The sequence below is a fragment of the Artibeus jamaicensis genome, unplaced genomic scaffold, assembly GCF_021234435.1.
Source record: "Artibeus jamaicensis isolate MK-2021 breed Jamaican fruit bat unplaced genomic scaffold, CSHL_Jam_final contig_387, whole genome shotgun sequence".
NCBI classification, from domain to species: Eukaryota; Metazoa; Chordata; class Mammalia; order Chiroptera; family Phyllostomidae; genus Artibeus; species Artibeus jamaicensis.
Window position 1 is genome coordinate 23479011 of NW_026521812.1, and position 121896 is coordinate 23600906.

At 46.5% G+C, this 121896-nt stretch overlaps 1 protein-coding gene across 9 annotated transcripts; it reads left to right on the forward strand.

Annotated features, from left to right (window-relative positions):
• The first annotated feature begins 13234 nt into the window (after positions 1-13234).
• On the forward strand, positions 13235-117579 carry SCML4 (Scm polycomb group protein like 4). Of its 9 annotated transcripts, none has more exons than XM_053664786.1 (10): positions 13235-13447; positions 53206-53402; positions 68343-68472; positions 70919-71119; positions 75333-75527; positions 96084-96374; positions 104178-104323; positions 106905-108091; positions 110052-110129; positions 110326-117579. In XM_053664786.1, the coding sequence occupies exons 2-8, from the start codon at positions 53247-53249 to the stop codon at positions 107028-107030; spliced, it is 1245 nt and encodes a 414-aa protein (XP_053520761.1). In that variant the 5' UTR covers positions 13235-13447; positions 53206-53246; the 3' UTR covers positions 107031-108091; positions 110052-110129; positions 110326-117579. The 9 variants fall into 9 exon arrangements, with proteins under 9 accessions (XP_053520761.1, XP_053520762.1, XP_037014871.2 ...); XM_053664787.1 differs by having other exon boundaries at positions 110055-110129; XM_037158976.2 differs by having other exon boundaries at positions 106905-110129.
• The last annotated feature ends 4317 nt before the right edge of the window (positions 117580-121896 follow it).

Below are 121896 nucleotides of genomic sequence, written 5' to 3' on the forward strand. Positions count from 1 at the left end.
GGATTTCTCCCTGCAGACGCCCACGGGTGGGTGGACCAGTTGAAGTTGATAGCAATCAAATCGAGACACTGAGAGCAATTGATATTGCACCATGCGGATACTAAAAATATCCAGATCGATAAGGTTATTGTTAAAAACAAAAAATGTGGTTTTCATTTTATGAAAAAAGATGAACGGACGTTTTGGCCACCCCAATGGTTTTCCCTACTTGGTTTGCACCGCCTCCCTGCCCTGTGCCCACCCTGTGACTTTGTTTGTTTGTTTGTTTGTTCTCCCTCTCTCAGGGGTAGGGACACTGGTGCAGGTGCCAAAGTTGGTCAACAGGACATCGCCAGCAGCCCTGGCGCCGCACCTGCCCATCTCCTCCTTGGTGGTCTCTCTAGCTCTCGTGAGGGCCCGGTGTGGCAAGGTCCCATTCCCATCACCTTCAACCTTTTCAGGACAGGACCTTTGGGTGGACAGAAGTCTTCTACTTCCCCAAGCTGAACGTGCCTGTGGGGACACTGCTCGTCCCAGCTCCTCCGCAGGGCCTGTGGAGACAGCAGCACAGCAGTCACCAGCAGGGGCTGGAGCAGTGCAGGCAGGTGGATGAGGAAGGTGGAGAGTGACAGAAGTGTACTTGGGTGTGGCTCCCTGGGCTACTCTGAATAAGGCACTTCTCTGTGCTCTGGAATACCTGGGGGTCGAAGGGCATGTGATGGACTATTTTAGGGTTTCTGCAGAAGAGGTTGTAAATTTGGTGAGGTCAATTCTATGTCATTGTTTTTTTAAATTGGACAAGTGACCTTCTCGGGGGCACCAAAGCAGCGTTTCCGACCACTCTCTGAGAGTCGGCTGCCTCCCTGGGGAATGTGACGTGCCTTTCCTCTCTGGCTGCCTTCAAGATTTCCCTTCCCTCTTTTATTTTCAGCAGTTTGAAAATTGTGTACTTAGGTGCAATGTTTTATTTGTTTTCAGCTTGATGTTTCTGAGCTTCTTGGATTTGTGGTTTAGTGCCTATCATGAATTTTGGAAAATTCTCAGCCAATAGTTCATCCAATATGTAGGTTTTTTCACCCAATCTTTCTCCTTTCTCCTTTTGGTATTCCAATGGCCTATGTATTATACCATGGGCTAATGTGTCACTTTTCATATAAAAACATGGATACATCATGAGTAAAAGTATAAGAATAAATACTATGCAAACACTATAGAAAACTGAAGTAGCTATGTTATGTTAATATCTAAAAAAGTAGATTTTAGAATAAGGAATATTATCAGTGGTAAATGGTGATGCTACATAATGATAAAGGGCTGAATGCTCCAAGAAGGCATAACAATGCTAAGTGTGTCCATGCTTAACAACAGCGCAAAGACTGCTGGAAGTAACAGGTGAAGGAAGCAGTCTGCAGTTATAGATGGAGCCTGCTTGGAAGAGCAGAGTATCAGTAAGTATGGAAGATCTGAGTACTCTCATTAGCCTCCTGGACCTACTGTAATTTTTATTTATAGAAGGTCTCTACTCATCAACAGCAGATACATATTCTTTTCAATTGCACAGAGAATAGTCACCAAGATAGACCATATATTGGCCCATACAGAAAACCTTAACATGCGTTTTAAAGTCAAAACCTCTTCTTGGCTCCTTCTGGAGCAGCAGCCCCTGGGAAAGAGGGTGATGTCATGTGGGGAGTTCCAGGGGCCCCCTGCCGGGCCAGGGGCAGTAGGCAGGCCAAAGGATTAGAAAAGGGAAAACACCACACAGTGTGTTCTTGGAGCATAAAGGAATGACACTCGACATCAGCAACGAGGCATCTGGAAAATCCCCAAATACTTCGAAATGAAACAACATACTTATATATAACCCACTGGCTCAAAACGGAAGTCTTGAGGCCAATTTAAAAATACTTTGAACAAAACAAAAATGAAAATTTATTATTTCTAATTTGTAGTGCTTAGAGGAAAATTTGTAGCATTCAAAAGCTTGTAGTAGAAGAGAAGCAATATCTCCAACGAATAATCTAAGCTCCTATTCTAAGAAATGAGGAAAAAAATCAATTGACACCAAAGCAAGCAGAAGGAAGGAAATAATAAAGAGTCTCAGTCGGTGACACTGAACAAACATAAACCTTCCTGCCCACCCCCCACCCCCAGCAGAGTCCTAAGTCCCTGTGTACCTCAGTGGGCGCAAGTGGACACATGTGAAGGAGGAGGAATTTGTCAATCGCAGGGGTCACATGTGTCACGTCGGTGAGCTCCCCTCCCCCAGGACCTCTGTGAACACTGGGTGTTATAAATGCTTTAAAAAATAGCATAAAAAACATTATAGGGCTATGTTTGTCATTTTTCAAGCTAACATATGTTGAGAGGTTATGACGTGCTAGGTATTGTTACAAGCACTTTTACTGTATTAGTTCATGTAATCTTTATAAGTAACCTATATCTACCCTCGTTTTACAGAATTAAAAAGTGAATCGCATAGAAATTTAATAATCTGCCCAAAGCTACTCACCCAGTAAGTGACAAAATGAAGATCTGAATCCAGGCAGCCTGGTCCCAGGGCTCAGATGAAAAGGAATGTTTTCGCTCTGCGACTGTAGGGTTCGTGATGGACAAGGCTGTTTGTCACCTCTGTGCCCAGCACAGTGTCTGCCATACTCGGGATGGGTGTCAGTTGGTTGATTTACAACTTGAGATTATTTGGGGGAAAAAAATGAAAAGAATCTTGGCCTATTAGAAAGGCGGAAATCTTTTTTGATTTCAAAGTTGCTAAGAGCCCTGGGTGGTGTGCCTCGGTTGGTTGGAGCATTGTGCCTCGGACCAAAAGGTCATTGGTTCAGTTCCTGGCCAGGACACACACTCGCTGTGGGTTCAGTCACCAGTCAGGGTGTGTACAAGAAGGCGGCCGATTGATGTCTCTCTCTCACATCAGTGTTCTTTCTTTCTCCCTTCCTGTCTCTCTAAAAACATTAAAAAAATTGTCTTTAGGTGGGGATTAAAAAAAATCAAAGTTGCTAAGAGACTAGATCTTAAATGTTCTTATCACACACTTACGGAAATGATAATTATGGGATGGGACACTGGTGTAAGCTAAGTCTACAATGGTAATCATTTTGCAACATATAAACATAGCAAATCAACGTGTTGCATGACTTAAACTTACACAATGTTGTAACTTACATGATTAGATCACAAAAAAGGTGATGACTATGTGTCTACATTTCGAACTACTTACGAGTTGCTGATGGAGGGTGATTCAGACAGCCCTTCACTTTATATTGTATGTTGGGACACAGTGAGTGACAGAAGGGAGAGGATATCTTTGGGGACCGAGCAGAGAAGGTGGGAGGGAGGTTTCTCTGGTAACATCACCGAAGTCGTAGGAGAGAGCGAAGAATTCAGTCTCTAGAGTCTTCACACCCAGTCTGTGAGTGGACTGTCATTGCCCTCAGTTCGAGGGGCCCAGAGAGGGGCTGGTAACTGTCCGAGGCTGCCCTGCCGGGGGCAGTGGGTGCGGGGCAGCCAGAGCGGGCTGTTCACGGATCTGCCCGACCCTCTTCCTCCAGCGCATCCCCTGGAGGGGCTGAGGCTCCCATGGCTCCCCACTCGTGCCTTCCAGTCTTAAAGTGCCTTTGCCTCCGGGAGACTTTCCTGCTACTCCAACACTTCATGGCCTTCGATCATATTCCACTGAAAAGGGAGAATCACGCGGCATCGTTGGGAGGAGTGCGGCGTGTATATCCCAAATACCCACATATCTAGGATTCAGCAAGACACACCCACAAGGGCAGAGCTGAGCGTAGGCAGGGTCTAAGTGCGCCCTGGGATATGGTGGGCCGGACTTTTTTTTTTTTTTTTTTTTGAGAAAGGGGGAGTTTATGCTATACAATGTGAATTATGCTTGTTCTGTACGAACTGGTTATACTAAAATACTGACTACAGAGGTCACCCCCTGTTTGAGGGGTCACCCCACCTATCTGGGCAACCAAATGTTATTAGTGGGAGTGCTATTCCCATTCTTGACCAAAGAGATGGGTGATGATGTATATGTGGCGGCCGGGGCCCTGCCGGGGCAGTGCTTGGGCGGCGGGGAATGGGGCGGCGCGCGGCCAGAGACAGCAAGGGCGCCCCTTGCATCGGTGAGCCCTGGGTTGGAAAGCTCCTAGGTCTTGTGATGTGGTTAGAGGTTCGGTGTCTGGAAACGGCACCTTACTTAAAGTGGTGCCTAAAGCGTAGTTCGATCAGTTACGATGTTGCCAAAGTGGCCCCTGGGTGGGTGAGACACAGCCTGGAGCATAAGGGGACGGTGCCCCTCTGCCCTGCAGACTCACGCCCAGGTCGGCTCCGAGCCCATCTGTCCGACGCCTTCGGGGTGCTTCCCCTGAGAAAGAATTTGCAAACAGTGGCGCGGCAACATTCCCACTGACAAGGCGCCTGACCCAAACACCGTGGTTTCTTAACAGTCTGTATAAACTGGCTTCAAGAAATTTATTCTGTGCTTCTAAAATACTTCTTAAAGTACAGGAGCAAAATCGCTGCAATCAAAATTACTTAAGATTATTCATATCAGCAAAATGGACTAGGAAGCTCCAAGTCCCTTATTCCTTCAAGATGTCTAAATATGGCCAGAACCTGGCTGGAGCAAGTGTGCAGGTGCTGGGAGCCAGCAGGGCCACGGGCCTCACTTCTGTGAACCCCAGCAGGGCCAGCAGAGCCACAGGTCTTCTGTGAACCCCAAAAAGGTTGCCTGCCGTGCATCTTTCACCCTGATCCCGTAATTTCTTCTATTTCCCTTCCTTCAGCCTTTTTCTCTATTATCTTGGAAATTTCCTTGACAATATCTTCTGATCTTTCTATTGAATTTTCTATTTCTACTCCCATATTTTTAATTCCAAGAGCATGCTTTTATCCCTTTAACTTTTTTAAATAGCAACCCAGTCTCAAATTATTGATGCCATATATTATATTATGTCTTCTAGAACATTAATCAATTTTTAAAATTTATTTTTCTCCTGGGGTCTCGCCTGTTTTGATCAGATTCTTTTTCTTTCTGTTTCTTGGTTTTGGTCTCTGTCTTCTGTGCCAGGAGCTTAAGTGTAGGGAGGCACTTAGAATGTGATTGTGCACAGGCAGGCTTGTCACCCGTGGGCTTCACTGAAGGGGGCTGGGATTTTGCTGGGCCAACCCCTGAGACTCCCTCCTGTCAGTGTGTGCAGGTCCTTTTTCCAGGCTGGTCAGTTTCCCCAAAGGGACCCTCTGATGCTGCCCGGGGTGCCTCGCTACAGACAAGTGTGGGTGGTGCTGTGGGTCTCACCGTTAAGGAGGATTTTCTGCAAATGTTGTTTTCGATGCAGGACCTCTGCCCTCGACTGTGCCTCTGTCCTCGAGAACAGAGCAAGGCTTGTTAGGTCAAGGCTGAGAGGCTGTCACTCACAGCACAGGGGTCTGGTCTTCCGGTTCTTCCCTCCCTCCTCACTTTCACTTTTGGAGATTCCAGGAGCTTCCAGTTTCAGTGTCTTTTATGATGTAAAGTGTGTGTTTGTTTGGCCCCCCCACTTCAGACTGAAGGGTCAGACTTCTCGGGCACCCAGGTCAGTTCCCCCTTGCATCCATCTGCTTTGCAGCTTCTGCACTTTTGTTGCTTTCATCAGCCCTTCTTCTGTTCTCATCATGTACGGGGTGGGGGGGGGTGATGTGGGTTGACAGTTGTGAGTATGCGAAACACAGACTTTGTTCCTGTATTTTATTAATTAATTATGGTTATAATTATGGTTATTTTCCATACGAGCAGCTGTCAGCCCACTTTCCCCACACCCCGTATTTATGCCAGTCAGGTTTCCTTTTCCTTATTGTACCACCTAATAGATGTATGTGTACGTATGTATTTACCAGGCACTGTTCTAACAGCTTAACGTTTTATCTGTTCTAACTCATTTAATCGTCACAGTGGTATTTCTATCACATTTACATAATGATAAAGAAACCAGTGCACAGAGGGTTATCCAGAATCCCTACTCTGAGCCTCTGAGGCTCACATAAAACTTGCACATCCCTTGTTAAATTTTCTTTTCGTTTTAGTTTTTGCTGTTCCCATCACCTTTAGTATTTCTATGAATATAACTCGTCTCCTTCCCACAAACCAAAAGAAGTCAGGCATTCGTCTTTGGAGAATCCTCCCAACTCTCTGGGTTTTGCACCTAACCCAGAGAGGTCATTCCTGGTTCAGGTCTCGGGAAGGTCAGTAAAGGACCATTCCCAGAGGGCTCTGCCAGAGAGCACATAGTCCCTGAGTCCCCACAGTGTCCCTGAGCCCCAAACCAGTGTCCCTGAGCCCCGAACTAGTTCTTTCAGTCCCTACCCGGCCATCTCCCTAAGACCTGCCTGCAGCCCTCACACAGTTCAAGGGGACAGAACTGACGCTCCACCAAACCCCTTTGTGCAGGGCCCGGCTTTAACTCCCACCCAACAAGACACATGCAGCCGAGGACAAGCTGCACGGCCTGATTAAGGTGATCCCAGGGCTCCACGACACTTCTCCCAAAGTGTAAATTATTTAATCTTAAGTAACTCATCTGGAGAGTACTAGCTCCAGTTGTCTTCCTCTCCAGAAGATCCCTCTCCTTTATTAAAAGATGCAGTGCAGCTAAACAGAAACCCAACTTAGACGATGGCTGCCTGTCTGCCGCTTAAATTCCCAGTTTCCACATCCCAGGGAAGTCCTCCTGGGTGGCTGCCTATGTCCCCAGGCCCAGCAGTTTCTGAGTCCCTTTGGTCATGGCCCCTGGCTTCTCATCCGCTATCTTGGTTTCACCTGCACGAACCCAGGATGCAAAACTCAGCCTCTTCACCAGCTTCTACGAGAAATTCAACCACATCAAGCACTGCACACTTTCTGTGGTCTTTCCTGAAGTTCATGTCTGAGAGCACAGCAGAGGTGGGGGTCATGCACACCCAGCTCCTGGCCTCCTTCCATCTCCCCACCCCCCTGCAATCTGGTCTTCTCCCAGATCTCACAGCCCTGCCTTCTGCTAGTTAGTCACTTCTTCATCACTTTGCTCCTTTAGCACTCATTCCTCTTCCTTTTTGCCAAGAGTACTGATTCAGGTATCCACTCCTTTTCAGGCAACTCCTCTGTGGGGTGGGTGGGTGGAAGGGGAAGTTCTGTTTCTGGGGGGAAGCAGAACTTCCCCCTTCCCCACCTCTTCAAAGGTGGATCATGTCAATCAGCATATCCTGGTGACAGTAACTGGTACAGGAATGAGCGTGGCCTAATTTTGGCCAATAAGATGAGAAATGTTGGCAGGTGGCTCTAGGAAAGAAGTTTCTTAGCCCTTACATGCCAGATACCTGGAACAGCTCTCCATGTGGTGGATGCAAATGGGTAAGTATGCTGCCCAGAAGCAACTGGCAGCCTTGTTGTGATCATGAGGGAAGCCAGGCATAGGATGCTTCAGGTCAGGTCTTTGCTGACACCACTGAGTGGTGAGGTCAGCCTCACCTAAAGCTCACTGGACTTCTTGACAATGTATGCTCTTTATTTTTAAGCCGATTTGAATAGTTTATGCAGTTACTTGAAACTATACTTTCTTTTTTTATGTTGGCCCCAGACCCAGTTTTCTGGGTTAAATTTCTGCTCCAAGTGGGCTTATCAATGGCAAGGTCCACCCTTAAATTGTTTATCCTTAAGGGGAACTCATCATTCAGATCCAGATGCAAGTTTTGGTTAAAGGACAAAAGTTGTATTCTAACCTTTTGGTAACTAAAGGGCCCATGTTTGAGAGCTTTCTTCAGATGAAGGGAGATGAAATTCCCAGGCAATTGATGAATTTATTCTAGAAACTAAAATTGCAGGTACCCCCCAACAAGCTATTTTCTACATGAACTTTTTTAAAGTGTAGAATTTCTCTTAGCTGGGTCCCCTGTTACGGCGCTGTATTCTTCCTACTACTGCTACACACACACACACACACACACACACACACACACACTCCTTTCTATAAAAAATTGAAGCAGTAACTGTTGTCAGCTGAATTTGCATACACTCTTCACTTCCACTGAAGTCTCCTTCTCTGTCCCTTTGGATCGTACACACAGGTCTGGCTGAGGTTCACTCTCTCTAGTTCCAGGAGCTTCTCAGCACTCTAAGACTGATCTTTGGTATTGAACTTTGGGAGGAAAAGGGAGACATAGCAAAGGGCCAAAACTGCTTGGAGATTACCTGCATGGATTTTGAATAAAAGTTTATCAGTTTCACACCAACAGGGCGCAAAGCAGAGGCGATCCTAAGGAGATAACGTTTTTAAGAACATAACGGAGGAGGGAAATAGGAAACAGAAGTCATCCTTTCAATTTTTACAAACTGTTATATGAAATGTTTAAGGGATTTATTTAGTAAATAGAAGGAGATCAAGAACTATGAATGGTAAAATGATAGCAAACACAACTATCAACAACTGAGCCTAAAAAATAAAAACAAAAACTAAGCGAACAACTAGAACAGGAACAGAATCACAGAAATGGAGGTCACATGGAGGGTTATCAGCAGGGAGGGGGAGGGGGAAGAGTTGGGGGAGAGGTACAGGGAATTAGAAGCATAAATGGTACGTACAAAATAGACAGGGGGAGGTTAAGAATAGTATAGGAAATGGAGAAGCCAAAGAACGTACATGTGTCACCCAAGGACATGAACTACGTGTGGGAAGAATGCTGGTGGGAGGGGGTACAAGGAGGAAGGAGGAAGGGAGATAAAGGGAAGAAAAAAATTGGGGCAACTGTAATATAAAAAAATGAAGATTTTTTTCCCTGGTAACAAACATCCAAAGACTACCCTTTTTTTGGTATGGGGGAAGGACTCAAATCTAAAAAGCCTATACGATATTGATTAGGTCACCTTCTTTAACCTCTAGGATTAAAGATTTCATTCATTCAGCAATAATTATTTGTTGATTTCATTCTACAGAGCAGACACTGAGTTACATGCTGGGGACACAGTGGAGACCAAGGCTGGTTTCCTGCCATCTCGGAGTTTACAGCCAATTGACCAAAGAAAGAGTCCCTCCTGTTGTACCCCTTGGCTGTCTGGGCTGTCAGCACTGGCCCTCACCAGCCCTGTTACTAGATGCTGCCCATTGGACGAGGGTCTCTGGGCTTGCGGCCACCCAGACAGCTAGGCCATGAGACAAATATTCCCACTACGTCAATCCCTGATGTCCGCTGGGGCCACAGGCCCAGAGGCTCAGACAGAGGAGGCCCTGTCTGAGAGGAGCCATGGTTACGGCCCCAGAGAACTTGGATGGGAGCGGTTTTCACTGCGTTCAGTCACCTTACCCCCTCCCTAGCAACCTGTCTTTAGCACCTGTCTGTACTAAAGCAAGTCTGAGAATTACCCACCCTGAGAGGACCTGGCAGACTGCAGGAAGCGCAGGGAGTCTGCGCTGACTCTGCACTGGCTCTGCGGAGCACCCAGCGTCGGCTCAAAGGCCTGGGGTGTTGGAGGAGCCCAGGCTGGGGGACAGCAGGATGACTTGAGTGGGCTGGGGACAGTCTTCAAGCTTGAAGCATCAGCTAAGGCCATGGCTGAATGAAGCCTACAACCACCAGGCAAAGGTTTTATTTTTATTTCATTGATGACAAATACATTTAAGACTTAAGATTTATGAAATTATAAGAAAATATGTTTGCAGATGTTATAAGAGAAAGTTCTGTTACTAACCAATTCATATAATTTGAAATTATCATAAAAATATAAATCTTCCTTTGTTTAAAACATAAAAAAGAAAGATTAAGAAAATAAAAATTACTCATAATCCTATCACCAATGGGTCATATGTCTAATATTTTGTAGCTCATTGTATTCTTTCAAAATAAGATTCTAACCTGTAATTTTTAGCACGTATATACTGAGAATATGTTTTCCTGTCATTCCTTAGCCTTCTATGACATTCTTTTTGGTAGACACATTGCATATTCTATGGCGTGGACACAAGATACACTTAGTAACCTCTTTTTATTGGATGTTGAGGTTGTTTCCTGTTCATCTTTACTACAAAGAACATCAGTCTTGGTTTTGTTTTAGAAAGATCTCTGCTCGCATAGTTTACGCAGCTCTGGCCCCACGGCAGGCAAGACTTTGAGCTGAAGAAATGGCAGCTTAGGGCAGCCCAGGGGTCTGTCCTGCCTCCTGTCTGACAGATGAAGTTCACCTTTGGCAAAATAGTGATTATAAATGTCACACTTCCCAGAACCCAGAAACTTCTCCAACTTTCAGGAACATTTAAGGAAAAGTCTGTGTTGAATGATGTGGAAGCAAAGTCAGGGGCCAGGTACGTGAATGTGAGAGACCGGTCTCCTTTGCCTCATTAGGAATGGGATCCTGGCTTTTAAAACTTCCCTGTTCTTTCCCCGTGCTCTGTCCCCCCGGGGTCCACCCCAGCTTGGCTGTCCAAGGCACCAGTTTGCCAGCTCTTATTCTATTGGCAGAGAGGGTGCTTTTTGGCTGTGAGCAGTCATGGCTGTAGCCACAGCTACAGCTGGGTTCTCCTCCAACACGAAGCACTGGTCTGTTCCTGCCCAGCAAGTGAAGCAATTCATCAGACTGTAGAATGTCAGAACCATAAGGGACTACAAAGGTGATGTAGTCCCCTATCCCCCTCCCCCATGTTCTAAAAGAGCCGTGATGTCACCAGTGCCATTGGGTTACTGGCAGAGGGGGAACAGGAGGCAGTGCCAGGGGGCCCTGTGGCCACATGATTAATTACTGTGTGTTTGGGGACAGACTGGCTGGGTCAATTCTGTACCTGACACTTCTGAGCTGTGTGACCTCGGGCAACTTAATATTCCTGAGTCTCGGTTTCCTTATCTATAAAGGGGAATGGTAAGTATCATACTTACATCATAGGGCTGTTCTGAGGTGATAAATGACTAGGATGTGTACGTGGTCTTTCCCTGTAAAAGGTAGCTGGGATTACAGTAACGAGGGCTGTTTGCGCCGTGGCACCGACTCCCCTGTCCAGGACACAGCCCTCTCCACTGGGTGCTTGGGTTAGAACCGCAGCTCACTGCCAGCAGTTGACAGAAGAATGACTCTTCCAACGGAGACTCCTCTAAGTAGGTTTGCGGTTTGGACGCCCCCGCATGAGCCTGCTTGCTCCCACTGGCCACCTTCCTTTGCGAACCACCAACCCAGCAGGCATTTGTGTCGCTGCCTGTGGTCTGCGACAGGAGTGTAACCACAGGGCCAAGAAACGGAAAAACCTCGTCGGAGCCCAGGGATGCGCACAGACATGAACACATTAGCTCGGAAGGGCTCCTTTTCTTCCTAACAGACCCCTTAGGTTGTATACAGCCATCCTAGCACATTTCTTCTCTCTGGCATGTTTAACTTAAAATTTTTCTTGAAATTAAAAATATTTAGGTTTTTTTTTAAAAAGATTTTTTTCTTAAGGCCTATAGTCCTACTTGCATAAGGAAAGAAATCCAGTAAGCCTGTCTATCTATGTATCCCTGTATCTGTCTATTTACCTACCATGTGTCTATTTTTTAAAGCAAACCAGCTTTAGTTGATGTCTATTTAAGCCTCATTTCGTGGCTGACTCGTGATGCCGACGCCTGCATCGCTCCTCGCCCAGCCTCAGGACAGGCCACAAGGGCAGGACATCTGGGAGGAGGTGAGGAAGTGCAGATGCTGAGGATTGGAATCACAAATTCTCAAAAAGCTGGGAAGAAAAACCCAAAACTCCTTTCTTTCAGACAGATTCTGTCAAGTCTTCTTTGATAAGATTTGGGAAATATTTTGATTACTTAGGAAGATTTTTTTAATCTGAGGAAACATTTTCAAGTGCAGACTGGTTTAGCATCTCAGCCTGTGCGGGCCTGTGCCTGTGGCCACTGCTACACGGCGAGCGCTGTGGCCGAGACAGAGGTGCTGCCGGATGGAAATCCTCTGCCGGGTCCTGTTTTCCTTTACTCGTCCTCTTCCTCCCCCTTCCTTCCCTCTGACTCCTTCAATGGAATTAACTTATATTCGATGACCAAAATGAAAAATGACTAAACTTGCCTTTCCCCACACGAAACAAAACGATAAAATTAGATGATTAAATAAATAGCTAATTTACTTTTTGCTCAATAAATACAATGCTTTGACTTTAAAAATATTTAATTTTTCCCCCTCTGGTCATAATTTAAGCAGAGATTTTTTTTATTCTTTCTAATATGATTCTGCCTATATATTCAGAAAACCCTCAAGTTGTAATTTTATTTTTTTTCACTCCTGGTAACTGTTCAAGTTGCGGCTGAAGCCTTAATTAGCCCTACTTGGTGTTTACTCCTGGCCGAATTGGCTTTCTGCTCAGCCCCAGGAATAAGTCTGCAGGTGGCCAAGTATTTGTTGAATGAATATTTCTTCTTGTGGGAAATACGTGGGAGTAATACTCCAGAATGGGGTAAATGAAATGGGCAATGGGGGGCCTTGCTCCACTTTACAAAAAAAGGAGAAAAACGTCCCTTTTCCAGTGTGAATTGGTTTGCCACCAAGAACACCGGAGCGTGCAGAGGAGGAAGAGTAGCCCTTTCCTGGGGAAGGACTGCGCCACCCCAGGCAGCCCGGACACGTTCCTGGGCACAGAAGCTCTTCTGCACTTACACACACAGCTCTGGAGCCCAAGTCATAAAGTGAACTGACCACATGTGTTGTGCGCAGCTGTGGAGTTCCTACGGGTGATCGCAGCGTGTCCATCCGTGCGGGCACTCCCCTCTGGCAGGCGCACAGTCTCTCCCGAACAACGACGATATTAGAATATCCCTGTTTTGTCTTATTTGTTCAAGTCAAACATTTACTCCTTCAGCTCACCAGTTATCTTGTAAGCCTGGTGCTGGCCCACACTGCTGCAGGGCTGGGACAAAGAGATGATGTTACAGTCTGGTTTCTATGGCAACAGAGGAGGGGTAATGAAAACTGAAATGTGGGAAACACCCCTATCTGACAATTGTGACATAATTCAGTTTATTACAAGAACGTAACTACCAAAGCAGCAGAAGTGTCATTACCTGGCAGCTCATGTTAACGAAAAGCTACACTGCACATTTCTCTTAGTCGGGCTGCTAAGAGGAAGGAAACATGAAACACACACACACGCCTCGTTTTCTGCATGTAAAATGTGTGTGTTCTTTAAAAGCCAGTGGTTGGCTGGTTTTCCGGACATGATGTGGTTGAAGCTGTCACCGTAATGGAAATTCATTGCTGTAGCTATGGTAAATCGAGTTTTCTGCCTGTGCTGAATGCATTAGTCTAATGAGATGTTTGCAGCCGGGGAGCAGGGCTGCTGGAGACTAACTGTGAGCTACTAACACACGGGTGGAAGATTAGCCTTTGCAGTACTCGGTTTGCAGGTACCGAAAGTCTTCTGTCTTCTGAGTCAACACTCCTGGCCTGGTAAAGAACCTGATCAGGGCTCTGGTGAACAAGCCGTAGGTAAGGGAGAGACACAATCGGAGGGTGTGCCGCGGACACGGGATCCTTCTCTTTCTGCTGTCAGCATGACAGGTTACCTGGTTCAGTTTTTCTGGGTTGCATGCCTACTCTGTGCCATTGCATGAATGGGCTGCACTGAAGCCACTGAGGGCGGCGGGGAAACTTTAGTTCCTTCTACTCAAAAGAAACATTCAATTTCTGCATCAGATCTCAGAGGGGAAAGATGTAGTATAGAATTATACAGTTTATAAATTTTGGATATATACATGTGACTACTCTTTAACTCTGCATTTAAATATGTAGAAAGTTGTTTTTTTTTCCCCTCAAATGTGAACTCAAATAACTGATTAGCTTTTTTTTTTTATGGTGCTGATTTTGTTTTGCTTGGTTTTTTAATTAAAAAAATTTTAATATATTTTGGGATAAAATATTTACTTAAAATTTAATTTTTAAAATCAGTGTGTGGTGAACAGGCAAGTGTGGTTTTTTGAATTGAATTTTGTTTTTTGTATACCAGATGGAATATTTTACCTGTCTTTGTGCTGGTGTTTCTGAACTGACCAGGATGGATGAGAATGTTTATTGCTGGTTGCTGGTGCTGGTTAGTTTCAGGGAAAAGGGAAAACAAACAGGTGAATATGGAGTGTCAGGAGCAGTCTTACCAAATTCAAGTACACAGTCACTACCTTCCCAGGTGGGGTGGTGTGTGACTTGAACCCATTTGCACGTGTCCCTCTTAGTGGCACAAGGCTCTCTCCCCAGGTGTTAGCTGAGCAGGAGAGGACCTCGGATGAGGGTGAGGTGCTGATGTCGGTCATTTTACTGATAGTTGAGGTACTGAGTCAAAATCCTCTCCTCCACCTGTCACAGTAAGGGACAGGTGGCTTGTGGTGGTGTTTCCATGCTCCATGACAGTCCTTAGGAGGGCCAGCCCACCAGCAGCCTTCTGAGGAAATGGCTCTTTAGTTGGTGTCAGACACTGTGGCTTGGGAAAGAAATCCAGGAGCTACGGAACTGAGGTGTTGATCGTGAGCTCCGTGTTTCTTTCTTTTCAACCAGAAGACCCATGTTGAGAGAGTGAGAGATGCAGCTGCTTCCCCACTACCCCCCACCCCGCCCCAAGACTTTTTTCTTTTTAAATAAAACAATATTTGGAGTGAAAGCATATACTGTGATGGAATTTACAGTGCGGGTAGTTTACACGCCTGTGTGGGGTTTGCTGTTGTTGTGCTTGGTAGAGCCAGTCTGAAAAAATAAGGTGGGGATTTGAGCAAAACCACCAGGCAAAGATTGTCTAGGAAAACAATAGTGATCGTGTAAACTCAAATAAAATATTAATGGAGCACTGTCAGTTTTAGGGGAAGTTGTTTGGTCGCCTCGAAATCTTTATCTTTTAAACATATTTATTACAGATAGTTTTAAAAATTTGAAAATGTTTTCTTTAGCTCTTTAAATTGTATATGTGGAGAGACTCTAATATTTTGGTAAATTTAATGTGTCTGCTTGATTTGTGGAATTATAAGAAAAGAGAATATCCCACAAAAATCCAGTTCTCATATGTTTAACATATTTACATTTCTTCCCCATGCCACAAAAATTCCTTTTATTTTGCTTCAACAAGGCGGGGGGGGGGGGAGTAAGTGAACGTTAATGGATAGAAAATAAAACAATGAGGGAAATCAGGATAAATTGCTTTCTGTCATTTATTTGTTTTTGGTGGTGCATTTTCAGGCAAGTGAAACCAGCAGAAACAGTTTCACTTTCTGGTGCTTGGCTCTCAGGGCTGGGGTCCGGGCTGTCCCCCCTCAGCCCCAGCTGCAGGGGAGATAGAAGGACTGATGGCTGGAAATCAAGCTGACTCAAGGACTGTCACCCTGCTTTTAAGGACTGCTTTCACTGAAAATTTGAAAAAGTCATGACTTTTAAAAATGTTAAATAATATGTTTATAATAAAAATTCAAGTAGTCCCTCAACATACAAGGATAGAAATTTTTAAACTTTAAGTGATCTAAAAATCAGATTGTATTCAAACTCTCAGAAAGTGGTGGCTTTTTTTTTTTAATCTCAGTTTTGGATCTCAAATACTTCAAGTTCAAGGAACACATGACTAAAGTTCCTTTAAAACAAGAAACGCTCAGAGAGAAATCAGCTTTCTGAACATTTGGGGAGTTAGATTGTAGAATGTTTTGCTGGTCTGCTTCCAGTTGGCGCGTGGGGAGGACACATCCCACCCCCATAGTTTCACCTGGTGAGGCAGGGTAGACCCAGCTTTGGGTCCCGGCAGAGCGCGGAGCTGCAACTGGGAACTCGCTCCCTGGGGCCGGGGCAGAGCTCAGCGGGACACCGGTCCTCCCCAGCCCCCTAGAAGCTTCAGGGAGGCACGGACTCCAGGCGGCCCTGGTGCTCTTGCCTCAATCCACTGTCCTGAAGAAAGGCGGTGACTTGCTCCCTTGCGGGGCTGGGGGCTTCAGTTCCACCTGCCCTCCGTTTTTCTCCCTCGCACTCCTCGTCCCCACCCTCTGTTTTCATTCCGAACGCTGTGGGAGAGAAGGGAAAAGAGGAGGAAAAACCCTCTTGCCACCTAATTATCAAAGAGCATAACATTTGGTCTCAGCTTTTGGAGATGAAGTGTGTGAAACCTTCCCATTTGCTGTGATTACACAGGTTTCTTCATTTTGGTGGGTAAACTTGACATTTCTAGGAATGAGTTTTGATTAAGTGCCTCCTTGGACCTCTTCCCAATCCTGCAGTTTCCCAAAAGGCTAGTTTGAGCTTTAAACGTTTTTAATGTTTTTGTTGCCTTCAAGGGCAAGTTAGGTGAGGAAAGACCCGGGGACTAAAAACAGCCCCTGGGAGAAAACTCTGATGGTTGAGTTCCTATATAGTGTGACAGAAGCCACTACTGTGTCTAGTCAATTACTCTAAATTTTAATTAATGAGTCACAAAAGCCACACCAGGAGCTTTAAAAAATTACCCCTTTATCAATAAGGTGATAATTAACTTGCTCTGGAATTAACAATTCTCTCAGCCCCGGGCAGTATGTAACCTAGTAAGTCACCTGGAATGCTGCCAATTTTAAACAATTGGTCTCTTGGCAAACTTGCTGGATTTTAATTCAAACATCTATTGTGACATTTTCAAACATGGGTTCAAAGACCATTAGCATCACCCAAATCTTGGTGGAATTTCTGAGGTTGAAAGAGTGGCTGAAATGTTTAGATTGCATTTAAATCCGTTGCTTCTCTTTCTTTATTTTCCGTTTCTAACCCCCGCCCCAAACCCCTGCATTTTCAAGAGTGCCGCACTCCGGTCTCCGCTATAAATCTCTGCTATAAGTTGCTGCGGCGAATCCTGCATTTCTTCGTTGTCATTGCATTTATTTGTTGAACCAAGTTCCAGTGCTTTGGCTGCAAGTCCACGAGGTCCTAAGTGTCTTTGATTGTTGTTGCCTTCATCTCGGTTTTAGTTCTGGCAAAGGTTCATTCCTTAATATTTCTGCAAACTCTCACCATGGTTTGTCAGATGCCGAGATCTAGATTGAGACTTGAAGCAGGGGAGCTGGGGCAGAAGGGCCATTTCGATCAGGTTTAGGACTGTTTGAAATTTGGCTTATTCTGACCAGCACATACTAATGTCTAAAGAGGCATAGGAGCATTGGGCATTTCAGAGCATCCTGCTCCAAGGTGAACCCCCTCCGACTCTCTTTTCTCTCTCTCCCCCCTCTCATTCTCTCTCCGACTGTCACCGGTGGGCGGCACTCAGGGGCAGCCTGATGAGGGACGCTGCTCTTGGGCCCCAGTGCACAGTGTCTGGAAGGCAAATGGTGACGGGTGCAAACCACCACTGACTTCAGCAGTCAGACCTCTCTCCCCTCCCTCTGGATTTTCAGTGTTAGCGTTGGTGGGCTCCTGCTTCTCTTGGCTAAGAGACTGGCTCGGGGACACTGGTGACAAAGCTTCCTGCTGGGCAAAGCTGGCAGTTCTGACAGTCAGGAACATCCCTGCCTTTAGAAGGGTGGGACAGAGATGAGCGGTGAGCAGAAGTTGTGCATTATGGAATAAATACAAAATTTTCAGTCAGAAGAGGCACTTTGCCGCCACTGAGGAGATAAAATACCTCTTGCTTCTTGCAATGATTACTTTGTGGACTACTGTTTTAGACAGTAAGAAATTTATTACCCTGTGGCTGTTCTCACTTTGTATCAAGCTAAAAAGTCATTCCACGGAGCCTATGAGGCACCCTGGCGTGACAGGAATATATTCGGAGGTGCACATTGCGAGCTTCCCAGGGGTTGCTGTTGTTACTGTTTGGCCATTTGTGTTTTGCAGAGAATCTGGTGGCGCAAAACCTTATGAACTCCGCTCTCCCCTCCCACCAGCTCAGGCACATTCTACCTAAAGTTTTGTTTGTGGGAAGTCAGATGTGCCTTTCCCTTTGGGTAGCTGCCTTTCTTGATCAGACAAATGGACCTTGGTCCCAGTGTTGCTGACTTTCAAAAGCGACGGCCCTCTTCTGTGGCCAGGCTCTGCCAGCCCTTTCCTCGCATGGCATCTGATACAGAGGCACGGGAGTGGGGTTGGCTGATAGGGGAAAACTGCGGTGCCAGGAAAAGGGTGTCGGCACTGCGCTTTGAAAGGTGGTGATGTCCCGGCAGCCCTGTGATGGCAACTCAACTTTTGAGAGCTGAATATTTGGTAAAATTTTGCCTTTCTGGGCTGATCATTATAGAGCAAAAGCCCTCATCCTTTCAAAACAAAACAAAACAAAACAAAACAAAATATGGCTTGAAAGGAACCCTAAAGAAATATGGAGGCTTTTATAAAAGTGGAAACTAAATTTGGAAACAAATGCTGAGCTGGGCAGAGCCAAGAATGACCCAGGTTGGGTCCCAGTCCAACCAAGGGGAAATGGCACCAAACACAGAGTTTTAGCTGGGCTAAAACTCAGAAGAGAGAGTTCCATTCCCCCTTCCAAATGAGGACTTGACCGTGACTCTCCTCCCCTATCCTGGTGCAGTTCAGGAGGGATATAGTGAGAGCCAGCAGCCGCATATGGCTGTCAGCTTTCAGCCTATATGGCTCATTTTCTTTTGGTTTGAAGGAAAGATTTTTTTACCCCTTTCCCACTTGTCCACCAGTCACCTGGGATGTCATTGTTCTGATGAGGACACCAGGGTTGGACACCAAGGTATGTGTCGGACACCAAGGTAATTTTTCCCAGGTGTCCGGAGCCCACCCTCTCGCCAGGCAGACATGAACACTCCATGGCCATGTTTGAGGGTCTGTGTTGGATGCAGCCCTCCAGCCACTTGGGGTCTGGCCTCAGGGTTTAATACTGTTCTGTCAGGCAACTGCGGCCTCACTGAGTGAGGAAAGGAAGAACTGAAGAGGAAAATACAGTTGAACGCCAATGCCGGGGCTTTAGCCTTTTTGTTTTGGAGGCAGGATCTGGAGGTTGTGGAATGTAAACACTTCCTTTGGGCCCAAACATTTAGAAATGATTATGATCCAACAGGAATTAGTAAGGAACTCTGCTGTGGGAATAGAGTTCTGGTGCAGGCTGCAGCCGTTGTTGTCTGTGCTGGGGAGCTTGTCATCAGATTTGGGGGTGAAGCCAATCATCTGTGTGGTTCCCCTTACATTAGGAGCTCTCCCTTTCAGATGCCAAAAGATGTTCAAGTATATTTAATTATGTCACTTTAACAGCTCATTTGCAAAAGCACTTCAAGTGGAACGGTGTAGATAGCTTTGCATGTTAGTGCACGAATTACAAACCAAGCATTAAAGAAAACCACAAAAAAAAACAACTTGTTCTAATGTCTGCAGTCACCACTCATGGCATGAAAATAGAGCTCTTGTTTTGAGTGTCTGTTACATAATTAATATTAAGTACTTAACATAAATAGTGAGGGCCAGCTGTCTGGTGGGGTTATTGTGGTGCCCATGTGGAAATGGTTAATTGGTCCCCCAGTGAGAGACTGTATAACTGTGTGTTGCCTTAATGAGACCAGGTGAGTATAAACTCTCTCCAGGGAACTGAGTTAGAAACTCAGGTTGATGTGTGACATATGTGACAATGTGTAGGGGCCAGTGATATGTGCTGGTATAGAGGACTGGTCCTTTCTGTTGCCCCCCTTTCAGTTGGAATTTGTTTAGCAAGAGCTGAGTAAAAAAAAAATAACAGAACTAAAAGTTCTTTGAAAACAGATTATAGGAAAAACACATTTAGAAAAACTCATCTTGTACATGTTTTCTTGGAATCTGTCCAAATCCCTATTAAGGTCAAATGCTGAGAAATTTGATTCTTACTAATTGTCTTGAGACCAGAGCAGCATAGAATAAACTGGAAGTATAATCATTTAAAAATATATATATTTCTGGGCACAGGTTAGGTCACTGTTTTTTTGGCTATATTTGATATTTTCATGACTGAAGAAAAAAATTCCATGCAACCAAAGACCAAGCTCATCCTTTAGATTTCAAACGGTGGACAGTGTGGATCACATGACTTCCTGGACAAAGTTAAGGAAACCCAGGACACACTTTGGCCATGATTTTCTGTATTCTGCTTGTGTACTTGGCATGGATAGATTGACTACCAGTGCCCAGGAGTGTGCACCTCATCCCTGACACGAGGATTCAGGACAGGGTAGGAAGGTTTACACCTGAACCACGGGACCATTTTCCAGCAGACCATCCCTCTGTAGAAGCTGAAAGCTTAAAATTCTGGCTAAAATAATGAGCTCGAAGCAAAAATGTTTGACATTTGAAGGGAAGAGTTAAAAGCAAAAACCTATACTCTGAGAAATGTCTCTAAGTGGGTCCCAGGTTCTTGGACTGAATGGGTTTTGAAGGCTCTCTCTGAGGGCAAGGTGCCCGCTTCTCCCCAGGGTCTTCAGGGATGCAGACTGTACAGCCCTTATCCTCAAGAGGCTGCCCCTTCCACTGTTGAGTCTTTCCATCCAGAACTTCCCCCAGCTTCCTCCTCCAGGAATTTCTTCCTCCCCTGAGGGTACACTTTTGTCCTTGGAGCTGCACAGAATAAATGGAAAAGCCTGGATTTCAAGTGGCAGAAGCCAGTTCAAAGGCCGCTAGTGTGACTGGGCAAGTGTGGTAGCCACACTGGGCCTCAGCTCCCTGGAGACGGTACTCCTGGGAGAGGAGAGGTACTCCTCCCCACGGCTGAGGCCCAGGGCCATGAGTGTGGCCAGTGTCCAGTAAGTACTTGTTGAGTGAATGAATGAATGAATGAATGGGGATAATGCCAGCATGGCTGGAGACAGCATGGTGCTGTGGAATGAGCAGGTACGCTTTTCGTTGTTATCCCCACTTTATTAGATCTTGGGATGAAATATTTCGGAAGTTGTTGGGAAGGTTCCTTGGATGATGTATACAGAGCTTAAAGGAGACAGTCTCTGGGAAAGGGCTTTGTAAACTGTAAAGTGCTGTGCAATGATAAAATATCTGCTCCCCTTCGTGGGGCCTAATACACTCCGGGAGGCTGAAGGAAGCACTAAATAGGCTTTATCTTATTTATCTGATTTAATCCACAAAGGAAGTCAGTATGGGAGGGGCTATTTTTATCTTCATTACACAGTGAGGGAAACTGAGGCTCCCTTTGCAATTGTCAAGGGTCACGTGGCTCTGTGAAGTTGGCTGTGTCTTCAGTTTTAAAAAGCACACGGGGCTTCCACTCCTTCCACCTGTGAGGGCCACAGAGCAAGAGCTCTTCATGCCTCCGAGCCCTGCTCGCGCCCCTGCTCAGCCGGGCCAGGCCGTTCCCAGGCCCAGCAGGTTCCAGAAAGGAAACGATTCCCTGCTGTTTCTACTGGGAAAGAGCTTCGATCCACAGCAAACTTCTTTTAAAACAGGAGATTTATGGTCCTGTCAGACTCCTTTTCATGACAAATGTTTTCTAACTCCCTGTTTGCAATCCTGAAGTGAAATTCCCAGATAATATAACCCAGTCACACCCATCATGTAAGAAAAATCAGTGTAATGTCATAACTGAACCATAAAGATGGCATGAGGTCCAGCCACGTCAGGGAGGGAGCTCTGCTTTACTTAAGTCTGCGGATTCGAATGTTAGTGTCACCCCGAAACGCCCTGGCACATGTACTCAGAGTAACGTTCGACACATATCTGGGCTCTCCTCGCCGCCTGGTCCAGGTCCAGTCAAGTGGACACGTGAAATCCACCCTCACAGGCGGCGTCCAAACAAAATTACAAAGCCTGTACCCCAGGATCTGAAGTTTGGGAAGCACTCCTCTGACCCCGTCTCTGTTCCAAGGGTTTGGAGCTGACTTCCTGGGTGGTGTTGCTTAGTTCACAGGGACTGTGGTCCTCTGAGCCCTTCCCATCACTTCTGAGAAAATTATCCTGTAGCTTTCAGAGAATGTTACTGTTGGGGACACTCATTCTGGAGAGGTTGGAGCCACCTTCCGGTGGGCTGCCCACAGCTCCGCAGCCGCAGCTCAGGCTCCCTGCTGGCCCCCACCGGGACCCTGTGTCACAGCCAGCTCGGTCCTCTGAGGACAAAACGTCTACCCTGGAAGTCAGGGTCCTTAGACAGCCTGTCTCGATAATGGTAAGTCTGGCTTGGTGGTGACAAGGAGCACAGCTGTGATGTATGCAATATGACATCACCAGAGCTAGGATAGGGCCGTGCCTCATGGCCGTGAAGGCAGCTGGACATCATCATGACCCCTCTGGGCCCTGCTTGTTTAGAGGATGTTGCGCAGTGCCATCAATTTCACTAACCCACTGTCCACCCGGTGAATTTGTGTCCAAACCGCTCTCAGAAGCAGGATAAAACTCTTTTGAACAAGAGTTTTATCTGTTTGGCCTCTTAGACCTGAAGTGCCATTGCAGAAGAGAAAAGCAGTGACAGGCGCCTCAGTGGGATTGAAGAAGACACATCTTTTTCTTGGGCCGATGGCTTCCGAGTGGGGCAGTTTATACAAAGCGCCGCAAGTCGGCGCAGCTGGTTAGGCCCGCACCCCCCACCCGCACCCCGCTGCCTGAGAGGGTGGGGGCCGCCACCCTGGGACAGGGCCAGTCCGGCAGGACCACGGGGGAGTGGGGGAGGTTGATTCAGAAGTAATACCAGGCACAAAAAGAAGCACAGGATGCAAAAAAGTGATAGGATGAAAGCCGCAGGGACCTGTCCCCCGGGATGGAGGGAGGATGTGCCCTAGCGCCTGCATTCGTCTGCCCGGCAACCACAGAAACGGATTTTCGGACAGTTCTGGAGGCTGGGAGGGCCAAGCTGTCTGGTTTTCCCTGAGACCTCTCCCCTTGGCTTCGCAGTGAGTGGTCACCCTGCTGCGTCCTCAACATGGCCTTTCCTCCGAGTGCCCGCATCCCTGGTCTCTCCCTCTTCTTATAAGGACACCTATTGGGTCAGAGCCACACCCCCACAACCTCACTTAACCTTCGTTGCCTCCACAAAGAACCCATCTCCAAATGCAGTCGCATTGGGGGTTGAGCACCCAACATGTGAATTTGGTGGATATATAATTTAGTGCATAACAGTGCTTGTCTTCAGTTTTATCTGGCAGCTTTCGCTTATTTCCCTTAAACTATCAATAGTAAATGTGCCTCGTAATGGTCTCTTATGACTTAATAAACACCCATATTTCTTTGAACTTTAGGTCAGCCACATCTCTGCCGTACCCACTCCAGGGGTGTGCTTCACAAAGGTGCCAGTTCTGCCCTCGGGGCAGAGGATGTCTCCAAATTGCCCCCACCCTGCCCAGTTTTAAAAAGATTTTATTTAGTTACTTATTTTTAGAGAGAGGGGAAGGGAAGGAGAGAGAGAGGGAGAGAGACATTGCTATGTGAAAGAAACATCGATCTGTTGCTTCTCACATATCCCAACTGAGGACCTGGCCTGCAACCCAGGCATGTGCTCTGACTGGGAATTGAACTGGTGACCTTTCAGTTTGCAGGCTGGTGCTCAGTCTGCTGAGCTTCACCTACCAGGGCTCTAAATCTCGTTCAAGTGGCAACTGAAATCTCCCTCTCTCCCCTCATCCCTGAGCCTTGCAAGTTCACCAAGTCTGTTGAATGGGGAAAACAAGGAGGACTGTTCTGGTCGAGTTAGTCTGACCCCAGAGCTCACGCTTGCTGACGGTGCTCCCTCTGTGTATTCTACCCCCACCCCTGGGGGTTGGGGATGCCCTGAAATGCTTTGGGCACCAATTGGGTGGGGGAGTCTTGAAGATACAGATTCTATCGGAGTGAAATTTCTTAAATCTTCTTTTCATCCTTTAACTAGATTTTCTTAAATTTTTCAATCTGGAATTTTCCTGTAATTCTTGAGAGATTAACCTATTGAAAATGCACAATAATTATTGTGGCCTGAAATTTAAAACTGACATTCAGATGCATTGTATAGCTTCTGCATGAGGTGGTTAACACACCTCATTGCAAGGAGACTGAGCTACTGTAAGTTAAACCCCTGGCTTCAGGATCAGAAGCAGAGTCAGGACAAAACCCCTGATTTCTTGAACCTTGGGCCAAAGCCACTCGCAACTGGCCCATAAAGCTTTCCGAGAATCCCCGATCTGAGGATGGGCAGTATGAGATGCTTGAACGTGGAGAAGTTTGCAAACACGTTGCTTTGAACATGTAACTCCAACCGTCTCCTTACTTGTATTTGATGGTGTGACTGGGGTTTGACTCTGGCCTGTCATAGTTTTGGCTGACATCCCAGGCACTGAGAGAAAACACCAGTGTTTTTTGGAAGGGGCTCTGTTGGTGGCTTTCTTTATCCACATATCATCCAATGCACTCTGACTGAAGACCTCCTGTGGATTCTTGGACCCAAAGTGGCAGCCAGTGTAGAGATGGCCCTGGTGAGACGTGTGAGAGCGCATGCCCTTGGCTTTGGGTTCCTCACTGAGAGCGGTGGCAGCAGGATCGCTGTGAGAGGCCCCAGGGCAGAGGCCGTCGCCCGAGTGTCCAGTACTAGGGCTCCGCCTCGTCAGTCCAGGAACAGCCTCTGCTTGTTAACTGCCCCACTGCCCACCATGTGAGCCTGGGGCCTGCCATACAGAGGAGTTCCCCAGGTTTTCTGGATAGATTAAGTATATATGGACAGGAAAAGGAATGAGTGATTATAAGGGGAGATTATGTACCCAAACACTAACTCAGCTAGCTGCCCAAGTGCCAGGTTGCAATTTCAACTCTTTTAATGGATATCTCCACTCACAAGTTCCACAGGTGCCCTGAACTCAATATTTTCAAAATCCGACTCATCGCTTGCATCCTTCCCCAATCATCTTCTCCTTTAATCTGTCTTCATGAAAATGGCTTTCTCATCTCCAAAACAATAGTTTCAGAATCCCAAACTCCCCTCACACCCTGCCTTGGAACTGAAAACCAAGTCCTAACTGATGCTCCTTCAGAGAGTTCCCTGCCCCTCACTTGTCTCTCCCTCCACCCCTCTGTTGCTCTGCCCAGGCCTTCCTTAGCGCCCTGCACCTGGACAGTGGCCATGGCCCTCAGCCCCGCCTGTCTGCAGTTCCCCCTCCATTCGCCCACCTCGTGCATTGCACCAGCGTGACTTTGTAAGACACGGATCCCCTGCACTCACTCAACAGCCTACATATCTCAGAAAGGTTCCGTTGCTTATATTAATGGTTGGCAAATGTTTGGATGCTGTTCTTCATAATAAATAATTCTTAAAGGCATACCTCCAATATATGTATATTCATAATTATATATACAACTATATTAATGCATTATATATGTCATAAAACATATGCAAAAATCAAAACGAAAAAGGCCACATGAGCCTATGGGCATTCCCCATACATCCTCAAAGCCTCTGTATTTTTTCACTTCCTATTTTCATGTCCTAGAAATCTCTTCCCTCACTTCTCCAGATGATGAAACTCTGTGTCTTTCAAAACACTGCTTATTCATCACTCCCCTGACCGTGATTATTCACACAGATTTCCTCTGTGCGCCCCCTTTAAATGGTATGTAGATCCTTAACCTTCTCTTGTTGAGAATATTTTTAGGCAAGAAGAAGAAGGAACATATCAGGATGTAGGTCCATGTGGTTGCCAAGAACAAAATTGTAACACTAACATATCTTTCCTTTCCTGTCAAACATTCCCAAAAGGTGTTTTTTTCCCTCTCCCTTCATTGAACTTTCTTGTTGCTCCGGGTGAACTGCTTCCCCTTCAGATGAGCGTAGAAGCATGCAGCAGACGGACACCAAGTGGGAGGGGAGCAACTGAGGGAGACCGCCCGAGGAAATACTTCTGATATCGAGCAAGCAGGCTAACGGGATTTATACCAACACCAGGGTGAAGTTGGTATTTGTTTTCTCCCAGACCTGTAATTAATTCATGGAAATGCTGTAGGTTAACTTTTTTTGTTGTTAGTAAACTAGGATAATAGAACTGTTTTTTGAAATGAAAGCAGTGGCAACAACCTAGTCATTTCACAGTAGCGTGAACGGAAGATAATTACAGTTTGAGAGAGCGTCTCCATCCAGGGTGAGAATGAACATCGATGGCTGGTCCTGCCTTGGGATGGGGCAGGGGCAGTGGTGAGCGCAAACTGCAGAGTCTCTGTGGACCGCAGGGAGAGGGCAAGCATCCACTCCCCGGCCCCCGGCCAAGGAGAGGGCTTAACTCACTTCGTAGCTATTCCAACCAGTGTCCTACAGGGAATTGTGCAAATATGACAGTAACATTGTGACGGGACAAGAAAGGCCGATGCAGCGCTTCATTAATTTGTGTTCAGCTTCAGCAGAGAGCCTCGCAACCCCTGGGCAGTGGAGCAGGAGCACATTGGTCGACTGTAGGTGTTTTAATTACAGGTCCTGGGCATAGCTCCATGCTGTGGCAGCGGAGTGAGACCTGGGCTCACAAGGTTTAACCAAGCCAAGCTGTCCTCCTTGCCCTCGGCAGCCATGAAAAGGCCTTACTTGGAGGCCAGGGGCTGGGGGAGGGGAGGGAAATGTTTCCTTGAAGAGGAGGACTCCTGGTGGGCTGGCGTCCAACAGCAATTAGCTGCTTGGCTGTCAGCGCCTGTTTTAACAGAGTGGGGGCAGAGATGGGCAGAAATGGCTTGACCCCATAATGGATCTCAAAGCATTTTAAAAAGGCTCTTTTTCCTTTTGTTCCCTTTTCATAATTTGGCTTAAATACAGTGCAAAAATAAAGACATCATAAATCAAAAGCTGTTAGCACACATGACCCCTGAAATTTATGGGCATTAAGCAGAAAATGCTTAGAAACACTTCGCCAAATAATTCTCCAGTCCCCTAAGACTCATTTAAAGGTCCCTGCCTTCCCTCCTGTGGATTATGAATATTCACTGACTGCCAGCTACTTATTGCACAAGGGCACCTGAGCCCCAGGGTGGGGGCACCAACTCTTTCTTTGCCGTCGGACAGGCTGGTTGATCCTTATGGGGTGAAGCCTGCCTACCAACATCACATGGATGAAGAGCCAGGGACCAAGAGAAGGACGTGGCCACTGCCCTCAGATCAGTGAGGAGTCTGTTGGCACCAAGCTTCTGTCCCCATTTCCTCCACCTTGAGCCTGGGGTTGGAGGGCGGGAAGCTTCAGTGGGAGATGGTGGGATTAACTGGTAAGGGACCCACTGCCGGGCCAGGATGGGGACTTACTACTCAAAGCCAGCCACTTCTACGATGCTTCAGGGAGGTGAGTGCTGGCTTTGTAGCCCCAGGGCTAAGTCCTGGAGCACCAGGTGCAGATCAGCGAGCCCTCCAGGAGCCAGCGCTGTGGGGCAGAACTTCCCAGTTTACGCCCTGGATGGTGGTTATTGGGTCTCACTTCGTTAGTGAAGAAGTAGAAACCAGTTAGGGGTTTCTACTTACCCCTACACTTACATTTGTTGTCAAACCCGACATAATTATTGAGCACTCCTACAGGTGCGGCACATGGAATAACCTACTCAGCCATGCAGACAGACGGAGCCAGGCGAGAATGTGCCCGGGGTCTGAGGAGGACCACCTCCGGTAAACCTCCCTGCCCTCCTCCTGCCATGGCTTCCTCTCAGGGGCCACGCAGGGCGGCACCTCAACCCTCTGCTCCCTTAGGTTGGGGTTAACTCTTTTGTGTGTGTGTGTGTGATTGTGTCTTCTCCTCACTTAGGGCAAACTCTGTGGTGCAGTGTCGGGGTCTGGGCAGCCCAGGGTTTGGATTCCAGCCCTGCCACTGCCGAGGTGGCAAAGTCACCTCTTTCCATCTCTCTGAGCCTCACTCTCCCACTCCAAACACACACAGTGATACCTGTGTCACAGGTTGCTCTGAGGAGTGAATAAACTAATGTGTGTCTGTTGCCTGGCCCACAGGGGCTGTGCAATACTTGGAAGCTGTTCATGTCATCTCGTTTAGCACAGGGATTGTCACCTGAGCCCCTGCTCACTGTCCATGGGAACAGAATTTTTTCAGGACTGTTCCTGAGTTGAGGAGGGGCCCTCTGCATTGAAAGCTAATCTGGGAAAACATGGGAAGGCAACACGCAGAGGGCTGCTGGATGAATCTCATTTTATGCAGCAGGGAAAGAGAAGAGGGGACATCTCTTCAGACAGGCTTCGGAAGCTGGCGGGGACACAGATCCAGACCCCTAGCTGTGGCCTTCTCCACGGGAAGGCCAGGCTCGCCTGCTCTGACCCTGCACTGGTCCTGGCTCTCTCAGGAGACAATGCCTGTCACTTTCGGTGCCCTCGTTCTTATTTTAATCGGGAGTGTTGTATTTCAGAACCAGGCTCATTTCTCATCAGGTCTCATTGCCAGTATTATAGCTGCCATGAGCTGTCAGATCCAAGGACCCATAAACTAACCCATCACGGGTAACTCATCATACCCACAAACTTTCAGTTTATACCACTGTTCACCGAACTAAGTTGGAAAACTTATAGTTCCGAACGGCACAATCAAATTGACAGTGTGGCACTGGCTGGCGGTCTGGGCATCCTGAGGGTTTCAGGTACAGTTTGGCAGCTTTCACCCGACAGAGGCATCAGGGCCTGTAAAATCAGTCCAGGGTCAGAGGTTAAAGGTGTTGTATTAAATATTCCTGCAGTGGGACCCACCCCTCTCCTTTTGAAAACAAGGGCCTAAAACTTGTAAGGCGAGCTGCCGGATAAGGCCACAATCCCAGCTGTCCTCTCAGTCAGCACGGTGCGCTGTTGCGGACGGTGGTAGCTGGTGTTTCTCATTCATGTTTTTTTTCCTACTATCTATTGACATCCCTATATTTTAGGCACAGTCCTGAAATTTAAAAAATTTTTTAAAAATTCAGATGGGGTCCTAGTCTTTACAAAACTGATGGTACATTAGAGGGGCTGGCAAACATTTTCTGTAAAGGGCCAGATATGAAAATTTTAGGTTTCGGTGGTCACATGGGTTTGAGTGCAGCGCCCTCAGCAATGGTTCCATGCCTTCTCCACACCCCCCAATCTCCAGTCCTCACTCCCTCCCTCTAGACTATACCCTGCCTTCTCTCCCTGGGCCCATTCTCTCTTCACGTGTAAGAGGGCTAGTAATACCCACAGCACAGGTCACTGTGAGGATAAACTCCATTTAAACTCCATGTGTGAAGCCCTCACGCAGGCTCAGCTGCCACTTAAAAGTGTTGGTCTGCCTCCCTGCTATCCTTTCAGGTGAGTCTGAGAAAGTGGCCCCTCCTCCCCCAGGCCAACCCAACTACCTGCACTGCCACTTCCACCCAACGTCCTCTCCCAGACCTGTATCCGCTCAGCACTTCCTCTCCAACATTCAGCCTTCCCTCCTCCTTGCTACTCATCGCCTATACACACACTTAGGTCTCCTTTAAAAGAGGGATTTAAAGAAGAACATGATGGCCCTGGCTGGTGCAGCTCAGCGGATTGAGCGCGGGCCTGCTCACCAAACAACCATGGTTTGATTCCCAGTCAGGGCACATGCCAGGGTTGCAGGCCAGTTCCCAGCAGGGGACGCATGAGAAGCAACCACACATTGATGTTTCTCTCCCTCCTTCCCTTCCCCTCTAAAGATAAATTAAAAAAAGAAGAAAAAAGAAAAGAAAAGAACATGATGAGGGAGGAGGAGGAGGAACCTCAGTTTGACCTTACACCCTGCCCCAGCCACCATTCTTTTCCTCTTTCATCCAATCAGCCTCCACTGCCTTCATTTTCCCATTGTCTCTCTTTGTTAATTTATATTTAAAAATATTTTATTTAGTTTTAGAGAGACAGGAAGGGAGGGAGAAAGAGAGGGAGAGAAACATCGATTGGCTGCCTCTTACACACGCTCGACTGGGGCCCTGGCCCACAACCCAGTCATGTGCCCTGATGAGGAATCAAATGTGTGACTTTTTGGTTTTTATGGGACAACGCTCAACCCATTGAGCCACGCCAGCCAGGGCTGTGAATTTCTTTCTTCCTTGTGTTTTTTCCTTCTTGGAGGCATACTGTGTCTTAGAAAAGGAGGGTTTAGGGTCAGACACACAGCTCCGCTGTCTGACTTACGCAGCACCAGTGTTCTCGTCTATGGAATGGGAGCAACGAGGCCGCCCTCCTGAGGGGTTATGAGAATTCACCCAGGTGGACAATCAAAGGCACCGTGACAGAGCTTGGCAGGTGCCACTCAGTATATCTCTGTTCTTTTTCTCCCCCACAAGCTGCTTAAGGAAGGTCGGGGGCCTCTGTCCTCAGGAAGAGTGGGGAGAGGGTAGACAGGGGCTGTTTATTGTCCCAAAGCCCCCAACACCATCTGGTGAGGTGGGAAAATACACCCAGACTGTTCTCCCATCTTTGTTAAAACTTGGAAAAAAGGAATGTGAGATTCTAGTCATGACAAACTGAATAGGTGCCCAGTTAATTTCATGAACTAATTAATTAATCTACTCAACATACACTTGTTCAGCATCAGCTATAAGTTCACCCCTGTGAAAGGCCTGGGGAATATCAAGGTAGTTTCTGCTTAAGAGAGGCTCTCAGTCTGGTTGCGCATGCAGAGTTGGCCAGTCCCTGGATTCCTGTCACTGAGAATGAGCTGCCGGGGTGAGCACCCACCAAGTGCTGGTAAATGCAAAACGGGAATGGCCCTCTGCTGGATGAGGTGGGGAGGGCAGCTTGTCGAGGAAAAGCCCTGTAAGCCACCTGGAGGGATGACTTTGAGTCAGGCCGGAGGGAGGCGGGAAGGGGTTCTGCTCAGGGGGTTGCTGTCATGCATCAGTGGAGCACTCCCGGGGTCCGACTGCAGAGACATAAGGCGAGAAAGGCAGGCTGAAGGGGCAAGTCGCACCCGATCCTCCTCTAGAAACATCAAGGCTTATCCTTCCATGTGGAGGGGAAAGTGGACTGTCCCACGTAAATCCAGAGGACAGAGGTAAGGCCGGAAGAGAGACATTTCTGGGAGGCAGAGCTCAGCTCAGGATTAGGAAGGGGTGAGTCACAGTTGGTCAGGTCTAGCCATGGAGCAGGCCTCGACCGCCCGTGTGTGCGAGCAGGGACCGGGGCACGGGCCTCCTCTGCCAAGTACAGAAGGAATTCTATATTTGTGGGGGGAGAGATGCACTTGATTCCCAGCCCATTCCCACCCCCGGGCCTCCTCCCCCCGCGCCGCTGGCCTGTGCTGGCTCTCACCCCTCAACTGGGGAGCCAGTGGGGCTTACACACAGATGAGGCCTGGTGTCCATCTCAGCTCTGGGAACCCCAGAGAACCCCAGTTGTGCTACATTTTTGTTTTTCCTTTCGAGGAATAGAAAAAAAACAGGACAACTGGATAATATCCTCTGCTAGAAGTTTAGATGCGTGCGTGTGTGTACATACACATACACACATATATATAGGGATAAAAGATTGTGTTTTGATTCCAAATATGAGGTCTGTTTAGAATGCATAAACAACATACTGCAGTTCGAACCCGGCCCACGCCCTCTCCTGACCCCCCGGGACTCCCCTTTGGACAACCTGCCTCTGAAAGGCTGACACTGAAGCCTCCAAGCCAAGCCCCAGGCCACCGTCGTGCCCCACAGGGCCTGGCCTCCAAAAAATGGGCATTCTGCCAGGACTTCATTTTGTAGCAAGCTGTTGAGGATTATTTATTTATTTTAATTACTTTTTTGAGTTATACAAGTCGTACACACACAGGGCCATGTTTAGCATGAAAATTAGTCAATTAGTGCAGAACCCGTGCAGCTGAGCTCACGGCCGAGACACTAGAGCGAGCCGTCAGAACGTGAGGCGCTGCGCTCCTGTGCTCGGCACCGCAACCTCCGGCGGCTCTGCAGCTTGTCGGAAAGAGGATGGTGCTGGTCAGCGACCTGTAGGGCACTAAATGCTCTGGCCCCACTTGCTCTCTCACCTCGTCTCCTCTCCCACCCCTGCCACTCCCCATATCCCTGTGCTCGAGCACATCAAGGGTACCTCCACCACAGGGCTCTTGCACTTGCTGTTTTCTCCACCTGGGACCCTCCTCACTCACAGAGCTCCATCTCTCACTCTCCAAGTTCCTTGGGGTCTCTGCTCAGGTATCGTTCAGAGAGAGGCCTTCCCGGACCACCAATGTAAAATAACACGTCCACCGCCATCGGCGATCCCCCTCTCCTGGCGTGTTGCCCGTGTGTTGTCTGTCTCTCCCCCTTGGAATTAAGTTCATGAGACCAGTGACCTTTTGTTTTTGTTCCTAGTATATTCTTTGCGTCCAGAACACTGACATATGGTAGGTACTTGAGCACCTAATATTTGTTGATTAAAGGAATGAATGAGTGAAGATTATAATAAAATGTAAGAATTTCTTTTTCCAGACTTTAATGTGCTACTCACTCCCATTCCACGTTTCTCAGTTCTTAGCAATGTAACAGCGCATCCTTCTAAAATTTCCCTTTGCATCTGCAAGACTACCTAGAGGCTTCTGCTTCCAGGTAGGATGTAGGAGGGTGTGAAAGACTTTTGGTTATGGGAAGCAATAAGAATGACCTGGAAAAATGAAACCATTCTTTTTAATGGGACTGGTGAAAAGTGACGGATACAAAGAAATCTTTGTGAACTATATTGCAGAGAAAAACGAGCCCTTCCTAGGTGTGGCAGAGAACTTGAGCCTTCACACCTGGGGAGTGGGCAGGTGCAGCCCTCTGGAAGGCTGACTCTGAGTGCCCCAGGCCAGGGAGGGCGGAGGAGTGGGGCCTGCAGGAGTGGGGAACGGTGTGAGCAACGCCACCACTGTCTGGGGACAGTGAGAGTGAGACCAGGTTTGGGACGGAGGAGAGGACCTGCATAGGAGAGGGGATTTACAGGAGATCAATCTGGCCTTCTCTAATGGTGCAGGCTGCTGGGGGGTGGGGACTGGAATCTGAAACTCCCTTGGGCTCAGTCAGAAGACTGTATCAGGAATTCGAACAGGGAAGATTTCACATAAAGAATTGGTAACTGCACGAAAGGTGGCTAACGACTGAAAGAGGGAAAGGAGGACTCTGGAGCAGTCACTGCAGAGAGCAGCGACTGTCCCTAAAGCTGAAGGGGGAGGAAGTCGTGAGGAAACTTAGCAGCTCAGAGGAGGGGCTCCTGCAAAGCTGAGACCCAGACCTCTGTGGCGGTGGCATAGACAAGGTGCAGGCACCTGCTGCCAGGCCAGAGACCCGCAGTCCTCTCTAAGAAAAGCTGCCCAGACCCCTGCAGACTGACCCACTCGCCACCTAGTAGCAAAACAAAACACTAGAAGAGGGAAAAGTCCCCTCTTTCTCTTTCAGCTTGCAGTATTCTCCAACACCCTCCTTTGACAGGGCCTCACATTCAGCCAACTGGCCAGGGGGATGTGTGGTCTGTAGAACCGAGGCCCAGGACCACAGAGCAGAGCAAAGGAAGGTGTTCTGATGCTGACAAGTGATAAATAAATAAGTGGCACAAAAATATATACATGAAAACCCCAATAAAGTCATCTCCCCCTTTCCGAATCTTACTGAAACGGCATCAGTGTGGGGAGGGGCAGCTAAGCAGAGAAAAATCATGTAGTTTCAGGCATTCTAGCTTGTTGATTCTGGGGCCTTGTAACAGTTGAATTCAAAAGTAAACAAAAAATTGAGGAACCTAGTTGGGAGCTGGGCAAACCACAGGCAAACTCAGTCTGAATGAATAACACTGCAGCTCAAAGTCCAGGTGAAACCCAATAGCCACCCGACAGAGGAACGGGCTTGCAACCCCAGGAAAGGAACAAAACCGAGAAAAAAATCATGTTTCATTCTCCACAATTTTTCTACACATAGTTAGTTCCTGGAGTACAATATTTAAAAATAGATATGCAAAGAAGGAGAAAAATGTCACTCATGAGAGAGAAAATGTAGACAATAGGAACATATCCACAGATGGCCCAGATATTGGAATTGTCAGATAAATACTTTAAAATAACTATTAAAATTTTTTAAAAACAAAAAAAAATTTTATATTTCAGGAGAGAAATGGAAACTCTAAAAATAAATAAAAGGAAATGAACATTTTAGAACTAAAAATAAAACATAAGACAAAATGCTTTGGAGGAAGACTAAAGAAGCCATAAGTAAATGGAGAACTATACCTCGTGTGCAGATTATAAGACTTAGTATTGGTCAAATTTCAGTTCTCCCTAAATTGATTTGTGGATTCAACCCATTCCCTATCAAAATGCCAGCAGGTTTATTACACTTACATGGAAATTTAAATGTAAATTATGAAATAACCTTCAAAATTGAGAATAAAGTTGGAGAACTCACATTACCAGATTTTAAGACTTACTGTAGAGTAAATCAAAGAGTTTGGTATTGGCGTGTGTATAGATAAGTATGTCAATGAAATTAAGTAAACGGTCCAGAAACATTCAAATTCTTATGGCTAATTGATTTTGACAAAGGTGCCAAAGCAATTCAATGGGGAAAAAAAAAGTCTTTTCTAGAAATTGTTTTGAGATGACTGGATATCTGTTATGTGGGAAGAATGAATCTTGAACCTTATCTCACATCACACCCAATAATTAATTTGAGATGACTCACATACCTTAAACTATAGTAAGTTAAACCACAAAGCTTTTTAAATTAGAAGAAAACAAGAATATCTTCATGACCTTGGGGTAGGAAAAAGTTCTAGGAGAGGACATGAAAACTACTGACCATAAAACAAGAGGTTACTATTTTGGACTTCATCAACATTTTTATAATGTGCTTATTAAAAGACACTATTTAAAGAGTAGTAAACAGGCAAACCACAGCCTGGGACAGGAGTCTTGCAGTTACTGTACATTAGACAAAGGACTTGCATCCAAAATATATTATGAACTTGTACAGCTCAATAATAAAAAGGCAAGCAACCCAATAATTATTTGGGCAAAACTTGAACATGCAGTTCAAACAGAAGACATGAAAATGGCTAATGCGCACACAGAAAGGTGCTCATCACTACATCTGCTCATCTGGGCAATGCAAACTCACTTCCAGCCACCAGACCAGCGGCACTGGTGTTGGTTGAAGACATGGAGCCCGTGGCCAGTAGAGTGAGACGGTGGGACCGCTGAAGAACTGTTCAGCAGTCCTTATAAAGTTCACCATACACCTGTCCTGTGACCCAACAATCCCACTCTTGAGTATTTACTGAAGAAAATGAAAACGTATGTCCACAGGAAAAAAAAGACGGTACGTGAGTGTTTCCAGCTGATTTATTAAAAAATCTTAAAAATGGAAACAATCTAAATGTCAACAGGTGAATGGATTAACAGGTTGTGGTGTGCTCTGTCTGCAGGGTGGCTGGCCGCCAGCCACCAGAAGCTAGAAAGAGGTGCAACACAGATTCGTAGATTATCGCTCAGGGACCCCAGAAGGAACCAGCCCTGCAGGAAGCCTTGATTTCAGACTTCTGGCCTCCTGAGCTGCAAGACAACACGTTTCTCTAATTCCAAGCCACCAAGTTTGTGGCAATTAATCAGGACAGTGCCAGGAAACTCATACACTCCTCAACCAGGTTACCAAAGAATGCAGTTTTAAGTGCTCACCCATCTGGCATGCTCAGGTAGATTTTAATAAAAAAAACTAAACAAAATGTACTTTAAAAATGCATGCCTTTTCTTATATACAGTTGGGCAACACACAAAAGGAGGAAGCATACACACTCTTTGGCTGTTTCTCATCATTGTTTCCTAATGAAACAATAAATTCTGGAGACAATTCTCCATGAGCACACGGAGAAGCTGGGCTGTGCCCGCTGGGCTGCTCCAGGAGCAGGGATTAGTTTTTCTAAAGACTGCACCATATTCCAGGTTATGGATTTACCATGATTTATTTTGCCAGTCCAGTTCAATTAGATGGAGGTTTATTAAATGCCTCATCCTGAGCACTTCAGTTTAAATCCGTTCAATCCAATCCAGTGCAGACCAATTCGGTAAGCGTCCACTGAGTGCCTTCTTTGTGCCAGTCACTCCGCTGCAATCACATTGGTTTCATCTTAACTGGCTACCTCTGCCCCTCAGGTCTCATCACAAAGATACTTCTTGAAAATCTATTATGCAATATGACAAGAGACTGATAATAAGACCATAGTAAAAGAGATTGATAATGGAATGGCTCTGATGTCCTTACTAAATTGGGCTGCTTAGAATTTGGGATTTTCCCCAGGTAGGCAGGAGTAACTAACTCATCCTGAAAGAAGTGACAGCGCAGATGAGACAGAGAATGGATCGCATCTGGTTCACAGTAAGAAAGCTGCCGAGAAGCAGGCAGGGGGCACCCAAATGGCGTGGCCTGCAGTGGTTCGGCTTGTGTTAAGTACTAGATCGTCATCTTGTATGTTTCCCGATTATTGGTTCTGTGTGTCGTATGCATGCAGGGGCTTCCTGTCCTGTGGAATAAATAGCCACTGGCTATAATGCATGGCATCTCATTCAGTTCTTCTTGCTGCCGATGTGAGAAAGCACATTAAACTGCTGCTCTTCTGCTTTCGAGTTAGACTGAATCTTAGATAATGAGAATTCCGAGTAATCATCTCTGTGATTAACTGGACGCAGTGTGAGAGTGGACCACACAGGAGATGGGAGTCATTGGGAACCACCTCGGACGCTGCCAGATACCTCCTGGCTCTGCCTTGCGGTGCCACACCGCAGGGGAATAATCTGTCCCTTCTCCAGGCTAAGTTCCCTCAGTTGTTTCACATGTTCCACAAAGGAGAGTTCCCATATGTCTTTGTCCCCTCATTTTGGATTCAATATTGACTTTCATTCTTATCCCCGGAAACAAGTGTAAAACTCCAGATGTTCCGTGAACAAGGGCACTATGCAACCTATATTCCCAAGAGCTTTTAGGTGACATGGCCCACGTCATAGCCTCAAGGAGACTTGTCATTAACTACAGTTCCTAGATCTTTACACCCAGGAAGCCCTTCCTGTAAGTCTCCTATACATCTGGACAAGACATTTCAGCTATTCTGTCTTTTTAAACTTCCATTCGATTGGGTCCATCTGGCTAAAACATTTTGAATTTTACTTCTATCATCTGCAGCATCAGCTGCCCCTCCCAGACTTGTCTCGTCTGCACATTTGATAGGCCTGCCTTCTAACTCTTCATACGTGTCCCCAGGGAGAACACACCGAGAACTGGAGACGAGGGGCATGCCACTGGAGACAGCCTGCAGATCGCTGCTGTCGTTTGAGTCATGCAACTTGGACCTGGGTGGTGTCTCTGTAGTTACGATTCTACCCCAAAGTAGTATCCTCTGCTCGCATGTGCCGTCTGATCTACAAAATTATCTTGGGAAATTTTGTCACATACTTTGCAGTAATCAAGGTGGTCCAAAGTTATAGCAGTCGTCTGATTTCCAAGCAAACTCCTGTTGCCCCGCCCCCCTGCCCAGGAAATCTAGTCAGGCTAAGCCTTACACTGCAGGGACTAGGTCTGGGGGCCGGTGTTCCAACCTCAGTGGCTGCCACGTTGTTTTACAAGAACTTACCGACTTAACAATCAGTTCTGTGACTTGTTATTCAGGATCAGAATCTGACCTGTTTTGAAAATTGGGATTAAAACATACCCTTCTCTTCTTCTGGCACTTCTTTCTTTTGTGCAGTGTCTCAGAAATTTCGAACCGCAGCTCAGAGACCCTCTCCGTAAACCCCAGCTCTGGCAGCAGCAGCCTGTGCTGTTGTCGAGCCCGGAGAGGTTTAAGCTCACCGAAGTGAGCAGCAGCTGTCGAAACCTCGGCCGCCACCTGGGGCTGCCGTTCTGCCATCCCACTGCCACCTGTGCGTGCCCTCCGTCTACTTTAGGCAGTGGGCTAATGCTGGCCTTGTCCTTGATCTGAAAAATAAAACCCCGCCCAACGACACACCCCCGTCGTTTAGTGCTCTTTGGCTCCTGCAGCTCCTCTGCACTTTGATGGCTGCAGAGACTTTTCTGGCTGGCTCCTGCGGGCTGTGAGAATGCAGGGTTTGTCCCAGACCAGGCCCACCAGCCGCTGCAGGCGCTTTTCTGCTGGTGCTTGTCCTGACGCCCCTTGGTGTCTCCAGGGTCTGGTGCAAATGCCTCGCGCCTGGTGAAGCGTTCGATAAATATTCATATGGCTATAGATTTTTAAAAGGTAAACTTGGAAAGCTAATTAAGAATTGATTTAACTGCTGTTGCCCAGCCTCGGGAGAACTTTGAGAAGGGGGAAGATCTGGAGAATCATCCAGGAAGCCCGTGCTGGCTGATGGCTGACCCACTGGAGAGGGAGCAAGAGTCATTATTTTTTCCTTTTTTGACCTTTCCTTTAGCAACCAAAATGTGGAAGGCCACAAGTGCATCGTTGTATCATTCCCCTCCCCTCTTTCTCTCTGTGAGTCAATCACATTGTGCTTGCTGAGCGCTCCCTGTCTGCCAGGCGCTGGGAAGTCACGGACATTTTCACGCAGCCCAGATCCGGCCGCAGTAATGATATCACTGTCTCATCAGGATGTGCGTGTGAGGCTTCTAGGCTTTTTGTCTTCAGGGGTCCACTTTAAAAATGTAACATCTCCAGCCAGAAACAAAAGCCCTGGGAGATGCTGCCCCTTGAATCTCGCAGTTAACGTTGCGTTAACCGGGTGCAGGTGGAGGGAGGCTGGGCTGGGCGTGGGCCGTGCACCCTCTGGCAGGACACAGAGCCCTTCTGAGCTGGGAGCACATGATAATACTTGCCTCAGAGGCTTGTAGTGAGAGTTCACGAAGGCATGTATGTGTGTCTGTACGCTTCATTCGTTTGGTTAGTATTCACCCACTGTTTGCTGCCTCATCGGCCCTGTGAGCTGTGTCCTGTGTGTAGCTGTCTATTGGGGGCTGTGCCCGAAGCAGGAGAATGCAAGTGTGAGGGGACTTGCTGACCAGGGCTGGAAGGATTGGGAATCCGGCCTCGCGGACAGTTCAGGGATGGGGCTGCTCGGCTGTGGGCTGGTGGGCCTGGCCCACAGAGACTCTGTGTCTGTGGTTGTTGGCCAGCCCTCCCTGTTACACTGAGTGTGTGGTTTGACTGCTTCTCCTCCTCAGGTGACTTGCCAGGGTCATCAAGCTCAGAGCCATCTGGGAGACTGAGACTGAGAAGCTGTGTGTTGACAACATGGACGTGTACAACGTACCAGTGTGTGTGTGTGTGTGTGTGTGTGTGTGCGTGCCCGGTGGGGGCACTCGAGCCGCTGACCTGTAGATGGTCTGCTGCCCTTCCCTCCTCCCGACAGTGCCTGGGTTCATCTTCAGGCCCCCAGTGGGCCCTGCACACGGATTGGCACACAGCAGGCGCCCAGAAACTATTCGCTGAATGATGGGAGCGGTGAGTAAGGGGAGAAAATCTGCTGCTGGCCAGCACATCTCTCTTGAGGCTCAGAAGTTGCTTTTTGGCCCTGGTCTTGTAGTGTTGTGAAGGCTACAGGGCCACCACACTGTGTGGCCTTTGGGATCACTGGTCAGAGAAATAGTGACCTGCCTCCCCCCACCCCGTCCATGTCCTTGGTGGGCTGATGCTATGACGACAGTTAACAGGACAGTGAGAAGCCTTTGTGGTCCTCAGTGATCAAAAGCAAATTAGGACTGCATTTGGTTTTCCTTCCTTTCAGTTAGGAAAGAATGACCGGGGAGAGTTTTCCTGTACTCCTTGTTCCAACCCCCCTTCCCTTCACCCATTCTCTTCCCTGACCCAGTAATAGTTTGCCATCCTCATATTTGAAGGCCCAGGAGTTTTTCTTTATAAAAAGGGGAGAATGGCCCTTTGCCTAGTGACCACATGTATGGATGATGGATGGGGACAGTGCCAGGCACCAAGCCCCCCACCTTTTCTCCCAGCCTCACAGATTCCTCGAGGCCTCTGAAGCCTCCCCAAGCCAGGGCGGGGGCAGTGCCCCCCACCCCCTCCATGAGGCAGGTGTGGTCTGGCTGGGAGATAGGCCTATGCAGGGAGCTGCTCTGCAGGAAGGGTGTGGGGCGTGGTTTTCTCTGGATGCATTTGTGTATATTTCCTTAGCTTGGTTAATAAAAAACACATGTTTTTGTATTGTGTTGTTTTTTGGGGCCCTGCAAACAAGTTGGTTGCGAAATAGGGTTCTTATCAACTCTGTCCTTTGCAGAGAGAACAAAAGATAAGAATCATTTGTTTGGGAATAGCAGCAATTTAGATCAGACAGAGCTTGACAGATTACAATGGGCTCTCATGGGCATTTTCTCACTGGGTCTTCAAGGCAGACTGGGGATGGGACCCTGGCAAGTCCTGGCATCTCATCTGGTAGGTCAGGACACTGGTGCCCAAGGGTCACATTGCTACTCCTCGCTGCTACTCCAAGCCGGATCTCCTGATCCTTGCTTGCCGGCTCCTGACCACTTTCTCCTCCCACTGGCCCCTTGATCACAGAAACATGGTTCTTAGCTATCGGGGAGGCAAAGATTTCAGCTACTAAACATGGAGAGACAAAATCAGTTTCAAGATAACCGTGCACTTGCTCTTGACTTTCACCTCTAAAACCCATCTCTCCTTAACTAGCCTGTGAAGGGAAGGCGTTGATTCCTGGGTGGTTCACATTTGTTTTCTGCTGACGGCTGTATTGTGTGCATGTGGGTTCAAGGTGGTGCATTTTTCTTAGGCAGTGAGACTGTGAGTTCTTCGAGGGCAAACATTGAGTTGCTAGTCTCTTTACATAGTGCTAGTGAGGCGCCTTAGATACTTCAAGGTTTTACGAAGAGTATCATAATGAAGATATCATAGTTACACATTTCTCTACTTCAGTCTGAATAGATTTGTGTGAAAAGGTTTGCATTGGAAACATTGCTGCCCAAAGAAGCCCCGTGCGAAGTCCTTGAGGAATTCACACATCCCCAGGGCTGGTGAATGGAGCTGTACTGTGTAAGGCACCAACTTAAAGGGCTACGCCCGGTGTTATTAGAATCTCGTGGTTTTAATGTTCAAGCTTTAAGAAGGTTTCTTGGCAAAGTATTTTATAGAAATCTAGGTGTACAATTGGTTTATAGTATAAAAAATTATCTTGAAAAGGGGTTTTCTTTGTAGATAAAGATTGAGTCAGAAACAACCAAAACACCAAACCACCAGTGCTTTCTCAAAACTAAATGTGAAGTATAAATAGAGAACAAAACAGGAAGCAGTGGTTTGCAAAAAAAAGAGAAATACTTGAAGCTGCTCGAAAAGGTGCCTGTCCTTACAGTGTAGCATGTGCCTTCGGAGCCTGCTGAGCACAGTCTCCTCCCCGCGGGGACTCGCACCTGCCAGCAAACGTTGCTTCACTGCTACCTGCAAAACTTTTCACTAATCTTTTAAAATTTTATGGACCAGTCTGTGTGCCGGAGGCACTGACTAAAGAAGTGTGTTCTCCTACCTATCCAGGTATCACGTGCTGCGCGAATTGATTGGGTGGCCTCAAACCGCCGAAGCATTCACTGTCAGGATCCTCTCTTTATATCCTTCAGGGACTTGGGAGAGTGTGGGAGATGTGGTTCGAAGGGTTAGGTTTCCCTCCCATCCCTTCTGACCAGCTCCATTTCCAGCTCCCCCCATGCACCCCAGGGCTGACCCTGGGAGGCAGCTGCAGGATTTGTGCCAAGAGCCCTGTGGCAGAATCTGACACCTGCCCGCTAATGAGTGACCTCACGAAAGCTCTTTGGGCCTCGGCTCTGCTGTGAATCCAAGGACACTCATCTCCCAGTGTCATGAAAATTAATGGAGATGAGGTAGTTGGAGATCCATTTGGAGCATGTGGTGCCTTGTGTCTTGTTGGGGAGGACTTCCATGTGGAAAGTGGCTGGCAGGGGACAGAGTTCTGGGCCTGATGGTGACCAGTGCCTTGGACTGGATCTTGTTGCCTCAGTGCTGGGGATGGCGAGCAGTCCTGGAAGAGGGCATGGGTTGCGGATCACTCATGCATTCATTCTCTCGTTCATTATGCATTATCTGTTTGCTAAACATTTGGTAAGTCCCTAAGATGTGCCAGATGCTGAATTAGGTGGGATACAGTGACCAAGACATAGTTCGTGCCTCCTTCAAGAAGCTCATGTGTATTAGCAGAGACAGGAAAGGATGCAAATAAATAGAATGGCTGGAGATACTCTGATCAGAACTGTTCTATCACAGCTGCAGAGAAGGATGCTGAGTATAAACATTTCATCCAGGCAGAGCTGTGCTGGAGGAGTCCCTGGCAAGCCACCTCCTTGAGAAATACGTCTTTGAAGGTGGCTCCTTTTCATCTAACTGTTTCAGGCAGAAGCTGCTGCCTTTGGGGGGAGCAGATAGAGCTTTCTCTTGAAGAGCTGAGCAGATCCAGCAATGCCGGCCGACTGCCTCCACCTTAGAGGAAACCTTGAGTGGGGCACTTACCTTGCGTTCTACCTCCACCTTCTGTTCAGATTGCAAGTAGGTCAGTTCCATGGTTATGGCCTAGCCCAGGAGAACCTCCTGGAATGAGAGAAGAATAGGTGAAGGGGGTAAACCCCAGGGTCTACATATGGGGTGGGGGCCCTTCAGTGTGGCTGTCCTCTGGGATCTGTAGTAAAGGGGGAGGGTGCAAAGACTCCCTCAGGGAGCGCCAGGTGGCAGGGACCTGGTGAGGAAGAGGGGCAGAGGAGCTGGTGGCCCCACGCTCTGACTTGCCTTCCGTTGTCCTGTGGCCCCCGAGAATCTCAGCCCCACAGGACCTCTTCTCTCTGAGTGTCCTGGGCTCTTCGGGCCTCACCCTCGAGGTGCTGGTTGCCTCAGACCTGTCCCCGCACCACATCCTCTCTCTCCTCCTCTGCAAAGGCAGGAGGGAAGGCAGGGGCCGGGCTCTCTGCTGTGGCACCAGCCACCTTGCAGGCTCCCCATAGGCTGCACAGACGGGGCCGGCCTGCAGCTCACCTGTCTTCGCAGAATCCCTGTGACCCTCCCAGAACAAGAGAGCATGGGAGGCCTGGGAGGAGCTGCTGCCAGGCCATTTGCTGCTTGCTCCGTTTGTCCCCCGAGGCTGCTCTAGGACAATTTCTCATTTCTTCTTGGTGCCGATGAGCCCTGGGGCCTTGCCAGGCTCTCCCTTAGGGGGCGGCCGTGGGCTATGAAATTGCTTTGCCACAGCGTGATAGCTCCTCAGCCACAGGGCGCCACACCTCTTGGATAGCTGTCACCTGGCCCCTTTTGTTTCTGTGTCATCTTGTGGGACAAGAGTAGGTCTCTTCTTGCTTTTGCTCTCTATGTGAGTAAGAAACTATCTAAATCTGAGAAGGGTTTCTTGCCATTTTATCTACAAATTTTAGGGCTTCACTGGACAGGGAGTTTAGAGATCCCATCCTGTAGAGACCACAGCGCTGAGTCCCAGAGACATTAGGTGGCTGGTCTTCATCTCTCGGCTGATTAGGAGTGGAGCCAGGACTGAGTCACTTTCACCGGCACCTAAGAAGGTGCCTCAGGTGCCACGAACGCCCACTGCAGTGGCCACTGGTCCGCTCAGTCAGGTCTTTGGGGTTCTTGGGCATCCTGGTCGGGGCCAGTGCCCCCAACTGTGGTGCATGAGGAATGTGGCACCCACTCCTGTCGGGGTGCAGAGCACCTGGCCCTCCTGCCTCCCACAGGCCAGTGCAGCTGGCAGAGCCGCCCACCCACTCATCTCTGGAGTAACAGGTGGCAGATTAGGTTTATTGATTTGTTTCTCTATATTTTTTGAATACACGAAAAATACAAAAGGTAGGAGACAGCATGCAGAGAAAAGTCCTTTCCCCTTCCAGCCTCTAGAATGCCAGTCCCCACTGCCTTCCTCCAAGATGATTGCCACTGTTGTAAACACTTCCAGAGATACCGTATGGATGCATATGTGTGTGTGTGTGTACCTGCAGCATGTATCTTCCTCACCTACTCTGTGGCAGCGTGCCATAGATGCCACAATGTGAACTTCAACCTTGATCTTGAAGATCACTCGCTCTCATTTTTCTTAGCTCTGATTCTGCTGACTGCAGCCACAGCCGGTTCCTCCTCACAGCCTGTAGATTGGCATGTAGGCTTGTCCCCAGGTGTGGCCGCAGACAGGCAGGTTCCATCTTTTGAGACAGCAGGAAAGATAGGAAATTTCCGAAGGGGGCTTTCTTACAGGCTTCCCATTCTGCTGGGTCATTAGCTGACCTGCCTAAAGGGCAGGCAGATGCCAACCTTTTCCATGTCTGTCTGCCTGTCTGGCCCTAACTAGGAAATCTCTTTAGCATTTAGGACACTAGTTTTTAATGCTGGAAATGGCTGCATGGTGATGGAGGAGCACAAACAGGAGACTGCAAACTAGCCACAGGCCAGCAGTTGCCACAGCCCCTCAGCTAGAGGGGCAGAGGGAGGAGGCGGGGTAGCAGAGAGCAGGGCCAGGTCACCCAACAGGGTGTGGAGTGCGTGGCTCTCCAGTGGGAGCTAGCAAAGCAAAGAGGGAGGGCGATTGCTTCCCTTGCTTTACCCATGCCAACCCCACCCTCCAAACTCAGATGAACACCTCCCTTTGGGCAAACTCTAGCAGCCGGCTGTCACAGAAACCTTGGAAAACAGCTTGGGGGCGGGGGAGGCTGGTCCTTTCACACAGGGAATTGCAGGGACAGCGTGAAGGACGGAGATGAGAGAGACAGACCCAGGGCCAGCCCATAGGAGTCTCTGAGGGCTGTCTTCTGCAAGGATGTCACCTCCTTGGGAAAGGCCCGTCAGTATGGGGGACACGATTCAAAGGGAAGGGGTGGATGCCTGGAACAGGAAGGCGGCAGCTAGATCCTCCAGGGTCTAGAATAGAATAACTGGCATTTTATTCTGTTTACCGTTGCTCTCCGAGGCTGGCGGGCCCAGGTGTGGTGCTGGAATAAGAAGCAGCTTCTCTCTTTTTCCTGTGCTGGCTGAGGGGACAGGCAGGCCCCAGCAAATAGGTATCAGCGTACAGCTCAGTGGGGGCCAGCCAGTGAGTTAGTCATACTTCTGATGTGCCTGTGTCTCATGCTTTCAGATGCTGTAACGTTTTCCCAAATCCCACAGGTTGCAATGGGTGTTTCCCGCACGTCACTATGTCTCTGCTCTTGGTTCAAGTATCTCTCCTCCTTCCCCTCAAATATGAGTCTTGGCTTTCTGTCACTCTGGCTGCTATGCCCTGACTGGGTGCAGGAAAGGTTTCAGTACTGGGAAGGGACTTTCATATGTTCGGCTAAGGGTAGAATGGGTTTGACAGGCTTTTAGCATCTCCTTCACAGCAGATGGCCCATTTGAGGGAGGCGCCCCCACACTCTATTGAACAACAGAGTTCAGAGTTCTCCCTGTGACAGAGGAGGCACCTGTGTCTGGACATCTCTGTGGACTTACTGGGCACGTCGGGGACCTCATCTCCTAGGGATTGAGAGAACAAGTTTGTTCATTGCAACTCCTCTGAAGACGTGTGGAAGACTCATCACCCTTGAATATTCTGTTGATCCTACTTTTTACCTGGTTATTATTTGGGACACCTGGGGCTTTTCGATCCTAAGTCAGTTCCTATTTTTCCATGACAAGTTGGGTAATTTACAGTTTCTTTGTACTCACCCATGCCAATGCAGACAGGTAGAGACAAGAGCATGTCAGTACTTAATAGAACAAAATAATTACAGATAAGCTTTCCCTACTTATTCAAATCAGCAAAATTAAATGACATTTTATTTTATTTACCCCTTTTTTGTATTAAAATGATTACAACTACAATCTGGTGCACCTTATGTCTCAAAGAACTCAAAATCTTCCACAAACAATTGTTTCAACTCATTATATTACCAACGTTGTTGTTAATAGTTCACAAATTGTTGCAACTCACTTCTTTGTCCTCTTAGCACTAACACCGATGTTCTTAAATCTTCTTTGTTCTGGGAAGGATAAGACATTGCGGGCCAGCCCTGATCTTTCTCTCTCCCCAAGATACGAACACAATCACCTCTTTGGAGTCCTGGTGCTGTTTGGGGAGAGAACAGTATCAGAGGGCAAAATGTGAGTGCTAGGTCGGCGTGAGTACAGAGGGGTGTTGGCTTTGGCTTCTGTTGGCCCGATTTTAGTGTCAGAATTGGGGGAAAATGTATATAAAGGGCTGCATTTTCTCCATTTAGCAGAATATATTGCTGTCCCTCTTCTTATGGGATGACAGTTTCATTGACCATCCTAGTGTTCTTTTGTATTGATATATTTATATCCAAAATTTAAAAATATGGAGGTGCACCTCTGGCCTCAGCTGTGGGCTGCTTCCTAGATGAGACGGGCGGACTCCCTGGTGAACAGCATTGCCACAGGTGCCAGGTGCACTCTGCGGTCACAGCACTGCACCAGGTGCTGTGAAGAGCAGAGTCATGTATGAAATATGGCCCCCAGCTTCCACGAATGTACAGAAATCACTTATGTGTGTGAATCAGTGAGAATGTGATGCAGACCATTCATTTAATCAGCACTTGCTGAACCTGGTGGTGCAGGCAATAGATGGTGAAGGAGTTGAAAGAAGCAAGTGATCCGTGTGTGGAGAAGCAGGAGGGCGTGGGCCACCTTGAAGAATGGTTGAATTTTAGATAGATGCCAAGGTGCATTCTTATCACTAGGAGCTACCTCGCTTACAGACATAAGCATCCCATGGAGATGGGTATTAGGGTGCATACAAGGCTGCAGACAAAATAATCACAACAGAGACACTGGCTGACGGTGAATTCAACATGGCACCCAAGAATGAGAGAAAATAGGGTTCCCTCGTGCTTAGGAAATGGCAGTGAGAAAGAGCATTATAGCAAGGTCAGGAGCCCATACCAGGCAGTCCACAGAAGGAAATAACTTAGAGTCCATTAACGACTCTAGAGATCCTTGTAACTATCACTTCTTAGTGCTTTTAGAAACAATAGAAAACCATTGATCCTTCTTCCAGTTGAGCTGACCCACCCCTTCTCCCTATACCACCAAACCTCTCTGCATGTACCTGTCCTACTGCCAGCTCTTGTGCATTTACCTTGCTTTGCTTTGCCAGGGAAAACCTTGCCTCTGACATCACCTTCTTGTGCTTTCCTGTCCCCACTGTTCCAAACCCTGGTAAGAGAACTAATTTCTTCTCTCCACGGTACTCTCATATCATTTCACATGAAACCTCTGTTATAACATCTAGTTCCCATATTATTATTGCCTCTATAATTGTCTGCTTCTCCAAAGTTGTTGACTATGTTAGCTGTGTCTTATTTATTCTCATCTGTAATCCAAGTGTCTAACCACAGTATTTGACACTGAATGCATGATCAACAAATGTCTGTCGGACGAATTAATAAGAGAATGAGTAAATGAACAAGTAGATACATAAATACATGTCTCAGGATAATTTCTCCGTGACTCAGTGGCATTGGTGTGTGTTTTTTGGATTTGGTAATTCTTTGTTCTTTATTTTGATAGAGCACCATTAATTTACATGCATTAAATTTGCAAGACCAACAGGTGAAATGTTATCCCTAAATTCATAGACCAGATCTTAGGTTCTCTTGGTTTTAGTTGTAATATTTGCCTTGTTTTGATAAGAAAAGGGAGACTTAGGAAACCAGCTGCAAATCACTTGATTTAATATGTCAGGCCAACATTCGATGACAACATAGAAGTGAAACTTGGAGATGCAGAGACTTGATGACTAGGCTGTTCTAGGGACAGAATCTCTTAATGTTTACTGAAATTCTTTGCTTTAAGTTGGCTTCCAAACCTGACGTGCACTGAGGCAGCCCATATTCACAGAAGTATACAATTGAAAACAGAGAAATTCAGAGATATCATGTATACCTCCAGGGCTTTGACAGTTCTGAAACAATTTACTTATTTGGTTGTATCACATTGTGTATCCATGGCTAGGATGTCTTGGGCAGCTTTTGAGGTCTTTGGAGATGATGGGGGAAAGGTAATAACCCAGCTGCCATCTGGCCCTGCCTGGAGGGTGGTTGGTATCAAGGAGGATGAGGGTCGTGAGTGGGTTCTCTCTGGGGTCCAGCAAGGCACCCCTGTTCACCACCTGTTTATAGACATTCTTTTTAGCTCTGAAGCAATCTTCTCTGATATTTTTGGTGATAAAGTCTTTTTTGCCTTTTTGTTGAAAGTTGTTTGGGATATTAAAGCAGGGGCCAGTGAAGTTCTGCAGATGAGGAGCTAAAACCATTAGAAAACAAGGGGGAAAAAAAGCCGTATAAGAAGCACATGTTTTCAATAGAAGATTCCAGAGAATAAGAATTATTCACTCATTGTTAATTTTTCTTTTTATACTATTTTTCTACCTATGGCTTAAAATTTTTAAACAGTGAAAAATGGTACAAAGAAGAAAGCAAAAACATCTTTTTAATATTTTACTGCCCAGAGACAACCTCCACCAGCCTTTTGATGATTATCTTTTCCAGACTTCTTCCTATGCCTAAACACATGCAGACTTATGTATAACTACATATAAAAACATATGACTACAATCATACTACATGTTATTTGTAATCTTATATGCATGCATGTATGTATATATATACATACATATACACTTAAAATTACTAGTATTCCATTAATAGTATACTTAAAAGTATTCCATTTTATGAATGCAAAAGAGCTTACTAACTTGAGGCTGTTTTGAGAAATATTTTGATTGCTTCCAGTATTTCACTATTATAATTAATATGCAAAGAATACCCTTGGCCATATATCTTTGTGTTTTTCTCAGATTATCTTTTCAGGAGAAGTCCTTAGGAATAATGAGCTGGATCAGGACGTGTGCACGCGTACGGTTTTTAAGTGATTTTCAGATTGCCCTCCGGGAGGGTTAGTGAATTCCTAGCCTTCCCAGCGGCGGGGAGGAGCACCCAGCAGCAGAAGGTGGTCAAGGTCATTCACACTGGTCAGTCCGAGAGGTTCGGGAGGTTACCAGCAAAGATTAGAACCCTTTCCTGTGATGATTGACCATTTGTTTCAGTTTCTTCTCTCTCATTTTTGTAAATTGTGTCCGTGCCCATATTTTTACAGAGCTTATTTTTATTTTAATAATTTGAAGAAGTTCTTTGTATCAACCCCCTTTTTTTTTTTTCTCCATATGTAGCAAATAGTTTCCTCAGGTTTTCGTTTATTTTCAACCTCTTTCAGGATTTTACTTTTACTATACAGAATCATTTGAGTTTTATATAGTCATGTTTATCAGTCTTTCCATGTAAATACTTAGGTTTCCTGAGTTTTCCATTAGAATTAGAAAGTCTGTCGCCATCTCAAGAGTATGGAATGCTGATCTGTACTGTCTTCAGTGTTTCATGTTTTTAATTTAAAAAATATTTTAGTCCTAGATGTCTCTAAAATTAATTTTGCTGAAAAATAATTAAAATTTTAATTTTTTCCTAAGTGCCAGTTGTCCACAAATCACTTATTCACTTTTCCTGTATTGATATAAAATGATCCTACAATTCAAACAAATGGAAACTTAATATCCGTTTAATTTCTGGACTTATTTTATTGGTTATATTACTTATTTCTGCACCGTGCCTTGCCATTGTTATAGTTTTATAATAATATATGTTAGGGACCAAGAGGGTGAGTCTCCCCTGCTGGCTTTGTTTTGTTTCTTTAAGTGACTTGGGCTTTTTTATGTGATTGCATTTAATTTAGAGAATAATTTATAGGTAAAAATGACATTTTAAAATACATCTGTCCAATAATAGAATACGTTTTTATTTATTCAAGTCTTCTTTTTAAAAAATATTATTTTTTCTTTCTGCTTACTAAATCTATATGGAGCACTGCAAAGGGTCTGAGGTTTTAACCTCTGCAAGCTAACAAGTTAACCTGCCACAATGTCATGGTGCTGGCAGAATACAATCAATTTTTAGGTCAGGGGCACAGCAGGTGCTGTAATCTTCATGTCCCCATCTGCTGCCCTTGTCTGAGCTCCACGGTGGGGGCCACACATGCAGTGGTTTGAGTCACAGCTGGGGAACTCTAAGCTTCGGAAACAGCAATGAGAGGAGAGGCCGAGCTTCCCTGAGCTAACTGTTGGAGAATGAGGGGAGTAAACGAGAGGGGAAGACAGAGCATTCCGGGCAAAGGGAACCACCCGGGCAAAGGCCCTATGTTGAGAGTCTATAAAGATCTGGGAAAAAAAAAACCCCGACATCATGGCGACCCCATTATCTTCTGGCTAATGATGCTGAAGAGAATTAGCCTGTTTATTTTTCCCATTGTAAATGATCTATTTGTTCTGCCTAAATTCTTATAGATTTTATCTTGTTGCTTTGCAGTATGTTATTTTATTAGGATTTATTGCTATTCATATTTAAACAAATTTTCTTAACACACAGAGAGCCTCTTCATTCTGGAAGATGGTTCCTTAATACATCTTTGAGTATTTCCCTTTCCTATTGTTTTGACCTTTTCTTTAAACATTTGATAATTTTTCCATGATTTTCAGAATTGTGTCCTCTATTTTTCATAATCGTGTTCTCCCTAAACATGTCTCATCTGCCTTGTTTCCACTGTATCCCGAATCCGAGAATAAGGGCACTTCCTGATTTTCAGGATTTGTCTTTGCTACTTTCACTGTTCGTTGCTCATGTCATCCTTTTGGAAAGGGAGGTTTAGGGAGACCCTGAACTTCTGCAACCATCTTTTCCAAAGTCCATTATTGAAACACCACTTTGTAAGTGCTTTTCCCCAACTTTAAAATTATTCCAAAATGACACTGAAAGAATTCCCATGGTTAAAATAACCTCTTCAGTTTTTAAGTCTTCTGTCTCGTTACTTAGAAGTGTGACAAGGAACTGGAACGTAGTGTCTTCCTGATTAATGGTGGAGCAAGGCGACCATCCAGGTGTTGTGAGTTAGGAGAGACTATGGGAAGACTTCCTACCTCCAAGTACTCCCCTATTGCTGAGATACCTCATATGCTACCAGTAGTGGTTCGTTGTTTCTCCATTGTATAAAATTGGTTGAGCAGATTTAATTATCTGGAAAGGTCCTTTGTACTCCTAAGATGGATGTCTTCTACAGAAGCAAATGCAAAGTAGCCCAAGTCCTGGTATTTCCTCCCAGTAGTGAGGGGAAAGTAGGACAACAGAAAAACCCAGTTTAAAAGATGCCATTTTCCCAAGGAAATATTTTTCAGACATATTGAGAAATTTGGGGATAGTTAAGTGTCTTTTTGAATGATAAAAAACGTATAGGATAATAAGCGAATTCATCTGTTACCCTTCCTTTACTGTTCAAAACCTATTCAACAAGAAGAGTTTTGCAAGGGATGAATCTCAGGACAGTGTCCCAGCTCACCAGTGAGAGAAGGCAGCAATGAGGCTTCAAGAGGACCTGAGACTCAGTGCTTCTCTCATCGTGGGTTTGTTGGCTTTTGATCTCCATGTTAGTTGATACATTGCTGACCTCCTTACTAGAGGTAAAGTAGAACCATAGAGAAACATGCCCTAGGCTAGGAAAAAATCTGTTTCCAAAGTCTATACACAATGATGGAAAAACTGATCATGATAGTTCAAAGTGGGACTCAGACCAAATTTGATGCAGCAAAAATCTTATTGGGTAAATGTTGGTGGTTCCTCAATGTTCTTGGATGCATCTTTTTTTGAAAATAAATATTTTGGATGTTTGTTAGTATTGTGGAGTACAGACATGAAGTCTAGAAATGTAATAATGTTGGTGGGTTTATCTTCATTGACATAATCCCTTGACTCTAAAATGTCTTTCATTGTATCATATGTCACTATTCCATGTACCACCAAGGAAGAAAAAAGGCTCCATGCAGGATTCTGATGTGCATACACTGTACCCTAATTTCGGAGATGTTCATGTGTGGAAAGCACACATCTTAGAAACAATGAGATATGGTATTTCTCCTACACTGACGAAAGCAGGGAAAATTGATATTCTCAACTGCATGTTCATCCATCTAAACTATTTAACAATGTAATTAATCGATAAATTTGTGCTTTAAAGCTATGTTTACTAGGGGTGATATTTTCAAGAACAATCAAAGTTGTTGATAGAATATGGTTAGTGTTCAGAGAACTAATGAAGTGAACTTACATGCAGAAAGAATGCCCAAAATTCCTCGTGTCGAGTTCTTAAGACTTTCTACTATTTGATCTTTTCCTCCTTGAGCAAAGCAGCCGGGTTGCTGCAGCACTGCCCAGACAGGTAGCACCCTGGGTAGGAGGGACTGCTTCTTCCATCTTTCCCAACTCTTCCTGCTGCCTTTTGAACAAGAGCTTGTCATTTCCACTGTTAGGTACCACTCATTCTCAGAAATTGACTTTATTACCTAACAGGACCCCTGAGTTAAAGTCAAAAGCTCTGTATCATTTGTCACATCCCTGAGCAGTCCAGGAAATCTGACCCCTGAGCTCCTGGTACCAGCTATGCTCTCTGGGTCGGGGACGATCAACTAGGTCTTGCTGAAATATTTGGCCAACTCTACTTGAGAAGCTTATTATTAGTATCTTTAATGCTGAGAATATTATAGTATATGAGGTATCCACCTGGAGGAAAGGATTTGAACATGGTAAACATTTCCCCAGAGTCCTACTCTCTTTGCCACTTCCTTCTACATTTTCACCAAATACATTTTTACGCAATAGAGACCATGTTTATGTATAATCTGTGTGATGCTTTGTCACTCGACCTCATGTTAATAAGATGGGTTTTAAAGGCTTTTAACTAGTTGATTGTCTTATTCCGTAGATAAATCAACTACTTCCCTCTTGCTTGTTATTTGGGCTATATCCATTTTATGTTTGCAGTTCTAAATCATGTTCAAATAAACATTCCTATGTGTAAATCTCTCCCCACAATATGACCGAGGGACACAGTTGACTCTAATACAATTGATTTATACTGTTAAATTTCATGGAAAAAAGTTCATAAGAATTTGTAACCAAACCAAAGGAATAGAAGTAAGTATGAGAGAATGGTTGTGTTTATTTAATACTATTATTGTATTGGTTCAAAGTTGAACTAACTGAGGAAACTGAGACATAGATAAAGTTGGCGTGTTGCAGGTGACACTATCATTGGTGTTTGGAGCTGGGAATCTATTGTCCTCTCCACCAGCCAGTATCTTTCCTACTTCACTGAAGTCCTGTGGAAATTTGCTGCCCTTGAAATTACCAGGAGCTCAGCTTGGCAGCACCATGAAAGGTCCTGCTGGTGCCTGACCCTCTCCTATGTGGTCTTCCCCTGCACTAAGGGGTGGTACAAACCAGAATCGCCAAACCAGACCCATGTTTCCCTTGCACACCAGACAAACACTTTTGTTTTTGTTTTGCTTTGTGTCTGGACTAATTCTTAGCGCCTCTTCTGCCGGCAGACGATCTGTCACTTCCTTCTGTAAGACTGGCACCAGCAGAAATGCAGTCTCAGAGGATCCCTGGGAGAAAGCGAGGCCGACCCCCACTTCACTCAACGCCTGTGAAGATGGCAGTTCATAACCTTTATTCTGCTTCAGCTGGTTCTTTACCAGCGGTGAAGATCCCAAAGAAAAGAGGGCGGAAACCCGGGTACAAGGTACGGCTCCATGATCTTTCTTCGGTGTTATTGGGCTGGGGCATAGGCGCTTGGGCAGAACTCCAACCGCTGAACGTGAGGAAAGACTGGGAGCTGGGCGGACACGGGACCTGTAAGATTCTGTCGCTGGAGCTCGTGCCCGATGTGGCCTCATTGTTACCGCGTGGCACATGATGCATGCTGTTGCCGTCTCCTGCATTTTCACAAGCAGAGAAAGTGAATTACACCAGGTGAGGAGAGTTGTAAGGTGATCAGATTTTAGGGTCAGAGCTACACACACATTACTCAGCCTCGCATCTAAATTAGTGTTTCAGACACTGAGCTTCCCCCTGACTGTGCCTTTCGGGGCGGCTCTCAAAACCGCTTTCCGGAACTCATTCGTCATTCATTTTAGTAGAAGCAGATGATGTTCCCGAGACATTTAAATTAATAACACGAGCAGGCTGGTGTCAAAGGACACAGAAGAGTTTTCCCAGATAGAGCCTCAACAAGGAAGGGGACTCATCCTGAAAACACTGGGCATTAATTCATAGTTTCCTGCTTATTAAAAGGTGCTGACGTCAAGCCTGGCTCCAAGGAGGCATATCAGGCAAAATTAAAATCCCATGACCCTTTTAAGAATGAATGATTTGGAGAGGCTGGGGGTGGAGAATAGATTCTCCAGTGTAACTGCAGTCACATGAAGCAGCCCAGCCCTCAGGACTAGCTTCTCCTCTGAGATGTTTTTGAAGAGGCTCCTGGAGAGGAAAGACTGAGTTTTTCTCCACAAGCCTTTTAGGCATTAGAAAATGAGCCACAGAAGTTTTCCTTCATTTACTTGTCTTGAAATAAAGAGCTTATGTTTCCATTTTGAGATCCGAATGCTCCGACCAAAATGCAAATTGGCAATTAACTCCCATAGATTTAGGGAACGTATGGAAATTATTTCAGGTCAGCAGAACGACAAGGCTTATGAATTCAGCCTGTGTCCTTTGGTTCTCTGCAGTTCTTCCAGCTGTGGGAAAAGAAAAACAGTAGGTGGGGGGAAGTGACTCAAAGTTCTTTGGGGGTCATGGGTTTTACTGAAAGGTTTTGGGTGAAGTCTTTTGTCACTGGTGATTATTCTAACAGAGAGGGCCTCATTTTCCTCACGGGCACAGACGCTTTGGAATTGTGTCTCTGAAGCTGGCACAGGGCGGGTCTCTCTGCTCACCTACCTGTGCAGTTGCCAGGGTCTGGGAATTGTATCTGGAAGGCAGGAGCTGGGCAGCCTCTCTGTTTGTAGAGCCAGGGAGCAAATCCAGGAGCTAAAGAAACACACTGCAAACTTTTTTCTTCTGTTTGGCCTTTCTCCTACTCCCCTGGGAGCCATGACCCAAGAATGAAAATTACTGACAGACACAGCATTTCTGGGGCCAAGAAAAATGAAAATTCACTCCATGGAATGAATTCAACTTTGCAGTTTTCCTGCCTCCTACAAAGGGCAGTTTTCAGTGCTCCTAACACTCAGAGACGCTGCAGGGCAGGAAGGAAGCTTTGGGGATGCTTAGCAGACGTGCAGGCCCTGCACAGAGCAGGCAGGGAGTGCCACAGCTCTTCTCTGAGTCCATCACCTGTGTATTTGGGGGAATTATTCCAAGCCTGCAGCTCCCAGACAGCTCCCCAAGCATTTGAGAAGAATGGCTCCAACCCAGGTGCCAGTCTGCAAGTTCCTACCCACCTGTGACATAAGAAAAATGACAACCACTTAACCATCTTCATAAAGCTAAACGAAGGATTATTCTTTTTCGAACATAGTTCCTCTATTTTGTGAAATTCATTATATCTTAAAAGTTCATATATTGTCAATTTGCAATAAAAAGTCCTATTTGGCACAATAAAATGAAAACTTAACTCCCAGTAGATTTTAAATAACCCTCACCCTTAACAAAAGGGGTTGAATTGTGGAGAAGCCAGCAAGGACACTGTACGGTTTCCTTCCATTTACCAAATGACCGCTCATTTGGCAATTTCAACACTCTGGGGTATAGCTGGGGAGCCAGACGTTGTTAAAAATGCTGAGCAAGCAAAATAAGATTTACTTGGTCTACTCTTAAAGGTCTCATATTAAAAAAAAATGCTGTTGAGCCCTTCCTCAAAGTTTGGTTACCTGTACTATAAATACACTTCTTACAAACTCAATTATAGACATTTATTAACAGCTGTAGGTTTGAAGGGGAAAACATTTTGGTGGAGAAGACTATGTGCTCACCTGGCCACTGAAGGGATAATAATAATTATTGCATAATTCTATGGCAATATATTAATAATATAGAACAATAAAATATGTAATATGAGTATTATAAAATAATAAAAACAAAATTTTCATAATAATAACATTATGATATATTTATACTAACGATATTATTATAATAAAATAAGTGTTTGAGTCTTTGGCAGTCTCATCCCTGGGAGAGTCCAAGAACCTCTGGTCGTGCCAACCACCCCTCATCATGGGTCTAGGCTGGTCGATATTTGTCACTCCTTGCCTGGTGCTGCCCCAAGCTGCTCTGTCAATCACTGTGCTCCTGCACGTGTGGAGACTCTCTGTTCCCTTAAGTAGGGAACAAGCTTCTCCTTTAAGACTGCTAACCCAGCTGGCGACATTTAACCCTTCTCTGGGCCTTGAGAGTAACATGACTGAATTATGGGCAGAAAAGGGAAAGTTCAACTGGCAGCCAGATGGCAGTGCTCTGTAGTTCATAGGTCATGCCTCCTCCCAAGGCCCATCTGGCATCTCTCTCTTGGCCCCAGACCACAGCCACATTGTGGCACATGCTCACTGCTGTGACAGTGTCATCTGATGGCCTTGCCGCCATTTCTCCTGCAAGTCAAAGGAAGCAAACACCTCTTATCATTGCATTTTTTTCTGCAGAGCTGTACTCTGACTGCCATGGAAAGAGTCTTCTTTATTATCAAATAGAATCTTTCCACGTTGTTTGCAGCATCTGCTACTGATTTAGGTTCTTCATTCAGAGACTTTCCAAGGTCAATAGGTAGATTCCACGACAGCAAATAAGACCATGGAAGTCGTTTTTATTTTTTAAATGATTTTATTTATTTTTAGAGAGAGGAAAAGGGAGGGAGAAAGAAAGGGAAAGAAACATTGATTGTATCAGTTGCTTTCCACACAGCCCTAGCTGAGGAACTGGCCCAGAATCAAACTGGGGACCTTTTGGTTCACAGGCTGGTGCTCAATCCACTGAGCCACACCAGCCAGGACTACTGAAGTCTTTTTAAAGAGGTAAAGAGAGAGCGTCTACACCAAGGAGAAACTAGCTTCCATTTGTAGACACAGATGACTCAATGTCTCCATGTAGTAGGATTTCCAGTTTCTGTGTCTTTATAATTAGAACTCTGATTTAAGCAAAAATTAAAAGTACTGGACTTTTGAAATGGCCATTTGCCCCCAATACATAATAATAATTAATACTAATACCAACAATGTGTAACATTTATTGAACACCACCTCTATGTCTGGGGCTCTAGGCGAATGTGACCCGTGATAGTTTGATTATGAGGGGAGTCGGAAAATTGCAGGAATTAGGCATGAATCAACCAAGCCCGAAGCCTCGAGGCCATGTACCGTGGGGCCAGCAGCCCTCTACACGTCCTCATCTCTTCGTATTATGTTCAGAAGAGTAATTATGCTTCCTAATTCCAAAGAGAGTAAATTATATTGTCTGTGTATTGAGTTAAGAAAAGTATAACATGTTCTAGAAAGAATTCCATTTCTGAAATGTTAAAATCAAATGGTTAAAATGTTCTAAAATGTTGGTAATATTCAGGATTCAAATTCAGCTGCTATCGTGGTGGCTTAAAGAACATAGAAGTTAATAATATCTCTCTCATATTAAAGGCCGGAAGACCATCTGGTGCTGTTCAAAGCTTGATGGTGATGGGGACCCAGGCTCTTTCTATATTGTTACTCTGCTATTTAACACAAAGTCTCTACCTCATGCTCTAAAACAGTTTCTCTAGTTCCCACTACCCCACTGGTCCAGCCAGCAGAATGGGGACAGAGCTAGTAAAGGCACGTCTTTCCCCTTTAAGGGCCCAGCCCTCGAAGTTGCACATACCCCTACACTTGCATCCCACTGGCCCACTCAGTCACTTGACCACACCTACGTCTAAGGGAGATGGGAGAATGTAGGGCTGAAGACCAGGTGATGAGCTAAAATTCAGGGGTTCTATTATTAGCACTACAGGCATCATGGGTATTTGGGAGTAACCAGCAGCCTTGGCTAAGTACTCAAAGGACAGTCTGTGTTTACTGGAAATTTTAACTTTAAAGAAAGTAATTGTATAATGAACATGGGTAAACACAACATTTTGTTTTGTTCCCCTTTCCTTATTGTCATCTCCCCTCCCCCCACCCAAAGTATGTGCTCTTGGCATTGTGTAATGATAAGTCAGGTTCACAAAAATCTCAATTAAGAGAGTGTTCAAACTTAAGATAAAAGGGTTTTGTTTCTTTCAATGCTTATTTAAAGCTTCTTTCTAAAATGCATTTTCATTAGAAATGTTGAATTGGCTTTAATGCTTCTTTGATTACCCAGATCTTATGTTGCCTTAGAATCATATATAGGAACACTACATGTAGCTTCCTAGTAGGCCAGGGGAGAATGGATATTTAATAACTTCCTGTGTCTATTTTTAAGGCCCCCCTCTTCCTGAGGGCAGGTGCGGAGTGCCGCCTGTGGTCCACGGTGGACATGATCACACAGGCACAAGGCAGGAGCCATTCCCTCTGGCTGAATGGTATGCAGCTCTGAGGGCAAGCACTGTCTCTCCTTCGGACTTCTGTTGCCCCGCAACCCCCAGTCCCTACCCCAGGGCTGCAGCAGGGTCAGGGTCATGGCCCAGGCTCAGCAGTAGGTCGGGGCAGTGGTGTGCCGGTAAATGTCTCCAGCATTCTGAGTAGAGCTCCCAGGTGAATGCTAGTTGATGTTTTGACTGACATTAAGGAATAAGACAAATGTAAACAGTGAAGTTGTATGTTGGAATTTCTTTCCTTTGTCAAGGATGTAAGTGACATCTTTGCTGAATTGAATAATAGTTTTGCACTAAAAAATATATGTCATTTTGTACTATTTCCAGTATAATGGCTACAGACAAGACATACTTTTGTTTAATGTGCATTTTAAACATTTTCTTAAATCCATAAATTAATAAAATAATAAATCCAACCCTAATTTGTAGCATTTGCAACTTCCAAAGCCTAAATACTCCCAATATGGCCAATTTCAAGTAACCAATGTGATGTTTCTGGACATGATTTTGGGAAAAGATGTACAGCAACACACCATTTGACTTTGTGTTTCCATGATTCCACACAGATGCAATGGTGGAATAACTAGAAAATGATGCATTTTAAATATTTATTACCTTCATTTTTAATATACTTTAATTAATACTCTAAGTAGACATGCATTTGTTTTTAGTAATGGCTGTGCTTAACAATTAACTCGTGGTATTCCTGACAGCCTGACAATCGTCCCAGTGAACCCATACAGGCTGGTCCAGCTCCCTCTGCCCTGAGTTCTGCAGAGCATGGATGCCTGTAACCAGAGTCCCACGTCCCCTCTTCACCTGCAGACTGCCTGCCTTGACCCTGTGCCTGCTGATACATAGGACATGGCCCCTTACACCGGGCCTGTAAGAAACTCAGTCAAGCAGCATTGAAGTGTGTGGTCTTTACCAAAGATCACTGTGGTCACCAGATACAGAGGACAAGATTCCATTAAATAATTGTCACAGTTAGATCTGGTTTTTTATTCTACTTTCTCTAGTGATAGAGATTTTGTTTTTCTTTTTTCCTGTCTCTGAATACCCATGGAATAGTCACCGCCTCCTTTTTTGTCTTCCCCTCTGTCAGGAGGAATTCAGAACTTAGGGGGGAATTTCATCTCTTCCCCCAAAGGCAGGGAGGAAAAAGTACGCTCAGACCCAGGAACAGGATGACTCTTAGCAATGGAATTAACTCCATGGCTACAAACTTCTTGTTGGAGCTGATTCGTATTTCCAACAGGCAGGGTTTGAGACTAAACTCTGAGGTTAAACACTGTGAGGTGCCCAGATTTCCCTGACTCTGCCCCCCTCAGCATCCCCCTCAGAACCCTGAGGGAGTTCGATGTGAAGAGAAAGGAAATCTGAAGGAGGAACATGCCCCCAAGGAAAGCTACAGGCAGGGACACAGACAAAGCCGCCCTTCCCTGTGTGGGGCGAAGAAGGAAGGGAGGGAGAACATAATAAAAAAAATCTGGCATATTAGTTTCCCAGGGCCGCCTTAACAAGAAAAGAACAAATTGGGTGGCTTGAAAATAGGAATTTATTGTTTCACAGTTCTGGAGGCTAGAAGTCTGAGATCAAGTTCGTTGGCTGGGGTCATTCCCGCCAAGGGCTATGAGGGAGGATCTGTCCCAGGCCTCTCCTAGCTTCTGGAGGCCTCCGGCACTCCATGGCTCCATAGTTGGTGTTCTCCCTGCTTCTTCCCAATTGTCCTTCCTCTGTTGGTGTCTGTTTTTGTGTCTAAATTCCCCCTTTTTTGTAAGAACTAGAGTCCTATGGGATTAGGGACCACTTTAATGACCTCAGCTTCACTTGGTCATCTGCAAACACCCTGTTTCCAAAGATCACACTCACAGGTACTGGCATTAGGACTTCAGCATCTTTTGGGGAACACATTTCAACCCACAGCATCCAGTAGACTAATAGTCTTTGTCTTTTAATCAGGCATTTAGTCCATTAATGTTTAAAGAAAGGACTGGCAGGTTTGGGTTTAAATCTGTGTCTTATCTTGTGTATTTTATTTGCCTCACTCATTCTATGTTCTTTTTCCGGTTTTTCTGACTTCTTTTATATCTTTTAACTTAATGTTTCCCTCCTCTTCGAAAGTCAAGCACTCGTTTTCTATTGCGTTATTGATTGCCCTAGAAAGCACAGCACATGTACTTACTAAAGTTTTATAGAGTTAACCTTACTGTTTCATCTTCCTAGATAATACAAAGACCCTAGGACATTGTAATTCTCTTTTGCTTTTTTAATTCCTCAAGACATAATTATTTTTACATAGTCATTTTCACTTAGATTCACTTGTGTATTTACCACTTAACAATTTTTTTTATTCTTTTTTGCCCACCAGACCTTCCACCTGGGATCAATTTCCATTTCATTTACTGAAAGTACATCTTTTATAAATCTCTTTATTATAGTTCTTCTAGTGATGAATTCTCTAGATTTAGTCCTCTGTAGTATCTTTGTTTTGTTTTCACTTTTGGAAAAAAAAGTTTTCTGGGTGTAGAATCATAGTTTGTCAGTTTATTTGCAGCACGTGGAAGATATTCCATTTGTTAAAACTTCTTGTTTTTGCCATGTCTTTTAACCTCTCTGCCATAGTTTGTGTGTGTGTGTCTCTCTGATACTTCCTGGATAATTTTCTGGACATATCTTCCAACTCACCAATTCTCCCCTTAGCTATGTTTTATGCCCATTAAATCTGTCCATTTAGTTTTTAATTTTAGCTATTATATTTTTCATCTATAGAAATTAAATTTGGTTCTTTAAAAAATTTGCAATGCTATTTTTTATAGTTTTCTGATTTCCAGACATATTTTCAAGCTTGTTCTTTATATCTTTACACACAATATCACAGTTCTTTTTATCATCTAAATCTGATATTTAAATTTTTTAAGTCTTTGTGGGTTTCTTTCCCCTGTATTTTTTTATTGCTCAATCTTGCTTTGGTCTCTTACTTTCTTGTGTGCTTTGATTTTTGAACTCTGTTATTCATTGAATTTAAAAAATTATTTTAGGAACTTTTTTGAGACCTTTTTTCAGAGATGATTTGTGTTTACTTTTCCAGGTACCTGGGAACACTGCCAGATTGGGTAATGTTTTAACTAAATTCACTGTCTGAGGTTTTCTTTATTGCCCAAGTTCTGTGAATTTGGGCTGCAAATCTGTATCAGAGCTGGCTGTGGTAATACCATCTCGGGAATTTTGCACACCCCTTTGCCAGTTTCAAGCCAACTTTTCTCATAGCTAGGTATGGGTGGGGGTAGGCAGGACAAGTTCATTACCGGCTCACCCTTACTCTGAGGCTACAGCCCTTGGGGTGAACCCTGGGCTCCTCAGAAATTCCCAAGGCCTGGATTTCCTCTACATTTTGGCCTGATTATTCTTCATATACTGTCAGCTCCTCTCTATTTTTATTAATCTTAATTTCACTCATTATTGGCAGCATGTTTTCAAATGATCTATATAACCTAGTTTTCTACATAAAAGTGAGTGAGTAGATCAGAGTTCTGTGTGAGCTGGTTGGTAACAGAACCAGGGTTAGAACCCCAGTCCTGTCTCAGAGCCCTGTGTTCTCGCTGCTCCCTGCACCGGGCCAGGTGGTGTGAGAGGGTGACTGTGCTCAGTGCCCATCTCCCAGATGAGCAAACGGGGAAGCGCTCCTTCTCTGCACGTCCTCACCTGCAAGTTCTGCAGAGAAACCCATTCTCAAGTTTACTGCTTGAGTATTGAAACTTAGAAATATGCCAGGATTATTGCTCTCCCAAGGTTAACTAAATCAGCAACTAGTAAAATGCCAATATTTTAAAACTAACATAATAAAAATATACTATCAAAGCAAAGTTTATGTGAATGAATCTAGAAAATACCCTTGATTTTGTGCTTTCTCTCACTATCACCTTAATCCCACCTCCAAAGTACATTCTGAATCCAACTAATTCTTTCTGCCGCCTCTGCTTCTGCCCTAAATCAGTCACCTGGACCATGCGACAACCTTCTTACTAGTGTTCCTTCTCCACTTGCCTGCCCCCACCCATCCTCTTATCCTGATAAAACAAAACTGGGATTGTATCTTTCCTCACTTAGAACTCTCAAATTGTTTCTATAATAACTCTTACACTAAAATTCAAACTCCTTAATCTGACTGTATTTATTTACTAGTGTAACAAAGTACCACAAACCAGGAGGCTTAAAACAACAGCTCTCGAGGCTAAAAGCTTGAAATCAGGTTGTTGGCAGGGCTGTGCCCCTTCTGAAGGCCACAGGGGAGGACCCTTCCTCATTTTCCCTGGGTTCTAGTGGGTGCCAACAGTCCCTGGTGCCCCTCGGCTGTAGGAGCTACTCCCATCTCTGTCTTCATTGTCACAAGGCATTCTCCCTTTTGTGTCTGATTTTTGTGCCCCATTTTTCCTCCTCTGATAAGGATACCAGTCATTGGCATTAGGGCCCATCCTAATTCTGTGTGACCCCATCTTAACCTGATTACTCCTGCCCAGATTCTATTTCCAAATCAAGTCACATTCCCAGGTACTGAGGTTTAGGGCTTGATCATATCTTTTTTGGGGGACACAATTCAATCTACAACACTGACTTAGAAACCCCTCATGATCATGCCTGACCACCTATAAACCTCATTTTGCATTATTCTACCTCTTGTCTATGATTCCATCCCACCTGACCTTATTTTCTTGAAGAAGCCAAGCTTTAGGAAGTTTACCCTGGTCACTCTGTATTCTGGAAAGTTCTTTCCTTGGTCACCGCAGGCTTCTTCTTGACATTCATATCCTGATGTAAATGTCACCTCCTTATAGGCCCACCCTGATCATGTGGTCCCTTTTCATCACTCCACCATATCTTACCATTGAGAGTAGTACTTACTACAACTTGATGTTTTAGTGTGTGTTATTTTTATTTGTCTCCTCCTACTACACTATTAGTCCATTGAGAACAGGGACTTTATCTTCTCATTCACGGCAGCATCCTCAATACCTAGAACAGTTCCCGGCACATAGTAGATGCTCGATATTTATTTTTTGAATAAGCAACTGCCTCATGGAAGGAAAATTTTTTTCTCTTTCTTAGATTTAGCTTAAATGATGAGACTTGGAAAGGACAGCCACTGCTTAAGAAATAATTAGGAACCATCGCGATATGTACTCGGAGCATGTTTCTCAGAGGGGATCATCTGCAAAGAGTGAGGGGCATGGGTTTGCAAAGAGTTGTGAAGATGTGATCCCGAGTAACAAGTGCAGAAACAGCAGACAGGTCCTAGGAAAGGTGAGCAATTTTCCCCTCCTGCCATGGCTGCAGAAACAAGAAACTTGCAACTCATTGCATTTCTGGAATTTCTAATAATGGCAATAATACTAGTGACAATAATGATAACAAACATTTATTGAGTTCTCACTTTGTTTCATTACCCCTGTGCTTCATGTTCACATTTAATTCTTGCCACCTCCCTGTGAGGGGCATTTATTATCTTTCCCTTACAGAGTAGGAAAAGGCTGACTCCAAAAGCCAAAGTAATAAGAGTGAGGAGGGTCAGCAAGCACCGAGCTGGACTTCGACCCAGATCCCAAAACTATTGTGCCACTGCATGTGTCCACTGTCACCCCAAATTTCTTTTTAAATTTTGTTTTGTTGGTTCATCTCCTGCTGCTGAGCAGGCAGCTTCTAATGTCCTCACGCTCCCCCCACCAGAACCTCCATCCTCTGACTTCCAGCTCCTTGTCAACCTCTCAAATACTGCTGGTGGTACTTCTGTTTCTGCCACAGTATTCCTAGATACACACTTGAGCTTCACATCAACTGACTCGTTCTCCTTTAGGGTCCTCTGGCCACACATCTCAGTTGGCAACCAGATCCCCTCCCAAGTCTTTCCAGTGATTCTCTAGAAAATGTCTTAGAGAAGGTCTTCCCCTGAAAGACAGCTGGAGCAAGAAACTCTCTGGGCCCTTAATTTGGATCTGTGAACAGAAAAGCAAGCTGAGCGGATCCCAGACTCCCAGCCCCCACCGGTGGAGACTCCCGTTGGCAGGGCCGATGCCACTCCTCTGTTCTTCCCACCACAGTACTTCAACCAGGCGAAGCACAGGCCCCCAGCCACTGGTGACCATGTCATGGGTGAAGAGTCACAGACTCATTCGATTGAGGTTTTGAATTGCAGGTAAAGGTGCCAACTTTGCCAGCTTCTGTACAGAGTTGCTGGCTTTGCATGCCAAGGCCTAGCACCCATATGTGAAAGCAAGGTGTCCCAGGCAGCGAATCTCCTCCTGATCTTATGCTGCCAAGAAAGAGGCCTCTGCTGCCTCCTTCCTCTCCGTTTTACTGCCAGATCTCATTGTTTAATACTTTCAAAACAAATCATATTTTAGAATCATTTTACTTCTGCAGAAGAGTTGCAAAGATAGAGAATTCTTACACACCCACCCCTAGTATCTTCTATTGTTAACATTGTACATTACTGTGGTAACTTTGTCACAACCATCAATAATACATTATTATTAAATAACATCCATATTTTGTTCAGAGTCATTAGTTTTTTCCTATTTCCTTCCAGGACCCATCCAGGGCACCACAGCACATTTAGTCATCATGTCTCCTTAGGGTCCTCTGGGCTGTGAAAGTTTCTTAGACTTCCCTTGGTTTTGATGAGGTTGACAATTTTGAGGAGTACTGGTCAAGTGTTTTGTAAAATGTTCTGCAATTTAGGTTGACTGAGGTTTTTCTCATTAGACTGGGGTTATGAATTTCGGGGAAGACTGTTCCCATTGTGTCACATCAAGGGTATGTACTATCGATACGGCTTATTACTGTGGACAGTGACCTTGACCCCCAGCTGAGGTAATGTCTGACTGGTTTCTCTACTGTAAAGTTACTTGCCCATCCCATTTCCATATTGTCCTTTTTGGAAGGAAAGGACACATGTCAGGAGTGGGGTGTTATGCTTTAAAATTAAATTATTTAGATTTTTTATGCATGGGAGATTGGAGTCATGGATATTTATTGTCCACTTTGAATTATAATCTATTACTACATTCTTTAACTGTAGACTTGGCCATTGGAAGTTCTGTGTCCCTATGACCTCCCCCATCATTGTTGTGCGTGTTTAGTACTTTCTTACTTTTTGGCACAACAAGGTACTCCAGACTCATCTTAGGTACTCCCTGCCCCAGCCTGGAATCAGCCATTGCTTCAAAAAGCCCTGGTTCTCTTTATTAAAGAATAGCATTACAAACTAAGATAGAAACAGTTTATTTTGTCCATTTAAAAGAAAAACAAAGCAAATAAACAATTTTTAAAATATTTTATTTATTTATTTTTAGACATAGAGGAAGGGAGGGAGGAAGAGAGGGAGAGAAACATCAGTACATGGTTGCCTCTTGTGTGCCCCCTACTGGGGACCTGGCCCACAACCCAGGCATGTGCCCTGACTGGGAATTGAACTGGTGACCCTTTGGTTCACAGGCCAGTGCTCAATCCACTGAGCCACATCAGTCAGGGCAAATAAACAAGTTTTGTTTTTAAAACCCAATCAATGACAAAGACACATTCCTTGCCAGAGCATAGCGTGGATGGGTTGGGGCTCACAGGAGCTCCATTTCACGCACACGAGAGGCACCGGCATTGGTGCCCACATCCCACCAAAAGATGCTCCTAGCAGTGGGGTCATAGCTGTTTTAGGACCTTTCTGAAATTGTGGGGACTCTCTATTCTAGCTAGGTTTTTTTTTATTCTTTGTATTATGCAATGAGGTAGAAATTTTAGAATGCTAAGTCAAAGGGTATTCCTACTTATGATTATTCTCTTACTAAAAGAATATTTTTAAAAAGTGACATACCACCTATGTTTGCATGAGATTTTTTTTTTTGGTCCAAAAGCCCCAGAAGTGGTTTTAGAAGTTGGATGAATAGAGACAGTTTTCCTTGCAACCCGTTGAATTAGTCCAATCCCTTTAATTGTTTCACTTGGGCAGAAATGGTGGGCAGAGATAAGAGGTATAATTATAATTATAATTGGCTGTTACCTCATTGGAGGTAAGGATCTTCATAGGAGGTGAGTCCAATGGGCAGATCTCTCTCTAATAAATATTAAAATGGTGAGGAAGAATTATATGTTAGGGTTGGTATGAAGTTTACAGGAATGGTAAATGGCATTTGGCTATCTAAGTTTTCCCCGCCATCATCATCATCGTCATTGTCATTATCATCAATCTTTCTAGGGAAGTTGGATCAGAAGGATATTGGTGTGATCTACTTAAAGGCCATAGCAGGGAAGGTGACAACTTGCTAGTCCTGTTTTTCCCCCACCAGCATTGTTGTCTGTGTGATGGGCACTCTGAGGGCTTTAAGCCTAAGTAAGAGGGGTTTAGCCAAGGCTCATCCAGAGGGCACTGCCCACAGTCCCCAGGGACTGTCACCACTGGCTTTCCCATCACAAGTAGTGTAGAGCGGGCTATCAGTCCTGCAAAGACTATCAGGGGACCCCTGGTGCATGACCTGGGAGAACATCCGTGTGGCCGCAGCCCTGGCACACTCAGCAGGTGGGGAAATCACACCAAAGTCACAGTGACGGAGTCACAGCAGGTTTTGGATTCACTCCTACTTCCAGGGTTTCTTTTACATTATTTTTATAATATTTAGGCAGATATTGCTACCTGACAGGTCCTCTAACATTTCAAATTCTAACCTCAGAATAAGATGAACATCTCTGAACAGAATAAAATCTCTGTTGTTAATTGTAGCTTTCAATGACTAGAGTCTCCTGGGGGAGCTGCAGACGGCGTGCCCACACAGCCTGTGCAGCCAGGGCGCTCTGTTTAAATTCATTCTAATTTCCACCCATTCCACTGTGCCTTCCATGCTGCTTAGCAACCGCTCCCCATCCCCCACTTCTCCCACCCCCTGGTTCATTAACACGTCCTCCCCTGTTCACACACCCAGCTCCCAGCAGCACTGAGACATTAGAAGCCATTGGAAGAGGCCTTCTGTAAGCTCCCGCCACCACATCCACCCGGCCCAGATCCCGACCTTCATATTCCGCCTTCCTTCCCATTGGGGTAGGATGAAGGGTCCATAGTTCTCTTGAAGGCCATAGTCCACCCCCCTTATTCACTAAATCTCATCGCCTCTCACTTACTCACAGTGCTGATGTCTCCATGCTCTCCCCCGTACCATGAATTTCTCCTCTCTACTGGATTATTTCCATTAGCATTTAAACATGTTTCCCATCTTAAAAGCAAAAACAAAAGAAAAACTTCAAACATTTTAAAATTGTGGAAAAAAACACATGGCATAAAATTTGCCATCATAACCATTTCAGTGTATGCAGTTCAGTAGAGTTAAGTACCCTCACATTGGTAGTGGTGAAGAGGTGAAGTGATTGACTTATTTTGGGATGGAAAGTGAAGACTAGAAACTTATCTGTGGAACCTTGACATACAGTGTGACTTGTTGGTATTGACATTATTAGCCAGTCATCTCCTCCTTAATCTATAACAGCATATTTCAGCTCCTCATCTGTGATTTCAGGTGAGATCTTCAAGGTGGTTGCTTCTCACTAGCGGAGAATTCATTCCTCTCCACACCCAGGATGCTGTCGACAATCGCTGCTGAGGGAAAGAAACCCTGAACAGTATTTGCCTCTTGGAGAAATAGCTACTGCTCTCTTTTGCAGAAGGATCCAGTCATCTCTGTTAGCAGAAAACTCAGCAGAGTGAGATGAGCTGCAGGGTCAGTCTCTGGGTGGCTGTTGGGAAAGCACCATCTACAGGACTCCAGCGAGCACAGGGGCTCAGGCAGGAAACTGTCCCCTGGCCTGCATCCTGCTCTCAGAGGGTTTACAGGCTCCCACCACTCATTCTGCTATGTGCTCCCACCAGCTGACACGGCCATTTCTTGGGTGGCTCCACTGTAAGGGTGGGTAAGAAGCTGACCTATGAGTGTGACCTTGAACATGAATCTTGAATGTGAACTTGAATCTGAAGTTCAGCCCCCAAAGCTGCACAGTAGAAAGGTGTGGAAACATGCTAGAGTAGCCATGGCTAACTGCCATCTAGGAAATACTCTCTCAGGGTGCAGAGAGTATTCCCAGATTTTCACTGACCAAATGGGCTCTCTCTTACAGCTCAAATCTCGGGTACTCATGACCCCTTTGGCCCTCTCACCTCCACGGAGTACGCCGGAGCCCGACCTCAGCTCCATCCCTCAGGACGCAGCCACCATCCCCAGCCTGGCAGTCCCCCAGGCTCTCACAGGTAGGTCAGGCGGATGAACGCCAAGGCTGTGATGGCCTGCCTGTCATCTAACAGCTACTCTGTGAATTAGAGAGCTGCCGCCCAGACAGCTCAAATGCAGGAGTGAGAGAGTGTCATCCAGATGGCAGCCAGGACAACCACATTCTCTGAGAACACAAGTTCCAGTGTCTCACAGCTTGGATTATTTAAAACTTGGTTTTCAATGCAGCCTGAGTTCAGCTGGTTGCCTTCAGCTGGGACTAGAAAGAGTAGTTGGTGGCCCAGTTTTTTCTTTCTAGAGTCAGGTTATCTTTGTACCAGTGGTGAGCCTGCTCACCTCGAAGAGTTTCCATCCCTGTGTTTGTACTTCCAGGTCTCTTAAGGATCCTAATCTGCCTTAATCCCACCCGGCACCCTGCAGTCCCGTCAGGGCAGCATGCAGCCCAGTGTCTCTCATGCATGAAACAACCTCCAACCAACAGTTCCACTGCAAGAATAAGAGCAATCAGATTTTCTTCCACACGCACAAGGTCCCCCCTCATCACAACCCCACTGCCCTCTCCCACCACACCCGAATTTCTTCATTCTCTCCCCATTGCTCTTAGGTAAAGACCAAGCTTGATAAGTGGCCAACGAGGACCCGGACGTTCCCTCCTTCTGTGAGGCAGCCCACTGCTCTCCGTAGTCCCTGGGGTCCATCACAGCACCTCAGCAGTCTCACCCTCCATCTGGAATGGTCTTTTCTCTGGTCACCCAATTTCCCCCCTTGATCCTTGGCTCAGGCATTACCTGCCTCCTTCATCGGCTTCTTGCCAGGGTCTTCGGAGAGTCTCTCTGAGGAAGATAGCAGCCATTCTCAGACCTGGGGGCAGTGGTTGTGGCCAGGGTCTACCCTCCATCTGTCAGGATCCAGGGCCCTTCCCCAGCCTGTGTGCTGAGGGCCTCTCCTAGGGCTTTCCTAGCACCAATAAGTGTTTCCCGGCCATGGTCTCACATCATTCCCTGGGACTCTCTGAGTAGGTCTGCTTCCCCCACTGGGCCCTAAGATACGTGAAGCCAGGATCTTGTCAGTTCGGTTCACTATTTTCTCCATGAGGCCTAACACAGTATCTGACATGAAGGCCTTATTACTCATGTCTCCTTAATCATCGTTGATGAGTAGAAGAGAAGGCAGCCTGGCAGAACTGAGAAGAGCGTAGGCCTTGACGTCAGAAAGGCTTGCATCCACACCCCTGCTGCACCGGCAATGACAGGCTTTGTGAGCAGCCATCTAACCACCTAGTAAAGAAGGAATAATGCCTAATTCCCAGGCTTGTCTTCAGAATGAAATAAAATAAAGTATATGAAGTGCCTGGGGTCTAATAGGTGGCCAATGAAAACGAATTTTCTTCACCATTGTTATTACTGTTTTATAGCCCTATTGGTCTCCTCGTAAAGTCCCTCCTTTGTGCTGGTGGCCTCCAGGGTGAGATGCTCATACTCTGGGGAGGGGTGAGGGGAAGGGGGGCAGACGGAAGAGGAGAGTCAGGTGTAGAAGAAAATATGATACCTACTATTAATATATATTTTTACATCAACCTTTAAAAATTTCTTTTTCTTACACTGGCTGGTATGGCTCAATTGGTTGAGCATCGCCCTGCAAACTGAAAGGTTGCAGGTTTGATACCTGATCAGGGTACATGCCTAGGCTGTGGGTTTGGTCCAGTCAGTCAGGGCATATGCAAAATGCAACCAGTTGATGTTTCTCTCTCATGTAGATTTTTTCCCTTTCTCTCTCTCCCTCCTTTCCCCTCTCTCTAAAATCGATAAGCATGTTCTTGGGTAAGGATTTAAATTTTTTTCCTTTTCCTGGTTATGTTTTAAAATGCATATGATACATCAACACAGTTGAGAATGTATATAGCCTATAAATAAATAAACACATTTTGGGGTATGCTATTTTTTACTGATGGGATATATCACTTTACAAGTGTGGAAAACCATTGATTGGGCTCATCTAAATAGGTGGCTGAGTGTTTACTTCCTCTGAAATTGTAAATAGCACTCTCTTTAGAAGTTGAATACATGGTTTTTGGAGCAATCAACATTATCTTCATGTTTTTATTCATCACAAGTTAACAAAAAAGCCGCAGACATTCTGTGTAGCTTGACAGCTTCCTAGGAGAGCAGGGAAGATTGTGCATGTGTACCTGCTTAGCATGGAAATGGGTTCTGCACGCAGTCCCGGGCCTCCACAGCTGTCTACCATTCAGCTCTCAGTGCACCACAGGGGGCCCGCCTGTCCTATCCCCAACCCGGAGACCATCTTGAGAACAAGCCCCAGCAGTTGGAGTGACTGGCCTCTTTGCCTCTTTTATTACTAAGTAGGAAGAGTCAGTCCCACTTCTGCCTTTTTTTTTTTACAGCTTTCCAAGGTCAGGGCCAAGGGGGCACTGACACTGGGCTCTGTGGGTCTTTGTTTCCACAGTCTGCCTCTACATCAACAAGCAAGCCAACGCAGGGCCCTACCTGGAGAGGAGGAAGGTGCAGCAGCTGCCCGAGCACTTTGGGCCCGAGCGGCCGTCGGCGGTCCTGCAGCAGGCGGTGCAGGCGTGCATCGACTGTGCCCACCAGCAGAAGCTGGTCTTCTCCCTGGTCAAGCAGGGCTACGGTGGTGACATGGTCTCTGGTAAGGCCCTGGGGCAGGTTTCGGAGGAGGGCCACAGCATCTCTGAAAAGAAAAGCAGTCATTCTCAGGCTAGAGGGACAGTGGTTATGACCAAGGTCTGGTCTCTATCTGTTGGGCTCTGGGGCTCTCCCTGAGCCTGTGTGCAGAGGGCCTCCCTCAGGGATCACAGAGAAGGTGCTTCCACACCCAGACAAGCAGACTGGGCATCTGGAACCTCACTCTCGACTCCTCTCTTTCTCCTACCCTCCACTCCTCACCACCAGTAAATGCTATTGCTCTCACTTAAAAAATACCCAGAATCCAGCCACCTTTCACCACCCACAGCAGCCTCTCTGGTTCTTTAAAAAATAAGCCAGACCATGACCGTCCTCTGCCCTAAACCCTCAATGACTCCCATGTCGCTTTGAAAAAAAAAAAAAAAAAAAAAAGCCTACATCCTCACAAGGGACAACAGGCCCTGGATGACCTGGCCCTGGCTACCTCTTTGATCTCCTGGTCACCTCTCTTCTGTCCCCTACCTGCTCAGGCCAGAGCTTCTTCCTTGCTGTTTTTCCTGCATCCTCAAGTCAGGCTTGTGCCCCAGGGTTTTTGCCCCCCCCATTCTCTTTCTGAAAGGTTCTTCCCCAGCTGTCCATGTGATTTGCTCCTGAACTCCCTTCAGATGTTTACTCAAATGCCTCCTTATTGAAGACCCCTTTCCTGACCTCCTTGTCTAAAATATCAGCCCTTGTCCCTCTCTGTTCCCCTTTGCTCTGCTCCACTCCTTTCTCATGGCAGTAACCACCATGCAGGGAAGTGGGGATGTTCACAGTCTCAACTCCACCTCACAGGGCAGGTTTTTTTTTTAAACAAGAGCCTTCAAAGTCAAACCCTTCTCACATTACCATTGCCCATCTCCAGTTTCAGCCCCCACCCAACAGCTGCCGGAGGGAGTGGAAGTTGCCTTACAGTGAGAGGCGGAGTCAGGAGCCCTACACAGTGGTTGTCACCACCTGCCCTCAAACCCTGGAGATGTCCCAAAGGGACAGCTTAATGTTTTCTTGGGTTCAGCATCATGGACACAGCCTCCATATCACCAAGGAAAAGGGAGAAACTTCCCCAGAAATGGGGCTATGCAGGTGACCCTGCTGGATGGCTAAGAATGGGGAGACAGGTCTCCAATGGGGCTGTGTCCTGAAAAACCAAAGCAGAGCATTTGATTTAACTCCAGATCCCCAGGGCTTGGGGCCTGGAGGGGTATCCAGCCCAGCTTCTGCAGCTCTGATTGATTTGGCCCACCTTCTAGAGCTCCTCTGAGCAGGAAGTTGTGTCTGCTTGCTGGTAATTGATGAAAATAGAACTTGGCTAGTCTGGGTGCATTTGTCTGATCCAGGATGACTTTAAAGAGATTTTAGCAGATGTGAGCAGAGATAGAAGTGCTGCACCAGGAGAGGCCAGGAGGAGAGACCTCTTGTTGGGCCTTCCAAGAGCCCCTTGGCTGCTCTTCTGGTTTCTGTCTGGCAGCCAGGTTCTCAGCCTGGGCTGCAACCTGAGATCAAACCTGTCCTTTTCCTTGCTGAATAGCAGGGCTCAAGACACAGACCTGGTACTAAGAGAAAGCCCCTCTTATACTGTGTGCCCACCCTTGTAAGTGAATCCCACCTGACTGATTCTTTATGCGCCCTGCCCCACAAAGCTGGGAAAGTGACCCCATTTGCCCTGCTTTCCTGCTTAGTCTTCCTGTGGCCTCAGGGGCCCTGGTGCTGGGAAGGAGCTTCTGCAGGGGCTGGCACCGTGAGTGTGGGCTGAGCCTTGCCAAGTTTCCCTTGGCTGAAGGATTCCCAGTGAGGCCCACGCTGAGCACTTGGTCTTAGTGTCTTAGATAATTCAGTAACACTGAGGGGCTCTGAGGTGGTTTAGGGAAGGACTCAAGGAGAAATAGCCAGACTCTCCCATTCTCCACCCAGAACCTGATCCTTGGGCCACTGCTTTCCAAACATTTCCATGGCAGAATACATAAAGAACGGTGACCCTGGTGCTGCCACAATGGACTAAAGGAACCGAACTGCCATGGCTGGGTCTCAGGCCACCCCTAGGGCTTCGAAGAGCAGCCCTGCAGTGCCCCACACCCATTCCTGGCACACCAGAGCCACCCTCTCCCCCAGGGGTAGACTTTCTGGTCTCACAAGTCCCATGCCCTCCTCCAGGACATAGACTGTTCCCATGTATCTGATCTCCCAGGCAACTCCAGGAATGTATGTGCACTGCTTTATGGGACAGACCTGGTGGCCCAGACCCTCTTGCTGTGGATTCAGTTTCTAACGCACCCACTTTTTTAATGTATTGGAGGCCAGTAGCAGTACCCACACTAAGAAGGAATTTCTAGAGCATCTGAATGGCCAGTATGGCACTCTTGGTGAGCATCTTGGGAGCTCATTGGCTGTCTCTCCTCTCAGGGTCACCTGGAGTATTAAAATGACAGGCAAGTCCACTTAGAGTCCACATGAGCTGGAGAGACCAGGCCTTCTCTACAGTTTCCTCATCTGTAACATGGGTCAACCTTGTGTCCAACTCTCCTCCCAGGACAGCAGGAGGCCTAAGTGACATGATGGATATGAAAGCTCTCGCCAAGCTCTAAAGAGTGACACAAAAGAAATGGATTATTTTGATTTCTAATTAAAATGAGTATTTTTCTCATTTGTTTTCATTTTGAAATCAAAACTAGCTTTGATGGCCTCTGCCCCACCCCGCTCGCCATTGGCCAGCCTTTGGGAAATAAAACGTGAAAAACCAGGCTGCGTTCCAGGTGCTGATGCTGAGTGGTGGAGGCCCAGGTGGGAGCAGAACGTCCTGTCTGGGAGCTTCTTGCTCCTCACACTGGGGCTGGCACGCAGGCTTCTTGGGGTGAGAGAGGGCTGTGGGGAGAATCACAGAACAGAACATGCTGCGGGCTGCAAGGAACCAGCATTTCTTCTAAATTCTGGTAACTCCAAAGAAATCAAGTTTAATCTAGCATTCCTGTGGGGAGATTATTGTTCTTTTATAAAGATTATTCCCCAGAGTGCTAGAATGAACCCTGAACTCTGTGGGGCTGAATGAAAGACTTCAGTACAAACCCAGGTTTTTAAAATATACTTCTATATCTAGATCTATCTGATCTATTTATTATTTATATATCTATCTATCCTTATCTATGTCTAGATAGAGAAATAATAATAATGAATAGCATATACCATACATTTCTTAGCTCTCTTCAGAAAGGCCCCAGAACTACTGACACCCCAGTAGCAATGAGCACCTCTAGTGCCTAAATCTTGGTTTCTAAGTACTACTCTTCAATAAATGGAACCAGGACTGCTGCATAAATGGCTGGTTTTAAGGCTTGGACAGGGAAAACACAAGATAAACCTGGAACATATTAGAGTGTCAGTAACCAAAGGGTTGCTAAAAAAAAAAAAAAGTGGCATGTCCTATGGACACAGGAGTCGACCTGAAAGCTCTCAGAGACAAAAGCTTCAACAATTTGAGCAATAAAATAAATAACGTATTATTGGATAACCACAGTACAGAGTAAATATACTGAGTCTGTACTGATACTAATCAACGACTGAACAAATAGAGGAGAAGAGACAGTTCTTCCTTTTGGAAGAATTTCAAATGATACAGAGACTCTCCCCTCTCCAGAAGGCAGAGCTTAATCCTCCCACCCTTGAGTGTGGGCAGGACCTTGTGACTTATTTGTAAGGCAGCGAGAAACTGGAGAGTACAGTGAAGAGTGGCAAACACCGTCTTGGCCAGGTGATGATAACACCCCAGTGATGTCATGTAGGTGTCATGTGTACCTGATCCGATGCAATGGGGAAGGCACTTCCCCTCTGTGGTCTTCCTCCCCCCAAAACTTATCATCCAAGTCAGATTATGAGAAAAACATCAGACAAACCCAAATTGAGGGACATTTACACAATGCTTGATCGGTATTCTTAAAAACTACCAAGGCCATGGTAAACAAGGAAAAGCTGAGGCACAGTCCCAAATCTGAGGAGACCAAGGAGACATGACGACGTCACCCACTGTGGTCCCCTCGATGAGATCTTGGAACAGAAACGGGGCATTCGTGAAGAAACAGGTGAAATCCAAAAATCAAAAACAAAACAAACTGAACAAACGAAAGCCCCTTGCCCAGGGCTGACGGACTTGCGCTCCGCTCTGAGTTGCTGTCTCTGTGGTTTTCCAGTCTCGGCGTCCTTTGACGGGAGACAGCACCTGCGGAGTCTGCCGGTGGTCAACAGCGTCGGGTACGTCCTCCGCTTCCTCGCCAAGCTGTGCCGAAGCCTCCTGTGTGATGACCTCTTCAGCCACCAGCCCTTCCCCCGGGGCTCCAGTGCCTCGGAGGAGGCCCAGGAGAACCAGGACGGCAGGATGGAGTCAGGTAGGCTTTGTCCATCTGTCCTCCCCTTACCTGCAAGTGATCTCTGGTGTACCTGCCCTCCCAGGGCAGGTGAGGCTGCTGCTTAGTGAGCCCTACTTTGCAGAGCTCTCCTGCTGGAGGCCCATGGGCTGTCTCTCGGAAGCCCTGGGAGTAGTGAGGGCCAGCTAGGACCAAGGTTACTTAGATGGACCCCAAGGTTACTGGATGGGGTCCATCTAAGTAACCTTGGTCCTAGCTGGCCCTCACTACTCCCAGCAGTGGGAAAGGACCACTCCATTACAGCTTTTAGGTTTCTGTTACTAGAATTTAGATGAGACCATATTGCACATGAGTAATTTTCTTCACACTCCTCTAATTAAGACTGTAATTAAGGCATTTACTCACAGTTGTTGAGTAGTTGAAAGACTAAGGAACTAAGAAATTCTGAAAAAAACTAGGGCTAAGAATGGATTACATTGGTCCTGCCTCAGGCACACTCAGACGCCTACCCATGTGGATAGAAGGTGTACTGGTATCTATTACTGCAGGAGTTTTCCCAGGCCATAAATCACATATGTCTTTCAGTGAGAATTAGTGTTTCTTTCTCATCACAGGATGGAAAGGGACCCAGGGGAGGAGTGCCTCTGATACCACCAGCCCCAGCACAGCTCAGCATGGGAGAATGGCCAGTGGGAAGGGCACCAAGGCCACATGGACACACTTACCATGATGTGTCTGCCCAAGGGGCTAGATGCTGACAGGAAGTACCCCTTCTCCACTTTGCAACCCTGAGTTACCAATCTGCAAAGAATTAGATATGGCTCCCAAGGTTCCCAAGGATAGATAGGAATGTTGCCTTTTTTCTTTTTTCAGAAGCAGTGCTGTTGATAAATAAAGAACACATAGGCAGTGAAACTGGAATCTAGTCATTAGGTCATTCTGCAAACATTGGCTGAACTCCCTTCTGTTCCAAGCCCTGGGAGACCTTCTCTTGGGACAAGACAAACACATGAGCTTGGGAAAGTTTCTGTGGTATTGAGTGACCGTTATGAATAATGGAAAACAGGTGCATCTGTAGGCATGCACTCACAGCCTGAGAACATTCAACAGAATGATCATAAGAGCTGTATCTTAAGCCTAGGAAGATAGCAGAAAACAATAAATTTAGGGAAGAATAACTATTGTTTTTTAAATTTAATTTTCAATTTTAGTTGACATACAATATTCTATTAGTTTCAGATGTACAACGTGATTAGATGTGTATATTCCTGATGAAATGATCAACCTGTGTGACTCCATGCAGAGTGATTACAGTGTTACTGACTATTCCCTTGCTGTACTGTACATCCCAGTGACTGTCCTTGAAACTGGCAATTTGTACTTTTCAATCCTTTTCACCTTTTTTTACTCATCTCCCCAAACCTCCTCTCATCTGGTGACCATCAATTTATTCTCTGTATCTATGAGTTTGTTTCTGTTTTGTTTGTTCATTTATTTTGTTTTTTGTTTTTTGTTTTTGTATTTCACATATAAGTGAAATCATATGGCATTTGTCTTTTTCTATCTGATGTATTTCACTTAGTATAATACCTTCTGGGTCTATCCATGTTGTCCCAAATGGCAAAATTTCATTCTTTTTTATGGCTGAATAATATTCCATTGTATGCATGTACCACATCTTTATTTATTCATCTACTGATGGACACTTAGGTTGCTTCCATATCTTGGCTACTATAAATAATGCTGCAATGAACATAGGGGTGCATATATATTTCTGAATCAGTGTTGTGGATGTCTTCAGATAAGTGGAAGTGCTGGGTCGTATAGTAGTTCTACTTTTAATTTTTGAAGAACTTCTATGCTGTTTTTCCATAGTGGCTGCCTGTGTCTACATTTCCACCAACACTTCACAAGTGTTCCCATTTCTCCACATCCATGCCAGCACTTGTTGATTTATTGAAAATAGCCATGCTGACAGGTGTGAGGTAGTATCTCATTGAGGTTTTAATTTGCATTTCCCCGATGCTCAGTGATGTTGAGCATATTTTCATATGTTCATTGGCTATCTGTATGTTCTGTTTATAGAAATGTCTATTCAGGTCCTCTGCCCATTTTTAATTGGATTTTTTAGGGTGGTGGTTAAGTCATATGAGCTCCTATGTATTTTGGATATTTACCCCTTATTGGATTTATGATTGGCAAATATTTTCTCCTATTCAGTAGGATGTCCTTATGTTCTGTTGATGGTTTCCTTTGATGTGCAAAAACTTTCAATTTGATGTAGCCTCACTTGTTTATTTTTTCTTTTGTTGCCCTTGTCTCAGGAGACATACCCCCCCAAAATCCCAAAACATTGCTAAGAGCAATGTCGAAGAGTTTACCGTCTGTGTTTTCTTCTAGTAGTTATATGGTTTCAGGTCTTACATTTAAGTCTTTAATCTACTTTGAGTTTATTTTTGTACATGGTACATGATAGTGGTCTAGTTTCAATTTTTTTCATGTATCTGTCCAGTTTTTTCAATTCCACTTATTGAAGAGACTGTCTTTACCCCATTGTATATTCTTGCCTTCTATGTCATAGATTAATTGACCATAAAGGTATGGGTTTATTTCTGGGCTCTCTCTTCTTTTCCATTGATCTATATCTCTGTTTTAATGCCAGTACAATGCCGTTTTGATTACTGTAAACTTGTAGTATAGTTTGATATCAGGTAGTATGATACCTCCAAATTTGTTCTTTTTTCCCAGATAATTGTTTTTTTTATTTTTTAAATATATTTTACTGATTATGCTATTACAGTTGTCCCATTTCCCCCCTTCACTCCCCTCCACCCCACACACACCCTCCCACCCACATTCCCCCCCTTTAGTTCATGCCCATGGGTCGTACATATAAGTTCTTTGGCTTCTCCATTTCCCATATTATTCTCAACCTCCCCCTGTCTATTTTCTACCTACCATTTATGCTTCTTATTCCCTGTATCTTTTCCCTCATTCTCCCCCTGCCCCCTCTCTGCTGATCTCTATTTATGTGAATCCATTCCTCTTCTAGTTGTTTGCCTAGTTCATTTTTGGTTTTGTTTTCTTAGGTTCAGTTGTTGATAGTTGTGAGTTTGTTGTCATTTTACTGTGTGTATTTTTGATCTTCTTCTTTTTCTTAGATAAGTCCCTTTAACATTTCATATAATAAGGGCTTGATGATGATGAACTCCTTTAATTTACTCTATCTGGGAAGGACTTTATTTGCACTTCCATTTTAAAGGATAGCTTTGCTGGATAGAGTCATTTTGGATATAGGCCCTTGCCATTCATGACTTGGAATACTTCTTTCCAGCCCCTTCTTGCCTGCAAGGTTTCTTCTGAGAAATCAGCTGGTAGTCTTCTGGGAACTCCTTTGTAGGTAACTGTCTCTTTTTCTCTTGCTGTTTTTAAGATTCTCTCCTTATCCTTCATCTTGGGTAATTTAATTATGATGTGCCTTCATGTGTGTTTCCTTGGGTCCAACTTCTTCAGGAACTTCCTGGACTTGCTGGAAATCTATTCCCTTTGCCATATTAGGGGAGTTCTCCTTCATTATTTTTTCAAATAAGTTTTCAGTTTCTTGCTCTTCCTCCTCTCCTTCTAGCACCACTATGGTTTGGATGTTGGAACATTTAAAGTTGTCCTACAGGTTCCTAAGGCTCTCCTCATTTTTTTTTGAATTCTTATTTCTTCATTCTTTTCTGGTTGGATGTTTCTTCCTTTCTTCTGGTCCACTCCATCGATTTGAGTCCCAGTTTCCTTCCCATCACTGTTGGTTCCTTATACATTTTCCTTTATTTCACTTAGCATAGCCTTTATTGTTTCATCTAATTTGCAACCAAATTCAACCAATTCTGTGAGCATCCTGATTACCAGTGTTTTGAATTGTGCATCTGATGGGCTGGCTACCTCTTCATCACTTAGTTGTATTTTTTTCTGGAGCTTTGATCTGTTCTTTCATTGGGGCCATATTTCTTTGTCTTGGTATACCTATTACATTGCAAGGGGTGGAGCTTTAGGCATTTGCTAGGGTGGGGTAACCCACGTTCATGCGTTGTGTCACAATATGTGGTGAAGGGTTCGAGAGGGAACAGTGCTGCTTGCTTAGCTCTCAGCAGTCACTTCCTCTGTTACCCACAAGCAAATTGGGCCCTTCTGGTGCTGATTCTCAGGTGAGTGGTTTTGTGTATGCCCTAGGACCCTGTGGGTCTCTCCAATGAACTCTCCTGTGAGGCTGGGAGTTTCTCCTGCTGCCGCAATCCCCCACAGGTTTTTTCAGTCAGAGGTTTTGAAGCTTTATTTCCCTGTATTAGAACCCTGGGTTGTGCAATCTGTCTCACTCCCTAGTTGTTTCTCCCAGTTTATCTGAATGCAACTGTGGGACTGTCTGGTCCTCTAGCCACCGCCTTGCCACCAGTCCTCTCTGCCCCTCCTACCAGTCTGGATGGATTTATTCTTTGACTCCTCGATTGTTAGACTTCCACACAGTTAAATTTTCCGGCAGTTCCAGTTATTTTTTGTTTTTAAATTTGTTTTTATCCTTCTTTTGGTTATGCGAGAAGGCAAAGTGTATCTTCTTATGCCTCCATCTTAGCTGGAAGTCTGTTCTTCTTTGTCAATATTGCTTTGGCTACTTGGGGTCAGCTTAGAGTCTTAGCATAGATTTTATCAGATACTGTCAAGAACCTTGTCTACACTTTTACTTTAATCTCTCTGACACCTGGGAAACAGGAAGAAATTTGGCCTTGACAAAGAAGGGTGCTTAACCAAACATGGGCTTTGTCACTAGATGCTGTATACTCCGTTTTTCTTGATGTCTCTATATGTACGATATGAGTTAGGAAAAGTCTTCTAATCGCTCAGCTTCCTAAATGAGGGGTTGGAGTGGCTCATATATAATGTTCCTTCCAGTCCTGACAGGATGAATCTGGCCTCTCCTATAAGATTTAGTTGAGTCAGACACAACTTTTGCTATTCTAAAGCAAATGTATCTTGTAGTGTATCTTGCAATGAGAGTAGCAGAATTGTCTGATATTATCTCTCAAACTCTTGAACCCTTGTTTCATTGAACAACCAGTGACTCATGGGACATAATCATAAAGCCATATATATAATCCATGTCTTCCATTCTCCTTTCAATATGTCCTGTGGGACCACTTCTTCCCTGTCCATGAATAAATTTTAGACAAATCTTGTGACTTTTCTGACTCCCCTCAGGTAACAAAACATTCTCTAGTCAATCAATAATTAATATGTCTAGGTCAGTGTGATAATCAAACCTTAAATTTCACTCAAAACTATGACTATTCCCTGTCTCCAGCTCTCAGTCCTGTCTTGGCCAGTTGTGTGCAGCAGTAAAGGAGGGTATGATTGGCTTCTCTCCACCCCCTGCTCAGTCTTGTGTTTTTCCCCCTCTCATACCTAGCTAATAATGATTTCAAATCCATCATGATCTGAGTGGTACAGGGAAGAGAGGCAAGAGGTAGGGGAGTCTTTTTTACCTTACTAATCCTCCTGTGCATTGACATCATGCTCCCTAGTTCTGGCAGCTGTTTCAAGCTGACTCTTCATTCTGTGGGCTCGTATGTGCATATTTTGATGATTCTACCATCTGTCACTGACACTTTCCTTGACGTGGAAAAACGCAACTCCCCTCTGGCTGCCCACTTATAATTCCTTCCACAGGCTGAGGTGCCTGTGAACCTTTCAGCTGAGGCCCACTTGTGCCTCCAGGCCATCTTGTGGGAAGGATCTAAGATCTCACTTCGGATCTCTCTTCTGATGGTCTGCACCCAGGATTCAGGAACACTCACACACTCTTTACCTAAACAAACCAGGGACATGCAGGCCGATCCCGAGGGCACCTCTCCTTTGCTCTGCCATCAGAGCAGCCAGACTTCTAGATTTTTCTTGGGAACCAATAATCCATTGTGTCTCCCAAGTTCCAGGGACAGACAGCAAGCTATTCACATGGCCACACCGAAGCCCTTGGGAATCTACTGGACAGTTCTCTCCATAATTCATCTTCTATTCAACTTGCTTCTCAACCTCCATGATTTCTTTTGTAGGCTAGATGTGGGTGGTCATCTATAGGTGTAGATGACCATCATCTCTGTCTGCAAGAACTGCACACTTCACTCTGGTATGGGGTGTCTTTTGCAGCCTCAGCCAAAACAGAAACTAAGATAGTTTCATTTTAACATCCTGTCCCAGGAGCCCCTGGTCAGCTACCTTTAAGTGATCGTTGAGAAAATTCTTGTCTTGGTTTCCACCTTATTCTTTGCCCTTCTAAGCTCACCAGGTCTTCCCCAAATCATCCACTTTTCAACAACAAACATCAGTTTCTTTGATCGTTCCTTATGCACCATGTCTCTGCATTTTCTTATTGTCTGATTAACTGTCTACTGGAAGTGCCCTAATGAACGCTGACAAACCCTCTACTGAGTGTCAGAAGGCCTGGGCTACTCCAGTTTTGACTGAACAACCTCAGAGCTGAGCAAGACCTGAATAAAGTTCTAATCTTTTCCCTGGTGTAGCATAGCTGCCTCACTGTTTCCCTTTCTACCTGAGTGTTAGTTTCATTTGTAGTTGGCTTGGCTTTAGAAGTAATACTTCCAGTTGTTTTCATGAGACTTTCCCTAGCCCGTGGCTGCTTTGCAAAACTTAATTCTCCAAATCAACCAACTTCATGGAAATTTCTCCTCATGCCCTGGGTGTTGCAGAACAGAATGCTTTGTGTCTGGGAGCCTCAGAGAGGGTAGAGGAAGCCGCTGTGGTGCAGTAGGCTCTGAGCGGCCCTCTCGTCACACATCTTTCCCATCAGTCTGCTATGGGGCCTAAAATGACACCATTTAGGAGTTTGCCTTCGGATTATGACATTGCCTGTTTAGGCTTGCCTTGTCAAAATTCCATTAAAGGCTAACATATCAAATTATTACTTTATGCCCTGGCCAAGTATCTCAGTTGGTTAGAGCACCATCCCAATATGCTAAAGTGGCAGTTCGATCCTTAGTCAGGGCACATATCAATACAAGAGTCAACCAATGAATGCATAAATAAGTGGAACAACCAATTGATGTTGCCCTCCCTCCCTCCCTCCCTCCCTCTCTATTTACAAAGGGGAAGGATTGAGGTCTTGCTTGATTTTAGGCTTCACATCTGTCCATAGGACCATGTTGTTCCTAAACAAGATTGTACAGCCTTGAGCTCATTTGAACCAGACCTTGCTCTGCCCTGAGGTGGTTCAGTCAAAACTAGAGTGGTCCAGGCTCGCCGACACACCACTAGAGGGTTCGTCAGCGCTCATCCGAGCACTTCCAGAAGAGTTAGTCAGACAATAAAAATGCAAAACCATGAGAAACTATGATGTTTGTGGTAAAAAAAATGGGCGATTGGAGGAAGACATGGTTTCTGTTCCAGTTAAAAAAACCAGCAGGTCACATGGATTTGTTCTCTGTGGTCCTGAAGCTAGGTTAACGTACTCTTGCCACTGACACTTGTGTCAGGAGCCTTGTCCCCACCTGAGAAAGGCAAAAGCTCAGCCCCGTGCCCCCCCCCAAAAACACTCTTCAACCACACAGCCCAGGTGTTTTGAAGACACAGCAAAGTTTTAGAAGCATGGGCTTAAGGAATGCTCTTTACATAGAAAACTTGGCAGCTGAACAATGAGGTAGAACTCTCAGAAGATTCCTCCCTCAGAAGTCAAGTGGAGTTGACATTGTAAAGACCTTTCTGAAGTCAAAGCCATTCAGAAGGGGCTGCTTGGGTGGTAGTGATCTCCCCATTACTAGTGACAAGGGCAGTTGTCCGCCTGTTATAACCAAAGGGGAAGCTCTGGCAACCCAGAGAAGTAGGAGCAAGATGTTCTCGCTGGTCCTTTCCAGGCTGAGAGTGGCATCTGCAGTAGCAGAAGATAGCCCTGGACAGCAGGAGGTCAGGGTGCCCAGAAGCCCCACTGAGGGGGCCTCCGACGGTGAAGGTGAGGACATAAAGGCAGAGGAACCCACATTAAAGCGGAGAAAGGGCTTCTTCCAAATTCCTTCCTCAGACCTTTGAAATAACCCTCTCACCAAATGATCTTTCTTCTGTGGCCAGGGAGAACCAGGCTTCCAACCAACTCAGCTGCCTGAATTCAGCCTGGAAGGCAGGGTCCTTGGCTTGAGACCAGGAACTTCAGCCATTTTTCTCCAGTTCTATTAACTGACAGCCATAGGTGGTTTGTGTGTTAGGAAATAGAACAGTTCTCTGAGTGCTGTAGGAGAATGGAGGCAGAAGCACAGATTTGATGACACTTGTGCTTCTGGTGAAAGTCATGAGATGGTTCCGGGGAAATTTTTACCTTACCTTTGAATGTTGAAAAAAGATCTCAATTATAAATCAACTTTAGCCAATGCTTCTGAAACTAGTGTGCTTGGGAACCACTTGGACATCTTATTAAAAAGTGAGATCTGGCTCAGCAGAGCTACAGTGGGGCCTGAGAGCCTGCATTTCCAGCAGGCGCCCAGGGGATGTGGCGCTGCTGCTGGCGGGGGACCGCACTCAGAGCAGTAAGTGTGGGCTGACCAAGTCCTGCTCACGTGGGAAAATGTAGTTCGGGTTTTCAGTAAAATAAGTTTACCTCGGCTAGCCTGATGCCCCCTGTGCAAGTGTGGCCACAAAAGATAATACAGTGTCTGGTGGAGGTGACTGTGGGCTGGAGAGAAGAGTGGTGTTTGTATGTAGGGGGGAGATGGAATGTATGCAAATCCAGGTGAGAAAGAGGAGGTTTGCAGGGCAGAAAGGAGGGTGAAAGAAAGGAACGAATGACAGCAGGCAAATTTCTCAGTGTGGTCTGGCCACCTGCAGCAGGGTCTCTGTTCCCCAAACCCTTGCTGACACACTTACAAGGGCACTTGATGCTACCTGTATTGCTGGAGTCTGGGCCCAGATCTCATCTCCCTGCTAGATAGGCCTGGGGAGAGGGCCATGTCGTCCCCAGCAGAGCCTGAGACATAATGAAGCACAGTAAATATTTACTGACTTCAATTCTGTGCAACACAACAGAACATATCGTCTGCTCACCAAGAGTAGGGAGGTCTGGAAACCACAGATGTGAGAGCTGAACCCTTCTGCAAGATCTAATGTAGACATTGGTTTCCTGCCTTTTGAAGGTTTAACACGATGGGAACAAATTGTTTACTTTTTGTTGAGCAGCTCTTTTGATACACAGATGGTAGGGGTGGGAGCTCAGAGAGGACATTCGTTATTGAGGCTTGATGTTTTTGTCCCTTGGCTGGTGGTCATCGAGCCAGGCACCAGAAAATGCCTGGAGTAGCAGACACTCCCAGTGTGTTTCATTATGGGGGACTCGTACACCCAGCATTTAGAAATCAAATCTGCTTCCGTGTGCCACTACAAATTTGTCTACTCTCATAGCTCTACAGAGAATGACTACAGAAAATGTGTTATGCCAAGGAGGAAAGAGAGTTTACCCAGTGGCATGAGTTCCTTGATATAGAAACATCCACTGAGTCAGTTGGCAAATGTTTATTGGGATCCCCCTCTTTGTGATGCACTTAGGCCAGCAGAGCTGAGGCCACAGGACAGGCAGCAGCAGGGAGGACAGTGAACCCACGTCTTCTCCTCTTCAGCCCTTTACTCTTCCTCCCGAGCCTGCCCGTCTGTAGGGCCCTAACCGCCTGCTGGGTGCGGTATGTGTTTTGTTTCCCAGCTCAGAAGCCTGATGGCACAAAATGGATGTTCACAAGTGGCTTGTGGTACACCTGTGTCACTTCTTCTAGCAAAGATGTAAAAGAACAAAACCACCCCCAACTCCCATGTAGCAAGGTCTAGGCAGAAAAGGCGCTCCAAGTAGGTCAATTCTCTGTTCTCCTTCTGGGTTTCCTACCTTGGTCCCAAGGAGTGTTTTGTCCTTGTCCTTGTGCCCCAGCTCTATCCTGGCTGGATGACATCCATGGGCGTGCAGAGCCACCACACTAGACACTGGGAGGATTTTTTCTACCAAACCCACACGAGGTGGCCTACTCCAGATTCTACTGCAGCCGCTGGCCTCCCGGCGCTGGCTGTCGGGAACACTGCAGAGCTGTACTTGTGCTCTCATAGCCTTGGGCCACGTGAATGAGTGACCCATCTGGTTCTCAGGCCAACAGTTGGGAAGGGGTCGCTGGGCAGGAGAACAAAGTATCAGTGTCAAGTTCAGGAGTTAAGAATCCTCACAGAATGTTTTGATGGAAAGGTTTAAAACAAGTGTGTCCACAAGTTCCGCAGCAGATACTAAGGCCTCATATATCTTCAGACAGACAGGTCCAGAAGCAGCCCGCTGCGCCCCTAGCACGGATGAGGGAGCGTGTGCCGGTGTAGGATTGCTGATCAGAGCACTGCCTGTGTGCCAATAGGATTCGCTTAGGAAAAGCTATTATTATATTTTCAATAATATTATTCATTCCACTGTAATGTCGGTACCTACTTAAAGACATTGAGCTAAAGGGAAAGAGACAAAGTCTAGAGAAAAGCCTGGCATTTGTAGAATTTAAAACAGAGTTTTACAATGTTCACTAATTTATTGGATCCCTTTGCATTGTAAGGCTTAGGCTCTCTTTTGAGTCCTGTAGATACTGAGGAAGCACAAGAGAAGTATTCAATAATGATTGGTTAAATGAATGAATGTTCCAATTAAGTTGTTGGAGCCTCCCAAGGTACTTTAAATGTGGGACAAAGAACATGATATTTAATTATGTTGACTAATTTGATAATACTGTAATAGAAAGTGTCTTTATTAAAATGCAACAAAAAGAAATTAAGATAGCACTTTTCCAAGATCACCCATAAAATCATTTGGTGGATTAAAGATGCCAACACCCAAGACTTGAGGCACAGAACGACGGTGATGGCCAGTGGCCATTAGGCTCTGGGCCGTGTGGGAGAGCTTCTTCCATGGGGCGGGTGGAGGAAAAGAAGAGCCGGTAGAAAGCGGCCACAGGGACTCTTCCTTCCCTCAGGGCTGGTGTCAGGAACTCTGAGAGACATCCTGCCCCTGCCCCAGGCGCTCTTGTCAGATAAAAAACCTACAATCTGCTCCTTTGTCTGAGAGGCCAACTGTGCCTTCTGTGACACCCCCGCCCATTAGTCTCCCATCAGCTTCCCAATGGCCAGATGACGCTGGGGACTCCTGACTTGGCTGCAGGAGGCTTTTGGGTCTCTGGCCAAAGAGTACCCTGCCTGTGATGGAAGAGGATATATATGGATGGGCCAGGCCTCTAAGGAGATCCAAGAAGATGGCAACCAAGTTGTCTGCTTTATGCATCAGACACAGAAAGCACAAGGACTGATGGGAACAAAGGACTGAGTCTACGAGATACAGGCATTCCCAAAGCTCTGGGGCCCACAGTAGCTGTAATTGGAGATTCTCTCCACCCCTCCGGGCCGTTCCCCTAGATTGATACCCCGAGCCCCCGTGGTGAACCCTAAAGTATCTATCACTTTCCCACACCAGTATCTGCTGGCCCTGCATCAGAAGGAGGGTAAAATGGCAAACCATGCCAAGTGAACTGAAGCCACTTAGGAACCCAGTAGGCCTCTAAGATAAACTTCATGTACTCTCTCTTATTAGTGGGTGAGTTCTAGGTTCATACCTAAACTGTAAACAATCCCATCAATATCCTGGCAGAGAATTAGACAGCTATCGAGCAGATACATCCTAGCTGCTATTGAATTAATCATTACAGCTTCTATTGTGGATATGCAGAGTCAAGAGGAATAAAACAAATCTCCTCTCCGCATCTGTATTAGTTATCTATTGCTCTGTGACAAATTACTCCAAAACTTGGTGGCTTAAAATAGCATTTATTATCTCACAGCTGCTGTGAGTTAGGGACTGAGGTGCAGCTTACCTGAGTCCCACTGGCCCTGGGTCTCCCACAAGGTTGCAATGACCTCAAAGCTCAACACGGGAAGAATCTGCTTCCTGGCTCATTCATGGGGCTGTTGGCAGGATTCCGTGTCCCACAGGCTGTTGGTGCCCTGCAGTGCAGACCTCTGCACAGAGCACCCCAGAACGTGGCAGCTTGCTCCTCCAGTGTGAGGATTACCAGGAAGTGCCGTGAGCCTGCCCCAAAGTCGGGGCGTCTGGTTAGAAACGTACAAGGTGTCCTCTAGTCCAGGGAGTCCAACATTTCAGTGATTAAAAACCACTTTTAGTTTCCCCAGATTTCTATGAAAGACCCCAAAATGTGGGGGCTATTAAGAAAGCAGAACATGACTGTGGAAGCCTCCTCTTCCCCCTCCCCCACCTCTTGGGAGTTCCCATGAACCTTGGGGTAGAGACTTGGCAAAGCCGTGAGTAGAGGGTGATTATGAAACCTGTTCTCCTCTTGAGAATGAAAGGCCATCATTCATTATTCCAAATGGCTGACTTTGGGCAAAATTGCCTTTGGGCAACATTTCCACAGGAAGAAACCCACCCATAGGCTTAGGGAGAGTCTTAGGCAAACCAGGAATATTGGGCAGGTAAACCAGAAAGATCCAGGAGGACTAAAGAAGTTGAGGTGTCAGGCATGTAAATTATAGTTGGTGTCTGTGCATCTCATTAGGGGATAAAGGGTAGAAATGTACTGAAATGGGCCAGAGAGGTCATAAGGTTGATTCTGAGGGCAGAGGGAGCTGAATTTAGTGACAAGCTGAAAGAAAAAAATCTATACTGGCCAGAGACCAAGTTAAGAGAAAATTTAATTGAAGTGGGTGAAATGCTAAGCGTCATAGGTGGTGTGACCTGGTGCCCTTTGAACCGGGAAGGCTGGGACGGGAGGCCCTCAGGGAAAGCAGAACAGGGCTTATCTGAGCGAGAACAAGGGGCGGGACCGCCTGAGAAAAGGAAATCTGCAGACCTCCCCAGAGCCTCAGTGAGAGGCGGCTCGAGGGCAGAGAGGAAGCCTGCTGGTTTCTGCCACCAAGAAGTCCTTTAGAGGTCTCTCTGTCTCCCAGGGCACCGAGCAGGTGTGAGGCACCGCTGGTGCTGGACCAGAGTGAGTGTGAGGCTGCTGGTGACAGAGACACAGCCACTCACGGTAGGAAACAATGCCCTGTGTGTCCCTGGCTCCGAGAGGGGAGGCACGGCTCTGTGGGGGACTGGCTGTTTGTTGTTGCCTGCGGCCGCCCCGCCTGCCCCCTTGCTCTTTCTGCTTCTCTCCTAGAAGGTCTCTTTCTTTGCTTCCATTCTTTCTCTCCACTCCAGGTTGTGCTCCTCGGTGGTGGCAGCAGGTAAAGCCCAGGTAATAGTCACTCCACAGCTATTCCAGAGGCAGTGCTATCAGGCTGATAACCTTCCTTCTTTTCTAATCTGGGTTTCCAGGCTACAGGCGTATGGTGCTGCTGTCTCTTTAAGCAGCCCAGCCAAGCTGGTCACACATGGAGCCCTGTGGACACTGACCCAAGGGTTTGACCTTCTTGCCAGCCTGGTGGGCTGGGGTGGGGGGGGCGGGTTGTGTGGCCTGTGGGCTCAGCAGACCTGCTGGCAACAGAAAGGCCCAGGCTCCCAGCCTGGGGGAAGGCAGCAGTGATGGCGGTAGGAAGGTTTTACCCTGCACTGTTGCTCCTGCAGTTAGGAGGTTATGGCCCACACGAGGAGATACAGTGGGGAGTGGAGGGTGAGTGTGTATGTGCATGTGTGCATGTATGTGTGTGAGGTAGAGGCAGAGAGAGAGAAAATGGGGAAAGGACAGTGTTCAAAGCTCTGGAATTGGGGGGTGACTAGTGCATGAACAGGTATGATTTGAGAATAGTTTTGCTGATGGAGTTATTGTTGCTTTACAGGGCTTCATTTGATTAGAGAATCCAAGTAAAGTGCCAGTTTAATTTTTTAAGTAAAATATATAGTCCAAGTTTACTTAACTGTGAGAAGTTAGGTCTTGTGTCCTAGATGACATGGGGTCAACACCAGCTGTGGTTTTATACACGTGGGCCCCTTCCCCCTCTCTGTGACCCTCCTGCCGCTTTGAGACTTTCTCTTTCTCTCTCCGGCTCCTGGCTTTCTTCTTCTCCACCGTCTGCCTCTTCCTGCTTTTCTCTGGAGGTCCTCTGGGCGCTCGTGCCTGCCTCTCCAGACCTATAGCGGGAATGGGTTGCAGCAGGCACCCTGGAAGCGTCTGCAGAGGCCTCTGTAGGGGTGAGGGAAGAGGGGAGTCCACACACACTGGACCCTGGAGCTTGTTCCCCAAACAGAGAGGCTTAGACACGATTCAAGTTCAGAAGCAAGTTGGTCTCCCTTGAGGCTTGAGTGGGTCTGAACTCTTCCAGAGGGTTCTGTGGCCTCACTAATGGGCAGGCTGGGGGAAATCATCGTCCACAGATTAGCAATGGGAAAAAGGAGCATCGGACTCTCCGGAAAGTTTCCATGACACGAACCCTGAAGAGGTGGCAGGCTTCCTTGAATGTGCCGTTTTGCACTTGCCTTCCTATGTAAGCATGCTCGTGTGACCATAGAAAAGCAGATTATTTTTTTTCTGGGGGAAAAGTTTAATGATTTTTAAGTGGCATCCTTAGTCTGTAAGATAGAGGCAGGAGGTTATAGAAGGGAAGTGCATAAAATACGTTTTGTTTACCCCGCTTTGCTGAGCCGGTGGACTCCACAGTGGTTAAGTGGCCTTAAATAGCGGCTGGGTTGGATGCTCTGGTTTAGTGAGAGGTGCTGGGGTAACAAGACAGCTCATTTCAGATGAGAAGGGATAAGAACCCAGGAGAAAAGGACCATAAATGGGATTTGCACGTGTGTGTGTGTGCGGAGGTCGGATCCACGCTGGGCACTCACGCTGGGCGATCCCAGGTCCGCTGGCCCCATCTGGTGTTCGCTCACCAGTCAGGCACAGAACTGCTTGAAAAGTATAGTTCTCTCTCCAAGTACAGGTTGGGTCCTTCCTTTTTCCAACTCCACATAGTAGTTTTCAGTAACAAACATCCTGCTCACTTGTAGTTCATCTACCTGCATGCTGCACACCTTAATAGTTTTAAATGGGATGAAGTTTTAAATGGGATGAAGTTTTAAATAGTATCTGGTTGTCATTCTGGCCGACTCGAGAGGAACAGGCCTTAGAGGTAAGAAAGCACTGTCAGGCAGTGAGCTGTGTGGCACAGTGACCAAAACTGTGAGGGAGGTTATCAACTGTCTTCGACTCAGTTATTTACCTTGTCCTCCTTTCTAGATACCGTCTGCCTGACAAGAGGGGTGAGGGGTAGCTCGATGCCTCCCAGGGTTAACACACCACCTTCACAATTTTTGTGTTTGAATAACACTTATAAAAGTGTTTACTCCAGATATTCCTTTAAATGAGTGCATTTCTTTTAACTTGAGACTTCAATCATCTTAAGCAATGATCCCACATCAGTGGCATCATAGTTTGAGGGTTAATTCTATTTCATTGATGCATACTAAATTATATGTAGGATGATAAAAAATAATGTTCACCTGCTGTTGTGTCTTCTGAAAAGATATATGTTCAAGCCCTAACTCCCATAACTGTGAATAAGACCTTTGGTAACAGGGTTTTTGCAGATGTAGTTAAATTAAGATGAGATTATGTTGGATTATAGGCCCTAATCCAATGACTAGTGTCCTTATATGAAGCAGGAAATTTGGACACAGTCAGAGACACCCAGGGAGAGCACCAGGTGACAGTGGAGGCAGAGATTGGAGGGATGTGTTGCTGGCAACCCCCGGGAGCTAGAGGAGGCAAGGAAGGGCCCTCCCCTGGAGCGTTTGGAGGCAGCGCGGGCCTGCCCCGACACCTTGATTTCAGAATTCCAGACTCCCGAACTGTGAGAGAACACGTTTCTGTCACTTTAAACCACCAAGTCAGTAGTAATTTCTGCAGCCTTGGGAAACTAATACACCAGAGTACTAAAATCATCCCCTGTCCCACCAGGGGGACGCATATAACCCTGAGGCACACATGGGGCTGGGTGTTCCATGATGGCCCTTTTCAGCGCTGTGGTGATTAGGCGATGAAAGCATCAGCACCCCTATTTGTAAAGGTGAGGGAGGGCTGTTTTCATCTGGTTTAAGCAGATGCACTCCACCTGTTCTGAACGGCATCCTGGTGTGTGCACCTGACCCTGATGTTCACTCCCAGGCTTCCAGGGAACTACCGGTCGTGCAGGACCATGGCTGGGGCTTGGTGGTCTCCCTGGCTGGCACGTCCTTTGCTGAGTAGAGGGCTAATGCTTCATGCTCTCTTAAAGAGGTTTTATTTTCTAATGAATTCATTTGGATCATAGCCCAGAAGCTGGCTTTTATTACCTTTGATCTCATCTGTGGTCATCTTTTAAAGCCATCACGTCCATGTTCCCCTGTTCCCGTTGCCGTCCATTGTCAGAGGAGAACCGCCTTCCGGCTGCATCTGTACTTCCCAGCTGTGGTGCCCACTGACAAACCGTCCGCACTCTCTACCTTAGACTCTCAGAATTCCATAAGCATATTTAGTTCGGATTTAAAATATTTAACAAACAGAATAAATGTTTAAATTCAATCTTTTTTTCATTGTTTATCATGCATCTAACATGAAGAATTTATACTTAATCCTTTATAATATGACATTTTAATTAATTAATTAATTTAAGATTTATTTATTTATTTCTAGAGAGAAGAGAAAAAAGGGAGAAAGAGAGGGAGAGAAACAACAATGTGAGAGAGAAACATCTATTGGTTGCCTCTCATATGTGCCCTGACAGGGGACTGAACTTGCAACCCAGACATGTGCCCTGACTGGAAATTGAACTGGCAGCCTATACCTTGTAGAACAGCGCTCAGCCCACTGAGCCACACCGTTCAGGGCTATAATCTGAATTTTAATGCATATTCTGCCTCCCTGCTATATTGGCCCAAATGTCTACTCAATAAATATGTATTGAGTGCCTTCTGCATGCCATACCCTGTGAGCTGCTTCCTCACGTATCCCAAAGCATCTGCCACTGGGAATATGAAGTGGATTGGTGTCCCACACTATGAGAACTTTCCAATAAAGGGAATGTAATAACAGTCTCACCACTTACTGGCTTAGAATGAGGCTGGCCCATCACCTATATGCTCAATAAATGTTAGTTTTCCTCTTCCTCACTCCATTCAAGAAGAAGCCAAGTACATATCCCTGTAGCCTGCTCCATTTTAGAATCTTACCACTGATGTCCTCTGACCAGAGGGGAGAGAGACACAGTAAAGCCCTTCAAGGTGAACATGCAGAGTTCCAGGTTTTTGAAGATACCTTGCAGCCCCTCATTAGCCACAAAGCATGAGGCACAGAGTGTATGCACCCTTAGGCTGCTCAGTTTGCTCACGTCCTAGTGGCCAAAGCAGTGTTTGTCAGACTTGACTGCATAATGTTCTCAGGAATGTATTCGCACCTAACACTAGGCTTCTGCGATGACTTTCTTAAAGTGTATTTTATTGATTATGCTATTACAGTTGTCCCATTTTTTCTCTCCTTTACTCCCTTCTGCTCTGTCCCTCCCCTTCCACCAGCATTCCCCTCTTTAGTTCATGTCCATGGTTCATACATATAAGTTCTTTGGCTTCTTCATTTCCTATACTATTTTTAACCTCCTCTGTCTATTTTGTATCTACCATTTATGCTTCTTATTCCCTGTACCTTTTCCTCTACCTTTCTCCCTCCCCATCACTGCTGATAACCCTCCATTCCTGTGATTCTGTTCCTGTTCTAGTTTTTTGCGTAGTTTGTTTTTGTTTTTGTTTTTGAGGTTCAGTTGTTGGTAGTTGTGAGTTTGTTGTCATTTTACTGTTCCTAGTTTTGATCTTCTTTTTCTTAGATAAGTCCCTTTAACATTTCATATAAAAAGGGCTTGGTAATGATGACGTCTTTGACTTGACCTCATCTGGGAAGCACTTTATCTGCCCTTCCCTTCTAAATGAAAGCTTTGCTGGAGAGAGTCATCTTGGATGTAGGTCCTTGCCTTGCATGACTTCCAATACTTCTTGCCTGTAAGGTTTCTTTTGAGAAATCAGCTGACAGCCTTATGGAAACTCCTTTGTAGGTAACTGTCTCCTTTTTCCTTGCTGCTTTTAAGATTCTCTCCTTATCTTTCACCTTGGGTAATGTAATGATGATGTGCCTTGGTATGTGTTTCCTTGGGTCCAACTTCTTTGGGAATCTCTGTGCTTCCTGGACTTCCAGGAGCATATTTTCTTTCACAGATTGGGGAAGTTTTCCTTCATTATTTTTTCAAATAAGTTCCCACTTCTTGCTCTTCCCCTTCTCCTTCTGGCACCCCTATGATTTGGATGTTGGAACATTTAAAATTGTGTTGGAGATTCCTAAGCCTCTCCTCATTTTTTTTTTTTTGAATTCTTGTTTCTTCATTGTGTTCTGGTTGAATGATTCAATGTGTTCCTTCAGTTCCAAATCATTGATTTGAGTCCTGGTTTCTTTCCCTTCATTGTTGGTTCTCTTTATATTTTGCTTTATTTAACTTTGCATAGTCTTTACTTTTTCCTCTATTTTGTGACCATACTCAACCATTTCTTTGAGGATCCTTATTACCAGTATTTTGAACTGTGCATCTGATAAGTGGGCTATCTCTTCATTGCTTAGTTCTATTTCTGGAGCTTTGATCTGTTCTTTCATTTGGGCCATATATATTTTTTTTGCCTTGGTGCACCTGTTTTGTTGCAAGGGGTGGAGCCTTAGGTATTCACTAGGGAGGGGCAACCCACATTGCTGCATTGTGTCCCTGTATGTGGGGGAGGGGTCTGACAGGGAACAATGATGCTTGCTCAGCTCTCAGCTGGCTTTCAGTCACTTTCTCCCCTACCCATAAGCAAACTGGGCCATTCTGGTGCTGATTCCCGGTGGGTGGGTTCGTGTATGTTCTAGGACCCTGTGAGTCTCTTCAGTGAACTCTCCTGTGAGGCTGGGAATTTCTCCCACCACCACAACACCCACAGGTTTTTACAGCCAGAGGTTTTGAGGCTTTCTTTTCCCGCACTGGAACCCTGGGTTGCTTGTTCTCTCTCTCTCCCCAGTTGTTCCTCCTGGTTTATCCCCATGCAGATCTGGGACCACCAGCTGCCACCTCACCCTCCTGGTCCTCTAGCTGCCACCTTGTCATGTGTCCTACCTGCCTTGGCTTCCATCTCCACCCCTCCTACCAGTCTGGGTGAATGTTTCTTCTTTAATTCCTTGGCTGTCAGACTTTCATACAGTTAGATTTTCTGGCAGTTCTGGTTAATTTTTGTTTTTAAATTGTTTTTGTTCTTCTTTTGGTTGTCTGAGGAGGAACACTGTGTTTACCTATACCTCCCTCTTGGCCAGAAGTCTCCTGTGATGACTTTTTTTTTAAGATTTTATTTTTATTTATATTTAGAGAGAGAGGAAGGGAAGGAGAGAAACATCAATGTGTGGTTGCCTATTTTGTGCCCCCAAGTGGGACCTGGCCTGCAGCCCAGGCATGTGCCCTGACTGGTAGTCAAACCAGTGACACTTTGGATCGCAGCCTGTGCTCAATCCACTGAGCTACGCCAGCCAGGGCTTTGTGATGACTTTTTAAAACAGCTTTATTGAGATAAAATTCATGTATCATACAACTCACACATTTTGGTGGTTTTTAGTATAGTAACAAATAGGCGCACCTATCACCTGTTGTAGGACATTTTTAACACCCTTTAGCTAGCATCCTCTATCCCCCAACCCCCATGCCCTAGACAACCACTAATCTACATTTTGTCCCTGTAAATTTGTGCCTGTCCTGGACATTTCATATAAGTAGAATCACTTAGTATGTAGTCTTCTAAGCCTGGCATTTTTCACTTAGCATAATGTTTCAAGGCTCAGCCACTGTAGCAGTATCAGCTGTTCATTTCTTTTTATGACTGAATAATATTCCATTGTATGGGTATACTACATTTTGTTTAACCATTTATCAGTTGATAACCGTTTGGATTGTTTTGGCCATTATGAGTAGTTTTTCTATAAACATCCATGTACAAATTTATGTGTGAATATGTGTTTTCATTTTTCTTGAGTATTTACTTAGGAATGGAATTGCTGGGTCATATGATAGCTCCATTTTTAACTATGTGAGAAAGAGCAAGACTGTTTTCCAAAGAGGCTGCAGTATTTTACATTCCCACCGGCAATACATGAGGATTCCAGTTTCTCTGCAGTATTGCCAGGTGAGGGATGGTGGGTAAGAGAAGAGAGTGCAGGGAGATTCGGACAAATAGGGAGAGGCAAGAGGGGCAGAGACATGAAGGGGGGAAGACGTTTGCTCAAATTTTACTTCCAAGTCATTAATCACCAAGATAATGACTTTTCCTCTTCACATGAAGGGACACATTTCCCAGTCCCTATGAAAATATGCTTTGTGGTGAAGCAGGGGTCTCTATCTGCTGAGAGGTGGGCTATCTGGGATTAGGCCATGGGGTCCACTCTTCCTCGTCTCCTGTCCTCACAGAGAGCAGAGCATCTGCTGCTGGGGAAGGTTTGCCAAGACCGAGTACCTGGTGGCCCCTCGAACAGCTCCCTGATCTCTGCTTCTCTGCTCTGCTTTCTTGCTCAGCAAAAACAGTCACCACTGAGGAGTGCCTGGTGAAAACAGCAGGCATGAACCGCTACGGCGTGGACCCCTCCGCCTCCGCCTTCAGCCACAGGGGCTCCTTGCCCACCTCCTCCTCGCTGTACTTCAAGAGGCAGAACTCTGGAGATAGCCATCTTGGGGGAGGCCCAGCCACCACCACCGGTGGTCCTCGCACCAGCTCCATGTCCTCTGGAGGCCCCTCAACGCCTGGGCTGAGGCCCCCAGGCTCCAGCCCCAAGAGAAATGGGACCTCTCTTGAAGGAAACAGATGTGGTAATGTAATACATGCCCTGGCTTCTTCCCTGTGACTTGACCTCCTCTGCCCATGCCCTGGGGCAAATGCATGGAGGGAAAGAGGGGACTGAGGCTCTTTGAACGTGGGAACACTAGGAAATCAGAAGTTTCCACAAGACTTCTCATGAATTGTTGCTCTTGAAGACAGCTGACATCGGCCTTTGACGATAAGCAAAGAAAATGGTGTATTCGTGTAAGCTAGGCTGTAGGAGTAAGTAGATTCCAAAAACGTACAGTGACTCAAGTACAATACAAGTTTGTTTTTGTTCAAGAGACCAAGGTGGGCCCTGGCCAGGTGGCTCAGTAGGTAGGAGTGTTGTCCCATGCACCAGAAGGTTGTGGGTTTAATCTCCTGTCAGGGCGTATACAGGAGGTGACTGATGGATGTATCTCTCTCACATTGATGCTTCTCTCTCTCTTTCTCTTCCTCTCTCTCTAAAATCAATAAACATATTCTCAGGTGAGGATTTAAAGGAGAATGAAAAAGAGAGACCAAAGTGGCTGTTCCTAGTCTGTGAGTGCATTCCAGCTCAGGAACACAGACTCTGCTCCTTTTGCAGTTCTGCTCACCCCCCAGACTTCCATGCCCCAAGCACCTAGTGGGTGGAAAGGGAAAGAGTGAGTGGAGAGGCACACATACTTCCCTAGAGCCCGGAAGTGGTCAAATCCTTCCACCCATGTCTTGGCAAGAGCAGGCCATTTTGCCACACTTCACTCTAAGGGGGTCTGAGAGGCATAGACTAGCTCTGTGCCAGGAACAAAAAGAAGCAGTTGTTAGTAAAGAGTTTTCTCCTGCATAGTGGGCAATATTGCAGGATGCAAACCCGTGGGCAGAAGCAGAGTCGAGCAAAATTGGCACAGTACTGGTTGCGGCGCCACTTCTGTCTCACCCACTGTAGAGCGCTCATTGGGGCTTAGTGTGTGAAAGTGGTGTCATTGCAGGGATAGCTCCGCGTCCTTCCTGATTTTTTAAAAACTATTTTTAGGCTTCAGTATTTTGTTAATGAGTAGAGGCTATACAGCATAGAGATAATCACGTGGGCTGTGGAGCCAGGTGACCCGGGCTGGAGCCCTGGGTCTGCCACTTCCTGGTAGACCTTTTGCAAGTCTGAGTTTCTCCATGCCTCAGTTTCCTCACCGGAAAAATTGGAATAATAATAATAATAGCACCCACCCCATAGGTTTGTTGGGATGACTAAATAAGTTCTTATGTATATTTAGTACAAAGTCTAGGACAAAGTAAGAGCTCAATAAATTCTAGTAGTCACAGATCATGTGAACACACCCCTGAGCAGAGCACAGCTCACAAACTCAGCCACTGGGAACTGCTGCAGAAAGAAGGCCAGGCCAAGGAGGCAGAGAGTCTTCATCTGTCCCCTCCAGAGCCTCCCAGTGAGTCAGCTGTCCTCTTGGGCCAGCCATGTTTCTGCCCTGAGCCTCTCATCTCTCCAGAAGCAGCCCTGAGAAGCCACAGCATTTAGCTGCTTTGTATGACCCAAGGTCCTCCACGCACTCCCCTCCAAGAGCCTCACCCATCCCGGATGAGCCGCTGCTGGCTGAGGATGAGAGGGAAGCAGGGGCCCCTTGAAGGGGAGGCAGTGCTGAGGGGCACAGCATAGGCTCCTTCAGCTGGGGGGGGGGGCTGTTACCAAGTGGAGGGCACCCTGTAGACCAGTCCCCAATGCTGTCACACAGGGCCATCGGCCGGGCAGAAGATATGAGTAGGCAGAGTGAACTTTTCAAAAGGGAGAGCTACTGTTCATCGGATCTCTAAGAACAGGAAAAGGGAATAAGATCTGGCACAAACCCAAGTCTTAAAGTACATGAGGATGCAGCATTTATTTCCCAGGTTTATCCCCAGAGTGAGAGGTGACATCTGGCATACATACAGTAGGTGCTCAATAAACATTCATTATCTCTGTGCCTGCCCCCTGCCCTTGGTCATCACAGTGTCCTGTACTGTCCTGTTGTCTCTGGTTGTCACATCCTGGTGTCTCTCCTCCCCGTACATGTCTCTTTCTCTCAACCCCTTCTCCGCAACCCAGTTCCCATTTGCTCAGGGTGATGATCACAGGACATTGCCCTGAATGAATTGACTTATCATCCTAAGAGTGTGGTGTCTTTTTAAAAAGGAGATGTTTACTGTCTCCACCATTCAAATTGGTAAAATCTCAGGCCCTCCCTATGTCTTAAGTATAGTATTTCAAGCAATAGGAGGAAGACACGATTTGGATGAAGTGAACCATCACTTACTGTAGAATTGTCTGCCCCATCTCAGTCCATCTGGTCTCCCTGAATGAGGGGACTCCAGGACCTGCCAAAGAGTTCTCAAGGGAGCTCCCCAAGTCCCTTGCTGCCTCCTTCAGTGGAGCCCTGGGATGTCCTCCCATCACAGTTTCAGCCACCCTCTTGGCCTTTTTTTTTAATCTCTACCCCAGCCCTTCATTCTCCAGGAATTAAACCCAGATCAGCTGTCTGAGTAATCCACCAGAGGGGAGGCCCAGACCCTCCCTCGCAGCCAGCTCTGAGATGGCCCTCTCTGTCAGAGCCCTAGTCACACCCCCGGGAGAGCCCACTAGCTCAGGACTTGTGTGTCTCAGGATCTTGGGTGAGATCAGAGGAACGGAGGCCTCCAGCACCTGCTGCCGTCCACTCCGAGCAAACCAGTAACTATATCCTGAATGTCGATGGTCTCTTTTACAACCTAGAAATATTAGTGAGAACCTGGCCTGATACCCTGAAAATTAGAGTTGTTCACAGTCAGCAGGACCCTGTAGGGCTTATAGGATGTTCAGAATCACACAGCCACCCAGCTTCTGTAGAGTACAGCTACTGCAGGACGCAACAGTTGAAATGCATTGTTGAGCCTTTGTGAAGCACTGAAGAAAAGTGAGATGATTTGCCCGTTGTAGGTGCACTAACTTTTTAATGCTCCAAAGATTCCTCTTAAGCGGTGCCATCTTTGGGGTGCTATACGGAACCACAGATCCTAGAAAGAGCCAGCTATCCACATACATTCTCAGCATGGAGATGAAGGAAGGGGGTGGGGAGAGTAAGTGGACAGAGGGCAGTGCTGGCATCTCTGAAAGAGGTTTCCCTACTCTGCTTACATCTCATTGGCCGGAATTTAGTCACGTGGCCACAGGCTGCAAGGGAAGCTGGTAAATTCTTAGTTACTTAATTCTTAGTAACCACGGTCCCACTGGAAATCCAGGATTCTATTACAAAGGAAGAAGGGGAAGAAAGACGCTGGGTGGGCCACTGGCCGTCTTGGCCACACCTCACAATCAGACATGTTCGTTCTCTTCTGCTTCCTCCCCTGACACTTTGTTTCCTCAACTCCAGCACTTCCTCTCTCCAGCCCCATGGCAGGAACAAGACTCTCAGCTTTGTGGGATTTTTGCTCATATTTGTATCCTCTGCAGCCCCAGAAAAGAGGCCTGCTTGTTCAAGGCATATGCAAATCCTAAATAGGTATTTACTGAGCACCTGACCCTTGGAGGTCTAGAGGATAGAGAAGAGGGGATGTAGCAGACAGGACTCCAACACCCTGCCCTCATTGCCCAGGCAGGGCCTCTCTGCATTTGCAGAATGGAGTTCTATGTGTGCTTTGCTTGAACAGAACTTGCACAGCTAAACACATGTGGAAACTGTGGAAATAAACCGTGCTGAGTGGAGTGGCAGTGTGCTAACGTAGGGGGAAAAAGACATTGGCCCCCTCACCCGTTTGTCACCTAGCTGCCTGCCGCGGGCCCTCTGGAGAGCTATTACATTTTCCCTCTGCCCAAGGAGCTGCTCAGCATTGCCCTGAAATTGCATCCCAAGTGAAAGCCATGGGTACTAGGGAACCATACCTCTTTAAGAGGGTTTGACCCACATCATAAAGCCTGGAAGGAACCTAGAAATGGATTTTCCCCCATGGTGCTAATCAAAATGGATTAAAACCACAGAAGCCAGAAAATAGCATGAGGCTGCAGGCAGAAGAGCAGATATCGACGACATGACAAACTCGAATACTTGGCCTGGCCTCCTGCTGTCTTGATATATCACAGCTATCTCCTCTGCCGGCGGCCTCGGAAGGAGTGCACTCACAGGACATATTGCCCTGTTTTATTTTGCTGATACTCTGGTGAAGATTCGAGAGCTCTCTCCTGTCTCTCATCCAAGACATAATCACTAAGCGCTATAAAGAGGTTTCAGATAACAAAAGCATCCTGACTCTTGCTTTTAATAGGACATGCTGTAGAATTCCCGAACACAACTGGGTCCAAGCTTCAGAATCAAGAAACAAAGTAAATCTGCCACTGTTATTACCTCCTGGATGCTTCCCGTGGGCTGGAGTTTGCTTCCATGGGGTATGGCACTGGGTGATGGATAGAGACGATTCAGGCAGAAGAAGAAGGGGACAGCACTGTGTGCGATGCAGGCAGAATATCTGAAGGTATGGAGAGGTCTCTTCTTCCTTTAGGAGAAGGAGAGTTGTGAGAACTATGACTCTGGTTGGTCCTGGCCAGAGGCTACTTACTGAGCACAATGTGCCAGAGGATCTTTTCAGGTCCGAGGATGGAGCTGCGTGCATGATAGACATGCACCCTGTTCCAGAGAGACAAACATTAACAAGTGCACACATTTCATTATGACCAGGACTATTGCTCCTACAGAAAAGGATGGACGCTATGCCAGAATCAGACTGGGAGGGGTCGCTGAGCCTACTGTGGGAGTCAGGAAAGGCTTCCCAGAGCAGGGAAGAGCAGGACAGTGGAGCCAGCTGCACGGGGAGGGAGCTGGCCTGGGAGGGGCCGAGGGGAGGAGGGGTGGCTGGAGGCTTCCTGGCGGAGATCAAATTGCTTGCCCAGAGGTCACAGTGTCTGTGGTGGCAGAGAAGGAATCCGGCCCTCACTTTTAGCCTGTGGTTTCTCCTTGTCCCTAGAAGTGTTCTCTCTTCTCATACAAGCAAGTCAGCTGGTCTTGAAGAAATAAAAGAAATACCCGATGAAAATCTTTTAAAATTAAAATTATTATAATAGAAATAGTGAAAAACAACACTGTTTCAAACTGCCTGATGTTGCCCAGATTGTGGACTGACTCGGGCGCCTTCTGCAGTCTGAGTGGACTTGTTTCTAGGAAGGGCACGCTCTATGGCGACCAGATAATCAGGACGAGCTGAGAACAGGTGTACCCTCCCCACTGCCTTCACCCCTGAATCCTCCCAAACCAGCTCCGCTGCCCAGAGAGTCTGAGGAGGCTGAGGAGGCTCACAGGCAGCCCAAGGAGGGGCACCAAGGGGCCCCTTTCAGACACTGACTGGCTCTTCTTCAGATGCCTCTTGTCGGTCTTCAGCCCGAAGCTATTGTACACATTCACGTGATTCTTACAATACTCTTGAGGAACCAGTTGAAGAAATAAGGCCCCCGGAGAATGGTCAGGGCCAGGACAGGGACCAGAAGCCTGGCCGATGACTCTTCATTCCATGGATTTGCACAGGACACGATGGAGCCCTCAGAGGTGTGAGAAGTACAAGGGCACTCACACGGCTGGTGGGGGCAGGGATTTCTGACTCCTGGCTCCCTGCTCACCCCATTCTTCTTGTGACTCTGCCATTAGCTAAAAAGTTTTCTCTGCACTTTGAATGCACAGAAGGAAATCATGCATGTGCTCGTGGGGATGTGTGAGACCGAGAGAGACCCAGAGACGGCGGCCCAGGTGCCGTGCTGCGAAGAAGTTGGGGACTGCTTTAAACCTGGATTCGTAGTCGCTCTGCTCCTGGGGGATGCGAGTTGAGCTTTAGAAATGACATCAACCATCTTCAATCTCACATCCATTCATAACTGGATCTCACTTTGCACATGTCTTGGGCAGCCCCCAGTAAGTGGACACGACCACACACAAAGTGCTCTGCACCAGAGAGTGCTGCCTTCTTAAACTCACTGGGTGAGCGTTTGCATGCTCTGTTCTTTGAGGAGCAAGATCTCTTCATATCCGTCACATCTTACCAACATCCAATCATATCTGCCTGGCCTGGCCGTGACAGGCTGTACCCATCTGTCTTCCTGACACCTCACAGCAGCTGGGTTGGGGGGCCACTGGTGTATTTATTGTCTCTGTGAGCTGAGACCACTGCAGAGGCCTTGCAAACCTGCCCCTGGGCAGTTCCATTCCTCCTCCTTCGAGAGCCAGTGCACATGCTTTGGAACTTGAGCAACTCCCGAGGTGTGATGGGCTTCCTGCTGCTCTCTGTCTTGTATGACTACAAGGCCCACCAGGAAGGTGCCTCATCTGGGCCTGCCTGCTGCCCTTCCAGCCTGGACAAATGAAAAATGCCCACAGAGGGCACCAGGCCCCGGGGAGGGAGCCACTTTCGTTCCACGGCCATCACCCGAGCACCTCCTCTGTAAAGACAACACGCTAACCCTTGCTCAAGCCCCCGCGCCCTGACCTTGCTCAGGGGAACTTGGGCTCCCGTGGATGAGGCTGTGAATCGGTTTGGTATCTTTCCTTTCTGTCAAGTACAGGAATTTAGATTTGACCTTGGCTCTGATCCTGCTGAAATCATTCTTGGCACTGTAGACTTCCAGCCTTTGTAATCAGAGCATCTATTATCACCCTGATTAATGCCAGAGCTCTGACGGGGTGGGATCCAGAGGCAAATGCCACTTCGGCGACCCCATGTTGAGTGCAGGTGTCTTTAAAGGCAGTGGTATCATCTCTGATACATACACATCAGCACACATCCAGGGGGCGTTAACACTTTCCCGGCAAAACTTCGGTGCTAGGCCACCTGTGGGACCCCCTTCCAGGTCCAACAGGGAAGGGCAGGGGAAATCTCGAAGTAAATCCAATTCTCAACCAAACCGTATGTGTTGAGGACAAACTCGGAAATGTGATGCTGTGCTTTTCTCAGCACTGATGGAGAACCCTGCCCTTCTCAAGCACCTTTACAGAGAGGAAGGAGGAAGAGACAGTGGGAAACCACTACACCAGAGACTGAGAAGGGCCGCAGGCACTCGAAGCCTTCTCCACTTCCAGGAGAGCGTTATTCAGCAGGAAAGCAGCTTCATTGTTCAGGCCTACACTTCTTCTCTGGCCTGCAAGTAGGATTAAGTATTACCCACACAGCCTCTTGTATAAGTTATTTATACTTGTTCTACAAAGTACACTGAATCATTTTACATGGAATAACCCGGTTTTTACAACTATATGTGCTTAGAGCCATGGAGGAGCCAAAGATGATAGATCCTACAACGAGTGGATAGTGTGTTCACCACTTTGCCCAGGGCAGCACAGAAGGGATGCTCAGTTGATGTTTGTGGCGTGAATGGGGAAAGATGAAAGAGATCGTCCTCAAGAGATTAAAACCTAACTGGACGTTACAGACAAGGATACGGTAGTGGTGATGCAAGGCAGACTGGAGAGCGTCTTAAGAGGAGAACAAACAAAGAGTCGGGGTTAAAGGTGAAGGGAGGTGACATTCAGATGGCTGACGCAGGACTGCTGCCCAGGAAGGGGTCTCCCTGGGCTCTGGGGGCAGGTGGAACTTCTGTGGGAAGGAGGGAGGGTGAATGTCTCATAGACACACAAGCACCAGCTAAAGGTAGAGAAGGGGAGCTAGAGGAACCCTGGGTCACAACTAGTGTGCAGACACGTACAGCCTTTCTCCCTCAAAGGAGGTCACTTGGGCCACCACCTTGGACTCCAGGGCCGGGTGGGAGCAGGCAGCACAGGGAGTAGTGAGGCCCTGGTCCAGGTGTCTAATGGTCTCGCTCCCCTTGCTCACCCATCCAGCCTCGAGCCCTTCTCCAGACGGGCAGGACATCAGGCGGCCGCGGAGCAGGAACCCGTCCACCTGGACCGTGGAGGATGTGGTCTGGTTTGTGAAAGACGCTGACCCGCAGGCCCTGGGGCCTCACGTGGAGCTCTTCAGAAAGCACGTATGTGTGCGGTGGGCCTGGCGGGGGGGGGGCAGGCACGGGAGAAGGGTGAGGTTCAGGAACTTAGGGCTGGGGAGGAGGTGCCGAACCAAGCCCCGGGGGACACTCAGGGAGGCCAGTTGGAACCACAGGCTTCTCAGAGCACAGCAAGCACTTAGTTTGTTCTAAGGGCTATGAATCCCATCTGTTCCATCGTTTGGGCCTTTAACAGGAGTGCTTGTCTTCCTGCCCATCCATCCGTCCATCTGCGCATTCACCAAATATTTATAGCCCATCTACGACATGTCAGGAGAACTGTATTGGGGTCTAGTCCCAGACTGTTTGTGGATTAAATAAGGTGCACACGCAGAGTGTAAGCGTGGTGCCTGGCTTGAGAGAGCCTCCGGTAACCAGCCATTCTCATCGTTGTCTAGGAGATTCTGAAATACATAACAATGGTAAATGAAAAAAGAAAAAGTAAGAATTAATACATTACCTGCCAAGTTTACTATGTCAGTTTTCCACTTCTGCTATAATGAGTTACCACAAATGTAGCAGCTTAAAACAACACATTAAAATTTTTTAAGTTAAATTCACTGGGATGACACTGGTTAATAAGATTAAATAAGTTTCAACTGTATAATTCTATACGCATCATCTGTATACTGCATTGTGTGTTCACCTCCCGAAGTCAAGTCTCCTTTTGTTACCATATATTTGACCCCCTTTACCCTCTTCTGCCTCCCCCGACCCCAAACAACGCAACTTCGTTAATTTACAGCGCGGTGGGTCGGAAGTCTGACCAGTCTCATGGTCTGAGGGTGCCGGCCGGGCTGACCATTCTTTCCAGAGACTTTTGGGAGAACCCGTTTTCTCGTCTTTTCCAGCATCTAGACCCACCCTCATTTCCTGGTTCAGACCCCCTCACCCTCATCCTCAGAGCCACAGCCGTGAGCAGGGTCCTTCTCTGGCCACTGACTCTGTGGTTCCTCCTCCCACGGTCCCTGGGGTCGCATAGCCGCCTCTACCCCAGTCATCCAAGCGTTCTCCCTGTGATGAAGGCAGTGACTGGCGGCCTTAATTCCACCTGCAAACACAGTTTCCTTTGCCAGGTGACCTAACAGATTCACAGGTTTCAGGGATTAGGGTATAGACACCTTGGGGTAGAAAGGAAAGGGAACATTCCTCTGCCTGCTGCAGTTACTGTTAATTTTTTCCTGCCTGTCTCTCATTTTATTTGGTGATTGTATCGTAGAAATAATACTCTCAGATCTGGGGATGGTCATATCTAACACAACACTCACATTTTATTAGGGATGTGTTTGACCTCACCTAACAGTGGGGCCATGAGAGCAAAGATGCAGGGTGGGTTACGTTTAGAAGGCGCTGGGTGGGAGGAGCCTGGCTGTGTGTCTTCCAGAGTGACAGACACAGTGACCGTCTAGGGGGTGGGGTAAAGGGAAATATCAGGCAACGAGGCCTCTGGGAGGGCTCGCAGATGAGATCTGTGCACTCTGACACTTTGCCGAGGACACGGAGAGTGTGACAAAGTCAGCACCTCATCAGTAACTGGAGGGCTGGTGAGGGCAATGAGAGGGAACCGCAACCCAAAATGTCCATCTTCAGTGACCTGAAAATAACACTAGGTTAGTGAGGAAGCCCAGCCCTACCAGGTCCCTGAGTTCAACAGGACGAATGGGAGCAATGCAGGGACCTCACAGGACTGGCATTCCTTTAGTAGTTCTCTGTGCTAAACCCTGGGGTTCAGTATGGGCATCGTCTAACTGTCTGCCACCCAGCATTCCTGACAGGGCCAAAGACACCTGAACTCCCTCACAGAGTGTAATTAGCAATCTAGTAATCAGCTAAAAGCAGGTCAGCTTAGAGACAAGAGATTGGGGTGATGGATGGAAGCCAGGCCCTTACACCAGCACCCGGAACAGAAAGGGAACCATTAGTTTCAGGGTCCGATGGATGACCCTTCGTCTAAGTTCAGGCCGTTAGAACAGTGTACCACAGACCGGCTGGCTTCTGAACCATACCAACTCACTTCTCAGTTCTGGAGGCTGGAAGCCCATCAGACTGGTCTGCTTCTGGTGAGAGCCCTCTTCCAGGCTGCAGATCACCATCTTCTTGTTCAAGGACACTACTCCCAGTCACAAGGGTGGACCATCATGGCCTAATTACCCTCCAAAGTCTCCGCCTATTGGGGGTTAGAATTTCAACACATGAATGGGGGAGGGGCGTATATTCCGTCCATCACACGCATCTTGCTCATTTAGCCCTGGTTTCGATGGGGAGATGAACATCATATGTGGGGTATTAGGACCATGTGGGAATATGCTTGAGTCCTTCAACCAGGATAAAGCGGGAACATGAAAGGCCCAGTGTGTTAAAGTACCCCAAGGATTTGATGAGAAGAGGAGCACGCAGTATTTTTGCTTTATCTTCTGAAGAAGGTCTGGTCTTGGGGCTAAGAGAATGTGCACCCAAGGAGATCCATATTCCCTTCCCTCACCCCCGGCCACCCCTGAGCTGCAGCCACGGTTTAATTTCTCTGACCATCTTCTGCTTTCCCTTTGTTCTGACCCTGTCTCACCAGGAGATTGACGGCAATGCCCTCTTGCTGCTGAAGAGTGACATGGTTATGAAGTACTTGGGCCTGAAGCTGGGGCCTGCGCTGAAGCTCTGCCACCATATCGACAGACTGAAGCAGGCCAAGTTCTGAAGGTTTTTAAAAGACGGAAGCCAAATCCAGACAGCGCATCTCAAGATTATCTTCTGCCTTACCAACATCCCGCCACCATCACAAAATAGGTCCTCGTCTTACAAACAACAGCCCCAGAGACGTAGTCTTTTTACAAAACTCGTGCACCTCTGCCTTTTCAAATATTCAGCCTGGTCCTTTTGAAAGGCTCCTTGGTGTTAATGGTTTGCCAAAAAATGACAACAATTCCTATTATTTGTAACATTCCTGATAGGCTGGTTGCCGTAAGAGTGGGTCCTATTCTTACAAAGGAAGATGGGGAACCGAGTGCTCTCACCCAAGGAGAAGAACCCTGGGGGGTTCCAAGGATGTGAGCAGAACCTGTGTCTCCGCAGGCCTGGCGGGGATGCCCACCACAGCGCCCCCTGTCTTTGACTTGGACCCACAGACCTCTCATTGTGAGCCTTGCCTGATTCAGCTCTTGAAGCTGTCTTCTAAGGATAAACGCCTCACCTTGCACTATCTGGAAAACTTGAATTCTTTTGCTCTCTGAAAGAGAAGGAAAAAAAAAATCTTTTCTATTCCTAGTTATCTGAAGTACTGTGTTATCCCACTAGAGGGCAGACTGCTAATGAAATTCTAGGTCTCTCACTGCTGTAGCCTGAGGATTCAGGACTGGATAGATGGGCTAGGGTTTCTGTGAACAACATCTAGCCCACACAGACGTCGGGAGTTTATTTCAAGGTCAGCACCACAGATTGTAACTGGGGAAGACCCACTTACCTCCCAAAGGTAACTGGAGAGAAATTGTCTCCTAGAAGGTTCTAGTTCATATCCAATCCTCATTACTGACTGAGATGTACAAGCAGCAAAGGCAAAAATTGGGAAGTACAGTCTCCCCAGATGGGGCTTTGGAGTTTCTTCCTTCCCAGAATCCTCGCTGAGGTGTCAGTGTGTTGGCATGCTGCAGAGGCTTAGTGACATTTAGCCATGGGTGTTTCTTTAAAAAGAAGAAAAATGTCTCAACTAAGCTTCGAAATGGGAAAGTGTTGATTTCTAGATCTTTGCTGGATTATGTAGTTGTACGTATGGTTAATTTTTCTAGTCCTCAACAAATACACAGACGTGCTGTTTTGGGGTTTAATTAAATGTACAAGTAGGTTTTCCTTCCTCACCATGAACTAATAGGAAAAAAAGATTCTCTACCCCTTTGCAGCTGTGTCCAGGGAAGGACAATACGTCCACAATTTCCTAGGCAGACAAACAACTTCGTCTTCATTCTTCCTTTTATCCCTCTCCTTCCTCTCTTTCCCTCTCTCTTTTTTTTCTTCCTCTGTCACTGAACAGAAAACACACCTTCCAAATGAATTCACCTATGTCATGGGCTTATTCTCTTCCTTAAACATCTGTGGTGCTGGCAGTGAGGAGATAAAGACCAGACTTTGCCATCTGGAGAGTGAGCAACAAAAAGAAGCTCAGCGCTTTTCTTGGCCCAAACGCAAATTAGAAAAGGCACCGCTACCTCTGGGATGCAGTCTGCGCCAGGGTCTCAGCTGGAGAGTGGACCAGGGTGGGGTTGCAGCCCCCTAGTGCCCATCACCAGGTGCCCGTGTACAGGGCATGGCCTCTGCAAACGAGGGCGGCCCTGGGTGGATGTGCAGGTTGGTCCTCTATAGAGAAGTTAGGACTTAGATGACGACCGTAGAAATGCTTCAAACCACGCTGTGTGAGGTCTGGATACCCCTCGACAACCCCTGTTTCTCACCCCTCTCTTTCTGTTTGACCCTCTGAAACTCATGGTGCCTCTTCCGCCAACACATACCTCATTTAGAGACTTTCAGAGTTGCCTACCCACCCTCACAGGAGCACCTCCCTCGTTACACAAACACGAACATCACGTCCCCAAATTAAAATCGCCCCCAAACAATGTCAAAGAGACACGTTGAGTAGGTTTCAGGGGAGAGAGATGTTCCATCTCTCTCTCTCCATCTCGGAGAAAACTGGACCTTGTTCATGTGTGACTGCTCTCACGGAGGTGCCCTCTCACTTCGCATTACACTTTAGGTGGGACAGATTGCCGAAGCCACGATATTTAAGGCTTGACTTTTCAAAAATCTTTTGACTCTTAAAACAAATGCTGCTGTATTGGACCGTAGCCCAGGGAGGAAATACTTTCTTGCCTGCTTTGCACTGGAATGCAATTAGCCAACCAAATTATTGTAGCAATACTGCAACGATAATGAATTTTCACCCCTTTCAAAAATCTTGTCAAACCAGGCAGCTAAGGAGCTTAGCAAATGCAAAACTTGCCAGGCCATTTCCTCTCAACAGCCTTCTGAGAGCCAGGCCATGTGTGTCGCTCCTGCCTAAACGTGAGCTGATTCGGGGGCCTCCCACGTGTACAGTTAGGGGAGACGTCATTCCACTGTGGTAGCTTCGCTTCGCATTGTGACGGATAATGCTATTTGTTTTGTGTAATTCCAAAACAGAGATAGAGTGTGTGTGTGTGTGTGTGTGTGTGTGTGTTCATGTTCCAAACCTTTTCAATTATACTTTTCTGTTAAACACTCAAAAAATCTAGAGACAATTCTATTGCCTAGTAAGTTTTAAATATTTTCTGAAGCACATTATTCCTTTGGTGAAGACTTCAGGTAAAAGATGTGGGCAGTGTGTGTGTGTGTTTCCTGACACTGTAGTTGAAGAGCCTTAGGAAGTGGCTGGGAGTATATCAGCTATTATATTTGCTTGGTTCTTTAAATATGCCTCCCCAGCTTTGTAGCACAGAGACAGAACCTGCTCCAGGCTGTTCCTACTAGGTATACCCTCTAACGCCAGCAGGGTGCGCTCTGGAGGCAGCTGGGGGCTTCTGGGTCGACCCAACTCAGGGGAAGACAGGCCCGCAGTGACTGAGGGGAGAGGCCCAGCCAGGGAGACCTGCGTGCAGGGAGCCCCTGTCTTCACACCTGTTCACTGCCCGCCAGTGGATACACTGGGCTCCTATTGTTTCCCGTCAGCAGGGGTGCTGACCTTTTTTCCTTTCAGTAGGTAAAAGGAATGAAAAGTTCCTCAGGAGAACCTACTATGACACTGAAATCCATTGCAAAGGAGTTCCTGGCTCAGGTTGGTTTGCTTGGGAAGGAAATCAGTGAGGGAGGGAAGACAAAACTATAAATTTCTTAGGAAAAGAGCTCCTCTTCTAACAGTCCCAACCCTTTAAGCTGCAATAACCTATTTTTATATTTACATCCTGTATGAAATATTTCTTACTTTTAAAAAATGAACATCATTTTAAAATTAATTTTTGAAATTGTTTTAGGAGAATTTTGTCATATCTCTGAAGACAATTGGAAATGCCCAGAGGTGGCTATGGACTTGAATGTAGGCACCGTCAGAAGGTCTTGAGCAATGAAGCTGTCTCGCCTTCCTTCTGAAGACACAGCCAGGCCTTCCTGTGTGGGGGCCGAAGACGGGCTCCGAGGCGCTTTTCCAATTCTTCGCAACCGAGTTAGATGAGAAGGAAATTTGACCCTTTTTTAAAAAATCTCAGATAGCAAGACATGGGATTGTGCTGGAGTAGAACATTTTTTAAAAGGCAACATTTTGTTAAGGAGAAGAGTGAAAACCTGTCTGTGGGTTTGGTTTATTTTTTTGTCATAAACACACTGCAAGACCTGCACAGGGTTGTCCTGCCCTGTGTGTGCTCCCTGCAGCAGGAGGGGACCGTGCTGAGAGGCACGGAGGTGGATCCAGAGGGTGGTCAGACAGGTAGAGGCAGTGATGTCAGTCTGGCAGCAACGCCCCGCTTCCACACGCAACACCTGGCACCTGAGCCAGAGCACCGGGACCTCAGCCTCCAGGGTGTCCTCTCTCCTCATCAAAGATGATTCCTTCACTGGCGATTGGATGCTGGATTTTTGGAAACGTAGCATTTATTTGAAAGAAAATCACTCTTATTTATCACCACCAGTTCAATATGACGGAAACATGTCTGCTAACAATTTGCTTTGTGTAATTTGTTCTAATGCTAATAGGCAACAGCTGGGACACTTCCTGTGGTAAATTCCTGTGTGGTTACAGTGGTATGATCACACATGGACTTCACCAAAATGCTGTACTTGAGAAGAAAGCTCACACCGGCTCTCCCAGGCTTCAGACAATTCCCGAGTCGCAAAAGCACATTTTTACAGGAGGATTTGCTTCTCTTCACTCTCTGCTTTCCCAAGCAAGGCCCTGGATCTTAAAGTACTACAGAAAGAGCCCGGGGGTTCCCCTCACACTTAGCATTGAATTTGATTTCTCTCCAAAGGAAAAGGCAGCACACGGAGCTGAAAGAAGACACCTTCCTCCAGGTCAGCGTGCTGTACCAGCGTCCCCGTTGAGAGGATGGGGCTCGAGATGAGCGGAGACACGCTCAAGAGCCAGGAACTGGCTTGGTAGCTGATTATATAATGATGTCAGACTGTGTGGGGACAAAGCATCTTTCTGCCCACAGGGTCTAAATATACACTGACTTGCTCTGTGCTGCCAGCCCACCATGTTCTGCTCTGTAGTTTGACCCTGTGACCTGAGCCTTAGAGGTGGTCCCATGTCCTAGGGGCTTACTGAAAAGACCAACACGAGTCTTTAGTTGGAGCCTACTCTGAAACACAGCCAAAGCCTTGCTTCTCCAACACCCCTCTACGAAATCGAAGACCCTCCCTGGGTGTCGTTTCACAGCAAGAGTGTGTGACCGGTAGGCACCTCCATCATCTGTGTAGCCTCCTCCCGTCTCGGGAAGGCTCTGCCTCCCCATCGAGGTGCCGGATGCCTTCCCACAGCCCTGAGAAGTGGCTCGGCCTGACCACGTCCCACCAGGAGGCATTCACTCCCAGAGGAAGTGGTTTATTTCTTTGTTGGACAGCTCTGGTTGTGAAAAAGTTTTTTCTCAGGGAGACACAGATGTCTGTGAATCAGACACAGACGTTTGAGATGAAGCCAACTCTGCAATCTTTCTCTTTTTAACAGAGCTTGTCCGGGCAGCAACCACACCTACAATACAAACCGACACTGGGAAGTAGATCCCAGCTCTGCTGCATTAGGGCGGAGGAGCAGACACTCGATACAAATGTGGCCACTAGCAGATGTTTGGTGGCCTTGTACACACACAAAAAGGGTGGCCTGGAGAATTTTCAGTGCAGTTGTAAATCTGGCTGTGTTCACATACACGTGTGATCAAGTTACATCAGTTTACGTGAGTGAATGTCTAAGGCCGTGCGCCTTCCAGTTGTTAAACTGTGTGAACAAGGTGCCGTGACCCGCTGGAGCCCTGTCTCTTCATTGTACTCACTGGTGAGATCATGATGGGAGGAAGTTTAGTTTAGACAATAGCAGGTTATGAGTGATGCTAGGCGAGTAAACATGGTCTTTTGTGAATTTATGAAAGTTACACAGTCGATGACCCCCGGGCCCAAGTTAGATGTCGTGCTTGTGTGTGTGTGTGTGTGACTGAGCACAAACCAGAGTGAATGCAGCAAGGAGTGGGAACTGGGGAAGGTTCGGAAGGGGTTGCAAAAGGAGGTTTTGCTTTCCAGAACATTCTGTTTTATTCAGAAGAACTACCTAGAAATCAGACCCCAAAGTACACCAAGTGTGTAGTATATGTAGCTTACTTAGATCAATTTCTGGAGCAGAGTCTCTATGAAAATACTAAAATCTTGGTACTTGGAACAAGTAGATACTGCCCAGCACCTTGGCTAACACCTGCCATATAAAAGGCATCTCATTAATATTCACTGGCTGACTGATTAAACAAATGCTTGACCAGTTTGCATATTTTCTCCAAAAAGCCACTAGTCCTTCTTTGAACCCCAGTATCTTTACTGAAAGGAAATTGCCAACAGACCAAGAGGGGGCACGAGGCCTTACCTTCCCTGGCTCTCCAGGCTCTCGAACCTCCAGAGTCACTGACCGGCATTTCACTCCTGTCTCTTTGTCTTAAAATCTCACGTTCCAATTGGCCTAATGCTCTACTGCAAGCATTAGAGAGTAACGATGGATTGTTTACAGCTTTAATTTCAAAACTTCTTTTCCTTTTCCTTTCAACCCATGATGCCTCTCAGAAATGAGCGATTTCCATCAGCTGGTTATCTGCAGGAGGACACGTGGTTCCCGGGGGGGGGGCAGAGAGCGCTTTTCGTGAACCCTGCACTCGGGTATCTTGTCCCCCTTTGAGGGTCAGGGCAGGCCAGCCCAGGTGGGCTTCCCCGCAAGCTGCCCTCTCTCACACCTGCTCCCGGTGGGATGACGGAGCATGCGCAGCCCACAGGAGATGGGTGGATGAGCACTGTCCCCAGTCCTTTCCCTTTCTTTACTCAGCTCCTCCCTGGAAAGCAGATTTGAAAATATCAGGGGCTTCGGTTTTTTCCCTAAATAGTTACATAGAAATTTCGAGCATAGAATCATATGACCAATTTTTTTTTCATAAGCACACCAAAACTTAGAGTGTTTTACCTGCAAAGAAATCATCCTAAAAGCCCGAGGGTGTGCTCCAAGGACATGGTCATTGCTCCGAATATTTTTGGTGCAGGTCTTTCGGGGTCATCTTTAGAAGCGAGGACACATTCTTTTCTGAGGGCTGTTGGAATCCCTTGTGCTCATGTGAGGGTGCGTTTTTTCTCTTTGGAGCAGGTATGGGCCACTGGGCGGCGTCTGGAGGACAACACAGGTGTAAGTGGTGTGTCTCCATACTCATTTGCTGGTCTTTTCCTCGTGTGTTTCCTTACTCGGTTCAAATGGTTTGAGCAACGACAGCTGCAATTAATTTGTTGATTTAAATCTCTGAGGCAGATATCATTATAAAGAGCTGCAATGTATGGACTACTTTGAAGGACAGTATCGTCTGGATACGTAACATTAACTGAGTCCGTTTTGAAGTAATCTCATTCTGTATCCTTAGGCATGGTAAGCGGAGGATACTGTGATGTTTGAAATACCCAGAGGTAGCCCTCATACCTAGAATTCTAGAATCCCAGGGGAATTGGGAGGAGGAGCCCTTGAAGGGCATCTGGAGAGCTCACCTCCTTGTACGACCCCCTGCACCCCATCTCCCACGGGTCCCTCACTACATGGTAAGGGCGGATTGTGGTGCAGTGCAAAAGAAGCAAGCCCTCTAAGTTACCAGACGCCCATCTCCTCACCAGGAAAACGAGGGGCATCCAGATGACGCTTAAAGGCATTTCCAGCTCAGTTGCTTTCAGCAAAGGCCACGAAACTGCTCCTCTGTTTCATGACTTCTGGGTTCTGCTCCTCCTCCTGTCTGACCTCACCAGACGTTTCGCCCTCTCCTCGCGCAGGCCCGCAACTGCAACTCCTCCTCCGAGCAATACAAGCAGCACCTTGCTAGCTCTTCTCATTATTTTTTACTTTCCATTTCTTTCTTTCGTCCTGTTTTTTTGTTCCTCTTTTCTGTTTTTCTCCGTTATCCTAACTCCGATGCCTTTTGGGAAGAGATAGGAAGAGAACAAAAGAAGTAGCGGCTGCCTCCTCTCTCCCCGGCCTGGCAGTCCTGACCCCGCCTGCCTTCCACCATCTCGCTGTCACCTGCCCACAGCTTCTCTCTTGGCTCTGTCAGACTTCCAGCCCAAGCTCCATTTGTTCTTTCCAGTTTCAAGGTCTAGTGCTCACAGTCTGTCCTTGAGTTTGGGAACAAGAGTCTTCTCCCTTTTAAATGCTTCGTCTGTGACTCGCCCTGACAGTTCACTAATACCCCTCATCAACCTTCCCCAAGCACAAGCCCAAATGCCCATCCCACTAGGTGTCCCTCCTCCTTTAGCCCTGAAGGTCAAGAGTCCAGTGACCTGGAGCCAACCTGACATGCCTCTTGAGAAGCATGAGCTGTTTTTCCCAGCTGCTGCCTCCTGTGACCTGAGTGGAGGAGGAGGCCACATCCAGTGGCCACTCTGGCTGCTCTGCCGTTCTTTATAGAACATGCAGCTTTGTCCAAAACCACTTAGGACTGACTGCACCCACCAGTGACCAAGGCCAGGCCAGTGCCTCATATCTTCACGAGCAGGGTCCAGCCAGGATCAAAGATGAAGGCCAATGACACCATGTGAGAAGCATTTCCGGGGTAAGGTTTTGTTCTCAGACTTCACAATTCTGCTGAGAAATGTGCAGTATTAAGTGTCTTGTGACTGAGCAAGGGGAGGAGATGATGTATTTCCCCAAAGAAAATGTGGTTTAGAGGAGAGAAAAAGGCAGCAAACTTTTGGAAAGAGGATTCTCTATTCCTGGCCGTTATCCAGCACAATCACACCCCCTCAAGGTCTTTCTAGAAGTCAAACTTGTTTCCGTCTCAGGGACAGAAAATGTTTTTGCCCAAGTGTGAGGGAATTTGGAATACCTTGATTTCTTTCATTATCCATTGTGTTATAAACCACAATATTGAATTTGCTGTCATTTTTCAGCTGTATCTTTGATCACTTGAGGATTTTTTTAAATGAGCTTCTTTCATCCAGAAATTTTGAGGTATCAGTTACTTCATATAGCAGATATTCCTATCTTACAAACATGGTTGATTAGATTGTTTCTCTTCCGTAAATGCCTAGAAGTGACTTTATTAATATAAAGATTTTATACTTTAAGTGCATTTGCAAATAAATTATACTTTTTATTCCATACATACAAGAAAACAAAATAAATGGTGTTATAGAAACATTCTATCATAATTGTCTTCTGTTGCTATTTTCTCCTTACATTAACAGTAGAGTCTTTTTGTTAATTAAGTGCCACTGTAACATCATGAAGTGTCGTGAAGCCGAAAGGTTTCTGTGTTATGAGCCATGCTAGGCTACAATCATCTGACAAGGCTCTTGCTAAATAATGAGGGCATCGCAGTAAGTGAAAATCCATGTTCCCCAAGTTTCTGAGGTTGAAGGCTGATTGATGATTGAGATGTTCTGCCTTTTGTTTGGAAGCTAAGGGGTTTACTTTCAGGTTCTTCTTTTACCACCGCCTTAGTTAATCTCATGATTCCACCTCTTTATTCCACCTCTCTCCCCGATACGCCCAGGCAGGAGGCTTGCCGGTCTCTCTCCGCCTGGGAAGGGGGCAGCGGCAGCCTTTCCCAAGGATCTTCTGTCTTTAGTGGGCACTGCGTGGAAGAGCCGGGAACCCAGGGTGCAAATAGGCCGCCTCCTCATCTCGGGGAGAGAACCACAGGGTTGGCCACATTTTCTTTCTCTGCCTAGATGGTCTCCCCTGGCTTCTAATGAAAGGTTTTTAAGGAATGCGTGTGTGTGTGTGTGTGTGTGTGTGTGTGGATGGCTCTGGGAATCTGAGACCAGGGTCACCCAGTGAAAGGTTGCGCATCATTTGCTCGTCCAAGGCCAGTTGAACGACGGACCCGGTGCATGTGCTGCTGGTGTTCTCGCTACTTGAAAACCCATTGTGCTTTCACTTTTTATGGATGTAACGTAATTCGGGAACATGACTTTAACTCCACGCTTTGTTTAGAAGTGCCGTGGGAGTGTGGGGCTCTGCGCTTAGGGAATGGTGCAGTGTTAGGGCCTAGTTTTCAGTTTTTGGGGTGTTATTTTTGTAAGTAGCAATGGATCTAATTTTGCAGACCAGAAATCAGTGAATAGAACTCATTGTAATGGGGAACAGCATTTCGGTGGGAGAGAGAGAACCATAAACTTTGTCACCTGGGGGAAGAGCCTCTCCTTCATTTTTGCTCTTTGTGAGCATGATGTAATCAGTGCTCCCTAGTCTGGGACAATCCTCTCCCGTCCAAGTGTTCCTGGGTAATTGTGTCACATGTGGGAAATTATAGTAGGCAATTTGGTTCTGTAATCCCGTTTGCAAAGCATGCAAACATAAGATAACTAGGTTAAACGCAAATAGGCATTACACTAAGGTACAGAAACTGGGGGGAGAGAAGATGCTGTGTCCATAACTTAGAAACAACATGAATTTTATTCCTCATGTGCCTCAAAACGTAGAGTTTATTAAAGTGTTTATCCTCCCGTTGGACTTCATCACAGACGGTTTATTCGGACGCATCATCTGTGTGTGAACATACACGCATTTCTACTGCGCACGTCTACAATCTCTCATTTGCAATATGTAGGCTCCGTGTGAAGTATGTTCTTTAGGAATTGATGTGCTCATTTTCTTTTATCATGTGCAGTGTTTTAACAAATGGACTACTATATATAAGACACCATATCAAAATGTGCTCTTAATTTTTCAAAGCCTTTTTGTTATTGTTTGTAACTGTTCCCTTTGGGTCAATTCTTTCATTATTTAGAGGCCTGTTTTTAATGTACTCCTTTAAACAGTGACTGCTAGGTACACCACAGTCAGAGGTGTCCAGCTTCATGAAATGCACACTACTGGCCTTAATTGTTTTAATATTTTGGTGTGTTGGTTTTTAATTTTTGATGCAGGTTTTTTTTCCCCTAGTACAGTAGATCCCAGGCCTGAGAATAATTTGTTAAAATGTCTAAATCTTAAGATTCCAAGACAGTGCAGTATTTTCTGTTCATGCCGTGGACAGTATTTCTGTATTTTTAATAAAGAATGGAATTTATATGAGCCTGTGTATGTTTTACCTGATCAACTTTTAGTGTTCATTATTTCCCTAGACTAGTTCTCTCAAGTAGAGAGCAAGAAAAAGCCCTTCAAAGGTAATCCTTTGAGGCCTCCAAGGCCAGTTCACAGCTGCCTGGGCGGCCCTCAGGGTGGCCAGGCCAATAGGCTGGCTCAGGCGTGACCCGTGACGGGGGCCCAGGGCTCTCTGTGCACAGACCGCACTTCCTGTCTCCCTGACCTCCCCACTCGGGCCTCTGACTGCACAGAGGCAGCCTGGGCAGGGCAGGAGCCCCCAGGTGAGCAGCGGCCCAGGATCATCATCTTGGATCAGTGTCTCCTCTGGAATCTCCTTCCCGGTCGGCCATCAGGGATAAGGGCCATCTCCTGTGGTCGTCGGGATGATTAAAATAGAGTACAGTGCTTGGAAAAGCCCCTCAAATCGTGTCTTGTTGAATCTGGAATCCTGTTTCGGGCTGTTTATTCCCGGCAGCTGACTGGGACAGTAGCAGAAACCACAATTGCTCCTGGTTTCTGACGCTGCTCCCAGCCTGACCGGTTACCCGCTCAGAGGCCTCCACCCTAACCCCAGGGATGCACTGTGATCCTCGACAAAGGCAGTGGGTTCTCAATGAAGCCACTGGGGGTAAAGGTGTGGAACCCTCATGAGCCAGTGCCCACTGAGCCAAGGCAAGCGAGGAATGCTCGGGACGGCCCAGAGAGAGTTGGGTGCAGGCCTCCAGCGCCTTCTCTCACTACCTGCCCTTGGTTTGCTTGAAACTTAATAGACCTGGAAATATTGACCTTGCTACTTGCCCTGCCCTGGACAAAACCATTTCCAAGCTCATCCTTCCCTTCTTTCCTCCAGCACAGGTCCAAACCAGGTGGCCTTTCTCACATGTCCATGAAGTCTCTGAGCTACCTGGGACACCCACCTGCAAGTGCCCTTGAGTACCCAAGTCCTGGGATCACTGCTCCGAGCCTCGTCTCCTCCAACAGTTAACAGAAGCTCGGCAAACTCAGCTTCAATGACCTACCTTGTCCTTGTTGTTGTACTAATTACATAAGGTCCAGGGGGGAAGAAAAGTCAAAGTCAGTGTTATATATACTACTGTCTTTTTTCCTTTAAAATCTGGACATGGATTTGGCCACCTGAACACTTGCAGACCTGGAGAGAAAGGGGGGCCTTGCAATGTGGGGGGGGATCTGGCCCCAGACGAAAGCAATCGTGTGGTGTGACGCAGGCAACACTGGAGGGCAGGAACAGCACAGCTGGTGTGCACGGTCAGGTGTGAAGCTGGTGTGAAGGCACGCACACACCTAAATGTATGTATGTACATGTGCTGCCCCCGCCTCGTTTCCTGTTTCTTAGGCCCAGGAGATAGATTGCACCAGAAGCCACAGACCTGGGTTTTAGTCCCAGTTTTCCCACTGAGCGGCTGAGGGTGTTATACCCAGCTAGGAAAATTACAGCTAGGGCATTACCCAACCCTAAATCTGCAGTTCCTGGAAGAGGGTAATGAACAAACATCAGGGAACAATTGGGTTTAAAATTCTAGCCAAATAAGGTAACTAACCCAGGACCGCCAGAAAGTGCTCGCCAGCAGCAGCACCCACCAATCAGGGACCCTCGCCGTTTTTAAATAAGCCAATAGCTAACCGCCACCTCTGCTTCTGTATGCCTTTGCTTGCTTGCTAGAAAATATAAATACCCAGTAGTCTGTAAGCCAGGCGCAACTTCCATTTTGTAGCTCTGAGTAGCTACGTGACCCCGGTCACAGTTGGGGAAGCTCACCCCTGCACAGGAAAATCTTTGGCCATTAAAATTTTTATCAATTCAGTTCCGGACTCCGAGAGTGTGTGTTTACCCGCCGATCGTCTACAACAAGGGCAGTGGGCCAGTCAATGACCTGTCCGGACCCTGGGGAGTTGGATAAGTAGAGGTCCATGCTCACCCATGCCCCCACCCTGGCCTCCAACAGCCTATGGATCTGTGGCTTAGCAGTAGAACAGACCATTCATGGCTGGACTCTATTTTCCACAATCTTGAAGCCCCAGGCTGGTACGACCCATTAGGGGCCCATGGGGAAGAGAGGAGATTATTTAGCTGAGATCAACGTGACAACCTACGTCAGGGATCTCTCTCCTAAGAATCTACAAGGGAAAGTAGTTCTTACGAATGGAGTTGATTTTCGCAGGCAAGTTACCAGGAAGGAGAATTTCCTACATCCTATGTGAACTCCTGTTGAAGATACATTGCTCCATTCTAGGAATCTGAAGCACCGTCACACGCTGGGCACCGACAGATCTTGCCTTCTGATCTCTGGCGAAGAACTTCCATTCATTTCAGTGCTCAATGAACTTGCATATTTTCCCATTACCCTTTCCATAAAAAAGTCATTTTTTTCAAGTGGAATTGCTTTTTCTCCTTGAACTCTTTGCCAAGGTTGATTCGATATCCATCTAGGAGTGGCTCCTAATTTATCATTAACCTATTAGTGGAAGCAATAAAAAACACTGAAAGGCAAAGGCTATTGAAAGGAGAAGTGTTTCCGTAAAACCCCTGGGGCTGGGAGGTGGGGACTCGTGGATCTGACAGAAGCTCTGCTGCTCTTTTCAGACTAACAGGTTTGGCAAGAGGTTTTTGTTAGCAGCAGTTAATCAGCGAATCCCATTACTTAATGAGGTTATCACTCTTAGCAAAGCTGCAAATTACACTTTCTTTTTCTCCAGGCTGAAGATAACATCCTTAAAATCTTGCATTTACAAGTAGTATCTTCTTAGCAGAAAATGGAGTAAACAGAAGCACGTTGAAAATGCCGTTGGTGTGCAGCTCAGGCTGATGTTTTCCATTCTCCGGATCTGCAGCCCTCTGAGCCTGAGCCTCACTCCCCGCCCCAGGGTGTGGTGCTGGCGGGGAGCGTGAACAGGGAGAGGTGGGAAACCGCTCCTTTGTTCGCCACCAGCTGCAGTGGACACGCACACCCTTGTGCCTCGCTATGTCATCCCCCACCCCAGGTGCATCTCCCGTCAACCTGGAAGGAGACTTTCCCCTGATTTAGTGACTCAGGAGAGTCACTTTCTGTCAACAAAACCACCTCCTTTAACCCAGGGACTCCCCCCCCCCAGCATCTCATCAGGGGGCTCTCAGAGTAGCCTATGAAATGTGCCTCCCTGACTTCTCCCTTCTTCGCCCCTTTGCTCTTGCTGGTATTTAAATCCCATAGCCTCCTCATTTGCCAAATGTTCTCTTCGTGAGTTCATACATGTTTGCCCACCCCTTTCCCAGTGGGGCCAAGAACCTCAGAGAAGGCCTGGGTGGTGCTAAACATGTTGGTGTCAGCCTTGATCTCCTACCAAGGGGGCGTCATGTCCCCTGCGGAGGATGGGTAGCATAAGGGTGAGCGAGTGATGCAGCGGCCAGCAACTGCTGTGAGAGCCCCTGAGAAATGGGCAAGGGAAGCTGCTCCCTCTGTGCAAAATACAGGCCCAGAGGTGCTCGGGAGAAAGGCAGCACCTCCAGAGGGGCAGGTCTGGGTCCGAGCTATCACCCCCCACTGTCGCAGGCATAGACCCGGCAGACCAGCGCTCCATTCGCTCTCCAGTTCAGCTGCTTTGTTTTGCTTGTTTGTTTTTCCTTTTGGCTCAAAGAGCTCCAGAGGGGATGAAACCGAGAGTTTTTCTGCTGTGCAGCATCGTGTGTATGCACTGCGTCCCCCTACCTACCTCGTTTGGCTGTCCAGAACGGTTCCCCTCCCGCCCTTTCCCTCTCTCCCCTCCTCCCCCATACACCCTCCCATCCCTAGCATTTATTCAAGCTGCATAGAATTTCCCCCAGGAGGGACTCTGTGTTTTCTGGCTGAATTACCCCTCATACATTTCCAGTCAAACACTCCCCTTTCGGTTGCACCTCTGCATCCTTCCTCCACTTGGCTCTGGAAGCATTTCTTCTCGTTGTTTTATTTCCTCCTCCTGCCTCCTCCACCTCCACCCCCAGTGAGAACATCTCTGTGCATGTCTCGAAGCCTTACATTTTCCACCAGCAAACACACTTCCAGGGCCTTAGTGACTTGTGAAAATTCCTTCCAAACTTGTCTCTTGGAAACAGGATGGCAGATGAAAGATTGCTTCATTAAAATTAGGCACTTTAAAGAGGCATTCCGTAAAAGCCCTGAGAATCCCCAGTGGGCCCCTGTCTGCTTGGGGCTGGGGGAGGGGGCCAGATGGAGGCCTGGGCTTCTGGGGAGGGGAGGACCCAGCACTTCGGGGTTCAGCCCCTCTTGCTGACACTGAATCCCTCCCCTGGGCAGGGAGGTTT

Coding starts and splice junctions, on each gene's coding strand:
- SCML4 (XM_037158976.2), top strand. CDS start 53,247: ATGCAGTCTCAGAGGATCCCTGGGAGAAAGCGAGGCCGACCCCCACTT. Junction 71,120..75,332: donor CGGTGGTGACATGGTCTCTG/GTAAGGCCCTGG, acceptor GTGGTTTTCCAG/TCTCGGCGTCCTTTGACGGG. Junction 96,375..104,177: donor TCTTGAAGGAAACAGATGTG/GTAATGTAATAC, acceptor TCACCCATCCAG/CCTCGAGCCCTTCTCCAGAC.